The 143,261-nt window shown below is 48.4% G+C and overlaps 4 protein-coding genes across 4 annotated transcripts; 1 reads left to right on the top strand and 3 right to left on the bottom strand.

Moving 5' to 3' along the window:
* Positions 1-22,883: 22,883 nt before the first annotated feature.
* On the bottom strand, positions 22,884-44,234 carry RAB7B (RAB7B, member RAS oncogene family). Its single transcript, XM_080648804.1, has 6 exons — positions 44,058-44,234; positions 35,789-35,857; positions 35,163-35,289; positions 34,251-34,466; positions 27,160-27,285; positions 22,884-24,806 (listed from the first exon to the last, which is right to left on the bottom strand). The coding sequence occupies exons 2-6, from the start codon at positions 35,839-35,841 to the stop codon at positions 24,729-24,731; spliced, it is 600 nt and encodes a 199-aa protein (XP_080504930.1). The 5' UTR covers positions 35,842-35,857; positions 44,058-44,234; the 3' UTR covers positions 22,884-24,728.
* A 12,931-nt stretch (positions 44,235-57,165) lies between these two features.
* CTSE (cathepsin E) lies at positions 57,166-69,048 on the bottom strand (the record flags this gene model as incomplete). Its single annotated transcript, XM_080648293.1, has 9 exons — positions 57,166-57,330; positions 59,234-59,332; positions 59,426-59,567; positions 60,381-60,503; positions 61,844-62,043; positions 66,568-66,686; positions 67,744-67,861; positions 68,212-68,368; positions 68,981-69,048. The coding sequence occupies 9 exons, from the start codon at positions 69,046-69,048 to the stop codon at positions 57,166-57,168; spliced, it is 1,191 nt and encodes a 396-aa protein (XP_080504419.1).
* Positions 69,049-113,677: 44,629 nt separating this feature from the next.
* RHEX (regulator of hemoglobinization and erythroid cell expansion) lies at positions 113,678-118,021 on the top strand (the record flags this gene model as incomplete). The annotated part of the gene is made up of 4 exons (XM_080649510.1): positions 113,678-113,774; positions 115,216-115,395; positions 117,006-117,076; positions 117,824-118,021. The coding sequence occupies 4 exons, from the start codon at positions 113,678-113,680 to the stop codon at positions 118,019-118,021; spliced, it is 546 nt and encodes a 181-aa protein (XP_080505636.1).
* A 9,547-nt stretch (positions 118,022-127,568) lies between these two features.
* Positions 127,569-130,528, bottom strand: AVPR1B (arginine vasopressin receptor 1B; the record flags this gene model as incomplete). Its single annotated transcript, XM_080648480.1, has 3 exons — positions 127,569-127,652; positions 128,180-128,472; positions 129,583-130,528. 3 exons carry the CDS (start codon positions 130,526-130,528, stop codon positions 127,569-127,571), a joined length of 1,323 nt encoding a protein of 440 aa, XP_080504606.1.
* Between the last annotated feature and the right edge of the window lie 12,733 nt (positions 130,529-143,261).

Consider the following 143,261-nt stretch of genomic DNA (forward strand, 5'->3'; position numbering starts at 1 on the left):
TAGAGTTGACACACACAAAATAATCTTGATACACAAAGCTTTGACATTTTTAAAATATATTTTTTTATTGATTTCAAAGAGGAAGGGAGAGGGAGAGGAAGATAGAAACATCAGCGATGAGAGAGAATCATTGATTGGCTGCCTCCTGCACGCCCCCACCACTGGGGATCGAGCCCACAGCCCAAGCACGTGACCTTGACCGGAATTGAACCTGGGACCCTTCAGTTCGCAGGCTGTCGCTCTATCCACCGAGCCAAACCGGCCAGGGAAGCTTTAACATTTGTGAAAGATCCAAAGGCAACTGCCAGAAGGCCCACCACGATGAAAATTAGGAAAAGTGGGAGGGGAGACGGGGCAGTTTCAGGAGAAGTGTCATTGGAGAATTGTGTATTTTCATCCCCTTCCCTCGGAGGGGGTGGGGGGAAAAAGGGGGCCTAATATAAGGTGACAGGAGAAGATCTGACTCTGGGTGGTGGGCACACAGTGCAATGTACAGATCTTGTCACATGGAAACCCACACCTGAAACCTATATGATCATGTCGACCAATGTCACCCCAATCAATTTAATTAAAAATAAATAAATACATACATAAAGCAGGAAAAAAAAAAGAATTGTGTATTTTCTCAGAAGCGTGTGTGAATGAGCCACTCCACTACGCACTCTGTTCAGGTTCATTTGTGAAATGAAAGTGCCCCCCCTCCCCCCTCCCTCCCTCCCCTCCCTCCTCCCCCCTCCCTCCCTCCCATCCCCCCTCCCCCCCGCCCCCGCCAGATCGCTGAGGAAGAGGCTCCAGAACAGGTGCCAGGCTTTTCCCCGGGCCTGGGACTCTCTGACGGGCCCCCGCCCCCCAGAATGCCCTAGGTTGAGAGGCACAGCCTTTGGCAAGGCATGTTAGGCCCCGGGTGGGAAACGGGAAATGGTATGTGGGGCCTGAGGGACCCAGAAAATTACTCAAAGTCCACTCTGCTGCCCCAGGAGGAAAATCCAAGTTGGCCCTTTGATCAGGACATTGGTTGTGCTATGTGGGGGTGCTATGTGGGCTGGACTCCTCTCTGCACCCCCACTCCTCACAGCCGCTGCTGCAGAGTGGTGGGAAGTTTGCTTCTGAACCATCAAGTCCGGTTCTTTCCCAAAGGGCGCTCTCAGCATCAGGAGGCCACCACCAACGGGACCAGACGCCTCGTCAGCCCCTCCCTCAGTCCTTTCCTTTGTGGGTAAAAAAAGGGGGTTCTATGGAGAGTAACCTCACAGGGTGATCTCTTAACGGGGCAGGTCATGCTGGGTAGTCACAGCCCCAGCATATAAATTTTTGGTAGAAGGTTTACCTTTGCCTTAAGCTGGCCCAGTCCATTTTTTTTTGTTTTTTTTGTTTTGTTTTCTTAATCCTCACCCGAGGATATTTTTCCATTGATTTTTTTAGAGAGAGTGGAAGGGAGAGGGAGAGACAGAGAGAAACATCAATGTGAGAGAGACAAATTGATTGGTTGTCTCCTGCACGTACCCTGACCAGGGCCAGGGAACCTGCAACCAAGGTACGTGTCCTTGATCAGAATTGAACCCAGGACCCTTCGGTCCTAGGGCCAACGCTCTATCCACTGAGTCAAACTGGCTAGGGCCCCTGTCCGTTGTTTCTGTGCATCTAGGGCAGGGGTGGGGAACATCCCGCCATTGTCCGTATAAGGCCCGTGAAATCATTTGGTCTGGCCCTGCCAGGGCATTAGAGGCGAGTTAATGAAATGTTTGCCTAAATATAGCAGGCTAATTTTTTTTTTAAATATATTTTATTGATATTTCACAGAGAGGAAGGGAGAGGGATAGAGAGCTAGAAACATCGATGAGAGAGAAACATCGATCAGCTGCCTCCTGCACACCTTCCACTGAGGATGTGCCCACAACCAAGGTACATGCCCTTGACCGGAATCGAACCCGGGACCTTTCAGTCCGCAGGCCGACGCTCTATCCACTGAGCCAAACCGGTTTCGGCAGCAGGCTAATTTTTAAGGTGATAATTTTGTATGGCCCACGAATGATGTTATAAATATCCAAATGGCCCTTGGCAGAGAAAGGTTCCCCACCCCTGGGTTAGGGTAACGTATCTTTGAAACAAGCCATAACCATCCTCAAGAGAGCACGTCATCTTAACTAACCTGCAGGCCACGCCTTGCCCATCTCCATGTCGTCTTCCTTAGTTCCTCTCCTAATTTCAAATGCACAAATGAAGCTGCAAGATCATCATTCTCAGGAGCTTTTGAGATCTTGCTCCCCAGCATATGTCGTCAGTTTGGCTCAAAGAAACTCATAAAAATTCTCTACAGGTTTGGACATCCCTTACATTGACGCCTTCTCAGAGCTGGGCTCTCCTCTGCCGTTGTTCTAACCCGGTGACTTTCCCCAGCTCCCATCCTATGCTTGACTGCAATTAGGTGTCCCAGCTTGGCTGTGCTTTAGAACTACCTGGAGCAGTGGTCGGCAAACGGCGGCTCGTGAGCCGCGGTTTGCCGCTCTGCTGACTAATGAGTTTGCCGACCACTGACCTAGACTCTTGATTCCAATAATTACAGGCTGTTGTTGTTCCTTGTGATTAAGCCCCTATCCCAGTGGTCGGCAAACTCATTAGTCAACAGAGCGGCAAACCGACCACTGACCTGGAGGATTAAAAAACGAAATGTACATATTCTTAGGCCTTATCCCTAGATATTCAGATTCACTACATCTCGGTGGTCTTAGTCACGAGTGTTTTATGGGCCTTAGATACTTAGCTAGGGAAGGGCAGCCTGCCTTACCCCAAGTCCTGCCTCCTTTCCCCTCTGACCTCCCAAATAAGCGTTCTGCTTTCTGGCACAAATGATGTGATTTTGATACGTAAGGGATGGTTTCTCACACCTTTACTTTTTTTTTTTTTTAACAATTCAAAGTTCTTTTTTTTTAAAAAATATATTTTATTGCTTTTTTACAGAGAGGAAGGAAGAGGGATAGAGAGTTAGAAACATCGATCAGCTGCCTCCTGCACACCCCCTACTGGGGATGTGCCCGCAACCAAGGTACATGCCCTTGACCGGAATCGAACCTGGGACCTTTCAGTCCGCAGGCAGACGCTCTATCCACTGAGCCAAACCAGTTAGGGCCAAAGTTCTTTTTAAAAATATATATATACTATCCTTTATTTATTTTATAGTTGTTAGTAGTGCTTTAAAAATTATCTTTATTGTTGAAAGTATTACAGATGTCCCCTTTTTCCCCCCATTGATCCTCTCTACCCTGTACCAGCACCTCCCTTCCCCCAGGTCTTCACCAAACTGTTATCTGTGTCCATGGGTTATGCACATATGGATGTAAGTTCTTTGCTTATTCTCTTCCCACCTACTCCCCCCTCTTCCCTCTGAGATTCTTCTGTCTGTTCCATGCTTCAGTGTCTCTGGGTCTATTTTGTTCATCAGTTTATTTTGTTCATTAGATTCCACATATGAGTGAGGTCAAGTGATATTTATCGTTCTCTGACTGGCTTATTTTGCTTAGCATAATATTCTCCAGGTCCCTCCATGCTGTCTCAAAAGGTAAGAGAGTCTTCTTTTTTATAGCTGTATACTTTTCCATGGTGTAAATGTACCACATCTTTTTTATTCACTCATCTACTGATGGGTATTTGGGCTGTTTCCAGAGCTTAGCATTGTAAATAGCACTGCTCTGGACATAGGGGTGCATATATTCGTTCTGATTGGTGTTTCAGGAGTCTTAGGATATAGGCCTAGAAGTGGGATCACTGGGTCAAATGGTTCTCTGAAATGTCCCTCTGTCTCCTGTGCTATTTCCAAACTGATACCGAAGTCATCATCTTTGTCATCAGCGGTGTCATGGTATAAGCCACGCCCCTGTCTCCTGAAGGTCCTCATCACGGAGGCTCTCGAAGGCAGAGGAGACAGAGCCACTCTGTTCTAGCCAAAAGGAAAGGGGTCAGATTGGGGACTGGTCCTTATGGGACTCCAGTCTCAACCCCAAATCAAGCTCTTCCTTTGAACAACTGGCTTCCCCCTCTTTTTTTTTTTTTTTTTTTTTTTTGGAGAGACTTTCCTCAGTCCCCAAAGAGAGGCGGGGTAGTGGTAATGCACACTGTGGATGGAAAAGGGGTTCTACAGAAAGTGACTGCATTGGAGGACCTGACCATAAATTCCTAGTTGGGTAGGTTATGGGGAGCAGTCAAACCCCAGGCTTATAACTTCTTTAGTGAAAGAATTTTAACCCAGTCTTGCCCATTGTTCTTGGGCATCCAGGTTAACACACCTTTGAAATACCTAAGTAATGCCCGTCAAATTCGTAACCACCCCCAAGAGAGCACAGAATCTTAACTATCCTGTAATCCGATCCCTGCCTTGCTTTCTCCCACCTTCACGGAATCTTCCTGTGTTCCCCTCCTCAATTTCAAATGCATAAAAGAAAGTGCAAAACTGTTATTCTCTGAGGCATTTGAGATTTTGCTTCCTGGCAATTGTTGTCAGTTTTGGCTCAAATAATTCTTTTTAAAAAAAATTGATTATAGAGAGAGAGAGGAAGGGAGAGGGAGAGAGACATAGAAACATCGATCTGAGAATCATTGATTGGCTGCCTCCTGCATGCCCCCTATTGGGGACTGAGCCCGCAACCCCGGCATGTGCCCTGACCCAGAATCAAACTGGTGACCTCTTGATGCATGGTACGATGCTCAATCCACTGAGTCACACCGGCTGGTCTCAAATAACACTTATAAAAATTCTCTACAGGTTTCTTACATTGACAACACCAGCCCATACCCTCAACCTATCCCCAAGCACCTCATCCCCTTTCTGAGCTAGTGAAGCCACGGAACTGATAATACTATCTTGGTCTGTGAACTCCACAGAGGAAAATATGCATCAAAAACTTGAAATGAATTTTTGGGATGTAACTTCTCTTAACCTTTCTAAGGCATTCCTAGTAGGAGAAAGGAAGAAAGAAAAAGAATGAATGAAAGAAAGCTGTAGGAAGAAGGTGAGCGGTTCCTAACTCCAGGATAAAATTCCAACATCAGTGAAAGAGTGGTAATTCTGGACTGGGGACTTCTTTGGTGCCCCTCAATTTACAGCCACTTCCTACAGACATTACCGAAGGGGTGCACAAACTGTAAGTGTGTGTGTGTTTGAATGATTCACCTAAGTTACATCTTGCAAGGTACTTCCTCCTTCTCTAGCAAAGGACAAATAGAGGAAGATCCTGCTAATAATAAGGTCAAATATATTGTTTTTGCAAATGACCTTGTTCAAAGAGCTTCAAGCATTTTGTCCTTCACCGATCTCGCCCAGGCCCAGGCTGGGGAGTGAGGTGGCGGAACAGAGACAAGGGCCAGGAGTAACACGCTGAGTTCCCGGAGCCGGGGAGCCCCCTCAGCCTCACCTTTGCATGGCTCCCCGCCTGAAGGAAAGCGGGAGCGTTACTGGAGGGCACCTGGGCCCTAGGGGTTTGCTCCCTCCCTGGAGCTCTAGCTGGAATACATTAGCTCGAGCTGATGGGCATTCCTCCTGGGCTGCCCTGCGGCCTCCCAGGCAAGGACTGGGCCACTTAATGAGCACTCCAGACACTGCCGAGGGCTAGAGGCAGACCCACTGCTTTGCCAGACCTGGGGACTTTCCACAGCTCCCTGGATTTTCTCCTCTGCTACTACAGCACCCCCTCCAATCTTATGCTCCTCAGATACCACACTTGTTCAAATTTCATCAGACACAGAACACACTTTCTTGTGTCGTAGTTAACTTTTTTCTGCTTATGAAAGTAACTCTTGCTCATAGTAAGAATTTCAAGCAAAATAGTAATGTGCAAATAAGAAAACAAAAGCCTCCATCGTCAGATCTTCCTGAGATCACGACCACGGCTGAGCATACACCCTTCCAGATCTTTCTCTAAGCATGCGCACACAGCTCGTGTCTGCCAGGCTGTTTCCCTACGCCTTTGCTCACGCTGTCTCCTCCTGCTTCCTGGAATGCCCTCTCTTTTCTTTTGCTGGTTTTACTTCTATACATTCTAATCAACTCAGCCCACTTTCTCCTTCCGTCATCCCCCAGCCCAGTGGTCGGCAAACTCATTAGTCAACAGAGCCAAATATCAACAGTACAACGATTGAAATTTCTTTTGAGAGCCAAATTTTTTAAACTTAAACTTCTTCTAACGCCACTTCTTCAAAATAGACTCGCCCAGGCCGTGGTATTTTGTGGAAGAGCCACACTCAAGGGGCCAAAGAGCCGCATGTGGCTCGCGAGCCGCAGTTTGCCGACCACTGCCCCAGCCTGAACCAGGTGCTCCTCCCTCAGCTCCTTGAGCCCCTGCAGGATGAACGATCAATTCCTTGTTGATATGTCTGTCTCCCCCACTAGGTTAATGGCCTAGGGGCGAGGTCCAGGCGGACCCCAGCCCCACTAGGAGCCCTGTCTCCTCTGGGTCTGTGAGGCTGCACTATTCACCTTAGTTCCGTGCCGGCACACTGCCTGGTGCGCTGCTGGCGCTCAGTAGGTGTTTGTTGAATAAGAAAGTGCGTGAATGAGTAAGTTCCGGTCCCCGCAGATGTCTCCACCATGGGACTTTCCTATGCAGAGCTACCGAGAGGCAACCACCCTCAAGGAGGACATGTCTCCTTCCTGCCTGGTCCCAGGAGCTGCCACTAACTTACAGGGGTTGTGTAACCTTGGGGACAGTCCCCTCAGGCTGTTGTGATGGTAAGGATTGATGAAGTTCCCTTCCAGCTCCCACTCCCACTCCCACTCCGGAGGTAAAGGGCTCCTCTTGCTCCTGCCCCATGAAACCCGAAGAGCTCAGGCCTCTAGCCCAGCTGGTCATGGACTGGCTCCCCAGGGACCGACTCCCAGGATTTCATGCTGGGCACCTCGGCTTGTTGATCTTATCGGAGCCCCCTGGGTCTTCTGGGAGGTGGGGGTTGCTGTCCCCACTTTATAAACACAGAACCAGGTGCAGGAATGCCAGGAGCCCGCAGCACCCCCCACTGCTCGTTAGCAGGAGGCCCGGATCCTCAGAATTCCCTCCGACCCTAGGTAACCTATAAGGCTACCCAGACCTCCCTCCTGAGGTGGGGTCAGTGGGCCACAAGCCCCCTGATTGAATCCCAGTCAGGACTACAGGACTGTGCTGGGTCCCAGGGCTGGGCGGGTGAAGGGCACTGAGGGGTGTTTGCTGCTCATCTGGCCACGGGGGGATGTTCAGGGTCCTTGAGCTGAGCTCAGCGTCAGGGGCAGAAATGACTCCTCAGAGAAAGAGGCAGACACTAGCAGGGGTCCTCAAACTTTTTAAACAGGGGGCCAGTTCACTGTCCCTCAGACCATTGGAGGGCCAGACTATAGTTTAAAAAAAAAACTATGAATAAATTCCTATGCGCACTGCGGGCCCGGGATGAGTCGGCTGCTAAGCAGGACAGGCAGCGGCACCCGGCGGGCCGGATAAATGTCCTCGGTGGGCCGCATGTGGCCCGCGGGCCGTAGTTTGAGGACCCCTGAACTAGAGGGACAACCGGCCAGCCTTACAGGTTACCGAGGGCCACTCACTCAGGCCCTCACCCAACAACCAGACTCATCACAAACCAGGCAGCCAGTCCCTGCCCAGCATGTGCCCTGCGACCAAGCGAACCGTCCACCGCTGCAGAAGCCGCCGGCCAGGCAGGGCCACGTCTTCTCTTTTCTGGGCCTTCCTGCCGCATCCCCACCGGAGCAGAGTTCCTGGGCCATCAGCATCCACCAGGCTGGTTAAAAACAAGCTGCTTGGGCCCTAGCCGGTTTGGCTCAGTGGATAGAGTGTCAGCCCTCAGATCGAAGGATCCCGGGTTCAATTCCGGTCAAGGGCACATACCTCGGTTGCAGGCTCAACTCCCAGCCCTGGTGGGGCTGTGAGGGAGGCAAACAATTGATATGTCTCTCTTACATCGATGTTTCTCTATGTCTCTCCTCCTCCCTTCCACTCTCTCTAAAAATCAATGGAAAAATATCCTCAGATGCGGAACAAAACAAAACAAAAATAAACTCCTTGGGGAGAGCTTAGGAGCGGGAAAGGTGGGGAGCCACGTGAGATCAGCACACCCTCCCCGCACCTGCGGGCGGGGCGCCTCTCCCAGGATGCCAGGAAGGAGTCTGGGTTGGTGGCGGTAAGATAAGACCGGTTGAATGAGCAGCGTTTCAGAAACCCAGGCAGGAAGGCAGGGCCCTGGCTGGAGGCCCTTGAAGCGGAAAATTGCTCTCACCTCTCAGTCCCACCCCCATGCCCCCCACACCCCCCCTCAGACTTCTCCACACAAGAGCTCTCCCCTCTGCAGAGCCAGCCAGCAATGCTCAGGTTCGGGTCCAAGGAGGAAATCTGAGGACGGGCTTGGCGAGGGGCCAGGAGGAGAGCCAGGAAGTGGGGGAAGATATTTTTAGGGTTCCTTATTCCAGAGAAGGCTGAGGGTGCTTATCTCCACCCAAGAGCTTGGAGAGCCTTTTTTATTAGGCTCTTGACCCAACAGTCGGAGGTGAGACAGCAGCTGAAGGCACTGGGGCGGGAGGAGAGGAGGGGACTTGGGAGGCACCGACCTGGTGCAGGAAGAAGGCCGGGAAGCGCCCGCACTGGGGTTTTTCGAGGGCAGTTCCCCCCGCAGACCTGCCGCTTCTCCTGGCCTTGCTCAGTGCGGGGAGGGGACCATGACAGGGACAGGCTCCCAGCCCTCCGGAGCTGCAGGGCGGCTGGAAAGTCCCTTCTGCCCGAGAGCCTTGCTCCCTGCAGCGAGCCGCCCAGAGCAGCGCCTGGGCACAGTGCAGAGGCGTGGTTTTCCCCCAAATGCAGGCCTGGCCGGGATCCCCAAGGGGATTAGAGGCCCAGTGATCCTGGGAGGGCGTGGGGGCCCCTCCTCCCCGCAGTGCCCTCTGTGGAGTTCCCCTGCACCCTGGGAGGATGCCCTTTCTGGGAGCGCCCCTCCCCCGCAGCTGCCCACACTGCTTCTGCAGGGAAACCTCCAGAGCCACTGGCCGCCAGCTTCCAAGCAGTGGCCACATCTCCACAGGGGTCCTTCCCTGTGACCAGAGGCCTGTTGACAAGCTGAGTGGTCAGGTGGCCCCGACCTCTGACCTTTAAGGGTCCCCCTGGGAAAGCTGCCTCAGAATCCATGTCCCAGCCCCACGTGCCAGGCCTGCGGGGTGCCCTCCCCGACACAGCACTGGGCTCCCCAGTTTGGTTCAGCGTTCTCTGGGGAGCTGGGAGGGGCCAGGGAACTGCTTCTGCTTTGCGCCCATCTCTCAACACACGGGCCGCTCCGCTGTTTATCTTCTGAGGGTTTCCCTGGCCCAGCCCTGCCGAGGGGGTGAGAGGGACACAGGAGAGACCTCTGACCTGCCTCCTAGGGTGGCCTGATTTGTACACATGAAACAATGAGAGAACGAGTCAAGTCCAAAACCACAAGGAAACAGAGTGCAAACGGGCCCCTGAGGTCAGGGTCCAGCTCCCGGTCCTGAGTGGCCTGTGGTGCGTCCCAGAACCTCTGCGGGCTGTCCCTCCATGCGATGGTGAGGGGGAGGACAGGGACAGGCTGGAACCACGCTGTGTCTATCGGGCGCGTGACACACGCTGGGAACCTGCTAAATATTTATGTAGTTGCCCCATGGCAGCTTCTTAGCGACCCCGTGAGGCAGCGCTGTCGTTATTTGTTTTATAGACGGGGACACGGACGCAGAGCGAAACGAGGAACTTGCTCACTAGGTGGCTGGAGTCAGCCCTGGCCCCTCTGGCCAGGCTCCTTACACGGACCCCGAGAGCGAAGGGTCAGCGGCTCGCAGGCCTGGGGTTCCTCCTGAAGTTTGCACCCCAGAGACCCTACCCCTCCTCAGGCCTGGAGGCAGAGCCCGGGTCTCTCTACTCAGGGTGGCAGCTGTGACTGCAGAACCTCCCCACCCCAAGACCTTCCCTGTCTGCTCCTGAGGCGACCTGCCCCCTGAGCCAGGGTCCTTCACAGCTCCTCCCCTGTGTAGCGGCTCATGCATTAACTCCTTTGCTATTTTCATTTTTATTTTATTTTAATTTTTTATTGATTTCAGAGAGGAAGGGAGAGAGAGGGAGAAATAGAAACATCAATGATTGATGAGAATCATTGATCAGCTGCCTCCTGCATGCCCCCTACTGAGGATCGAGCCCACAACCCAGGCATGTGCCCTTGACTGGAATCGAACCCAGGACCCTTCAGTCTGCAGGCCAATGCTCTATCCACTGAGCCAAACTAGCTAGGGCTGCTATTATTATTATTATTATTTTAAAAATATATTTGTGCCGAGCCGGCACAGCCATGTGTGAACCTGAGAGGGGGCGGTGAAGGATTTAGGACTGACAAATAAGAGAATAAAGCTAGAGCTCGGTGGGACGCTGCCCTCTCTGATGGAGAGAGACAGCGCCATAGCCGGCAAGCCGAGTCTTTATTTTATAGCCAGATTCCAGGAGGCAAAGGAAGGGCGTGGTCAAGATGTTTACAACGTTCTTCAGGGTTTCGCATCTACTCAATTACATGCACCTGATCAAGCTTTGTTTACTTGCTGCACCTCCTGCAGCCAATATCACTCAGCCACATGGGACCACAGGTTCGGACCATAAGGTCAAGCTTCCAACTATAGCCTGTGGCTATAATTGTGCTGGGACTTGCACGTGGCTTTGTCACGAGAGGATCGTGCCCTCTCATCAGTCCGAGGCTTGAACCTGTCCAAACACTGTAGCCGCTCTCCACAGTATTTTTATTGATTTCAGAGAGGAAGGGAGAGGGAGAGAGAGATAGAAACATCAATGATGAGACTCATTGATTGGCTGCCTCCCTCACGTCCCCTACTGGGGTCGAGCCCACAACCTGGGCATGTATTCTGACTGGGAATCGAACCATGACCTCCTGGTTCTTACGTTGACACTCAACCACTGAGCCACATCGGCCAGGCTCCTTTGCAGTTTTCAAAGCATTCTCTTCCTCTATTTTCCCAATGTTCTTCTTCCCATTTGCCAGATAAGAGGACTGAGGCTTGGGCGGGATTGGGATCAGAGACTTGCCCAGCAGCCTGTGATTGGTCGATTTTCAGCCTAGCACTTTTCAGTAAACTGAGGGTCTCCATGGAAAACCATTCCTTCTCCACCCGGCACCTCCATGACTCAACACCACTCTAGTAAGCATTCTGAGGACTTAAGGACAGGCACAGCTCACCCGTGTTGAATTCAGTCATTTATTTATTCAGCCAATATATCTGCCATGCTCTAGGAGCTGGGCAAAGTGTGGGTGCAATGACGAACTGCCTCTGGAACTCAGAGGCTGAGATGTCAGAGGGTCACGGGAAGCTGCTGGTGAGCAGGTAGTTACAATACCGGGTAGGAGGCAGGGATCGCTTCCTGGAGGAGGTGATGAGGCAGAGTCTAAGCTGAGACCAGAAGGATGAATAAAAGTAGCCTCTGAAGATTAGTGGGAGGGAGGAATGTTCCAGGAAGTGGTCACAGCATTTGGGAAGGCCCGATGGCAAAGGAGAGCAGGGTGCACCTGCTGCTGTGTCCCCAGCCCCACCCCAGGGTCTCTGACCCCACATCCTTCCCTCTCCCACTCCTGGGGTGCCCAGCTCCCTACTTCCCCTCCATGGGCAAACCCAGGTGTGGGCATCACTGCACCCGCCTGCCCACTGCGTTGGCACAGAGATGCCTGGTGTGAATGCGGATTGTGTCCCTCTGGGGGTAACTGGAGAAGACAAGGCAGGTGAGGCGGCAGGTACGGTGGCCAGGAACATCCTGGCAGGGGCTCTGTCCTGGAGATCATGGAAAGCCTTTGTCCCCGGGGCCTGTAATGGGTTTCAGGAGAGAGCTTCAATATTTGCTGCAAACAGAGGCACAAAGGACATGGAGAGCTATTGTGGGCTCTCCAAAGAGGAGCTAATCCTCGGGCAAGCGGCCTTGGTCAGAAGGGGTTCAAGTGCTGGGCGGGCCACCGGGGGTGCTGTCATTTATGAGCAATTGTAGGAGATAATAGCCCCGAGGGAGATAATCTCTTTACAGGTGGAGGGAGGGGGTGGTGAAGGGGGACAGCACCTGTCCTGAGAGCTTGGGACACAGCACACACTGTCCCCACCCCCACCTGTCCCAAGCTCTGTGGCCAGAATCTTCAGGTCCCTCCATGGGGCCTGGACTGCCTCTTCAGCTGTCCTTTGCCCAGGGGGTCACTTGAGTCCGGGGGTGTCAGCCAGGGCTCTCAGGCCTCTCTTCCCTTTGCCTCTTTCCAGCTCTCCCTTCCCTCCCCCGCCTCTTTTTGGTCCACTGCACATAGACAAGTCATTTCTTGGCTCCAGGAGGCCAAAGAAAGGGACTCAGGGTGTATTTGCATATCATTAGCATAAAGAGACTCTATTTGCATGAGTCTCTTCAGCGCCTCATTCCTCTAAACCTGTCCCATCATCTCTGAACATGGTACTCACATGTTCGTCCAGTCACTAGGACAAGGAAAGTCTGGGGCGGGGGCGGGAGGGAGTTGGTAAAGGGGCTTTCCCTACATCCTTCCAGGGGTGCCTTGGGAATGCAGGGAAACAGCCAAGTGGGAAATCTGCAATCCGGGAGTGAGAGGGAGTGGAAAATTCACCTCTTCCAGCTTTGCATAAGCACAGGGGCTCTGTCGGGATGCCCTCACCCCAGTCACCTCCAGAGGCACAAAAGCTGGGGCTGGAAAAGAAGAGGAGGAAATGCTGATTCACATTCTAATTTGCATAATGCCACATCATAAGCATGGGTGGGATTAGTTCATTTCCCAGAAATTTTCAAATTCAATCTCTTTGCTTCCTAAAAGTTCCTCTTTCTTGGGTTTTCTTTCTTTGCTTCTTGACATCTTCTAAGATGCAGACCTGCTTCCTCTCGAGGAGGGGGAAGAGGACTGGGTGAGGAGGACGGTGAAGGGTTTGGTACGTGCAGACACCTGAGGTCTCCGCCAGACCCAGCAGTGCCATCTTCCCTTCCTGCCGTCCTGCTTCCTGCCTCCGGGGAGGAAGAATCCTGAGGCATGTGGGAGGCTCTCTTAAAGCCATTCGTGGGAGTGGAGCCGGGATGAGGCGGGGTGTGGGTGCCCATTTCCCATAGGGCACCCAGACCTATGTAATAAGCACCCAGAAGGCCTGACTCCCAGGCCACGTTCTGGCGGACGCTGAACTGCATCTTGAAATGAAGAGCCTGGGTGGAAGGCGCTGGTCTTGAGAAGCATCCTCCTAACGCACCTGCTTCTCAGACCTCTACTCCACACAGCTGCAAATGGGCCCCTCTTCCCCGGGGCTCTGGGCCACCTCTCTCCCTGGTGGGAGGAGAAGGGGGAGACATCTGATCTCTCTCACAGCAGAGCCCTGGCCATCTATTTAGTTATTTCCACTCACAGCCCATTATTATGATTATAGAGAAGATAAACAAGGCTTACTTCAGCTAAAGCGGAGGCGAAGGGAAACCCCTGCACATGTCACTTGCTGGCGGAATGACTCTCCTTCCAGCCTACCTCACCTTCCTGGCCTTCTTCTTGTTAGCTCTCTTTCATCTTCTAAACCAATTTTTTTATATATATTTTATTGATATTTTACAGAGAGGAAGGGAGAGGGATAGAGAGTTAGAAACATCGATGAGAGAGAAACATCGATCAGCTGCCTCCTGCACACCTTCTACTGGGGATGTGCCCGCAACCAAGGTATGTGCCCTTGACCGGAATCGAACCTGGGACCCTTTCAGTCTGCAGGCTGACGATCTATCCACTGAGCCAAACCGGTTTCAGCTAAACCAATTTTAAAGAACACCATTGCTATGATTCTGATTAGCAAACTCCAGTGCTCTTTAAACAGTTAATGGTAATACCTCTCCTAACACATAAACCAGCTCACATCACTTCTGCCTGGACACCTCCGATGGGTCCCTGTGCTTCGCTCACAGTCTCGAAGGCCCTGGGTCCAGCCCCCTTGCCTCCTCGCCGCGTACCACTGTCCCCCTCTTTCCTGGCCCTTCACTGGCCTCCCTCCTACTTGGAGAACATCCCTGCTCATTTACACCTCAGCTTCCTTGCCTTGTTGGCAGTCCCTAAGGTCTTCTTAAGGCCGCTTCCTTGCGTCCCTCGGGGCTCAGCTCTGCATTGCTCCTCAGACAGGCCCTCCTCCGCCTCCCACCTTCACGGGACTCGCGTGCATCAAAGCAGGGCCCATCGATTTATTTGGTACCTGACTGGTTCTGTCTCCCATCTGGACAGAAACCTCACCTGCCTTTTCCATCTCCATGTCTCCGGCACCTGGTAAAACACCTAGATCATAGTAGGTGCTCCCAAAATATTGATTGGATGCACGAATAAGCAGGAATAATAATTCCAAGACAGCTTCGGGTGGGTGACAGATCGTGGATGTCGGAGTCAGAGAGATGCAAGTTCCGATCCTGATTCTGTCACCCCACTGGCGAATGGCCATGGACAAGTTACTCACCCCCTTAAGCCTCGGTTCCTCCTCTGGGAACAGGGATAATAATAACAACTTACATGTTGAAGATTAAACTCAGCATTATGTAGAAGTGTCTGACAACCGGGAGGGGCTCGTTAAATAGAGATTATGAATATGAGTAATTACACCTTTGTTCCATACTTAACCCCGTTCCTGCCCTCACACATTCCGTTTATGGAGAGACACGAAAACCTGCACGACCAACTATGAAACAATGGTGAACGCACTGAATAAAGACATGAACCAAGCACCAGAGGAACACAGAGGCAAGAGCAAAAAACGCTACGCTCCCGCACTGGCATAGCACTTCACAGGTTACGGGCCACGTACACCCCCGTAGTTCATTTGCTTGCCTCCGAGATATTGGAAGCAGGGAGGCAGGCCTCGGTGTCTCCATTTACAACAAGGGAACGGAGGCTCAAGGAGCTGACACCATGAGTCCAAAGCACCCTGCCTGCTGTTGATGTCCTCCTAAATGCATTTCACATCCTGACCGCAGTGTGATGGGAGTGGGGGTGGGGCCTTTGGGAGGTGGTTAGGTCATGAGGATGGAGCCTCCACGAATGGGGTTAGTGCCCTTAGAAAAGAGACCCCAGAGACCTCCCTCGCCCCTTCCACAGTGAGAAGCCAGTGGTCTGCCACCCAGAAGAGGGCCCTCGCCAGAACTCCACCTGCTGGCACCCTGATCTTGGACTTCCAGCCTCCAGAACGGTGAGAAACTAGTGCCTGTGGTTCATTAGCCTCCAAGCTATGGTGTTCCGTCACAGCAGCCCCAACGGACTCAGGCTCCCGCTTTATCCTTTGTCCACAGCACTGGGCTCTCTGGACACCTCAGCTGCTTATCTGTGCAGGTCCTTCTCCCACAGAATGCATGCTCCATCCCCAGCTCCTAGAATAGCACCTGCCACATAGTAAACACTCAGGAAATTCACGTGGGATGAATGAACGGAGGACAGGAGAAGGAATTAGTGGGTGGCAGAGCTAGCCTTCACAGGGCTCAAGCAGGAGGCAGAATCGCTGGTGAAGAGCCCGCCTCCGGGGTCTGATCGCCTGGGTTTGGATCTCAGCTTTGCCACATACTAGTGTGAAACTTACTTAATTGCACCCCAGTTTCCCCATCTGTCTAATGGGAATAATATTATAGCACCTGGTTCATAGGATCATTGTGAGGGTTACATGAGTTGACATTCATAAAGCACTCAGAAGACTTATTCATAATAAGCTTCAATACATACTTGGTAACTTAAGAACCAACCAATACAAATCCGGTCTTCTTTCTCTGCCATCTTCACTGCAAATCCAGTATTTTTTTCTCTGCGAATTCCATATTCTTTCTTTACACCATGTTGTGTAGAGCTGTGTAGTTACCCAGTCAACAACAAGTTTATGATTTTATTTTTACCTTTATATCATCCTTGTGAAATAAGCAAGAACTAATTATTGTCCCCATTTTACAGAAGAGAAAACTGAGGCTAGAGATGATACTGGCTCAAGGTCACACAAAAGCTTGTTTACTAGTAAGATGATCTGACTTCAAATATATGACCTGTCCAGGATTCCACAAGTAATTCCCTCCCCCAGATCTAGCCTGAAACAGGAAAAAAAAAAAAATCAGAGACTTGGCAGAGATTCTCAGAAGGCCTATAAATATCAGTCTGTCCTATTTTCAGGGTTTGGAAAACCACTCAATTTCCTCTAATCATGGGCTGTCATTGTATATAAGACAAATGTTACTAAGACTGTAAGGTCAAGGGAAACTCCTACAGATCCAAGGCGACAGATCCAAGGCTGCAAATGTCTGGAGAGCTCCCAGCCCAGCAAAGGTCTCTCCTCCCCGAGAGCAGCTGTCTTCGTGAGCAGCTGTCATGGGCCCAGAACTGTGCCAGGTGCTGTGGGGGCAGGGAGGACACGGTGAGTTCCTCCCACAGGGACCTTTGGTCCAGTTTGGAGAATGAAGGTAGAGAAAACTGATGAATAAAAATAGATCCAGAGACGTAGAATCACCAGACTGTCAAACCTCAGAGGGAAGGCAGGGGAGGGTGGGCGGCAATGAGTGGGAGGTGGAGGGGTAAGAGATCAATCAAAGAACTTGTATGCTTATAAGCATAACCAATGTACACAGACAATAGGGGAGAGGGTGAAGGCCGGGGACATATGTAATACTTTCAACAATAAAGAATTTTTAGAAAAGGGGGAAAAAAGAAAAAGAAAATCAAGGTAGGATCTTCCTGAGAATAAGCTCTTCCCGGGAATGAGCATCTGCTTCCAGGAGCCCTGGGTAGGTGTGATCATTGTAGTTAGCATTTTATTTTAAGTGGCCACAATGCTAAGCAGACAGTTTGAATCCCAGAGGTCACTCAGGGAAAGAGGTAGGAAAAGAAATCACGAGTTCCTTCATTCGTTCATTCACTCCTTCATTCGTTCAGTTTTCGTTTATGGCGCCCCCAGAGTCTTACATCTTTACTCACAAGCAGATTGAAAACAGGCGCTCCTGCAGCAGCTCCTGGCCTAACACTAACCACCATTTGTTGAGCACCTACTATGAGCTAAACGTGATACATACATAACTAGAAGTCTTCGAGTTAGCATTATTGTCCCCATTGTACGTGAGACAGTGAAGGCTCCGAGAGGTCAGGTGGCATGCCGGAGCCACACAACCACGGCAAAGAGAGTCAGACCCAAACCCAGGGGTCCGGACCCCAAAGCTCAGCCTGTGCTTGAAATTATTGTTGTTAATACTCATCCCAGGATATTTTTTCCATTTATTTTTAGAGGGATAGAAGGGAGGAGAGGGAGAGAGCAAGTGAGAGAGGAGAGAGAGAAACATCCATGTGAGGGAGTTACATGATTGGTTGCCTCCCAAACACACCCGACTGGGGTTGGGGATGGCACCTACAACCCAGGTATGCACCCTTGACTGGGAATCGAACCCGAGACCCTTCGGTGCACAGGCCAACGCTCTGACCACTGAGCCATGCTGGCTAGGGCTGTGTTTGAAAATTTTAAATTGGAATATGTGAGTCATAAAAAGAATATGTGGAGCATTTATCCAAGATGCAAAGTGTGGTAATGAAAGGAATATCTGTGGCCCCACATCCCAACTGGAGGAATAGGGCATTCCCAGCATGGCCCAGTCACCTGCGTGTCTGCTCACCTATTGCATCCCCACCGCCCCCCCACTGTTTACATTTGGGGTGCACCATTCCCTCACTTGTATGATTTTTGTTGTTTCACTGCCTGCATTGCGATAAACACGTGTGAAGGGAAACTGCTTCGTTTTCTTGCTTTGGAAGTTTACATACATGGTATATAGTATGTCTTCCATGTGCTTCTGAGATGCACCCAGCCGAGGTATGTGGCTTTAGTTTATTCATGTCCGCTGCTGTCAAATCCCACTTGACTTTACCACATTTTATTTGTCGAATTTCCTGAAGAAGGACGTCCGGGTCACTTCCAGTTTTGTTTTTCTTCTGCTCTTACACACGATGCTACTGAGAAAAGTTTTGGTCGGGCCCCCTGGGGCACACCAGCAAGGACTGCGTATGTTTAGGGGTGAAAGGCAGGGTCATAGGGCCTGCATGTGGCGCCTTTTCCTCAACGGGCAAGAAGCAGTTGTGCCTGTTTACCTTGAAGCTCTCCGATGGAGGCGGTTCTTTTCGGGATCAGCGTTGGGCTTAGGAAAGGGGCTGAGCGTTGACTCACCGGTTAGCCCTGAGAATCACCGTGGGAAGCACCTACCCCTCGGTGTGGTGACTCACATGGCAATGCGCAGAGCAGTGCACACGCTCGATGGTTTATCTGCACAGCTGAGCTCTGGGATCGGAAACACCCAGCTGCTGACTGACATCCCAGGTCACAGCTCCTCCTCCAGCCCACAGAAAAGTCGAGGTGATCTTGCCCAGGCGGGAGACTTGGCGTCTTGGCCAGAGCATGTGGGCCTGGGGCAATCTTAGGTGCGTGTCCTCCTGCGGCCGAATCCACAGTGACCAGCCTTGGATTCAAGGCCAGAGGCAGCGAGGTCCTGGCTGGCGTTCTGCCTCTCCCCCTGCTTCCTCCTCCTCCTCCTTCTTCCACCAGTATTTATTTTCCTTCTTTTAAGTGATGGATTTTGTAATACATTCAAAGAGTTTAAAATTCAAAGTATAAGTTATATAAGGAAAGAGTCCTGCCCCCATTCCTGACATGCATTTGCCCAGTCCCCACTCTGAAAGGCAACCACGCTTTTATGTTATTTGATTTTTCCATCACCATTTATCACCTCTGTGCCCTCTTCCACCTGCACCACCTATCCCCCCCTACCCCGCAATCATCACACTGTTGTCCATGAGTTCTCTCTCTCATTTTCTTTTTTGCTCAGTCCCTCCATTTTCCCCTCCAACCCCCACCAGAGCTTTGTGTCTGCTCTCTGTCTATGAGTCTGTCTCTATTTTGCTTGGTAATTCGGTTTGTCCATTAGATTCCACATATGAGTGAAATCATATGGTACTTGTCTTCCTCTGACTGGCTTATTTCATTTAGCATCATGTTCTCCAGCTCCATCCATGCTGTCACACAGGGTAAGATTTTCTTCCTTTTTACGGCCGACTAGTGTTCCACTGTGTAAGTGTATCACAGCTGTTTTATCCGCTCACCCACTGATGGACACTGTGCTGCCTCCAAATCTTGGCTATTGTAAATAATGCTGCAGTGAACATAAGGGTGCATATATTCTTCTGAATTAGTGTTTTGAGTTTCTTCAGATAAATTCCTAGAAGTGGAATCACTGAGAGGGCAACCACTTTTATTTATTTCTAATGCAAACTTCTAGAGTTTTCTTTATGTAGCAATGAATGTGAGGGAAAGCCTTTTATTATAGAAAAGATAGTACATTATACACAGGGTTCTGCTACTGCCTTTTCACATAACAGTGCCTCTCAGACATCTACCTATTCCATGTCATTGCATAGAACATTTCATCATTCTTCTTTTATAAAACAGCTGTGGAGAATTCTGTTATATTCCACAATATTTATTTATCATCTACTATGCACCAGCCTCTGTGCTGAGTATTGGGTTAAAATGAATCGAAAGAGACCCTGCCTTCATGGAGACTAGCCTCGGGACAAACAGACAAACAATTATGATAAAGTATTGCAAGTGCTCTTCCTTCCAAAAAACATGTATTGAGTGCCAACTACTGTCAGGCGTTGCTCTGAGCACAGGGGAGACGATGGTGAAGAAAATCAATGAAAATCCCTGTTCCGTGGCACCGAGTTGACGGGGCTGAGGGGCACACGGTGGGGCCCCTCACCTGATCTGCGCGTCAGGGAAGCCTGATAACTAACAGCTAAGGTGGGATTAATCAGGTGGAGGGCCAGAGAGGGGACAGAGGTCCACTGCTGGCCACAGCAGGGGGTGAGAGGACACCAGCTTCCTGGGGAACTGAGGGAGTTCCCACATCTGTAGCAGGAGGAGGTTGTGGCCAGAGCTGAGGCCTGAAGCATGGTGATGGCCTGTGGACCACAAGAAGGATTTATGCTGGTGGACGTCGCTGGGATGGGTGCCGGGCAGAATGCTGGGGAAGGTGAGAGGGCAGGCAGGAGGCCCGCGGGGAGGCAGTGTGGTAGGTGTGCTGCTCACCTGGCCCCAGGAGCAGAGCAGAGAGGAGGCTGTGGATGGAGAGGGTGCTGAGGTGTGGACAGGACCCGGGGAGCTGTGAGGGCAGGGAGAGGAGCCTCAGTCTTCTCCTCGGAAAGATAAGGCTCATGCCCTCCTCGCGGGCTGTGCTGGGGACTCACTGGAACAAGGAAGGCTCTCGGAAGTGCTCCTGTCCCACCCCGGCCCTCAGCACCCCTTTGCCCACCTTTTGTTCTCCAAGCCTATGAGCGCATTTATAATTTTTGGTACTTTAACAAGGGAAATCTACTGTCACCTTCTATGTCCCTACTCCTCTTACCACCACACACACGTACAACACACTACATGCACCACCCCCACAAACACACCCCACACTATACACACCCCCAGACTCCCACAAACACATCACACACATACACAAACACCTGCTCACAAACACACCACACATACTACATACAACCCCCACACAAACACAGCACATACTCTACATACCCCCACATACTACACACCAACTACCTCCACACACCCCACACACTACACCCCCTGACACAAACACTGAACATGCTGTACACACACATCCATACTACACACCATACTACCTATCCTCCCACTACACACACTACACACACCTCACACACAAACACACCCCACACTATACACACACAAACTGCACACACAAACACCCTATACCTCACAGACACGCACAGAGGCCTGGTGCAGGCCAACACCGACTGCGTGAACCACGCTTCCCACTTAGCCTGGTCCTCTTCCTCCCCAGACCCCAGACCACACATCCTAGAGGCAGCGTGAGGCACACACACACACCACAGGCGTGTCCTCATGTCAGTCCTCTGTCCCAGCTTTCTGGGTGGTGCTGCCTGCATGGCTGTTCTGTGGCCCTACTGGACTGTGCACTCCTAGCAACACAATGGCTTTGAGGTGCTGGCCACGTGCCTGCCTCTGCTGGGAGCTGCCCGGGGCTGGTGGGCGGGTGGCAAGGGAGCCTCAAACAGCAGAAAAAGTCAGCATTTTCCCAACCCCCCTGGGCATGTGGCACCCAGCCTGGCCAACCCAGGTTTATTTGGTGATTGGATTTGGTTTTGTTTTTTCCTCAAGCCTCAAGGGCGTGTACCATGCAGAACCGGCCTGGATTGTCTTTATTATTTACTAGAGGTCCAGAGCACGGATTCATGCACCAGTGGGGTCCCTCGGCTTGGCCTGTGGGGATAGGGCTGAAACCGGCTTTCCAACATCCCCCGAGGGGTCCCAGATTGCGAGAGGGCAGTTCTCGGGTGACGCACCCTGGAATCGGGCTCCCTCCTCTCTAGTTCTGGGTGCATCACCCAAGAACTGCAGCTGCCAAGTCACCGCAGCTCGGCAGCTCCTGCGTTGAGCGTCAGCCCCCCGGTGGTCAGTGCACATCATAGCTACCGATCAGCTGGTTGAACGGTTGGCTGGTTGGCTGGTTGCTTAGACATATATATATATTAGTGGCCAGGTGCACAAAATTCATGCACGAGGGGAGGGGGTGTCCCTCAGCCTGGCCTGCACCCTCTCCAATCTGGGATCCCTCTCACAATCCAGAACCACTGGCTCCTAAGCACTCACTTGCCTGCCTGATGCCCCTAATTGCTCTCCTGCCTGCCTGATGGCCCTATCTGCTCTCCCCTCCTGGCCTGATCCCCCTAACTGCCTATCTGCTCTACCCTCCTGGCCTAAACCCCCTAACTGCCTATGTGCTCTCCCTTCCTCTCCGCACCTTCAGACCCTGGCACAGGAGTGCTGAGAGCTCTCCGCTGAGGCCCCGCCCCCATCCTGATGCCCCACTCTGGGCCCGGCAGTGCCACGGGCCTGCGCACGCCTCCAAGGGTGGGGGGTGGGGGACTGCCCCTTGCAGCAGCCTCATGTCCCGGTGGCACAAGTCCCCGCCCCCATCACCGCCCACCAGCTCCTGTGCTGTGACACCGTTAGGACCAATTAGCATATTCCCTCTTTATTATATGGATAGATTAGCTCCTGGAGCTGCCCCTCCGAGCAGGGCACTCTGGTGGGCACCAGAGCAGCCTGGGTCAGAGCAGTCTTGCTCACCTGGGTCCTCTTCTCCGAAGGGAAGGTGATGAAGGGGCCCAGGAAATGCTGCCCCACCCCGTTCAGGCTCAAGTGGGCTGAACTCGGCAGGAGTCCCCACATGCTGCCTCTGTCTACCCCCTTGAGGGCCAATCTCAGACCCAGAGGTGGGGATGGAGTGGGAGTGGGAGCAGTCTGCAGTCTGTCAGCTCAGCTCCCTCTGCCTTATGGATTGGTCAGCGTGCCCTCTAGTCATAAGAGGAGGGATGCTGTGGGCCCTCCGACCTCCATTCCCCCCTTCCCCCCACGTGGAACATTCTATCTGTGGTTTGGGCCTGGGGTGGAATCTCCACGTGGCTCTTGCAAAGATAGATTCTAATCTATAAGCTCCGGGGCGTCTGCAGCCCACGTGGGCTGGCCAGAGCTCTATCATCCTGGAGGCAGGAAAACATGGCCACTCACTCCCGACGGCTTTATGGGGTGTGCAGCCTGCACCCAGAAGGCCCCTGTGCTTGGCTTAATGATACACTGTTGCTGTCTTGAAATCCTTAATAACTTTTGAATAAGGAACCAGCATTGTCATTGGGCACTGGGTCCCGCCAGTTACATAGCTGGTCCTACTTACTTTCTGTTGTCTTCCCTTGAGTAGCTTTTGAATTTTGAACTATGGAGACTTATCTTTTCCATTTCATAACTAAACCTCACCAAGGCTAAAAACAGAGGACACCTTTATTATTTATTGTATACATCCAGAAATGGTCCACATGGCCGTCGTGGTGCCTGGCTGCTGCGCACACTCCCGCACTCCATACCTCCTGCCCACAGCCCCTCCGACTCCCAGGAGAGCCGAGTGGGGTGCAGAATGCCAGCCCGGGACAGACACGGACACAGCTGGGCTCCAGGCCGCTGGCCCCCATGCCGGGTCCATGCTACTGCCTGGGACAAGCCAGTTTTTACTCCACAGCTGGGGAGGGGAAAAGGGGTTCCTGAATCCCAACCTGACCGCCCCCACCCCCTACCTCTTCAGGGTCAGGGGACACTGAAAAGTCATAGACTAAGGTCGCCACCTCTGCTTGCAGCGCAGGAAGGATACTTCTGTGTAGACAGGAGACTTCTGTGGCCATGAGGTCATCTTGGCCACCCCCTTGGAGTGAGCCCTGTCTACTCTCTGGAGCCAGAAGAAAGATTATGGCCTTAGACTCTGTAGGGACAGAAAATCCATGAGCTCTCGAGGCCCCTCATTTTAACATTTGTCACTGATGTGGGTTTCTTGCTTGAATCACCGATGTTGCAGTTTTGCCCACTTCTTACTAAGCTTAGGAAACTGGGGTTCTCTTGCCCCACGAATCTTGAAGCGCTGACCTACCCAGAGCCTGCTCTTCAAGCGACCCCTTTCCGCTCAGCCTGAACGAGAGAGCACTGCTGCCCTCTGGTGGCCAGTCAGCAGAGGCGCAAGGAACCACCCAGGAGGCGGGGCTCCCTTCGCTGGCCCAGGGACAGCAGCTGTGAGTGCTCAGGTAAATGAATGTCCTTCCACTGTTCCTAGCACACAGCAAGCTCATCCTCACCTGGGGCCTTGGCCCTTGCTGCACTCTCTCCGGAATGTTCTCCTTCCAGATCTCAGGTGGCAGCCCCTTTCTCATTCTCTGGCCCACAGGCCAAATGTTACCTCCTCAGGAAAGTCCTCCTGGACCATTTCTCTGTGTAAATTCTCTATTGCCCCTCGCCCTACGGGGTCCTTGTAAGTTTCCGGTGTCACTGGATCTCCGTGCATCAAAGGTAACAGAGAGTCAAAACGACTTGTTGAAAGAATAAATAAATGCGTGTCAACAAGAGTAACTGCGATTTAGGCAGAGCTCTGGTCCTCAAAACCATACTCTGATGTGGGTGGGGCACATGCTACCCCATTTCACAGATGAATAGGCTGAGGCTCAGAGAGACTTATGGGAGTTGCCTGAGCATCCAACAAGGGGGAATGAGCCCATTCCTGGTGGCTTTTCCTGGGCTCTTCACTCCTATATTCTTGAGGGGACAGAGGGTGTCCTGGGACTGGACAGCTGTGCCGCGGAATGAGGCGGGCCCCTACGTGAAGTCCAGACCGTCACTTCCTGGCCCTGACTACTGAGGGAGGCTGAGTCGCACCCTTGTTCAGAGCTGAGCGGTGGCCCTTTGGGTGGTGGTGGCATGGGAGTCCACAGGGCTCCCAGACAGCGGCCCGTCTGTCTGCAGAGATGAGTGTCTGGAGCAGGAGCACGTTGGGGAGGCAGCGGGCAGGAAAGCTGAGCCAGCGAGGAAATGGTGCCGCCTCCAGGCCAGGATTTCACGGTGACATTCAGTCGCATCAGGACTCCCAGGACCCAGCCCTGTGCTCACTTCTCTCAGCTCAGCCCGAGGGAGGGGCTGCCCTCTGATTCTGGGCCCAGCACACACACAAGGGGCCCAGGGCTCTGCCACAGCGCCTGGGCCGAGCCGGGGAGGGCGATGCAGCGGTTGGAGGCCGGGATGACCAGGCCAGGGCTCGCTGAGTCTCTGGTGTCCAGAGAGGGAGGCTGGGAGGTCAGCAGCATCTTCTCCTGGTCTGGTCCTCTGGCGAGAGCTTGATGGAGTCTGTGAGGTAATTCTCTGTGTTCCGATACTGGGGAGGGAGGAGAGGAGTCAGGGTTCACCTCTGAGCGGCCGCAAGCACCACTTGCCCTGTCTCCTGGCGGCTGATGCTGCTGGCTTTCTGTTCCCTCCCTCGGGGCTGCTGGGAAACGGAGGCCCAGCGTGGAGGCCCTGGTCTCCTTGCCCCCTTCCTTCCTCACCTCCTCCCGGGTCTCCCAGGAGCCCAGAGCGGTTGGGTGGCTGGTCAGGGACCAGGAGTCCTGACCTCTAAGCAGGTCCCCTAACTTCCCATTCTCTGCAGGGGCAACTGAGGTGACGTCTGACCTCAGCAGAGATGATGACAGCCTACGCCTCGTTTCTGCCGAGACCTCTCCCTACGAACATCCCTACACCCCAACCTTCTCTCACCACGGCCACCTCCCACCCTCCCCACCCTCTGTCAATCCCACCCTTCCCTGTCCAGGGAGGCTCCGGACACAGACTCATGGCCTGTCTGCCCACCTCCCAACTCTCCTGTCCCAACACGGCCCAGAGAAAGCCCCTCCCCCTGCTGGCCACTGCTCACGTGGGACTCACCCACCTGGCTCAGGAGCGAGGGTGTGTGTGTGTCGGGGGGGGGGTCTTCCTAGGACATGGTTCCACATGCAAAGAGGTTCCTTCTTAAAGACACCCCATCCCCACTGCGCCGCTGCTCTCAGTCACCGCGTCCCTCCCACAGCTGGTGGGCGTGTGCTCGAGGGCGGGATGGGCGCACTCACCCTGTGTGCAGCTGTGGCCCTGAGAAGGGTGGGCAGAGCCTCTGGAGTGGCAGGTGACACTGTGCCTGGTGGTGTGTCCCCAGGGACAACTTCGAGGACCCTGATTTTCTCTCCTCCATGGCTCACGGGCTCTGGCTGGGTGCCCAGCTGGTGAACGTCAACCAAACCCTGATGCCCTTGACCTGGACCCCAGGAGGTGGTGTCAGGCCCACCTGCTGCACCCTGGTGATGGTGACCCCCAAGACACATGAGGAGATCCCCTGATGCCCTGTCACTCGCTGTCACCCCCAGACTGAGTAGTAATTTAGCCTGGTGGCACACGGCCAGGGCCCTGGCCTGGGATCGGCCCTTCTTCACACAGTGTGTTTCATGGGGAGTCCCCATGTCTCACTCCTCCTAGATAGGGCCCCAGGGCAGCCACCCATAGTCACCCATGGATGCTGGGCCTTGAGTATCCCTCAACAAATTCTTTTGAGTTATTAGAATTTTATTTGTAATATATGTAATATATATGCCTGTTAAATCGCATATATATAATGTAAAGGCAGGATTAGGGTTGGGGGTGGGAGGAAGTCTCTTTGATGGAAAGCCTGTCCCCCTGGAGATGAGAGAGGTCCCCACACCTCAGATGAATCTCAGTCTCCCCTCTCCTCGGGAAGATCTGAGCCCGCTCCGGACAGACCTGACCCGGGTGCCCAGCTGTCCCCCTGTGGGAGCTCAGTCCTCCTGTGAGGTGCCTGAGGAGTGACACGGCCCGAGTGGCCTGGGGCTGGGGCTCCAACGGGCCACTGCTGTGTGCAGGGCCCACTCACTCCACTGAGCTAATGGTAGCCAAAACCCTGACGTCTCTGGACCTCACAGTGAGGCCAGGTCTAGCCAGCTGCAGAGCCCCGCTCCTCACCCCCAGGTGGGGCTCCCCTCCCTCTCCCAGCAGCACCCCTCACACCTCCCTCTGCAAATACTCCGGGCCAGTGTGAACCAGCACACAGCTTCCCTGGAAAGGAGGGGAGAGGTCCTTGGAGAAAATGTCGTAGAAAATTCTCCTTTGACCTTAAAACATAGATTTTCAAACTCCAGTTTCACCTTAAAAATCCATGGGAGTTTTACATTCTATGCCCTAGTAGACACCAGGACCTCCTGGTTCGTAGGCCGGTGCTCAACCACTGAGCCACACCAGCCGGGCTCTATCCATCTTTTTGATTGGAAAATACCAGCAACTCCTGCAGGTTTGATATTCTACTTAGACAAATACTTGGCACCATAGGGCTTCTCTCCCACCAAGGAGGATTGAACTAATCACATCTCAAAACTCTTACTAATTAGAGTCTCCAGGGGTGGGGTACAGGACGGCATTTTTTTTCTTTTTTTAGAAACTCCACAAATGACTTTGATATCAGCCAGATGGAGGGGCCGCCGGCTATACACTCTACAGTGGCTTTGTGCCTCTGGCATCCTGTGGTCCCAGAGCTGGAGTCCTATTGAGCCCATTCAGCAACTCATTAAGTTGCTGAGCAATCCTGCCCGCCCACATCCCTACCCGTGTCCAACATGTTCTTTTCTGGAAGCTCCCAAGTTCCCCCATCCTAGGGGGCCACACGGCCAAGTGCGGCCTCCACAGCCACTCACCCTGGACAGAGCTCGGCTGGCCAGCATCTCGAAGGCTTGTACCACGTTGATGTCATTCTTGGCACTGACTTCAAAGTAGGGAATATTCTTCTCTTTACACCAGTCCTGGGCTACCTCCTGTGGCACCTGAATGGACGGAAGAAAGGATCACTGTTTCTGTAGCATCATCCCCACCATCCCTACCTCCATTCCCATTTATTGAGAAACTTCCAAGTGCCTGTAACTTTACACATGCTATTTCTTAACATAAATGTGAGATGGCTATTGTTAGCTTCATTTTCCAGATGAGGAAACTGAGGACTAGAGAATAAAAGAATTTGCCCCGAGCGTTGGGGCTGAGCAGGATTTGAACACAGGCCTGGCCGAACTAGAGCCCCGTGCGCTGTGCTGCCTTCCGAAGGCCTACACGAGGGGCGTCTTCCTGCCATTGGCTCCTTCTCCAGTCCCTTCAAAAGGAGATGGACCTGACGGACACTGGGCAGGGACGGAGGACTCTCTTCCCATGAGCTGGCTGACCCAGGAGGCCTGTTGCTGGGCAGAGACTCAGGTCCCTGCTAACCCTGTTTTCCAGGGTAGAGTCCTAGGAACAGTTGATAAGCTCCTACTATGGGCCAGGCACTGTGTTAGATATCTTGTCATATTAACTCGTTTAATTCTCAATAACCCTGTGAGACGGGTCTTTTTAGCTCTACTTTAGAGATAAGAACACTGAGCCCTAGCCAGTTTGACTCAGTAGATGGAACGTTGACCTGCGGACTGAAAGGTCCTGGGTTCGATTTCGGTCAGGGGAACATGCCCAGGTTATGGGCTTGATCCCCAGGAGGGGGTGTGCAGGAGGCAGCCAGTCAATGATTCTCTCTCATCATTGATGTTTCTATCTCTCCCTCTCCCTTCCTCTCTGAAATCAATAAAAACATATTTTAAAAATAGAGATAAGAACACTGAGGCTCAGAGAGGTTCAGCGACTTGCCTCAGATCATACAGCTGAGAAAGGCTGGGTTCGGATGGAGCCCCAGCGCAGTGCTCCCATGACATCTGAGCCGCCCTATGCAGGTTTTTTGAGTTCAGGGTCAGGGCCTTTTCAGCTCTTGGCCTGGTGCGTGAGCCACGCAGGGCAGTGAATGAGTACAGCACTGCCCACATGCCAATGGCCGGTCCCACTTAGAGGGTCTGGGTTGGAAAAGTTTCTGACAGCATTGCAGGTGACTTTCAAGGACATTGGTACCACTGCGTTTCATGCCTAATGCTTTCGGGAAGGAGGAAATGGCCATCTATTGAACATCCGCTACACCTGGGACTTTATAACCATTGTTTCACCTTATTTAAGGCAGCCAGGTTTTTCTCATGGAGAGAGGGCCTTGTGCCCGCTCCCAGAGCACAGAGCAGCAAGGGGAGATGGGAGACTGCCCCCAGCAGGTTGTCTCCCTTGCTCCTGCAGGTTCTGGGAATTTATCTTACTGAGATGAAAGGTACCATTGCTGTTCCTTTCTCTTCGGTCTTTGCTTTTCTGGTCTCAGGAGTGGCCTCAGGGCCCAGGGCTCATGGCTCTCTTTCACATGCCTCTCCTGTCCCCCCAGCATTGCCCTGGCATTGTGAGGTTTGCTACCTCTCACTGCGGGGTGGAGACTGGGGTCAGCCAAGCAGCCTGCCCTTCGGGGAGCCCAGATGACTCCTCTATCTCCCAGGCCCAGGCTCTGCCAGCCCCCCAGCTGCTGCTGAACTTGAGCAGAGCAGGGAGAAACCCCAGGCCTTGCTCTTGGGCTCTGATTGACATGATCCTCCTGCCTTTGGGAATAGAGGTCCCAGGATTGGCCACGAACAGTCATGCGCCGATCTGTGGAGCATAGATGCCCACAAACCGGTGAGTCACCAAGAAGCCTCACAGCTCGGGGAAAATCCGGAACTGTATTTGGGGGAAGAAGCAGGGATGGCCGGGCTACCGGTTACTATTGTCCTCACGAGTAACATGCAAATAAATACTCATTAGAAATTAACATGTTATACCTGGATGGCATTTTAGTAACGCAAAGGGCTTTGTATCTTTTAAAAAATGTTTTATTGATTTTCATTTTTAGAGAGAGAGGACGGGAGAGGGATAGAGAGAAACATCAGCCATCGGCTGCCTCCTGCACACCCCCTACTGGGGATCAAGCAGAAACCCAGACATGTGCCCTCACCCTGGGAATCGAATCAGTGACCTCCTGGTTCATGGGCTGCTGTTTAACCACTAAGCCACACTGGCTGGGCCAGGCTTTGTGTCTTTTAAAGTCCTTGAGGGCGCCCTAACCCAGTGGTCGGCGAACTCATTAGTTAACAGAGCCAAATATCAACAGTACAACGATTGAAATTTCTTTTGAGAGCCGAAAACCGACTTCTGCACATGGGCCACAAAGTTTCTTTTTTTTTTTTTTTAAATATATTTTATTGATTCTTTACAGAGAGGAAGGGAGAGGGATAGAGAGCTAGAAACATCGATGAGAGAGAAACATCGATCAGCCGCCTCCTGCACACCCCCTACTGGGGACGTGACTGCAACCAAGGTACATGCCCTTGACTGGAATCGAACCTGGGACCCTTCAGTCCGCAGGCCGATGCTCTATCCACTGAGCCAAACCGGTTTCGGCCGGGCCACAAAGTTTCAATCGCACTGTACGTGCGCACTTGCACATGGTATTTTGTGGAAGAGCCACACTCAAGGGGCCAAAGAGCCGCATGTGGCTCGCGAGCCGCAGTTTGCTGACCACTGCCCTAACCGGTTTGGCTCAGTGGATAGAGCATCGGCCTGCGAACTGAAAGGTCCCAGGTTTGATTCCAGTCAAGGGCATGTACCTTGATTGTGGGCACATCCCCAGTAGGGGGTGTGCAGGAGGCAGCTGATCGATGTTTCTGACTCTCTATCCCTCTCCCTTCCTCTCTATAAAAAAATCAATAAAATATATTTAAAAAAATAAAAAAAAATGAAGTCCTTGAGGGCAAGGACTGCACTTTCCCTTCTGATTGCTCCTTCCTTGTTTATCTCTCACCCCTGCCCCGCCCACCAGCCCTCCAGCCCCACCAGGTGATGGGTATTTTCCTGGGCCCATCACTGGCACTCAGGAGTTGCAGTAGAAATTGAAGGGAGGTGCAATGAAGTCACGTGCCTCTGCCTCTCCAGGAGGCAGGGGGAGTCTTTCTCTTTAGTGGCACAAGAGGCAGAAGCCAGGATTGGTGCCCAAGGTCACGCAGGGACAGTGCTAGGAAGACAAGTCCACAACTCTAGCTGGCTGATTTCAGCTGCCCCTTCTCTCTTGCTGGACAGTGATGGGACTGTGGCAGGTATTTTATTTCTTAAACATATATTTTTTTTATATTTTATTGATTTTTTTACAGAGAGGAAGGGAGAGGGATAGAGAGCTAGAAACATCAATGGGAGAGAAACATCGATCAGCTGCCTCCTGCACACCTCCCACTGGGGATGTGCCCGCAACCAAGGTACATGCCCTTGACCGGAATCGAACCCGGGACCCTTCAGTCCGCAGGCCGACACTCTACCCACTGAGCCAAACCGGTTTCGGCTTATTTCATTCTCTCCACTCTTTCTCTGTTCTGTTTACATGCAATGATTAAATACACAGCTCCAAAATAGCAGTGGGGATTATGTTGCAAATGAACATTCTTTTTCTATTCCTAGCGCCTCTCCATTGAACCTCCGAAAGCTGGCCTGGGAAGAAAGCTACCAGACACTACTTCTTACTTTCCTCTTCCAAGTCCAGCTGCAGTTTCATGATTTTTAAAACTGTCCTGTCTTTTATTTATAAAATAATGGCTATTTATAACTTAGGCTCTGACTGTGGAAATAAACTCAGGGTGTGATACTTGGGGATAGGAGAAGTATGAAAGTTTTAGAAATGTTACTGCTATTAATTTTGCTTCTGACTGACACTATACTACTAATATTTTACTTCTCCTCTTCACCCAAGGATCTGTTTTTATTGATTTTAGAGAGAGAGGAAGGAAGAGGGAGAAACAGAGGGGAAAGGGGCGGGGGAGGAGAGAGAGAGAGAGAGAGAGGGAAACATTGATCGGTTGCCTCCCATACGTGCCCCAATTGGGGACTGAACCCCAAACTGTGCCCTGACCAGGAGTGGAACCTACGGCCCTTCAGTGCCTGGGATGGCACTCCAGCCAACGAGCCACACCGACCAGGGCTCCTGTTACAATTTTGATGGGTCCTCAGAGGCCAAAAGTTTGACAAAATTAGTCCAGTTTATGTAATTTTATTTGTGACACTTTCCCATTTCATATACATTTTAAATAATCAACTATATGTGTTAAAATTAGTGTGTCAACTACATCTTAAACTGCTACCAAAAATAAATAATATTTTCAGAAAACATAATCCCAACATTATGCCTCAGTGGAAAGTCAGGAAGTGCCTACCTGGACCTAAAGAATCCACAAGCTAGTGAAGAAATTCCTTGTAGCATAGATGCTAGCAGAGCTATTCTTCTAAACAACCTAACATTTTTCCCTCTAGTACCTTCTGTAGAAAGAGTAGGGATTTGAAAAAATCTAGGCCACTAATTTCTTTAAAATCATTCTGCCAACATGTATTTTTTATTGTGGTAAAATATACATAAAATTTTCCATTTCAATGACATTTAAGTACGCAGTTCAAGGACATTGAGTTCATTCATGTTGTTGTGCAACCGTCACCTCCATCCATCTCCAGAACTTTTCCTTCATCTCAAATCTTAGCGACAGGGTTTTAAATATCTATTTTCTTTTTACTGAGTAGGAGACACTCCCATGTCTATCCAGCCTGTGCCTTGGAGCTAATAAGGAGGATAAGCCTCGCTTCCATTTATTAAGCTTGCCACATGCTTTATAGGCATCATTTCCTTTAATCCTCAAACAACCTCATGAACTCTGTGTCTGGCCCCCATTTCACAGATGAAGAAGCTGGAACGGGCTAACCACATGTCCCAGAGATGGGGTGGGGCTTGCCCGGGGCTTTACTGCTTCTTTCAAGCCTTCATCTTCCTCTCTCGGTAGATCAAAGCTCATGCCCCCATCCAAGCTTGGACTGTACTCCCTCCACCCTTTCAAGGCATCGCCTGTACTTCCCATCCTGCCAGTACCCCGTCACTCATTGAGCTCTGCAGTCTGGCGAGGCTTCCTCTCCACCTCACCCTGTAGCCTCCACCCATCACAATAGCTTCCAATTTCTTCCCTCTCAACAGACTTCACCTTCTTTCTTCTTCTTTCCAGGGCCCAACCCCGGACCTCTGTAAATAACACTAAATACAGTCTTCCACTCTGTGGCCACAACCTGCGTCCCTTTCTCGCCCCCCTCCCGTGCTCATTCCTTCTGCCCTACTCCTCCGCCTCTGCTGGCCCAGCCCACTGGCCCTTCCATCCACTTCTTGCTGCTCTTCTTTCCTTCATAGTTTCCAGTGCCCTCACAGCCCTGTGCTTCAGCTACTCTTGTCTGGAGAAACCTTAGTCCCAGGTCCCTTGTTCCTGGCTCTTCCCCCACACAGGGCCCTTGAAGAAAAACACAACACAGACTCCACCTCAATCTCCTGGTGTCCTCCTTCTGCTAAGCCCTGAGTGTCACCCATCAGTTCTCGTCTTTGTCCCCAATTAGCTTCTTCACCTGTTTCTCTCCAGGTGACTGGTGAAGATTCACCATTGTTTTTCAGACTCCTATTTGGTTTTATCTAAGATGGTGCCTCTTATTTCACCGAGGAAAAAATCAGACTCTCAGTCTTGAATTCCCTCAACCCCCAACCCTACAATCTATAGGTATATGAAGCAGGATGTTAATTAAAGTGGAAGTTTTGGGGGAGGCACTACAATTTGATAGATGACTTATATAAGGTGGGCTGGGAGACAGACTGCCCCCTGACCTTGTATATTTCCAAAGTACATGACCAAGAATCCATGATTCCAAACCCCATACCATGGATACTAAGAGATTGAAAAGGGGGAGTAGAAAGGATTTCTCTGGAGAAAGTTGTGGGTGCACCCCCAAAAGACAGAGAATAGGCAAAGCCTCACCTCCACCCCAAAAAGGGCTTCAAGGAGGCCACTTGGAAAGCTTAACATTCAACCCCTGGAGTTTGGTAGCTACCGTGGATTTGTGTCTGACATGCATCTGAGGGATCCAAAGCAAAAGGTAACAGGGCAGAGCATCTTTTACAAATCAAGTCTACCTCTAGTCTCTTCTCATTAGTAGGCAATGGTGATAAGAGCTCTACTCAATGCCACTGCAGTAAACACCTACACAGAGTGGGGTCAACTGCAGCCATGGAACAGACACGCCATCCAGTGGTTAGCCAGATGATCCAGAATATGCTTAAGCTAATTTATTTTTAAAAATATTTTTATTGATTTCAGAGAGGAACAGAGAGGGAGAGAGAGATAGAAACATCAACGATGAGAAAGAATCATTGATCAGCTGCCTCCTGCACGCCCCCTACTGGAGATAGAGCCCACAATTCGGGCATGTGCCCTGACTGGGAATCAAACCATTGACGTCCAGGTTCATAGGTCCATGCTCAACCACTAAGCCACGCTAGCCAGGCTATGCTTAAGCTAATTTAAAAATATATACTACTTTCACAGAAAATTTGTAAATTCAAGTATTTATAACTGCAGACCCCCTACCTGGCCCTGGGTAGAAATACTGTTCTACAGGTTAATTCAAATTCTATCTGCCTACTTCTGATGCCTTAATTCTTCCACTCCCTGTCTCTAGACAAAACTGTCTTTCTCAGCTCATATCATGCTATTTCTTGCCTTTGCTCATGTTGTTTTATCAACCTGGAAGCCATCTACCATAGGAAGGCCCTTCTAGATTTTGGCCTTAGTAAATGCACTTTCACTGTGGTCTCCACATTTCCAAGGTCTATCACTATCATTGTATTTACCATATTGTATCATAGTTACCTTTTAAAGTGTCTCCATCCACTACTAGACTGCGAAATTTTAAAGCAAGGACTGTGTATGATTCAGCTCCGTATGTGTGGGATCTAACACAGTGTCTGGCCTATAGTCGGTGCTCACACAATGTTGGGTGAATGAATGAGTCAACAATTGAATGGTACCTGCCGGTCTGCCAGATCGATCTTGTTCCCCAGCGCCACCATGGGGTAGGACTGCTCCATTGGAATGATTTTGGCCAAAACATCACCCCGCCAGGTATTCAGAGCTTCAAAGGACTCCAGGTCAGTGACATCAAAAGCCAGGATGCAGCCATCAGAGCCTTTGTAGAATGTGGACACCATGGAGCGGAATCGTTCCTGTCCACCCGTGTCCCAGATCTGGAGGAAAAAGCAGCCATCCCACGGGGCTGTGATGAGTGGCTGGAGGTTTGGCCTAACTGGACACATCAAAGCTTCCGTTTCTGGGTAGGGAGCAGGCAGCCCTGGCACAGGTTCATGTGGTATTTTGACCCTGTCACCCTTCTACACTACAGTATCTTGGCACTCACATTTAGCATCCATGAGTACTTTCATATCTGAGCTTTTGTTTTTCCCTGGGCCATCAGAAAAGATAATGTTATTCTCACCTGATAGATTTGGACCTTGGGAATGATTTGCCAAGGACACTCGCCAAATTTTCCAGGGACCTAAGACTAGAAGTAAGACTCCCAACTCCTGTATTCGAGCTCATCCTTCTAGATCAGAGATCAGCAAAAAGTTTTTTTCTGTAAAGGGTATCAAAGTAAAAATCTTAGGCTTTGCAGACCATACTGTCTGTTGCAACTACTCATCTCTGCTGCTCTAGTGTGAAAGCAGCCATAGACCATTAGTAATTAAGTGGACATGGCTGTGTGCCAATAAAACTTTATTTGCAAAACCAGCTGGTGGACCAGATTTGGTCCATTAGCTGAAGTTTGCTGATGTCAGCTTTAAACCATTCTAGCTCCTAGTACACATTACTGTGAGTGGCTGTCCAGAGAATGTGGGGTAATTTTCAGTTATGAATGTTGAAGAGGGAAAGGGAGGGCCGCTCACCTGTAGCTTCAAAGTTGTGTCATTCAGGATGATAATCTTGGAGAGGATACTGGCCCCTAGCGTGGTCTGATAATCCTCAAAAAAGGTCTTGTGCACATATTGGTGGAGGAGGGAGGTCTTTCCTACACTGAGGAAAAACCCCAGACACATGTGAACACACACATTCATACCATTCTCAAAATCTTACCAAGCTCCTCTCGCCACCGTCTCTTCCCAAGATTCTGAATTTCTAACATTTGTGGTCCAAGGATCAAACACTTTGAGTAGCAAGGCACTAGGGAATGGTTTCTAGAACTAGGAACCAGACAAAGTGAACAGAGAAGTTGAAGAGAGCTGGGTGCCTGAAAGAAAAGGTCAGGTCTTTCCTGTAGGTGGCAGGAGGTGGGAAGGCAGATAGGTGCTAAGTGGCTTGTTATCACAGAGCTTGGACCAGAAACCAGGTAGCCTGATTCCCAGACTCTTTCTCCTACTGAGCTCCCTTCCTTGGGTGGGATGTCCTCCTTAGTGCCACTTTGAATCAGAAAGGTACCCATGGGAGATGGAAACACAGTCAGGAGGTCTCACTACCCTTGGCTAGGGGCCTGTATCCCAACCTTAGACCCCAAGTGGGGCTTGGCTTCACTTACCCCAGGGCTCCCACGATGATGAGTTTCAAATCCACCTTCTTCCGGGGATTCATGGAGGGGCTTCAGAGCCTGCAGGGAAACAGAAGTCACCCACATGCTGGCCGAGTCCCCTGTGGCTGTTGTCACTGAGGCTGGCCTCTACTTTCTTCTTTTAGGTGTGCAGGTCAACTGCCCTGGGCCGAGGACTTGGGTGAGGTTGACAGGTGGATGACTCAGCAACCCGTACACACCCTCCTCTTCACTTCCTCTGGGGTCTTCCCCAAGGCTGGGAGGGTGGAGACCCCACAGGACAGTTGCATCTCTCACCTTTCAGCTCTATCAACTCTGATCTAGGAGGCAGCCTGGAGTGCCATGAAGGCGGAGGCGATTGAACAGAGGCCTCACAGACAGTTAAGCCTGTAGCCAGGGATGGAGGGCAGTATGGGAAGAGGAGATGGGGACAGGACAAGGGGTCCATTGTCAGGACTACCCAAGAGGCTTTGGATGAAAGAGTGCCCCTCCCCCAGCCCGAGGTGTTGCCGCAATTGCAGAATCAAAGGCTCTTCTTTGAGGCAGCTGGTGGGGTTGTAATTGGTACATGTTTCTGGAAAGCTACTTGGCAGCAAGTAGTGAGAGTCTTAAACATGTTCCTGCCCTCCACTTACTAGGAATTTGTCTAAGGAAATAATCCGAATGCAGACAAAGACTTTTGTTCAAGAATGTTCTTCAGAGGATTATTCATAAACATCCAACAATAAAAAAGTGGTTAAATAAATCATGGCACACAATGAGATAGGGACAGAAATAGAATATTGGAAACCAGCTATAATTGTAAGAAATATTAATCATGCTCGGTTAACCGTGATTGTTTTGTCTGTTTAAAGAAGGCACGTTCTAACCTGGCTGGGAGTTGTACAGGGGACCTGGGAGCTCGCCTGGAAATGCGACCCATCCTCCCTCTCCGTCTGGGAGCTGCCTATTGACATGGAAAGATGAACAACCTTGTTGCAGAAACCAGAGCTGCCAGCCCTTTGAAGACCCCCAGCCTTTGCATACCCGCAGGCCTTTGCATACCCCCAGCCTGCAGTACCTGTAAACTGCCCATTTGGCATACCCTTTTGCCTACTTTCCCATGTAATCTTCATCCTTCTACCCAATATAAGCAGCTGGCTTATGGTAGGGGGCAGAGCAGATGTTTGTGGATGACCTGCTGCTCTCCCATACTGCTGGCAGTACTGGAATAAATGCTCACATATGATTCAACCCTGTCTCTGCTGAATTGGCTCAAATAGTGACAGGTAGCCTAGACCCATTGATTGTCCAGTTATTAAAATGACATTTTGAGCTTATTATAATAATGTGGGAAAGTGGTGCCCTAAGATCCAAGTGCAAAACAGAAGACACTAAACTGTACATGCAATACCACTCCAAATATTAAAATGAGTTCCTACTTGCATAGCAAAAGTTCTGGAAAAAGATATATAAAAACTTAAGTATTTAATTCTGAGTGGTGGGAAATTATATGATTTTAATTTTGTTCTGTGTGCTTTTCAGTATGTTCCAATTTCTTTACAATAAACATGTCAAACATGTATTGTTCCTATTAGAGAAAAGTACTTGTGTGTGTGTTATATATATAAAATTATATATATATATATATATATGTTTAATCACTTTATTTAACAAGATAAAGCAAAACTGTTGCAGGGGATTGTGCTTAACTGGCTCGCTGGTTCTACCCTTAAATGCACATGTACATACACACTATTCCCAAATCCTGGGTCTTTGGTCCTTGATGAGCTGGGCATATGAGTAAACCTTAATATGACTCTGCCTGGCTGAAGTGTCAAAAGTTGGCTAGCCTGAGTTTCCCGTGGTACCTGGAAAAGCTCTAGATTGGATGTCCCAAGGCATTGGATGTTCTAGTTCTCACTTTGCCACTGTGTGACCTTGGACCAGTTATTTCCCCTCTCCGACTCTTGGCTTTCCAACTAGAGAATGAGCCACTTGGGCCCCAAAGACTTGAGGTCCCTTCTGTTAGGTCTGATGAAATAATTGAATCGATACCCCCACCCCTGGGAACTGAGCTTTAGACCACTTCACAACCGACATTCCCTTTTGCTTAGACCACATTCCACTTGCTAAGACCATTATCTTCCCCCTCCAGACTCACCCAGAAAATTCTCTGCCCTGAAAAAGCCTGCCTAGAATCCTTTAAAACCTCTGATTTCCCATCCCTGGATGCTGATGCCATTTTGGGGCTCGGCCCATCTGGTTTTCCAAATGACCTAATAAATTCATAATTCTTTACCCTCTTCGGCCTTGTGTGTACCTTCTTCCACGACCCTAACACCTCTGGTTGAAAAATGCGTTATCTACTGGAGTCGTAATTCACTAGACCCCAAGAGCCTTGCCTGGGCATTCCTAGTTAGTGCAGTTAAAATAGAAAACTCTTAGAGGCCTAGGATTATTAGTGTCTCTCCATGCGCCATGCCATTGCCCAAAGGTAAATTGAGGCTTTGCTCAGAGCTGTTTGTCCCAGGAGCCAGAGTTGATGGCACTGGACCTTCTACCCAAAAGAGCTGGGTTGGCGTGGTGGCCAATAGGTCTTCTTGGTGGTTCATGCATTCACTCAATAAGTGCATACACACCTACTGTGTGCAGAGCCCTGCACTGGACTCTGAAGGAGCACAAAGATGAAGCAAACAGGCTCCCCAACCTCCCACCAGTGAGTCATCAGAGGAGAAAGGACCGAGCAGTTACACCAGAAAGTGTCTAGTGCCCCAACAGAGGCACAGAGAAAGTGCTGTGGGAATTCAGTGAGGAGAGAAGCCGCAATTGAACTGGCCCTGAGGAAATGAAACGTGTGGTTGGAGGCTGATATTTCAGGGGGAGGGAATGACCCTCTGGAAGGGAATGATCTGGGAGCAGCTGAGTGGAGAAGGTGGATGATCTGCTTCAGGGAAGGATGAGGGGAAAGGTATGGAGAGAGGAAAGCCTGGAGGGATTCAGACGGGTCATGAAAGACCAAGGATCCTGTCTGCATCCATCCATCCATCCATCCATCCATCCATCCATCCAACATTTCCCATGCTCCAGAAATTGGGAGGAAGAGAATTCAAGGCATTCACTGGGGCTGGCGTTTTGTAATGGGTGTCACTGCCCACAAAGAAACCAGCCAAGGGAGAAGTGGCTCAGAAGTTCCTGATAGACAGGCCTCTGAGCATCAGTTGCCACTCTGGAAGGGAAGTGGGAGTGATTGTGACCTCTTTCCTAAAGGCTTTGGTGCAACGTGCTAACAGCTTCAAAGCCAATACTGTGCTTTAGAAAGGGAGTCAGAGTGAAAGGAAGGCAGAGGGAAGTGGAAAAGAAATCTGCGAGATGCTCTGCATCCTCTGTGTGGCTTAAGGAATCCTCCCCAAAGCCCTATGAGATGCTTACAGCTGAGGCTCAAAGAAGCCACACACCCTGCCACTTGGTGCCCCTGTCAGAGGCCGGAGGGCTGGGTGGTGTGGGCTTGACCCTGGGCAGCACAGCTGTGTGCATATGAGCTGGTGTGCATACGAAGGGAAAACTATGTGGTATGTACAACAGAGGTTCAAAATCCAGTATGTGGGAAGCAGTCTACAGATAATCAAAGACAACATACAACATAAAAGTGGGCAAAGAACATAGACTAACCCAGTAGAAACCTTATGAATGATTAGCAGTAAGCTTTGAAAAGATAACTCAGCCTTACTAATTTTTAAGGACATGCAAATTTTAAAATATCACTTTATCCCCCCCACTGGAGTGGCAAAAAGTAAAAAGATTAATGATACTATTTAGTGTTGGCAAGTGTGTAGTGTTAACACTCTTGTATATTGTTGATAGAGTATGAATTGTCACAGTCTTTCTTGGAGGGCAATTTGACAAGATCAGAACTTAATATGTGCATATTTAGGTTCTAATTCTAGGAATCTATCCTATAGAAATACACATACTGTATACTCAAACACACATTTGTACAAAGATGATTGCAGAAAAGCATTGTTGTAACCTAACTGTCCATCAATAAGACACTCTCTATATAAATTAGAATCCATTCATACTCTGCATGAGAGTGAGGTAATGAAAGATGTGATGACAATTTAAGTAAAAAAAAAACATTTTGGCTTGGCCAGTGTGACTCAGTGGTTGAGCATCGACTTGTGAACCAGGAGGTCACAGTTCGATTCTGTGGTCAGGGCACAGACCTGGGTTGCAGGCTCGATCCCCAGTTGAGTGTGTGCAGGAGGCAGCCAACCAATGATTCTCTCTCATCATTGATGTTTCTATCTCTCTCTCCCTTCTTCTCTGAAATTAAAAAAATATATATTTTTTTAAATAAAAGAACATTTTGTATAGTATGATCCCAATTGTATAAAAACAAAAAACTACTTTATATATATGATTATATGTTTAATATTATATTTATGCTTGTCTTGTACATACACAGATAGACACACTAAATGACTACTAGGAGGTGGGGAAAGATAGATTAGAAGCTAGAGCTATTGTTTTATTTTCTACTAGTGACCCAGTGCATGGATTCGTGTACATTGAAAGGAAATTAATTAGAAGGTGGCCAGCGGGGCAGGACTGGGCGAGATGGGCCAGACACACCCTGGAGCCAACCTCCCAGGGTCCCTTTCCAGCCAGAGGCACCTGGGGTGGTGCCGGGGCTTGAAGGATATCTGCGGAGTGAGTGGAGTCTCTCTGGCAGGTGGGGTCCCTTGGCCTGGCCTGAGGGGATTGGGCCAAAACCGGCTCTCCAACATCCCCCGAGGGGTCCTGGAGTGCGAGAGGGCACTCTGCAAAGTTGCTGTCGTATAGGGTGTGGAACACAAATGCAAGTGTGCAGTAAACCAGATTCGGGCCGACAGTGCCCCAGCAACAACATAACCCATGGCCGAAGGTGGAATCAAGTGGCCCTCTGAGGAATCAGGCTCCCTCCTCTCTGGTTTCAGGGTGCATCACCCAAGAACCACCACTGCCAAGTCACTGCAGCTCAGCAGCTCCTGCATTGAGCGTCTGCCCCCTGGTGGTCAATGCGCATCGTACCTACTGGCCGGTCAGCCGGTTGCTTAGCCTTTTATATATATAGCTGTCTTATATTAAAATTTGTTACACAATCCTAAGTTGTTGTAATTAAAAAATGTCAAATAAAGACATTTCTTTAAATGGAGCACAGGGGTGGATGGCAGTCCAAAGTCAGACCAGTATAAGTGTGACTTCCTGGCAGTACAAATCATTCCGTGCCTGCGCAGGAGAGAGAGGCTGCCTAGGCCCACCGAGTGATCATGAGTTCTGCAATCAAGAGTGCTCAACCCACTGCTATATATACCTTGGGTTACTTAACCGTGGTGAGTCTGTTCCCTCGTGAGTAAAACGGACATCACTCATGCCTGTGCTTATTCTGCAGGGTGGCATGTGTCATGTTCTCATAGCAGATCTGGTTCCCCAAATTGGGGATGACTCAGATAAATGGTTAACAACTGGGGTGCGAGGAGGAGGCAGATTTGCTGTGCCTGCCACTTTCTATGGTGTAAATATTCCCACCATGGCTTGTTTCAAACTCTCAGTGGAGCCTGCTCCAGCACTCTATCGGAAGGGCATCTAGTCCGATCTCCCACCCAGTGTTTGGGCCATCTCTCCGCACTCATGGAAGGATGGGCCAGACTGCCTCCTCAGAGCGTCTTCCCCAGTGAAGGTGCATTCTTCCTGGGCACACAAGATGCTTCCTCCCAGGCCAGCCCTTCTGAGGTGTAAAGTCTTCTCTTTGAGTTTTACTTGAATATTTTCTCCTCCAGATCCTTGTAACTCACCTCAGCCTTGACTCTGAGCTCCCCTCACCCCACCTCCACCCATATCCCCTGCCCCTGATGTGCCTTTAAAGTGTGCTGCCACTGCAGACCCCACCGCCACTCCCACCCCCTCAGCAGTTTGCTGAGACTGCTATTTAAATAGCCTGGTCCTTGGGCCCAGGATAACTGGCAGCAGCAAGAGGGTGACCAGGACTGTGTCAGTGGCAAGGAAGGGCAGCTTGAGGGTACACACTGGCTGGGCTCACCAAGGAGGCATGCACAGATTCCAAATGGTGACTTCCCATGCCCTCTGTTCTCTCCCGTGTCTGGAGTTTGGCAAAAAGGTGTCCTTGTAAGCCTCCTCCTCCCCATTCAGATGACTCAGTTGTTTCAAACCCGGGCATCCTCCTACGGGCCAGACTGAGTCAGCACCCTCATTGTTAAATGACACTGAGAAGCAGGGTTGGAATGCAGGCGCTGCCTCAGTCAGCCCAGGTCCACACACAGCAGAACCTCAGGCCGCTGCTCTCCACTGCAAGTGACTAACTCGTTTCCCCCGGGCCTGGCAGCACTTCTCAGCCCGAAGCCCTGCTCCTGCCCATCTGCCAAAAGTGAGTGTAGCTCAGTCCCTGGGGAGTGAGGAAGACTGATTTGAACACACACACACACACACACACACACACACACACACACACACACCACACCACTTAAATATAAAAACCCTAGGTCAGGGGTCCTCAAACTTTTTAAACAGGGGGCCAGTTCACTGTCCCTCAGACCGTTGGAGGGCCGGACTATAGTTTAAAAAAAAACAACTATGAACAAATTCCTATGTGCACTGCGGGCCCGGGACGAGTTGGCTGCTAAGCAGGACAGGCAGCGGCACCTGGCGGGCCGGATAAATGTCCTCGGCGGGCCGCATGTGGCCCGCGGGCCATAGTTTGATGACGCCTGCCCTAGGTCTTGGGGCCAGTTGTCCAAGAACTCTTGGGCCTGCTGTGCTCTTACATTCCCACTGCCCTTCTCTTCTTATCCCCCTGGCGCCAACCAGGACTCACTCTTCTGCCCTCTTTGTGTTGAGTGGGGTGCCATTTCTGCTGACAGGGAGCAGGGATGAGGGAGACCAGTGAGCCAGGGGAGATGAGAATTCTGAAACAAGCAAGTCTCCCCACTCCCCTGGACTTCCTTTCACCAATTTCAGTGCCTGCCCTCCCGCTCCCGTGCCTTGGAAAAGGCCAAATGTATCCACTTAAAATGTAATGGGATTTACAATCTTGGGAGTAAAGTTTGTCTTTGAGAAGAGGCTATCTAGGGAGCAAAAGGCTTCCTTGATTCTCAGGAAGGCTTACGACTGCCTTATCCACCTAAATCCTAGCAGGTCTAGACCTGCTCCCTCCGGGAAGGGCACCAACAGTTCTGGTTTCAGGAGGCTCGGCACTCCTGTTATTTAAGTTCTTTGGGAGTATGAGTGCCATCTCCCGAAGTAGACTGGCCATGCCCAGAGGGCAAGACAGTGCCTCACACCTCTCTGAATTCCTCCAAAGAGGCTGGCCTATGCTGGGAATATTGAGTCTTCAATAAATAATCATCCATCCATTTCTCCATTTCTCCATCCAATTCATTTATCCATCCATCTCCATCTACCCATTCATCTATCCATCCTTCTGTTCATTCATCCATGTATCTCCATTCATCCACCCACTCATCATCCTTTATCTGTTCATCTGTCCAGAACACATGTACGATATGCCTTCTATGCATCAGCACTATGTAAGGTTGGGGATAGAGGCAAATACTGTCTCCATGGGACTTGTGTGGTGGGGGATTGATAGGTAATACCAAATAGATTATTTTTATTAACACATAATGCCTAGCAATTATAGGGCACTCTGCAATTTACAAAATGCCATCATAGCCTAGTGGATTCCTGAGGCAAGCTGAGACTAGAACCCAGGTCTGTCTGACTCTTCATTGGCTTGCCCAGCATTGCAGAGCTGCGCTAAGAGAAATACTTATGATTTAGAACAAGAAGAGCACTTTCTTACTCCAGGGTTTCTCCCTTCCTGATGAGACCCTTTGGATGAAATGGCTGCATCCCAGAAGATACCCCGATGATGTGTCAAGGGGACGCCTGGTGCTGGCGGAACTCAGGCCTCTCTAAAGACTCCGGTTTCTCACTGTTCTTCCTCTGCTTGTGCCAGCAGCTCCATCGGCCTGTGCGGAGGCCCTAGCTGGGCCCCAGTTCCCTGGGCTGGGCAAAGAGTCTTTTCTGCCTGGCTCATTGCCACACCCCAGGAGTTTCTCCTGCGTGAGGGTCGTTGGGCTGCATCTAAGCCCTCAGCTGCCAGATTCTAAGACTCATCCTTCTACCCCCTGTCTCCACTCCTTCCCACCAAAACACAAATACCTCCGGGGGTTGCTGGGACAGATAAAAGAAGCGAAAATAAACCTTCCAAGGCACTTACAGCTGTGGCTGCATGGCATCCGGCCTCTGAGGACAGACAGGAGTTCTCGCTGAATCTGAGGGGTCTCCTCTTAGATCAACAGTCTCAGCCGGGTCAGAGGAAACAGGCTTTAGGAGCAAAAAAGCGTTTGTTGAGACCAAGCCACTTCCTTCTGAGTTTTCCTCCTCTCCCTCTCATGCACAGACTTGGGAAAGTTGCAAAAGAGGCTGGGCCCAGTGACCTCAGCCGTGTGGGTGGAGTGGGTGGAGTGGAATGGCAAAGCTAGGCTTCAGAGCTGCCTGGATTTGGGCCCTGTGAGAATTCATTTTTTAGGGACTCTGTCCCCAAGAGGGGGGGGGCGGGGGGGGATGAGAAATGGAAGGCTTGAGGGTGAAAGTTTGTGGGTGGGGGGACCTGGAAGGTAACATGCCTTTGTGGGCATCCTAAAAAGGCTCTGGCTGGCTTTAGGAACATCTGCTTCTGCTACTGGAAGCCACCCAGCAAAGGGGCCCTTTTGTCTGTTGAAGTGTTAGGCTCACATGTGTCATAGGTTTGGTCCCTCCACTTGCCTGGTCAGGAGAGGTCCTGATGCTTTGCCCAGTATACACACCACCTCATGCCATATCACCACAACACACACACACACACACACACACACACACACACACACACACACCAGACATATGGGAGGCAAGTCCTGACATCTTCCTGGGCTTCTCAGATGAGGATATGTGACCCAACCTGAAGTAGTGAGGAGACGACAGCAATTTAAAATGCTGTTAGTGTGAGATGAATTTTGGTATCTCTGTGAGCTGCCTGGAAACATACTTTGGTAACTATGGTTGGCAGACATGTCAAACAAACTCAAAAAGGGTCTGGAGGCTTTGGTTAGAGATAAATGACAAAGATTTATTCAAGGGTCTTAGGGTTTGCAAACTGGAAACACAATGAGGCAATACGCAGAGCGTTCCAAAGAAGAAAGGAAAGCTAACAGTTTTTACAGGACAGAGCACATTCTGGAGAAGAACCAGTTCTACAGTCTCAGCCTCTGATTGGTCTGAGAGAACAATCTTCTAGATGACCAGTGGTCTGGAGAATGGATGTCAGGTGGTCCGGGTGTGTGAACATTCTTTCCTTAGTCCTCCAGGGGAATCAGAGGGTTCTCTAGAGGTTTTATGTATATCCAGACATTGACAAAGGACTAGCAAGTTTAAGTTCCCAGGTTGTTAAAACAAAATGGAATGGTTGCCTCCTGCCTCAGCCTACTTGGTTTTAGTAATTGAGCAGCTTGACTATAGTGACTCCATTTTATTTTTCCACTCAATTCCTTAGATAAAAGGGGGATAAAGTGAGTTTAGACATGCCCAAATTAAGTGGGTCACTAGGTCTCAAGGGGTCCCCCTACAGCTCAATACAATTGATGTACCCTTCCATTCCCCATTCCTTCTGAGATGGGATTTTTTCTCCTTGGTGTCTCATTCCTTTGTTTAATAATCTTAACTGTCAAAATGTTTTTCCTTGTGTCCAATACAAGTCTCTGATATTGCTGCATTGCTACAGTCTATGTTGGTCTTGTCAACTAGACTACACATTCCTCAAAGGCAGAGCTAGTAACCTCAAACCCCACACTCAGCCACAGTGCCAGGTACAGGCCTTGGCATGGAGTTTTTGATGGAGCAAAAGCTCCAGTTGAAGGTCATTTTCTTGTTCCAGTTAGCAAATATGCCTTTCCATGAACTGTAATATTGGACTTTAATACTCAATAATATTCCTCTGAAGTTGGAAAAACTCCAGAGCATGTTTCCCCAAAATATTCTTTGTTGCTTACTTGGAAAAGGATGCATTGGTCCACCCTCAAGACAACCCCTGATTTATGCCTACCAAATTGTTCTTAAATTGTTGCCCTTTAGAATCCCTGACCATCATTCTTCAACTTTTCTGAGACCAGGTTTTAAACGTGTGTGTGTGTGTGTGTGTGTGTGTGTGTGCATCTGTGAGAGAGAGAGCTAGCTAGAGAGAGAGAGACCTCAGTTCTTGTTTTCTTGAAGAAAAAAAATTTCAGTCAAGAGACAAAGTGCAGCAAAGCAAGCAAGAATTTACTGGCTGCAGCAAAAACACACTTAGGACAGGGAAACAAAGAAGGGCATGGAAGAAGCAATAGGAGAGCCCAGGCTGGGCTGCTCTGGCTCAGGAAAGTCAGAGAAATAGGGGCCTTGGAGAGAGGTTCAGGGGGTTAGCCCAGGACGAACTGCCACTGCCCACTGCTCCCCTGGTTGCAAGTCTTGTGGGGTCCCTTACAGTAAAGAAGGGGGGAAGGAAATGTGCAGGCATACTCCCCTGGGGGAGACCACAAGTGAGGTCCTTTGTGTTGGGGGTATTTATCTCTCTCTCGCAGGCTGGAATTTTAGGGGAGGTTTCAGGGAAGGGTCTCCATAGAATATGCATCAGCTTTCCAGGTGTGCTCTTTCAGTGTTGTGGTCTCTGCTGATTGGTTGGCACCAGGACAGGGTGTCATTAGTCATTGCAGCTGGTCCAGAGGCAGCCACCATGTCACTTGCCTGATTTTGCTGCTTTTCTGGGCCTGGAGCTGAAATACAAGTGAGACCTGGATGTCATCTTTAGGGAGGAAAAGTCAGGGGGTCTACACCGCATGACCAGCGATATGCTATGGAAGGAAAGGTAACCTTGGGGTGAGGTCCTTGTTTACCTAGTTTTGCCTGTTGCTACACACCCCGGGCTTTCTGCCTGGTGACCTTTTGTACCTGGCCCCTTGGCCTTGCTCTGCTCATGTCTGTCTAACTTACACTTTTGGGTAGGGGAAGTGAGCTGTGGTCAGCTAGTCCTTGCAGCCTCTGAACACAGGACGAAATTTATACCTTCGGGGGATGTTTGAAGAACTATCATGAACACCTTTGGCAGCCAAGTCACCAACCATCCTTAGACTCTAGTCCCCACTTCCTCTGTCCACATGGATCAAGAGTTGGCAGCTTCCCTTTTCTTGCTCTGACATGTGCTCCAGTGGAGAATGACAAGCAGCCTCTACCCTGCGGGGGAGGCCCTGACGCTGCACTCACTGAATGTCCTTCCTTCCTTCCCCTTCCTCCCCCCCGCATGCAGTCATGTAATTATCTGAGTCTGTCCCTTAGGGAACACATAGTGGATATTTGCATTTTATCAGTGCAAGCAAGGCACGGTGCAAGTAATGGTATAAGGAATGTGGGTATAATGGCATAAGAAAGGGTTGTGGGGATTTACAAGACTCCGAGAGGAGGAAATGGCTTTATGGAAAGGAGGGATTGGAATCCGAGCTTGAGGGGTGCAAGGATCTGAACCTGTGCAGGTGCGTGGGAAGGGGAGGTGGGAGCCAGGTGCAACATAAGAAGTGATCTGGGGTGTGGAGAGGAGATGCTGCATCTCTGCTCTGCAGAAAAGACTGTGCACAAGACAGGCTCCCAGGCAGGGCAGACCACCTCCCAGCATGCATCCCGCGGGGCTGACGTTTCAATCTGCTTTTTCTTGGCACTGTGTCTAACATCCCTTCAATATAATCTTAACAATCATTGAAGAGGGGTCATTTGGGGCCCGGCCGGCATGGCTCAGTGGTTGAGCATCGACCTATGAATCAGGAGGTCAGGGTTCAATTCCCAGTCAGGGCACATGCCCAGGTTGCAGGCTTGATCCCCAGTGTGCAGGAGGCAGCCAATCAATGGTCCTCTCTCATCATTGATGTTTCTATCTCTCTCCCTTTCCCTTCCTCTTTGAAATCAATAAAAAATTATAAAAAGGAAAAAAAAGAGAAGGGGTCATTTGGGGAAGCGTGCTCCCCTGGTGAACAGGGTAGAAGAAATCCTGGGAGCAAAAGTGTGCGAGTGAGAAAATGGGGGTGGTTCTGTTGGGCTCCGGATGGAAGACATGTGAGTGAAGGACAGAAGGTCTGACTGAGGCAAGGCCCTGGAGAGCCTGAAAGCCTGTCAGCTTGGATTTCTTTCTTTTTTTTTTTTTTCCATTGTATATATGTACCACATTTTCTTTTTTTTCTTTTTTCTTTTTATTTTTATATATGTATATTTTAATATATTTTTATTAAGGTATTATATGTGTACATATCTTACCATTGCCCCCCCACCCCACTCCCATACATGCCCTCACCCCCCAATGTTTTGCATCCGTTGGTTATTCTTATATGCATGCATATAAGTCCTTCGGTTGATCTCTTATTTCCCCCACCTCTCCCTAACCTTCCCGCTGTAATTTGACAGTCTGTTTGATGCTTTACTGCCTCTGTATCTATCTTTTTGTTCATCAGTTTATAATGTTTTTTATTATCCACAAATGAGTGAGATCATGTGGTATTTTTCTTTCATTGACTGGCTTATTTCACTCAGCATAATGTTCTCTAATTCCATCCAGGTTCCTACAAATGGTAATAATTCCTTCTTTTTTATGGCAGCATAGTATTCCATTGTGTAGATGTACCAGTTTTCTGATCCAGTCATCTGCTGACGGGCACCTAGGCTGTCTCCATATCTTAGCTATTGTAAATGGTGCTGCTGTGAACATAGGGGTGCATATAGCCTTTCTGATTGGTGTTTCTAGTTTCTTAGGATATATTCCTAGGAGTGGGATTACTGGGTCAAATGGGAGTTCCATTTTCAGTTTTTTGAGGAAACTCCATACTGTTCTCCACAGTGGCTGCACCAGTCTGCATTCCCACCAGCAGTGCACGAGGGTTCCTTTTTCTCCGCATCCTCGCCAACACTTGTCATTTGTTGATTTGTTGATTCAGCTTGGATTTCATTGGGTGTTCAGTGGGGAGCTGTTGGGAAGTTTGGAGCACTGATTGGAGCCAAGTTTCAGAAATGTGTCTGGAAAGAGGAGAGACCAGAATCAGTGCACCCAGATGTTCTTGAAATACTCTTGGTGAGAGGTAATGACAAGGGCATGGGGACAAGGAAACAAGTCACAGCAGCAAGTTTGTGACATTACTGACAGGGCCATTGTGATGATTAAATCACAGACATGTACAATCATTCAGCAGATATTACAGCGAACCTACTGTGTGCCAGGACCTGAGCTAGGTGCTAAGTATTCGGTGGGGAGTAAGACATCCTTCATTCTCCCACTTCTGGCATTGAGGGGGTTCTCAATAAATATTAATTGAACCTGAGGGTGTGCTGGGGAGTGGGAAGGACTGTGAGGCAGATGGAAGAATGAGCCTGCATAACCAAGGGGCGGTGATGCCACCAGCTGAGATGGGAAACACAGTGAGATCAGAAGGGGATTATGGGGCTTCTGCTTGGTCAAGATTGAGGTTGATGTACCAGCAGGACATTTCCCTGACACCAATTAAGCTCACTGAGAGAAAACCCTGTTTTGTTCACGATTCTGTCCCCACTGCTCGATGCTTTGGCCCTGGCTCCTCTACCCCACCCAGCCCCAGTCCCAGCCTCTTGTCTTGCTTCCCCCCAATTCTGGTGATGGCCTGTGCTGTTTTCCTGGTCAAGGAGCCTGCAAGAAGGGAGCCAACGGAGAGGAAACCGGTCCAGGGCCTGCACTGGGCTGGTGGTCTCCCAAAGGCCCTAAGCTACCCAGCAGCTTTCTGGACAGACCAGGAATATGAATCAGAATTGCAGGGACTAAATGCCCACAGTCAAGGCTCTGACCAACTAAGACAGGAGAAAAAGAAACCAGCAGGTAGAAGTTTAAACTTGCCCCATACCCCACGCCCTTAGACGGTTCTGAGCTGCACACACCCTCCTGGCCTTGCTGGAGATGTCCTGTGCACTGAGCAACAGCTGTGTTTATTGCCAATCTGTAGTCAGCTTGGAAACTCATCTTCTTGTACTTCTTCCCCTCTCTCTCTTCCTCACTTCCCTTTTCCATCTCTTGCTTCCTTTGAATTGAACTTCCCAATAAAATGTTAGCTTCTGACTCAGGCATTTAACAAATTTCCCCTTAAAGAACTGGGACCCAGAGAGGGCTCAGTCAATATTTGTTAGGTAAATGAATGAGTGGCAGGCCTGACCTCCACTTAGATGGTGTAGGGCAAGAAACAAAGGTAGAGGAGTTATTTTTAAAATTTCATAGCTTTGCAATGACTACTTAGAAATGTCAACAGGAGGGTTGCCTCCATAGACTACAGAGGCACCTCATCTCCTAGGTGAGAGGGGCAGGGGATAGAGAGAGGAGAGAAGTGAGGCAGAACTTGAGACACTCGCATTTAAGAAGCAGGAGAGCCTGGCCAGTGTGGCTCAGTGGCTGAGGGTGACCTATGAACCAGGAGGTCTCGGTTTGATTCCTGATCAGGGCACATGCCCGGGTTGCAGGCTTGATCTCCAGTAGTGGGCATGTGGGAGGCAGCTGATCAATAATTCTCTCTCATCATTGATGTTTCTATCTCTCTCTCCCTCTCCCTTCCTTTCTGAAATCAATAAAAAATGTATTTAAAAAAAAAAGAAGCAGGAGAAAGGAAAAGATCCCAGGTGGAGGGCTGTGAGATAGAAACTGCTGGTGTTCATCAAAGCCCCCTTACCCCTCCAGATCACAGCTGGATGGCATTTCCAGCCCCTGTAGATGGGCGTGACCATGGACCATGATTCCTGAACCGATAGAATGGTGAACGAGACAGAGCTCCTGCCCACATGGAGCTCAAGTCGAATATGTGTAGAGGAAGTGTCCTGCCTGGTACCTGGCACGTTAAAGCCTCTTGCAGGATCTGCCACACTCCCAGTCTGCAGGACATAACAAATAACTCTGAGGTCCCAGGGCATGTGGGAACCATAAGACAGAAGGGCCCAGGTCTTTGAATCATGTGATTCTTCAACTGAACGCTTCATGAATGAGAAATAAACGCTTATTGTTCAAACCACGGTGATTTGGGGGTTTATCTGGTACAGTAGTTAGTACCAGATACATCATAACCTGGCACATGTTGAGAAGACTAGAGGCAGATGTTGAAACTGAAGAGTAGTGTGGAGAGTGGCTACAGCGTTTGGACAGGTTCAAGCCTCAGACTGATGAGAGGGCACGGTTCTCTCTTGGCAAAGCCAAAGCAGGTCTCCAACTTGGAGGGCAAAGCTTGACCTTATGGCCCGAACCTGTGGTCCCAGGTGGCTGAGTATGTGGGCTGCGGGAGATGCAGCAAGTGCTGCCAAAACAAAGCTCGATAGAGTTCTCAGGTGCATGTAATCAAGTAGATTCAAAACTCCTGAGAACATTGTAAACCTCTTGACCACGCCCTTGCTTGCCTCATAGGATCTGACTATAAAATAAAGACTCAGCTTACAGGCTGTGTCACTGTGTCTCCATCTGAGAGCAGTGATCCACCCGGCCCCCAACTGTATTCTCTTGTCTGTCTTCTTTAATCCTTTACCGCCCCTCCTCAGGTTCACCCCTGGCCATGCTGGCCATGGTTCAAGTAGGAGCTTGTTATGGTCCTGAGGTCTGGACTTGTAGTTCCAAGTCCTGGTGTCCTTGACACAGCCCAGGTGGGTGGGATATTAAGTAAGTTCTCACACCTTTTCTCTACCCTTACCATCCTTCCAAGCACACATTTTTTGATGAGCCGAAGTCACCGAGCCATGTTCTCGAACTTGACTTAGAGAAGTGATCAGAACTCATAGTCCTGAGACCGCCGACTCCCACAGCAGGACAGTCCTCTGGTCTCCCGCCCTAGCAGGAGGTGTGTATGCCAGAGCTTTTCAGTTAGTAACTGTAGGAAGAGATGAGCAGCAAGGCCTAGGGAGGACAGAGCTGAGTGGCCCTGGTGGTCTGGGCACTGGGGACTTGGGAGCTGTCTCTCCGTGTGCTCGCCACGCATGCCTCAGCTGTGGGGTCCCACTCAGCATTCGATTTTCAGAAGAGAGAATCTGAGAGGTGTAACCTAAGGCCTGTGTTTGCCCCTGTAATGTTGATGATGACAGGAACCTAGGACAGTTAGCCAGGCTCACAGAGAACAGGAGAGGGACAGTTCCTCCAAGGAATAGCAGGCTCCGTGGATCCTCTCAGCAGGGCCTTATTTCCACACTGGAGCAGCAGGAGGACGCTGTCGGGGTCCTCTTGGGATCAGCAACCAGTGACCTTTCAGCAGCAAATGCATTTTTATTTTAAAAAGCAAATGTCACTGGGGGCCAGCAGGGGGGACTGACTAGAATCTACCTGCCATCCTTGCATTCGAGATCCCCTGGGTTTGGGGGAAGCGATTAAATGAGAAGCTGTGGATTAGGAGTCAGGAGCCATGGGTTCACTTCTACTTTTAACAAACTGTCTCATTGTTTTATACTCCAATTTCCCCATTTAGAAAACAGGGTAATAAAAGCTGTTCTGTCTTATTCACAGATTTGTTGTGAGGGGGGATGGGGGAAGAAAAGAAAGATAAATATCTGAAAGCTTCTGAAAGGATTTTAAGAAGCCAAAAATCAAATATAAGAGCAGTTAGTTAGCAAAGCATCTGTTACGAGTTGAATTGTGTCCCCCGAAGACATGTTGAAGTCCTAGCTCCCAGTTCCTCAGAATGACCTTATTTAAAAACAGGGTCCTGGAAGGTTCGGTCTGTTGACAGGAGCTCAGACTAGAGTAGGACAGACCTTAATCCAATATAACTGGCGACTTTACAAGAGAGGAGAAAAGACAGAGACATGGACACATAGAAGGACACCATGTGACATCAGAGGCACAGATGGAAGGGTTGTAGCTATGAGACCAGGAGCACCAGGGATTGCCAGAAGCTAGGAAAAGGCAAGGAGGAATTCTCCCCTACTGGTTTCAGAGCCAGAATGGCCCTGTTGGCCTTGGACTTCGAGCCTCCAGAACGGTGAGACAATGCATTTCTGTTGTTTTAAGCCACCCAGTCCGTGGCACTTGGTTGCGGCAGCCCTAGGAAATGGATTTAGCATCTTTTGACAATTCCCGTGGCACAGGGAAGCTTGGCCAAAGCACTTGGCCCATCCCTGAGGGGTTTGTGACCTAGAATCAGACATGGGTCATGGGACAAGGACATGGAGGAGGACTAACACCACAGATGTGAAGGTCACTCAGAACAAAGGTCAGTGTTGTGAACTCACAGCAGCTAATAGGGCTAAGTAGCTTTACACAGTGGGGGTGGGGGGTGGAGGGTGGGGAGTATTTAGCTGATGCTGACTGAGGTGTCACTTCTGCCCTGAGGGACCAGTGTGCTCAGAGTGGAACTGGGTTAGGGCCGCCTGAGGACTGAGTCGCTCTCACTTCCTGCACCTGTGGTGTAAGTGTCACTTTCATACTCCAGGGCCCCATCCCATAGACTCCTGGTGCCAGGCGGCCATCAACACACCAGGGAGGCCCAGGCTTTGCAGGGAGGAAGCCTGCAGGTGCTCTTGGCTCTTGGAGTGCTTGTTTTAGAGGAAAAGTCATTCAGCCTTTTTACTCTGGGGCTTCTGCTTTGTGTGCAATGTGCCTGTGCTGGGTGCAGGCCAGTCAGGCCCTGGGCGAGCACAGACGCACAAGCTAGTTGAGTGTTCCCACACATACATCATGCTGTTGAATCCTCTCAGTATTCCCATGGGGCAGTTATTATTACCATGTCCATTCTACAGATGAAGAAATTGAGGTGCAGAGGTCCCACCCTGGTGCCAGGAGCTGCCTGACTCCGGAGCCTGTGTTACTAACCACTCTATTATGCTACTTTGAGAGCTTATTTGGATCAGGCTGTTCTTAATGGAATCTAAAAGCAATAATTCAGTGAAGAAAATAAGTGAAAACAAAACCAAAAAAAGTGTGTATGTGTGTGGGAGCCATGATCTACTTTGACCAAGATACGTAAAGAGGAAGGGCCGCAGACAGCATGAGCCACGCGCTCCCGCCAGGTGAAGCTCTGACTCTTCCCAGCAGCCCTGGGAGTGGATCTGACGGACATGAAGGAATTAGCCAACGTCACCAATTTGGTGAGAGGTGGAGGTCAGATGTGATCTAGGTTATCTGTGAGCCTGGTGTGTTTTCCATCACCCCTACTGCCCAAAGGGACAGCCAGGGCCGGTTGTCTCCCGGGCCTTAGAGTGCCTCACTTAGCACTGGGCACAAAATAAGTAATAAGTGTTTATTAGATTGGGTTGAATTAAACCCGAAATTAACTAATGTTCATTAAGAGAGGATTTGACAAATAAATGGACACCGTACAGACGTGAGAAGGAATGAGTTGTCTGTCTGACACGAGATCTGCTGTTCAATGAAGAACGGTTTAGAAACGAGTATGGTTTCTTTTCCTGAAGAAAGAGCAAGACTTTCTTACCAATACTCACCTTCATCTGTTTCTCTGGGCAAAAAACGGTCTGTATCAAACAGCTTCACATGATAATAATGCTTATCTCCAAGGGGGAGGAGCATGAAGGACTGTCACATATTTTATAATAAGAAAAGGCATGAAGATATTTCCATTTAAAAAAAAAAAAGTGAAAGGAAGGAAAAGAAAGACAAGTTGTTTCTGGTGGCAAAAGATCCCATGAGAGTGGGGGGTGCGCCTCAGACCCGGATTCTCCATGTCTGCTTCCTCAGCATGGACGGATGGACCGATGGACCGACCCTGGGCTCCACAAATGGGAAGGGTTCATTCAGAGCCTCTCTCTGTATCTTGTAATCTCTCTGTCTCTCTCCATCTCCCACCCCCCATACTATGAAGTATTTCCATTTACAACAAACATATAAACACACTTTGTGGTACCAGGACTCTTTGGGAAATGGAACAAGTCTTTTTTTTTTTTTAAATTAAATCTTTATTGTTGAAAGAATTACATATGTCCCCTTTCCTCCCTTATTGACCGCTTCTAGCCACCCCCCACCCCCCACCCCAGGCCTTCACCATCCTATTATCTGTGTCCATGGGCTATGCAGCTATGCATAAACGCTCTTTAGTTGATCTCTTCCCACCCACCCACCCTCCCCCGTCTTGCCTCTGAGATTCCACAGTCTGTTCTATGCTTCTATGGAACAACTCTTTGTATTGTGTGAAGTCAAAAGTTCAGGGCCCACTGGCTAAGTAAAGGTGGGGTGATTGAGCACTAAAAAACTGCAGTAAGTTGAAACACTCATTATTCTGAAACTGGTAAAGAAAGTGGGGGGGGGGGGAGTAATTTTGCCTTTCCTGTATGAGCTGTACTCATGGTGAGCAAACAGTTGATAAAAGAGGGGTTTTGGGGGGGCCTTATTTTATTTTATTATTTTTAAAATTTTAGTTTTCAATTACAGTTTATATTCAATATTATTTTCTACTATAGGCCCAGTGCACGAATTCGCGCACCAGTGGGGTCCCTCAGCCTAGCCTGCAGGATCGGGCCGAAACTGGCTCTCCGACATCACCCGAGGGGTCCTGGATTGTGAGAGGGCACAGGCCAGTCTGAGGGACCCCACCGGTACACAATCGGGGCCAGGGAGGGATGCAGGAGGTTGGTCAACTGGGGAGGAACCATGGGAGGAATCTGGGGCATGTCTGGCCTGTCTTAGTCCTGATCGGGCGGGACCCCAGCAGCAAGCTAACCTACCAGTGGGAGCATCTGCCCCCTGGTGGTCAGTACATGTCATAGCAAGCAGTTGAGCGGCCTTAGCATATCATTAGCATTATTACGCTTTGATTGGTTGAACAGACAACCAGATGACCAGACACTTAGCACATTAGGCTTTTATTATATAGGATTAGTTCAGTTGTATAGCATAGTATTTAGACAATTATATACTTTATAAAGCATTCTCCCTATATTTTCAGTACTCACCTGGCACCATACATAGTTACGACAACATTATTGAGTATATTCCCTAAGCTGTACTTTACATCCCTGTGACTGTTTAGTAACTATCAATTTGTACTTCACCATTTTCACCCAGTCCCCTAATTCCCCTCCCCTCTGGCAACCAGCAGTCTATTCTCTGTGTCTACGAGTAAAAGAGTTATTTTTATTTATTTTAAAGTTATTTTTAGAAAAGAATCCCAGCTAACAAATACAGGAGGGAAAACAGAATTAGAAAAATCCCTGTTTTGTATTTCCCCCTAACGACACTGTGGATCTAAACACTGATCATCAATGGCTGCAAAAACCTTGAGGTAAAATACCAAAAATAAAAGAAAATAAAGGGAAAATTTTTCAAAAAATACCAAAGGAAAATTTGTCATAAATGGATGGATGAGGCTGAGAACTCTGGGACCCATTCACCATCCCTACCACTCCGACTAGAGAGACACCAAGCATTACCTGTCTCCTGATGGGTTACAGTGGGATGTGCCCAGCACCTTCTATGAAGTATTCTTGCCACAAAATCAGGCCCCTAAATCCAACTACCATTTTATAGGAAAGATGAGTCCAGAGAACCATGTTACATGGCACCTCTGTATTTCAACCCGCAAAGTTCAGAATGTGGTAAACTCTACAGATGAAAAGAGACATAAGAGACATCTCAAGTAAGTGTAATTTGTGGACTTGCGAATCCTGATACAAACAAGTCAACTGCAAACATTACCAAACATTTATGAGGCAATAGGAACCACTTGAACACTGAACACGCATTTAGGAAGTTAGAAGGATTTATGGATAAATCCTTGATGTGGTGACTTACGGTGTGATGCTAAGAATTTGTTTCAAAATAATCCAGATATGTGGGGCTGGAGAGAGGAGTGGGTAGTGGTGCAAATAAAACAGTCCTGGCCATGTGCAGGTGGAGTATGCATAGGGTCCCTAGCGGCTGCTGGCTGCCAGCCAGGTACCCGCAGCCAGCCCCGCCCCCTAGTCAAACTCCCAGACAAACTCCCGGTTGAGGGGACAATTTGCATACTACGTTTTTATTATATAGGATAATCTCTGCTTCTATACATAATGTCCATAATTAGAGCGTTCCATAATAAAATGTTAGCCAAAAGCAATAAAAAGTTTGGGCATACAACTCAATCCTATCATGATAGTGGTAGAGGTGGTGATATATGGAAATGTGTGAATGTGTGTGTGCGCGCGCATGCGGTCTCAGCTGTGTTTATTCCTAATTGAAGTTGCCCCTCTGAACAAATGCAATCTATTGGAAACGACTTTTTGACAGGTGTGAATAATGCCCCAACCTGACAGGCCCAGCTGGATTTCCAAGGGGCGTTAGGCAGCAGGCACAGACACAAGGCCCCTCTTTAGGGGACGGCTGGGGCCAGCCCCACACGGTTATCCCCTCGGTCAAAGACAGAGTAAAACTGTCTAATGAAGACGTCGCCCAGGATCCAGAGGGGCCCGGATGGAGGCTGGATGTCAAGGCCTTGAAAGCCACTGGAGCAGAACTTCATTCCATCTACGAAGTCCTGGGGTTGGGAAGAAGAAGGTAAGTGACAGGGGAAGAAGGAAGGAGTTCTGCCTTCAGCTACACTGTGTGGTGGTGGTGACCACACCGGATGGCCTCAGACAGCTGCCTCGCAGTTTTGGTTGGTGCGTTCTTCCTCCTGCTTCATACACCTATACCTATGTATTCGATAAAGCGTTTCATAGATGTGGGCCTGGGCTTCTAAGTTCTACAATTTTGAGAATTGTTCATCTATTATACACTCCCACCCCCCAACACCATTTCACCATTGGGAAAACCAAAACCTTAATTCACGGCTGGGAGAGCAAAAGGTTTGGCATTAGAAGACCTTGACTTAAACTCTGGTTTCTTTAGTTTCTGGTGGAGCTCAAGTCAAATTTTTCAAAGGAGAGAAACTGCTTATAAATGGCTAGCCACTGCTATTTTCTTGTTCTGGAAAGAATCGCTTGAGTGGCTCCTACTAGGTGTAAGGCAAGTGGGCATCCCTTACTCCACGAGAAGAGTGTAACCTCCCCCAATCTTATTTTTCAGTTTGGCAAAGAGTTGGGATCTAACAGACAAGTGTGGTCTTTCCAACAACCACTGGAAGTTTGAGGTTGCTGATGAGGGAGTGGGAAGATTTGCGGAGGGCTAAAGAGCCTTCTTGAGAGGACGGGGATAAGAATGCAAAGGTATTACAGCATCCGTGATGGGTTGAGGTGGCTCTGATGGAAATTTGCTGGCAGAAAAGGACAATGGCACCATATTGGGTACAGGAAAGGGTGTGGGGGTGGGCAGGGACTCACATAGGGTGAAGGTGGGAGGGGGGTGCTGGAGTGGTGAAGGGTGTAGAGACTGATGACTTTGGCAGTTGAAATGTCTAGCTTGTCCTCAGTGTGGTGTTCACAATGGCAGCTGCAGAATTCCTTTGTTGGAGGAGATTAGGGGACTTGACATGAAGCTGTGTTTTAAAGTAAGACATTTGTTTTCACTTTTACTATAACAATAAACGTGGCTTAGGGAAGGGGTTAATGGAGATCAATGTGTGGGGGTAGGTAAATCCCTAAAGCCCTCAGTCTATCCTTTAGTTTCTCGATTCTGGTGCAGTCACATTGATGCTGTGGTGACTCTTAGGCAAGGTTAGTGCATTAAAGTGTGTCACCAAAGAACTACGATACTGAAAATCTGAGCCAACTGTGTATGAGGTGGTCATGGATTTCTCAGACACCTGGGAGTAAGTTCCCTTTCTACCTCTCCCTTCACACTTACACGACTACTGCACCAAGGCATTCTCTGGTTTGAGGAGCATGTTAATCTGTGTATATATATTAGAAGAGATATAACCTTATTCTGTACCTCCCACCCCAAGCATCTCATATCTAGAACCATTAACTCTCTGGGTCTCAATGTCCTGGTCTATAAAATGGGATAATAGCATCCCCGGTCTGAGTTGGTTGGTTGAGGTTAGTGACAATGTCAGAGAACCTCATTGAATGGCCTGCTCAGGTTTGCTGCTGCTTCGTGGCCGAGCAGGAAGTTAGAGAACCAGCCCAGTGGTCTCTCCACCACACACAGGCAACTGTGTCCTTCCCCGAGGAAGTGCCACTTTAGTGCAGGGTAAGATGCGAGGGGACTTGGGATAGATGTGGCCTCTGAGTGCAGGCAACTGTTTGAAAAGGGGAAGTGGCAGGTATCTGGGGAAGGCCCTGTGACTTGCAGAATGAGGAAACAGCCCTTTAATTCTTTTCTGCTATATTGTGAATATATGTGTGTATGTCATGTGTGTGTGCTTTTTTTTTCAATTGAATTTATTGGGGTGACGCTGGTTAATAAAATGATACAGGTTTCAGGTGTACAATTATGTAACACATCATCTGTACACTGTATTGTGTGTTCACTACCCGAAGTGAGGAAACAGTTCTTACCGGCAGGGTGTAGGCAGTTGGTTGAAGAGTGTAGGGAACTCCATTGATGGTGAAGGTGACATCCGGCATGACATTGAGATTGTCACACTCCACGGCATACTAAAACACACCACAGAGGATCAGTTTAAAATCTCCCATCTCACAAGAGAGGCCCACTCCCTTCTCCCCACTCCCACCCAGACAGGCACTCACTTCTCCATCCACGGGCTCTGCCCCTATAGCCTTCTGCAGCTGCTTGATCTCATCCGAGGGGCCTGTGAGGAGGGAGGTCCCTGTGTCCACAATGGCCTGGCAGCCTTCTGAGCAGAACATCACGGCACCCCCGACCTGGATTCTGAGGGCACAGGAAGCATCGTCAGTCCCTCACCTCTTCTCCTCTTGTCCCCTTTCTCCAGCCTCCAGCTCTCACTCCCTGCTGAGCTCTCTGATACCTGAAGCACATGCCTGGCACATGGCTGGAACCTTGCAGGAACTTGTTCCTGGCTGAGTTGACACTTGAATTATGTTTCTTTGAATCCCTGCATTGTCTAATACAGTGCCAGGAAGGTGTCAGACATCCAGTCCCACGTCCCCAATTGCTCCATGCCCAGATGCGTGTGTGAGGGTTCGAGGGGGAGCTCAGTCAATGCTGCCACCTCCATGAAACCCTTGAGGGTTTCTTCAGATAGAAGCTGCCTTGCCCTGTCTGCTGGGCCACCTTGGTGGCACATCTCATGGAGCACTGATCACTGTCCTCTTTACATGCAGTTGCTTGTATGTGCGTCTCACCTTCTGTGCATCCTTTATGCAGGCACAATCTGAATCCAATTCACTTCTGCACCCCATTTCAATCAGCCCTTGTCTCTGTGTTAATTTATGTTGAGTGAACAAGAAGCAGCTGGTGGAGTGTTTGTATTTACCATGGGTTGACTTGAAGGTGCACGACTCCTACAAGGAAGGAAGCTGGTAGTTGGTACTGCGTGCCTGTCACCCTGGTTACTGATGCTCCTTCCTGCACCTCTGCTCAGCACCTCCACGCCTCTAGCCTCATGCAGGCTCCTGGCATCCTCTCCCAGTGACCAGCACTTCCATTCAGGTCAATTTGAGTTGTGCCTGCTATGAGTTATGAGTTCTTCCCTCAACACCATACTCTGTGGAGGATACTCACGTGTCCAGTGCTATCTGCCAGTAGCCTTGCTTGGTGACCGGGACCCAGTTCAGACTCCCAGAGAAATGGGAGTGGTCATAGCCTCCGAAAATCAGCTCGCTCCCTGCACCACCTTCTGGGTCACTACAGGGAGAGAAAGGCAGGCTGCCAAGAAGGGCCACTGGAAAATCCTGGGAATGAGTTCCCGCCTCGTGGTCTGATCACTCCCACCAAGTACCTAGACAGGCAGAAATGCAAGCTCGGGCTTTGAGACCAGGGCTTCCAATGACTGTGAGTCGGTTAGTCTGGACTTTCTGGGCAAAAGAAGAGAGACAGCTCTGCCCAATGATTTGTGAATGAACCACAACCCTGGTTAGGCGCCCTGACCGGGAATCAAACCCATAACCCTTCAGTGCATGGGACGACACTCCAAACAACTGAGCCAGCCCAGCCTGGGCCCATCTTAATCATTTTAAGTGCACAGCTTAGTCATGTTAAGTATATCCACACCATTGTGCAACCAGTCTATAGAACCTTTCATCCTATAAAACCAAAATTCTACAGCCATTCAATAATTTCCCATTTCCCCTTCCTCAGTCTCTGGCAACCACCATTCTACTACCTATTTCTATGAATTGGGCCACTCTAGATGCTTCCTATAAGTGAAATCATACAAGGGGTCCTTTTGTGACGACAGGCTTAGTTCACTTAGCATAGCGTCCTCAAGCTGTATCCCTGTGGTGGCATGTGTTATACCAGGCGTCCTCAAACTATGGCCCGTGGGCCACATGCGGCCCGCCGAGGACATTTATCCGGCCCACTGGGTGCCGCTGCCTGTCCTGCTTAGCAGCCGACTCGTCCCAGGCCCGCAGTGCGCATAGGAATTTGTTCATAGTTTTTTTTTTAAACTATAGTCTGGCCCTCCAACGGTCTGAGGGACAGTGAACTGGCCCCCTGTTTAAAAAGTTTGAGGACACCTATTAGACCGTCTTTCCTTTTTAAGGCTGAATGTATTCTATTGTATGTATATATCACATTTGCTTATCCATCCATGAACATGTGATTATTTTATTATCAGCTTATTGTACATTTTTTCCTGTCTCCCCCACTGGGATTAAGCTTCTTGAGGACAGGGACTGTCTTTCTAGCTTCACTGTGTTCCCAGTGCCTCGCATTGTGCTCAGCACATAAGAGGGGTTGGGAAGTATTTATTGACTGCATAAAGGAATATCTAATTCCAGGTATTCCTTAAATTAGTCCAGCGTGCTACAGTTTACAAAGTGCTCTTCACAACGACTTTCTGAGGCAAATCCCATTTTCTCAATAGTCAGAGAGGTTAAGTGTTTTGCCCAAAATCACACAGCTGGACTAACAAGAGATCCAGCCCCAGTGTGTGACTGCCACACCTAGTGCTCTTTCAGTGGCACCGTGATGCCCAGGGGGAGCTATAACTGACCTCAGCCTGGCAGGCGTTCAGGCCTTACCTACTCATGTAGACAGAAAACATGGGTACGTCCACCAGGTTCTGGGCCATCATGTTGTCGAACACTGGAGTCACCCCTCCAACGGCCAAGGAGGGGTATCCCAGGCCCAGAATGCCATCAAACTCTGCATTCACAAAGGTCTGGCCAGGCTCCGTGACACTCTCCCCAAATTGCTGGCTGACCACAGTCAGCCCTTCCACCTGATGGGAGAAAGCCCAGAGGAAATTTGCCCAGGAGATCCTTGGCAAAGGGCCTCAGGTCCCCAGATTCTCCTCTCTCCTGAAGCTAATTCTTCTTCGACTCAACTCTTTTTGATTAAATAGGCACAATGATTTTTGCCATAGTCCCACTCAATGTTTAAATGTAAACCCTTTTTGTCAAAGTATAATACAGAAATCGGAAGTGTGCAGTTCAGTGAGTGTTCACAAACTGTACTCACCCATGTGAGCAAGCTCCCAAACTGAGAAACAGGACATTGCAATCCCCAGAAGGCGCCCCCCGCCCTGGCCTTCTACCCTGCCAACTATCACACCTTTCCTCACAAGTGACCAGTCTCCTGGTTTCTAACAGCATGTATTGGCATTGCTTATGTTTGAATTTTATATAAATGGAATCATACAGTATGAATTCTTTGGTAGCTGGCTTCTGTCACCCAACATTACGCTTGTTGCATGCTGTTTTGATTTGTTCATTGTCTTTGTATTACACAGTATGAATATGCCATCAGTATGTATGCATTCTACCATGGGGCATGTTTGGGTTGTTTCCTGTACTTGACTATTGCTAATAATGCAGCTTGTACTTGTCTTTGGGTGAACATGTGTACATATTTCTGTTGGGTATATGTTTGGGAATAAAATTGTTAGATCATAGAGTGTGCGTAAATGCCGACAGAATTGAATAAATAGTGACAGAATTTTCCAAAGTGATTTGTATCAATCAATGTTTTCAGTACCAATATTTTGAGAGTTCCAGTTGCCAGTAGCTCCATATCTTCACCAACACTGGATGTTGCCTTCTTTTCCTTCTCAGTCTTCTAGTGGATATGCAGCGGGTACATTTGGTTGTAATTTGTATTTCCTGACGACTAATGACATTGGACATTGGATATCTCCTTTTGTGAAGTAGGTTGTCTGCATTTTTCTTATTGATTGGAATCAAGTCCTTTGTTGGATGTATATATTAGAAACATCTCCGGACTGTGGCTGGTGTTTTTACTCTCTAATGGTCTTTTTTGATTAACAGAAGATGTGTATTTCAATATAGTCAAATTTATCAATCTTTTTCTTTCTAATTAGTGGGTTTTGTAACTTCAGAAAGTTGTGCCTACCTAAGGTCATAAAGATATTTTTCTATGTTTTTCTTCTAAAAGCTTTATTGTTTTACTTTTCCCATTTATATCTATAGTCTATGAGAAGTGCTTTGATGTGTGAGGTAGGAATCACTATAGATTCTTTTTTTTTTTTTTTTTTACTATATGAATATCCAGATGACCTAGTACCATTTAATTACTACACCATCATCTCCTCTACTTCAGGTTCATGTTCAATGTAGGTCAGGTGACTGTGTGAGTAGTCTCTGAATTTTCTATTCTGTTCTATTTTTCTATTTGCCTATCCTGTGTCAATATTACATATCTAAATTACTATATATTCATAATGTCTTATACTTGGTAGTATTTTTCTTCATCTAGACTGTATTACATATTCATATAAATTTTAGAATTAGCTTGTGAATTTCTAATAAAAATTGCTCTTATTTTGATTGTTAAAAAATTGACTTATTTATAATACTGAGTCATAAGCATGGTTTATCTTCAATTTATATAGATCTTTCTTAATTTTACTATGCAATATTTTGCAGATCTTGCACATTGTTTTGTTAAATTTACTTGTAGGTATTCGGTGTTTTTGATGTTATTATAAAACATCGTGATATTATGAAGTGTTCCTTCTGTGTGTGTGTGTGTGTGTGTGTGTATTATTGATTTCAAAGAGGAAGGGAGAGGAGAGAGAGATAGAAACATCAATGATGAGAGAGAATCATTGGTCGGCTGCTTCCTGCACACCCTACACTGGGGATCGAGCCTACAACCCAAGCATGTGACATTGGCTGGAATCTAACCCGGAACCCTTTAGTCTGCAGGCCGATGCTCTATCCACTGAGTCAAACCAACTAGGACAAGTGTTCTTTCTTTATCAATTATCTGGGAGAATTTGTGTAAGGTTGGCGCTATTTCTTCCTTAAATGTTTGGAAGAATTTACCACTGAGGTTACCTGGGCCTGGAGTTTTCTTTGTGGAGAGATTTTTAATAGCAGTCAATATTTAAATAGACATTGGAGTATTCACATTTTCTATGTTTTTCTTGTGTCAGTTTTAGCATGCTGTATTTCTCAAGGCATTTGCCATTTTTTAAGAAAATTGTCAAGTTTATCAATATAAAATTATTCTTGATATCCTGTTATCATTTTAATGTTTTCAGGGTCCTTATTAATACATTATTTTTCATTTCTAATATTAAGTTGTATTTTCTTTCAGTTTTTTATTAATTTTGTTAGAGGTTTACGAATTTTATTAATCTTTGTCAAGAGTTAATTCTTGGCTTTGTGGATTTTCTCTGTTGTATGACTTTTCTGTTTGATTGACATCCATCCCATTCTTCTATTTATTTCCTTCCTTCATTCTTTGGGTTTGATTTGTTGTTGTTTGTGGTTTGCTTGTTTTCTTATTCTTTATTGCTTAAAGTAGATGCTTAGATGGTTGATTTTCAGCTTTTCTAGTATATACATTTCAGGCTATAATCGTCTCATAAGGATTGCATTAGCTGCATCCACGATTGTTAGCATGTCCTTGCTTATCTGTATCAGAGAAGCAGAGCCATTAGGAGCTACATACAAAAAGGATTGTGTTCTGGACAGTTGACCGTATGCCATTGCAGGTGCTGGTTAAATGGTGTACAGTAGGAATTCGCTCTGTCCTGTTGTTGCAGACTGAAGTCTACAGTTTGGCAGTCCGTAAGGGAAGACAGATGTCAGGTGGGAGAAGAGTGAATTGGAACTTAGAGGTTGAGGGTGGACTAGAACACACATTGTTCTCTCCCTGCCTCTAAGCCTCAATGACTGGGTGTCCTGTAGCTCTAGCTGACACCGTCTCTTACGGAGTTAAACATGCAGCTGGGCTGGGAGCCAGGAGACTTGAAGGAGGAACCAAGGGAAGCTGGAGTTGCTGTGGGCTTGGCTGTTGCCCCACACCACCCAGCGAGCCAGCAGATAAGCAGCAAGCCAAAGGATACAATTCCCTTTCCATGCCCTCTTCTGCTTCCCAGAGGTAATTATGATGATCAGTTAGGAATGTGATATAGCCTTCTGAGCAGTCATTTGTACTTTTACGTATGTTCTAACAGGAAATACAGTGTGTTGTTTTATCTGTATGTGGTATTTTTTACATAGATGCTGTGTTTCTTGCTCTTGGCATTTTTTTTTTCCACTTCATATGTCCTACTCCCACCCACTTTAAAGGGATGTTGATGGAGTCTGAGCCCTGGGGCAGGACCCCCCAGAACTGTAACAGTGCTCATCAGGAGTGGGTCAGCCTCTATTTCCCCAAAGGCCTGGGCGTATACAACAGTCCCCCCTTATCCACAGGGTGAACATTCCAAAACTCCCAGGGGATGCCTGAAACTAAGGATAATACTGAACCCTATATATACTGTTTTTCCCCTATCTGTACCTATAATAAAGTTTAATTTCTAAATTAGGCACTGTAAGAGATGAACAATAGCTAATAATAAAATAGAACAAAATAATACACTAATAAAAGGTACTTAAAGTGATCTCTCTTTCTCTCTTTGATAACTAACTGGTCTGATAACTGAGTTGTCTACTAAGTGGTTAATGAGCAGAGAGCGCATACAGTGTGGATACACTGGACAAAGGAACAATCCACATCCTGGGTGGGACGGAGTGAAGTGGCGCAAGACTTCATCCTGCCCTTCAGATCAGTGTGCAGTTTGAAACTTAGGAATTGTTTATTTCTGGAATGTTGTATTTAATACTTTCAGGCTGTGGTTGGCTGAGGATAACTACAACCACAGAAAGTGAAACCGTGGAAAAGCGGGGACTACTGCGCTTGTGCCCATGACCCTGGGTAGGGCAGGACCAGGGCTCCCCTGGCTCTCTGTCCCCACCTTGGTCAGGTTCCCACAGTTCTGGGACCCACAGGACCTTTGGTCAACAGGAGTTTAAGGAGCAGCTCACGAGCTCAGCATCGAGTTCAGGGCTGACCTTGGACTCGGATTCTGCCTTGTCTCTGTGATTGGACTCCCAGCCCCTACCTTGTTGCCTTATTTCAGTAACTGAGTTCCCACCGTCTGCCCCGGCTTGGACATCTTCTTCCTTCAAGATGGAGGCCTGGTGCCCTGGGGCCATTGGTCCAGTTGTGAACCCTGCTTTCTGCCCTGTGCTGTGTCCCGCAGGAATCCCCGCCCACCCCCCACCTCACCCCCCTGCTGCCTCTCTGGGACCTAGCACATTGCTCAGACTGGCCCATGGCCGGCCACATCTCAGGCCTGGCCAGGCCTCCCCTTTCGCTGGAAACCAGCTCCAGCTCCTTGCTTCCACCTCTTCCTGAGGCAGATCTGAAACTACTCCCCTAAGAGCTCTGAACGGTGTTCTGTCTCCCAAGTTCCTGACCAAGAGAGGGAACATGAAGGAATTATACTCACGGAGACCTGGTCAGCTCCAATGACTCCGGACAAGCTCCCCGTCCCATACTGAATGAAGAAGTGGCTCCCTGGGGCACTGTATGTGCTGGACTGGGAAGGGCTGAACCTGGGGTGTGTCTCTGGAAAGCAAAGGTGCTGCTCTTGCCTGGGCCATCAGCCCACTGCCTTCATCCCTGCCCCACACCCCAGAGTGCAGAGCTGCTTCCCTAACTTCCACCCAACCAGCAGCTCCTTTCTCGCTCTGCCTCAGCCTTCCTTCCCACCGCTCCTTTCTTCTGTCCCACGAGGCAGTGGGAACCAAATCTCCCTCACTGACCAGTCTGAGGACACAGTGATGAGCAGGTGCATCTGGAAAGGTTGGCCATGGCCCTCCTTAGTGACCCCTACATTCCCCTCTAGACATACGTGGTGGGCTAACAGGAGGCCAAATAGTTGTCGCTGGGCAAACATAATTGCCTGTGAGCTCCTGAGGCACACAGAATAAATGCCAGCCATCAGCCTCTGCCAACCACTGGGGGTCAGAGACGGGCATTCTAAAGAAATTCAGGATAAACACTGGCCATTCCAGGAAGTCGCTCCCAACATCTTACACAGCCCATGGACACCTTGAGTGTTGCCTGAGGCATCGTCACTAAACGTTGTCCTACATGGACTGAGACGCCTTTCCTTAGCTCTTCCTTTTCCAGTTTCCACAAAGACCTCGGAGTGACCTCTGGCAAAATGGGTCCACCACCCCATTGTCCCACCAGCCCCTCTCTGTTATGCTGGGAGTGAGGTCACCAGGCCTCCTAGATGCAGGTGAACAGTCTACACTGGAACCTGACCCACCAACCTGCCCAGAAAGAGCCACTGCAATGGAATTGTCCCCCACATTCCTTGAGGTGTTCCAAGGAAAGTATTCAAAAATGTGCATTTGTTTGGTGGTAGAGTTTCCCCCTGCTGATTCTGGTCAGTATGGAAGTTGCTAGCTTGGATAGCAATCAATTTTAACTTTCTTCCTGACCCAGCCCTGTTTCTGCTGAAGGCAGTCCCAGGGCAGAGGCAGAGGAGGAGAGGAGAGGCTGGTGTGCAGGGATGGCCAGTTACGGGAACCCAACCCCTTCCCCCAGGGTGCCAGGCTCCAGATCCCAGGCCTGGCCTTCAGCCATTCCCTGTGGGGGCTCCTGGACCACTTACTGCAGGCCGGGCTGGTGCAGTACACAGAGGGGACCCAGAGGTTGGAGGAGCCGGTATCAAAGATGACGGTGAAGTTCTGCGGTGGGGAGCCAATAGAGATGGTGCCAAAGTACTCCATCTGCAGGCCAGGGAGGGAAGGGAGCTGGCTGTGTGTGCTGGGGAGGGGGCGGGACCCAGGGGGAGCTCCGTGGGCAGGGCCTGGGCCAGCACAGACCGGGGCTCAGAGACCTGGGAAATGGCCATCAGAAGAAGGGCAGAGAGGGAGGAAATCTAACCACTATCCTGCTCCTCCCTTTCCTCCCACAGAGGTCCACACATTCAGGTGCCCTGGGGCTTATTCAGCCAAGTCCACAGGGACCCGGGCATATGGGTCATCCCAGAGGAGAAATCCGCACTGCCTCAGTGCTGCTGCCCACTCGCCATGCCAGGCCGTGTCCCCCTCCCAGCCTTTGCCCCAGGAGGCCTCACATCCAAGTAGTTGACGAGGGGCTCGTTGACACTCTGGTCCATCGTACAGGACTCGGTGAACTGGATCATGTCCAGGTTCTGGGATTTCCAGAACTCGGAGAGCTGGCCCCGTGCTCGCAGCTTCTTTCGGAGGGACTGACCCCTCCTGAGGGGCACCCTGAGGACAAAGCCCCCTGTGAGGAAGAGATGCATTCCTGCTTCTCTCTGACTCCCCTCCCTGCCCCATTTCCCCAGAGGTTAATTGGGGAGTTACACCAGAGGGGGTCTGTAAAGGAGTGTGCCAGGATTTGGGCAGGATCAGGGCCCCTCTGCCCCAGCCTCCTGTAGACCCTCAGGCCCTTCGACTTGAGATGGCCCTCCCTCCCAGAGACAGGCTCTTGGAGATCAGGGGCGATGGGGCTGTGGGATGGTCTGCACGTCTACATGAACACCATGAGGGGCTGACTCAAAGGGACAGAAAAACTCTGGGGGCAGTGGTCAGCCCCTTGGGGAAGTGCTCAGGTCCTCTGAGCTGCACAGTCCTGCTGTTTCCAACGTGAGAAGGTCCCTGGGGCTCAGGCAGGCAGCTCCGTCAGAGGTGGAGGCCCAGGAGTGGCTTGTGCTGGGCTGGAGACTATGGCTAACACAAGGTGGCCGCTTGGAAAACCTTTCCTGAGCCCTCAGTTTCTTCTCCTTCCTGTTTCCCCATCAGCTTTCCCCTCCCAGAGGAGCCCTCAGCTTGAGTCAGGGCACTGCCCCCGCTGGACACAGTGCTGGGATGTGGCCTCACCTGTGCAGGGGGCCCAGGGCCTGCGCCAAGTCCGGGAGCACCAGCAGCAAAAGAAGAAGCGTTTTCATGGTACAGCCGGCAGCTTCCTTCTCGCTCTGCCGCGGCCTTCCCTCCACTTCTCCTTTCTTTGGTGCCACAGGGCAGTGGGACCAGATCTCCCGCATGCAGACCCGCCCAGCCCGGTCTGAGGACACAATGATAAGGCCCCTGGAGTCGCCAGCCAGGCCCAGAGCAAACACAGCGTGTGCCACGGGCATTCGCCCTCCACCCCTCGGCTCCTTTCACTCCCGGGGGTGGGGAGGGAATCTGGGGTGGGACCTGGGAATCTGTGCACCCAGATTCTAAGGCTAAGAGCATTGTCCACGGCTCAGCATCTCCTGGAATCTGGCACCCACCCTGACCCAGGAAGCCCTGCCTTAATTAATTGAGGGAGCACCTTGCCCCCGGAAACGTGGGAACCACCTACTGTTAGTTACCATGAGTCTGTCTGAAGGCTCCTGAGCGGTGGAAGCTCAGTTGCCACATGCGGAGCACGACTCCAACTCCTATTTTTTTTAATCCTCACCCTAGGATATTTTTTTTATTGATTTTTTTTTTTTTTTTTTAGAGAGCATGGAAAGGCAGGGGGGAGGGGGAGGGGGAGAGGGAGGTGGAGGGAGAGAGAAACATCGATGTGAGAGAGACACATTGATTGGTTGCCTCCCGCATACACCCCGACCAGGGCCAGGGATGCAACCTGCAACCCAGGTATGTGCCTTTGACCAGGAATAAAGCCCACAACCCTTTGGTGGGCCAGCCAACACTCTAACCACTTGGCAACACCAGCCAGGGCTCTAATGTAGCATTAATCAGTTTGTTTTGTCTGTATTTCCTGTTCTCTCCTCAGCCCCTTAGGAGCCCCAATGGCAGTTTACTCCCCCGAGTCCACTTTGAAACAGAAATCAGCACCCCCAAAGCCCCTGTAATGGGAAGATTTGGCAGTGGATTGTGGAGCCAGTCTTTTTGATCCCAAGGACTTGATGAATCCAGGACTGTAGGGTAGGGGGAGGTTCAGAGGAGAAAACAGAGGTGGCCCTCAAAAGCCAGAGAGGTGCTGGGGGTGAGGGGTCCTGGAGCAGGTGCCTGGATTGGTTTACTCAGACTGCCATGCAAAGGGTCACAGACTGTGTGGCTTAAACAGCACAAATTTATTTTCTCATCATTCTGGAAGCTGGAACTCCAAGATCAAGGTGTCAGCAGGGCTGGTTTCGCTTGAGGCCTCTCTCCTTGGCCTGTAGATGGCCACCATCTCCTCCCTGTGTCCTCACGTGGTCTTCCCTCTGTGTGTGTCTGTGTCCAAATGTCCTCTTCTTATGAGGACACCAGTTATATTGGTTAGGATCCACACATAGGACCTCGTTTAACCTTAATCACCTCTTTAAAGGTCCCATCTCCAAACACAGTCGCATTCTGAAGTACTGGGGGTTAGGACTTCGATACGTGAAATTTGGGGGACACAATTCAGCAGCAGCAGCATCCTGTCTGTCCGTGGACTTAGGGGGAGGGGGAGGCAGGGCTCAGCATTTCGCTATCCCAGCATGTGAGGCCCCTCAGCATGTGCTTATCTCTGTGGACATCCCACCTACCACACAGAGGGTGGGCTTTATTTCCCTGAGTGAAGATAGAGGGCATCTTCCTCCAACCCTAACCTGCCTGAGCGAGGGCTGCAGAGGCCATCACTGCTGTCACACGTGACAATACCTTCGAGCTCTGGGTTGGAGGGCAGGGACCTGGGTTGAGATCAGCTCTGCTTTCCATCTCCAAAACCCAAGAAACAGACAGGGTTTGGAGCTAAGTTGAATCCTGCCTTGGGCTCTAAATGTTAAAAAGACATCAAAAGAGCTTGGGGAATAGCCCCAATCCTTGACCCCTGACCCTAGGGAACAAAGCCTCTTTGGCATTTGCCCACTTACAAGGAGTCCTTCTCTTTGACCTTTTGTTGGGGAGACTGTCTGCACCCAAGAGGACAGTGTGAGCCACAGGTGGCTGGAAGTCGAACTAACTCATTTTAGCACTAAGCTCTGCCATGGTTTGCCCAACCAATAGGTACCTTAATTTCTTCATTTGTCAGATACCCTACCTACATTGTTGTGTTTTAAGGAGGATTAGATACACAAAATATGGCGTGTGGAAGTACCTGAAAAGCTATAGTGTGTCATCAGGACTGAAGATCGTCACTCTAGAGACCTGGCACTAGGAGCGTCCTCCAGGCCATGAAGGCGAACCCAGGCACAGAGCAGGGAACACTGAGGCGCAGAGGCAAGTGACCAGCCTAAGTGCATGGGGTTCATTTAGTGATCGAGCCAGGATTTAGGACCCAGGCCTCCTAACTTTCGGTTCAGTGAGCTTTCTGCAGAATTATCATCATTATTACCGAAGGGTTGAAATGAGCATAACCGTGGCCCCTCCCTCTCCCATCTTCCAGACCCCTCCCTGTCTCCCCCTCACCTCTGTTTACTAAGTGGAGAGGGTTTGGCTGGCTCAGGCTTGAAAAACAGATGGTTGGTCTGGGCAGCTGTGGAACATCTGGCCACGGACTGGAGCAGAGACAGGCTGGATGGTCTGCGAGGAGCCCTGGGGTCTGGTTGGATTTCGGAAAGGTTAGAGGCAGGAGCGTGGGGACATTTGTCAGAATTAATGGATTCTTTTCTCTCTGGAGACACCAGGAACTATACTGCCCTGACTGTAGGTTATTGGATCCTCCTATCCTGGAATTGAATGTTGCTGTGGACAATTTAAATACTTTCTGTAGGGAACAAAGCCCATGGGCACATGTGTGACAGTATGTTTGTGTGTGTGTGTGTGTGTGTGTGCGTGTGTGTGTCCTTTAAGAAAATGGAAAGGGATGAGCATTTGAGGTAAAATTGTACCATGTGGGCAAAAACAGGGCTGCTGTGAAAAATTTCCGAGGTGTACTGGACCGACTCCAAAGGAACACGGGGCTGTGAGACCAGAGAAAGCGGCTGACAACTCCAGAATTAAACCAGGAGTTTATTAAGGGAACTTACGGACCGAAGCAGTCTTGGGCAGCAGCAAGATGTTGGCTCTCCCCACCCAAAAGGGGAAGGGGGCTTGATATGTACCATCTCCAGCCACATGGAGACTATACCTCAGAGAACCAGCCATCACTGGGAGCAACTTGCTTCTCTAGATGTCATCGGTGCAGAAACCAATTTGCCCAGCAGGGGCACAGGATAGGCCATCACACAGGCTCTCAGCATTGGGAGGGGGGCGTTGGAGACAGAGAGAGACCCTCAGGGATGCAGATTGGGGCTGGTTGGACACCAGGTTCCGAAGTGTTTGAAAATGTTTGATGGTGACACCATCCTATCAACTTCTCTTTTCTGGAGCTTCAGCTTCCAAAAGATAGATTAGCAATGAGAGGACGGTTGCTTAGCGCTCTGTGGAAATCAGCTTTATCAGGGCCGATCACCCCAGAGACAGTGTGTCAATGTGGCACACACAGCTGCTTCCCCTTCCTGCTCAGCTGGCCCCTGATCGCGGGGAGCCAGCAATCCAGGATGCCCTCGGCCCTGGCCCTGGCACCACCATCAGCTCGGCACGAATGTGACCAACTGGAAAATGTCCCAGCGTCATTCTGCTTGAAGTTGATGAATGAACGATGCTGTGTATGGTACTGTAGGAAGAGGACTGGGACTGGCTGCCTGGATCTAGTCTTGGCTCTGCCACTAACTGGCCATATGACCGTAGAGAAATCACTTTTCTCTGATGATAGTTCCCTTGTCTATAAAATGAAGGTGTTGGATTGGATGCTAACAACAAGGAACATTCTAGGAACATGGGCTATGTGCCAGGCTCTGAGCTGAGGACCTTACGAACATTAGTTCATTCAACCCTCAAACCAATGAATGCTAGGCATTATTATTATTATTATTTAAAAATCTGTTAATTCTTCTTTTTATTTTTTTTAATCATCACCTAAGGATATTTCCCCATTGTTTTTTAGAGAGAGTGGAAGAGAGAGGGAAAGACAGAGAGAAATATCAATGTGAGAGAGACACATCAATTGGTTGCCCCCAACCAGGGCCCAGATGCGGGAGGAGCCTGCAACCAAGGTCTGTGCCCTTGACTGGAATCTAACCCGGGACCCTTTGGTCTGCAGGCCGACGCTCTATCCACTGAGCCAAACCAGCTAGGGCTAGGTATTACTTTTAAGCCCATTTTATATATGAAATAACTGAGACATGGAGAGTTTAAGTAACTTGCCTAAGGTGCCAGAGCTAGGATTCAAACCCAGATTTGCCTGACTTTAAAACTGATGACCTGTATTAGATGATCTCTAGTGTCTGACATTGAAGAATTTCTTCCTGGAAGAGAAAGACAGAAGGAGAGAGTGAGAGAGAGGAGGCGAGGGAAAGGAAGAGCGAGAACTATTTTCTGCCTGATGGAAAATTTGAGATGTTTTTATTGTAAGAAGAGAGATGGGTGTGTGCAGGGTGGTGCAGAGCTGTGTGATGAGAAATCCTATCATTGCTCATTTTTTGCAGATATTTTCTATTTCACCTTCAAGAATCATTATTGTATTTCTGACCAGTGTAAAAATCCCCCCATGCACCCCTCTGCTAGTTATCCCCGCCCAGACCTGATTTATGAAGAAGTTTAAGGCGATCAAACCATGTGTTTATTGCTCAAGAGCTTACTGGCACAAATGCAAACTTTCCCCCAGGGCTTGGTCTGCTTTCGTTTGGCAAAGCCTATTGTTTTCCTGAACTGGAAATAAAAAGGATCCAATGTCCCCAGCATCTCACCATGTCAAGAATTCATTTATTTTGAGTCATTTCCTAAACCACTGTCAACCGTATTATGGGAAAGTGCCTTTCAGACTAGAAATTGTGGCAGCACAGTCAGCAGAGGGCACAGGTATTGGGAAAGTCTCTCACCTGAGTGCTGTGTGTGTGTGTGTGCTGTGTATGTGTTCACGTATGAGTGCTGTGTGTCTGTGTGTTGTGTATGTGTGTGTGCTGTGTGTGTTCACATATGAGTGCTGTGTGTGTGTGCTGTGTATGCGTATGAGTGCTGTGTGTGTGTGCTGTGTGTGTGTGCTGTGTATGTACGTGTGCTGTGTATGTGTTCACGTATGAGTGCTGTGTATGTGCGTGTGCTGTGTGTGTTCACGTATGAGTACTGTGTATGTGCGTGTGCGTGTGCTGTGTATGTGTTCACGTATGAGTGCTGTGTGTGCACGCTGTGTATGTGTTCACGTATGAGTGCTGTGTGTGTGTGTGTGTGTGTGTGTGTCCTGTGTATGTGTTCGTGTACCTGTGGGCAGGAAGAGCAGCCCATGCCTTGGGCTTGCCAGAGAGCAGACCGCACCCTAACAACCAGCTCCCGTGCTGGGTACTGAGCCCAGGCATTGGAAACAGACAAAGCAGGGTGTGGATTTTCATCCTGCGCCTGAACAGCTGGATGTGCGACATCTGGGTTGTTTTGGAGCTTCCGGTCCCCCACTGGACAAAGGAGAGAACGATTTCCTTGCAGGATGGTGTGAGGAGCCCAGGAGACCAGCCTCAGGAGGAGTGCTTTTTATGTCCCCCAGCTCAGCACTTGACACCAAGTCAGCACTCCATACTGGTATCCTGGTTAAAGCATGGGCAGCAGGCAGACTACCACTAACTAAGTGCCCACTTTATGCCACACACTGCCCTAAGTACTTTAAGTGTCTTCACTCATGTAATTCTTTCAACAACCCTTAAGCCTTAAGGTAAATGATCCCAGAGAGGTAAAGGAAAGTCTTATTTGTATTTGAAAGGTGATGGCCCTTCCCCTTTAAAAAAAAATTTTTTTTAATTGATTGCAGAGAGGAAGGGAGAGAGAGAGAGAGATAGAAACATCAATGATGAGAGAGAATCATTGTCCAAGGTCACATGACTGGTAATGATGAAACCAGGCTCGAACCCAGGAAGTCTCTCTCTAGAGTCTGATCTTGCACAACAGTAGGCTGCTGTCCGTAGCTTATATGTATATGTATGCTAGTGTATGTATTAACTGACTGAAGAACAGTGTGCAGATCATCCACCTCGATACGTATTTTAATTGTTCAGGAAAGTTATCAAGGCGTCCACCTGCCCTCAGGCTGTACTGTGTGATCAGGGACTCAACCCCTGAAAGGCTAAAAATGAAAATGCTCTCTGCCCCTTCGTTTCCTTATCTGTCAAATGAGGTTGTTAGGAAGATTAAAGAAAAGCTTATGTGAAAATGCATGACACACAGTAAATGCTCAGTGAATGCATGATTGCATTTTTATTATAAGGGGGAGAGAGATAAAGCAGGCCAAGGTGACAAGACGCTGATGCCTTTCCTTTGTTACCACCACTGGTTTTCATTTTCCAATTTCTGGTGACAGGGGCCTCATCTGACCGTGCTCCTTTCTCCAGTGGTTATTTATTTATTTATTTATTTATTTATTTATTTATTTACTTTAAAGTCTTGTTTGTATTTGAAGGGTGATGGCCCTTCCCCTTTTTTAAAAAAAAAATATTTTTATTGATTTCAGAGAGGAAGGGAGAGAGAGATAGAAACATCAATGATGAGAGAGAATCATTGATCAGCTGCCTCCTGCACGCCCCCTACTGGGGATCGAGCTGGCAACCTGGGCATGTACCCTGACCGGAATCAAGCCAGGGACCCTTCAGCCTGCAGACTGATGCTCTATCCACTGAGCCAAACCAGCTGGGGCTCCAGTGTTTTAGCTCCTTTACCAGCACTCCGGGCTCTGAATCCATTCTCATCCTGAATGATAGCTTTGCTGGGTAGAGTAATCTTGGTTGTAGGTTCTTGCTGTTCATCACTTTGAATATTTCTTGCCACTCCCTTCTGGCCTGCATAGTTTCCTGGAACTTCCTGCAGTGCCCTCAGGGTAGGACTACATTCTAAAGCTGTGGCAGACTTTCAATCTCAAGGTCTCCTTAAAGTGAATTTGTCTCCAGTGCTAAAAACTCCTGTCTTGTTCCTGCTCCATTAAATGCCTTGGAAACCCACAGGTGGAAAACACACACTGAAGGAACAATTAAGTTTATGTCCATTCCAGGACACCAAGACACTTGTCTGATCTTCCCTCAAGATATAACAAGCGTCCTTTATCTGAGAGCTTCCAAATGAAGCCCCATCACAGAAAAATCAGGATGTCTAGTCGCATTGATCCTATTTCAGAGATGAGAAATCCAAGGCCCCAAGAAAAGGGGAGATGCAAGGACAGGAAGCCAAGGGCCTCTCATGTGGATGTGTCCACTGGAATGGGTGGAGATGGAGCACCAGGAAAGAAGTGGTGGCTGAGGTTTGTTTTGGAGACAGAACCCACAGGACAGGATACCAAAGTGGATGGGGATGAAGGGAAGGAAGGATCTCGGATGATGCCTGAATTTGTCCCACAGAAAGACTTAGTCCTGTGCACAATGCTGCTAGTTCAAGGTTACTTATTCTCCCAGCATTGTTTGTGATAGGAAAGCTTGTGTAACCGCAGAACCAGCAGTTTAACAAGATACCAAGTTGCTTTTCAGAGACAACAGAACAAAACTGCAAGTCATGCAGCAGAAGCATGCGCAGAAAAGAGAACTTTGACCTCTAGCGCCTGCGGAACTAAAGTCTTGCACCCTCCCTAAACCCTGACCCCCCCACAGAATCAAAGACGGGAGATAACCAGAACTTGAACCCTGGACACTTTTAGAGAAGAAGGATCTAATGTTAAGGAATTTCTGGTGTTGTCGCCCCTTACCATAAATGGCCAAGCTCCAAGGTTCCCCAATTAAAACTTGCCCCACAAGCACTTTTGCAAACCTGTTGCCCCTAACCCCTTAAAAACCCTTAACCTAGTCCACTGAGCAAGATGAGTTTGAGCTACTATGAGGTCTCCCATCTTCTTGGTTGGCATCTTCTTGACCAATAAACATTTCCTTACTCCAAACTCTGACATTTTGAGTTTTGGCCTTTTGAAGCGTTGGATACACAAACTTGGGTCCAGTGACACTTGCGAATAGACCTCAGGAAGAGACTGGCTAAGTAATTGTGGTCAGGAATGCTGTGGAACCATTGTCAATGTAAAAGTTTCCAAACCTGTGGAAAATTTTAAATTTAAAAAAATAAGTTATGAAATTTATTTATATGTCACCTTTTAAAAGCCAGAACTATCACATTTCACTTTCAGGAAAGTCATCTTATTAGAAATACATGAAGTGCATTTCTTAATACAAGGAAGTCAGTTTTCAGGTACCACCAGTGAGACAGATAACCGAGGCTGTGCCTGGAAGCAAGATCTCAGCAGACTAAGAAGATGCTTCTCGGAATGACAGTCTGTAGCTTCTTTGATGCATTTGGAATTAAGGAGAAAACATAGGAAGATGATCTCCAGGTGGGAGAAAGCAAGGTGGGGACTGGGTTCAGGACAGTTAAAGATTATGTGTTCTCTTGGGGCTGGTTTTTCTTGAAGGATCTGAAAAGAGACATTTCAAAGATGTGTTAACCTAGGTGTACAGAAACTATGGACAGGGCTTGCTTAAGGCAAAGATAAACCTTTTACTAAAGAAGTTATAGGCCTGAGGCATGACTACCCACCTTGACCTGTCTATTTAGGAATTTATGATCAGACCTCCCTGAAAGGTTACTTTCCATAGAATCCCTTCTTGTTGTTCACTCCATAAATAAAACAGTGAAAAAGCTCCAAAGAAAATCCTCTAGTCCATGGTCACCAACCGGTGGTCTGTGAGATCTGAAAGTTTGGCAACCGCTGGTTTAAGGAAACCTTTGGAGCAGCGGTCGCCAGCCGATGGTCTGCGGACCACTGGTGATCTGTGAGGTCCAAAAGGTTGGTGACCGCTGCTCTAGTACATATTGTTGGGTTAAAAATGTGTACCAGTATGTGCGGTATGCTACCATTTGTATAAAATAAAGGGGGGAATATGGTCCTATTCACTTATATATCCATAAAATATCTCTGGAAGGACATAGCAAGAAATTGGTAGCAGAGGGTACAATTCAGGAGGGGAACCAGGTGGGTGGGGGCAGGGTGAGAGGAGGCTTGTCATTGTATATCATCTTGCACTTTTTGAATTTGGAATCATGTGACTATATTACTTTATTAGTTTTCTATTGCTGCTATATCAAATTATCACAAACACAGTGGCTAAACCAGTGCAAACTTACTATCTTATAGTTCTGCAGGTTAGAAATCTCACCTGGGTCTCCCTGCATTAAAATTAATGTGTCAGTAGGGCTGTGCTTTTTTCTGGAGGTTCTACAGGAAAGTCTGTTGCTTTGCTTTTTCTAACTTCTGGGGGCTGCCTACATTCCTTGGCTCATGGCCGCTTCCTCCGTCTTTAAGTCCAGAAATGTTGCATGTCTCTGACCATCCTCCCAAAGTCCCATGTCCCTCTGACCACACTCTGGAAAGGTTATCTGCTTTTAAGGACGCATGTGATTAGATTTGACCCACCCAGTTAACATAGGGCACTCTGCAGATCTTCAGGTCCTTAATTTAACACCGTGTGCAAAATCCTTTTAGCCATGTAAGGTAACATAGCCACAGATTCCAGAGATTAGGATATGGGCCTCTATGGGGGCTATCCTGCCTGCCACAATGACCTATTCAAAAAATTAAAAAATGTAAAATAATGATAATAACTCAAATGTTTGGTTTCAGCGATTGGGTACAGAGCAGTGTGGCTTATTGAGTGCAGGATCAGGGGAGCAGAAACAGGTTGAGGGAGGTGGAGAACTGAGGTCTGTCTTAGGTGTGTTCATTTTGAGATCTGGCAGACTTTCCAGGGGTGATATCAGATTGACACTTGAATCTGTGGGTCTGGTGCTCTCAAAAGACTTATCGGGGCTGGAGAGATACAGTAGGGAGATCTCAGCATATAGATAAAATGAGGATACTGGCCAAGAACACCGAGGGAATGTGCAGGGGTGTAGAGGAGGAGAAGCCCAGGACTGGGCTCAGAAGCCCACAGGTGGGTGAAGGAGGAAGAATGAGCAAGAGGGGGCCACAGAAGAGCCTGGTGGGATGCAGGCAACCATGTTACCTCCTCCAGGAGGCCTTCCCCAGCAGCCTAGATCTAAGGAGCCTCTGCCCCACTTCCCAGTTTTTCTGGATCACACTCCCATGTCCATTTCGTTTGCAGGATGAGCACATCTGGAATTCTCTCTTACTGTTTTACTGTTTGTCTCCCCTGGCTACACTGTGGCCTCTGAGAGCAGAGCTCTAGCATTCCGGATCATGGCCGGATCCCCAGCACCGCCCGTGCCTGACTCAGAGTAGCACTCAACAAACCCTTGTTGAATGAATGAGTGAATGTATGAAACAAACAATCCTGTACCACCACCCCCAATAAAGATGATGGCTCTATAATTTACCCCCCCAAAAATATTGAAAATAGTGTAGGCCTCCTATATCCTCCACTGACAACATTCCCCATACATAGGATTGCATTCAAGTTCTATACTAAGTATAATTTTAAAAGCGCCTCTGTTTCACCTGGTGTCATATGCTTGAAACTCCGTCATTGTTCAGTCATACCCTGGAGTGAGGCCTTACCCTCTTAGCACAGTGCCTAGCACCTAGTAAGCACTCAATAAATATTAGGCATTCTTTTTAAAAAAATATGTTTTTATTAATTTTTTAGAGAGAGAGGAAGGGGAGGGATAGAGAGATATAAACATCAATGGGAAACAGTCAATCGGCTGCCTCCTGCACACCCTCCACAGGGGATGGAGCCCGCAACCCAGGCACAGCCCTGACCGGGAATTGAACCTGCAGCCTCTTGGTTCCTGGGTGGATGCTCAACTGCTGAGCTACACTGGCCACCAGCCAGGCATTCTTTTGATTATTATTTTACCTTTAAAAATGCAAATATCCCCATGAAAGATGGCCCACTGAGTCAATAACTCCTTAATATGAATTCGTTTGTCAGCGGAAATAGTAAAGGAAGGACCTTAGGGTGGGCACAGGGGTGAGCTGCAGAAAGGGAGAAAGAATTTCCAAAAACTGCTAAGGAATCTATAGCAAATCTCAACTTGTGGTTTTGCTGGGGCCCACGCCTGCACGGCAAAGATTGCTCTGCAAGCAGCATCAGCCATTGCCTTTTCGTGTCGGGCTGAGTCTCCCTCTGAGCCCAGCCAGGCAGTGGAGGAAATGAGGAGGCTCTCAAGGGAGGGGCGAGGGAAAGCGGACTGGGTAGGGTGGGGTGCAGCCCTCAGGGAGAGCAGCTGCTTCTTCACCATGGATGGCTCCTTCTGCTGCTGCCGCTCGTCCAGGAGACAGGTAACCGGTTCCGTTAGGGCTGACACTTCTCTTTCAGTTTCTTGGCAACTGGTCTGGAATCAGGGGGCACCCAGTATAACGTGGGCACCCTGTGCCCTGAAGGAATGAGAGGACAAGGTACCTCCTTCCCTTAAACTGCTTCCTAGGGTGCTGTACATCCCAACTTCCAAGTCAGAGGCACAATATGACCATGGTTCGTGCAGACAATGCGAAGGAAGATTGCCCTGTGGTTGGGGTGTATCGAAGGCTTAGAGCAGTGGTCGGCAAACTCATTAGTCAACAGAGCCAAATATCAACAGTACAACTACTGAAATTTCTTTTGAGAGCCAATTTTTTTAAACTTAAACTTCTTCTAATGCCACTTCTTCAAAATAGACTCGCCCAGGCCGTGGTATTTTGTGGAAGAGCCACACTCAAGGGGCCAAAGAGCCGCATGTGGCTCGAGAGCCGCAGTTTGCCAACCACTGGCTTAGAGGAAAAGGATTGAGCTACAGGTTTAGTGTTTTATGGTAAGCAGTTTGGGAAACTACAGGCAAATGTATATTGTTGGGTAAAATTTCCCCCACTGTCCTAGATCCCAAACTAGACAGTGAGCATCTTGGGGGCAGGAACCATGCTCTAGTCTAGACTTTTTGGTCCCCCAAAACCTGGCACAGTGGTTGGCACCTGGGGATTTGTCTAAACCTGTGTGGCCCAGCACTGTGAACGCTTGAAATGTGGCTGGTCTGAGTTGAGATGTGCTGTATGTGTAAAATATATACTGATTTCAAAGACTTAATAGGAAAAAAGAATGTAAAGTAGCTCACTAGTAATTTTTATATTAGTACAAATGGAAATAATCATAGTTTGGATATATTGGGTTAAATAAAATCCATTATTAAGATTAATGTTACCTGTTTCTTTACTTTCAAATGTGGCTACTGGGACATTTTGAATGAGAATTGTGGCTTGCATTATATTTCTAGTGAATATCTCTGGTCTGTAGCGCCCTGGCCTCCCTTCTCCCACCCTCTCTCACTTCCCTCACATCTAATCAGATTAGCCATGCCCGTCTCCCTAAGCATTTAAAACCATCAGAACCTCATTGGCCAGAGTAGGGTCTCCTGTGTGTTTTATGTTTGTTGAGTCACTGATTACACCTCAGCAAAGGTGTTGCTCATGCCATTAATCTATAATGAAACTTTGTTCTCAGATAAAGGAATTCAGGTGGCAGCAAGTAGGAGGGGACCCACTCTTATTAAGTATCAGGGTTACCAGCTTTGTAAATGTCATCTCCTTCAAATTTAGTTTCATGACAGCTCTGTGAGGCAGGCATTGTTTACTTTTTTTTAGATAAAGAAACTGAGGCTCCAAGAGCTTTAATAACTTACCCAAGATCACCTGTCTAGGAAGAGGAGCAGAACTTGAACCCTGGTGTACCTGGCTAACGGGCAAGTTCCCCCCATCAGCTGCATGTGACTTCATTTTTGCATCATTTGAAATGAGTCCACAGGGGTCCCCCACTTACGTGTAGGTCCTACTATGTCTGCACATAGAAGGGACTCATGAAGGAGCCCCCGGGCAATTTATTCTTCATCACAGATTTCTAGGTTGTGGAAAGATCGAGCCCAGGCCGGGTCTCAGAACAACTGTTTGCATGCTAGTCCTGGCATGGCCCCTAATTTAGCCAGGACAAGTAGCTTTCGCCTCCATAAAACAAAGAGGACCTTTACAACTTCCATCCCAAACCTGCTGGCTGGCGAAACAGAAGGAAGCTGCCCTTGTTGCTGAATCCCTAACGGGCTTCACCTGGAATTAGAGGAATTTTTTCTATTTTTTTTTAACACCTGGAGACACTGTTATTTCCTCATGTTATGTCCAAATTTCTGTTGAATGTGCTGAAAACAGAAATTCCAGAGAAGGGCGTTCACATCATGTAGTGGGCAGGAAACCTCAAGTTCACTTTGCAGGATTTAGGAGGCGTTTGGTGCCCGCTCTCGGTTTCAGATGGTGCCTGTCCTGGGAATTTCCATCTGGTGTCATTGCTCTAATGACTAGAAATCCTCATTATCTGTTTAGCAGATCCAAGAGGAATGCCTGGTCTCTTCATAAGCCTGCTTATTAATGCCCCTGAAAAGCCCTTTTATAAGAACAACATCAAAGTGCCCCCCCCCCCCCCCCCCCCGCGAGGGAGCCTCTTTAAGGACCTGACAGCCTCTCCCCTTTTCAAAGCTGAATGTAAAGAAACCTGAAGTCCAGCCTGGGGCTCCTGCAGCTGCCGCTCTGATTAGCCGACAGGCAGTTTAGCGCCCAAAGTCCCACACCCCTTCCCAAACTCGGGCCTCACTCAAGCCTCTCCATTCAGTGCACCCTAATTGCTGCTAAGAAGGCCTATGGAGATTAATTTTCCAAACGAGTTGCCATTTCTTGTTCTCAGTTTCTGGAGTGTGAATTTAAGTGTCCTCCAGTACTTAGTTCTTCTAAATGAACTTCAGAGTGAATGGTGGTTTTTATCTGTCCAACTTGGCAAAGCCATAAATTAATTCACTGCTAGCCTTTGCCGCCTTGATGTTTAGAAAAATGAGTCAGGGACTACATCTTTTATCTAAATCCCTTTGAACCTTGGCTCTTGGGTTCAAGGTGGGGTGGGAAAAGGGACAGAAAGAACTGTTAGCAAGGATTTGAAACCCTGCTTTTTAAAGTGTGCTTATTAGCAGTGAGTGCCTATGGTTTAAGGAAGACTAACTATTCAGGAGACTTGCCTAAACTAGCACTGTGTAGCTGTAAAAAAAAAAATAGGGAAACATTTTATATGAACAAAAGTCCTATTAGGATACTTCTAGAAAACAAACTATTTTAAAGGTCTTTCAACATGTTCACAATGGAGTTATCAAGGTACATGTGTTACCTTCCAAATAATTTTTTTTTTCTGTGAAAATCCATAAGAGAAAAACCATTGGAGGGTAACCTAACCTTGCAGGCAGCATCTCTGAGGGGAAGAATGAGATAAAGATGTTTTTGTGTTTTGCTAAAAGAGCTCTCTACCCGCGGAAAAGACCATGGCCTCCAGAAACGGGCTACATCGGAAAAAACAAAGGCAAACGTGACCTTCATCTGAACACGGCTGTAAGGACATGCCATCACCCCAGGGAGCAGCATGGCACTTTCAGAAACCGCTGAGGCAAATTCATGTGCATGTTTAACTGGGTCAAGAGCCCTTCAAGGCCGGGAGCACACAGTAGGCACTCAATAAATGCTGAATAAACAGGCCGTGCTGAGGAGCCAGCTCTTTGCTCACCTGCCACTCTGATTGGTCCTATAGCATCTGGAAGGGCCCTGCGACCCCTGAAGCTTCCAGGAAAGGAGGGGGCACACACATGCCCATCCAGTGGTCAACAGAACGATGGGAGACAATGGCAAACAGCCCTTCCTAAGGGCAAGGCGCCATCCCTGCTTGGACCCCAGGCTCCCGATGGAGCAGGGCTGGCAGTTCTGCCCCGGGATGTGCCCAGCAGGGAAATGAAGATGAGGGAGGGAATGGAGAGAGGAGGGCCCTGGAGGGGGAGTGCTAATGGAACTGAAGGGCCTGGGCAGAAGGTGTCAGAGGACCATGGTTGGATGTTGGATGCCAACATCTGGATGATCCAGCAAGTCCTTCCTACAAATGGCACAAAAAGTCCAAGGAAAACTGGCTGGAATGTCCAGCAGGTGATGAGGGAGCAGGGCAGACAGGAGAATGGAGGGCAGGAGCAGCTGGGACTAGAACCCTGAGTCTTTGCTCCAGGCAGCGGGCTCTGGCGAGCTCTTTCTTTGCCGCAGTCCCTGTCACTTGGCACATACTAGTCTATCCATTTAACATCTACTCTGCACAGGGCATTGCGTTTCTAAACGAGCTAAATACAAAGTGACTGTAACGAGGCTCAGGCGCTGGGTGCACTAGATCAAGGTGACATGGGCTGAAGTGTGTTTTAAAATAGAATCCCAGGAAAGTGGAGACAGTCTCACCCTTGCCCATCACATATCACAACAGAGTCATGGCAAAGGAGAGGTTCCTGCAAAGCTGCTTCCCTGACCTACATTCAAAGTAGCAGACGTTACTAGAAAGAGGTCAGAGCAGCAAGACGAATTATGAGATTAGTTAGACGCAAGAACGAATGTTCTGCAATAGAAGGGGACATTTAGGATGGGAAAAAGAAGTCTTACTCTCATGTGATTTTTTCTTCTGGGTTCACAGGCAGCTTCAGTTGTGCCCAGGCTGCCTTTGGGCAACTTCATTGCCTCTGATCACTGACATTCTGCTGTTACCTGCCTTTTGTTGATTGACAACATGGTGTAAAGATTTTCCCTGTCTGGAAATTTGTTACTGACATTTTAAACAACCATCCTTGGCTAGTCCAAACATTTATGTGGCCCTTATTGCTAAAAAGTGCTCCCGAGTGCATGGAAACAGTCTGCATAGGAAACGGAGGAAAGTCTAAGTCAGTGGTCGGCAAACTGCGGCTCGCGAGCCACATGCAGCTCGCAAGCCGCGGTTTGCCGCTCTCTTGACTAATGAGTTTGCTGACCACTGATTTAGACTCTCGATTCCAATAATTGCAGGCTGTTGTTGTTCCTTGTGATTAAGCCCCTATCCCAGTGGTCGGCAAACTCATTAGTCAACAGAGCGGCAAACTGCGGCTCGCGAGCAGCAGTTTGCCGACCACTGGTCTTAGTGATCATGAGACCTGTGTCTGTGTCCTCACGCTCTTTGCTGTGACCTTGGGCAATTCACTCACCACTCCCTCGGAATTCTCAGTCACCTCATCTACAAATGGGGCTAAGTACACCTAATCCTTCCAACTGCTCCCTGGAGGCCACAGGAGACGACCCCAGTTCTGAGTAGTGAATGAAATTAGGAGATGTGTATGAGAGTGGAAGGGAAGGTGCGGGGGGCGGAGAGACATTGATGTGAGAGTGACACATCAATTGGTTGCCTCCTGTATGTGCCCTGACCAGGGCCCGGGATCAAACCTGCAACCCAAGTATGTATCCTTGACCGGGAATTGAACCCTCGACCCTCGGTCACAGGCCAATGCTATAACTAACCACTGAGCCAAATCTGTCAGGGAAAAATGAGCTTTCTTTAAAAATTGTATTATGTTTTCCATATCAAATGAGGTATATGTGCAGTAATTCTGCTGAAATTGGGGTCCGTTCTTGTGAAGTCATCTTTCCCACTCTCTTTCTCAGGCCATCCATACCCCCAGGCAGGGCACCTCCTCCAGGCTCCTCCAGTTGTCAGCGTCAGCTGGCCACTGGTGCTCTCTTCTGAAGGAGCCCAAGAGGCTGACGTTCCGCTTTCCTTAGGACGCGAATATGAAGGCAGTTGTTCGAGGCTTGCAAAGAAGCCGCTGTGAAAACTGAAAACATAAGATGCTCTTTAAAGCAACCTCCAGCCAGTCAGTGGCAAGAGGTTTATAAACACAGTGTTTCTATTTTGAGAAATGACATTTTGCAAAAACAACCAGAAAAACATTTAAAGTCCCAGAAATGGTGAGAAAACTTACTTCAGAGGAAGCGAGGAGGAAGCGTGCTGAAACATCTCCCTCCCCTCCACTCCTGATGGCCCTGCTTGATTATAGCAGTGCGTCTGTGTGGCCAGCCTGGGAAAAAGAGGGCCTAATCTTTCATTCACTCATGAAGCAGTTACTGTGGGCCTGCTATGTTCCAGGCACTGGCCTGCGTGCTGGGAAGAGAAGTCACATCAGACATGATCTTGGTCCACACAGGGCTCTTGAAGTCCAGTTTGTGAACTGCCCTCCTTGCACCCTGTGTTCCCAAGGTCCTACCCCTCCTTCCCACCATCCGAGGTGACAGCTTCCCTTCATTTTCAGGTGCAAAGTGCTTCTTCTTTTATCCATGGTTTCAATGTTCATTCAGGGGGAGATAACTGCATGTTCCAAGTGCTGTGTGTGTGTGTCCATATGTCTGTGTGTGTCTGTGTTTGCTCATGTAGGCACAAGGCATAAACAAATTGGAAATGCTATTGCTTTCAGGGAGGGAAACTAGCTGGATGGAGTAAAGGGTGGGAAAACCTCTATCATTTCGTACCGTTTGCATTCTGAACTATAGGACTGATACCTAATAAAACAAAATTTTTTAGAAGCCCCAAGCTGAAAAAAATTATGATATCCCCTTCTCCTTCCAAAATTAAAAATACAAACAATTCCTAACCCTAATCGTCCCCAAAAGTGTTCTTAGTATTCCTTGAGGAATAGTAGGATTATTCGGAGAAATGTACGATGCATAAGGTGACCAGTGCAAAGGGGACACTAGAAGGATGCAATGAGATGCATCTGTGAAAAGAACTAGTCATTTTTGTAATTGTGCCTTCTTCTTCTTCTCACTCTCTCCTCGCTTCACAAATGGGGAAACTGGGTCCAGGCAGGCTGAGTGAGTCATCCATGCCAGCAGGGTTCTTGTCAAGGGGGATTTCCCACTGCTCCCACAGATCTCTTTGAGGGGTGACGTTGGGGGTTGGGGGACAGAGGGTGCCAGATCCTCTTTCATTTGGTCTCAAACACACATCTCTCCTCGCCTCCCACCTGAAGTGGAGGCTGCAGGCCATGGCAGGATGTAAGGCTTGGGTCTGCATCTTTCCCACTCTCTTTCTCAGGCCATCCACACCCCAGGCAGGGCACCTCCTCCAGGCTCCTCCATTGCTCTAGGTGTTTGTTGGAACACAGCTCCTCTTTCTCCAAAATTGGTGTTGTCTGGGTCAATTTTCCTACATTATTATAAAATTTGGGTGGTTCAGAGTGACTTTGGGCTGTTTCTAATCAACTTCTCCTTTCGGGGTAAAGATTTGTCCACAACTAAGGGACTCAGAAGTCTGTGGGGGAGGCTCGCCATGGTGTGGTAGAGGTTGAGTGGCCCCTGTCAGGGTGCTGTAAAGGAGTCTTTGACATTCATTCATTCATTCATTCATTCATTCATTTATCCAACACACATATATTGAACCTATTCATAGCATGAGGCACTGTTCTAGGCCCTGGGGATAGAGTGATGACTTAAACAGATAGGCACTTACATTCTTGTGAAGAGAGTCTGACAATAATAAAGTAAACGAATAAATGATCACAGTGAATTCGTATACTAATAGATCGGAGGGTGATGTGGCAGAGAGGCGGGGGGCTGACTTTGGACCATGTGCTTGGGGAAGGCCTGCCTGGAGATGCTTTTCTTAAGCGAGGATGCTATCTCAATGCCTTTGGAGGCCCTCCCCTCCAGTGGTGAGATGCTAACATTGTCTCCATCCAACAGGTTCGTGCGAAGAAACAGAGATGAAGGAAAAGAGGGGTGCCAGCTTCCTGGGGTCCTGTGTCTGCCAACTGCTGCAAAACACCTCTGAGAAATTCTGCTTCCAGTGAAAGGGGACCACCTGTGCCAGGAACCTTAGTACCTGGGACGAGAACCTCCTCAGTGGAATCTTGTCAAAATGAATTGCACCAACTATAGGTTCCAGGGCTCCATAGACAGCAATGCCTCCCTGGACAACCCCACATTGCTCTGCCTGGGTAAGACCAGCTGAAAATGGGCAACGTGGCTATTACTTACTGTTAAATAATAGTTTGAACATTTAGGTCTTAAACAACCCTGCGATGTAGGTATTCGTGCTATGTCCATCTCACAGATGAAGAAAACAAGGCTCAGAATGATTAAGTGACTGTCCTACGATCACACAGTTAGGAAGTCACTGGACTCCAAATCTCAGGTTCTTTCATGACATCATCCTCCACGCTTATTCCCCTCACCCCCTCTGACTCTTCCCAGGATGTGTCCTTGTCTTTCTGTCCGAAGATAGACACCCTCATGCTTCTTGCTGTAAACAGGTGTGCCCTACCCCAGTCAATCCCAGCTGGTGCCCCAGGCTTCCCTCTCATTGCTCCAGACTTACATGTGACATCTCACCCCACCCCACTCGCCCACACATCAAGCCCCATGACTTGGTACCTCATCTTGGGTGTCAGTGCTGTGGGCACTGGGATGATCTGGTTTCCAAGGTCCCTCCCTACTTCTCACCCAGAAGGTGGGCAGGAGCTGTCAAAGAGAAATGTCATGAAGTCAGCCAATTTACTCAGAAGGAGGACAGGAAAGAGGCAGAGAGGAAGTGAGCCATTGGGTGCCTGACACAATGCCGTTTGGCCTTGGTGCCGCAGGAGGCTCTGCTTCTTACTTCTCCCACCTCTGAAGGCTATTTCTCAGCAGACTGCCCTAGAGATCCCGTGTGGCAAAAGTAGGTTTATGGTTGTTAGTACTCGAAACAGTATATTCTTGTATTATTATTTATTAACTATTACATTATTTTCTACATGAACAACTGTCAACCTGCTTTGGTTCCCTTCACCCCACCTTGGCAGCAATCTTTGCTTTTGGGTGTCTGAGTAGCAGGTCCCCAAACATGTGTTCGGAGAGGTGCTGCCTGCTCTGAGGGGTTGAATCATGCAGCTCCATGCTCTGGGGGAAGAAATAGGGAGAGGCCTGAGTGCAAGGGAAGAAAGCTTTGGGGTTGGAGTTGAAAACATGGACTCAGGTCCTGGATTCAGCACTTACCTGGGCAAGTGGCTTACCCTAAGTTTCCTCACCTGTATACATAGCAGAAGAGTTTGGCTAGATATGTTTTAAGATTCCTTCTAACTCTAAAAATTCAGGGATAGATGTGGCTGGAGAGGGGATGAGTTTGGGGTCTCCATCCCTTGAAGAAGGAGAAGTTTTTTTCGAAGTATGAATAATAGGAACCCCTCCCCCACACCAGAGCATGGACAGGCTCTCACACCTGTCACCTCTACCTAGTTCCAGTCCATCTGGCTGATGTCCTGACCCTTCCCACCCCTCACATGCCCTTCCCAGGGCACCAAAGAACTACACCATCCTGGTTTTCTTTTCTCTGGACATCCTGTCACATACGGAAACCTTGAACCCTTTGTGTGTTTTTTTTGTTTTTTGTTTTTTTTTAAAATATATTTTATTGATTTTTTACAGAGCGGAAGGGAGAGGAGGGATAGAGAGTTAGAAACATCGATGAGAGAGAAACATCGATCAGCTGCCTCCTGCACGCCCCCTACTGGGGATGTGCCCGCAACCAAGGTACATGCCCTTGACCGGAATCGAACCTGGGACCCTTGAGTCCGCAGGCCGACGCTCCATCCACTGAGCCAAACCGGTTTTGGCACCTTGAACCCTTTGTAAGAATAATAGAACTCAGGAGTAAAATGATCACACAAAGGCAGCACAGTGTCATATGCCTAAAGACCCAATTTTAGTCAGAGAGAAGGGGGTTCAAGTCCAAACTCCGCCACTTTCTACCTCTATGACCCTGAGCTTGTTTCTTTACTGTAAGATGGCAATACTAATTGTTCCTATCTCATTGAAGTTTAAATGAAATAATGTTCCCTGCATATATTAAGTCCCCAATAAAGATCAATGTAGATCCTGTAGAGCTCATTTGCATGCGTGTTGTCTTAGTTCCAGCTGCTATAACAAATTACTGTATAGACTGGGCAACTTATAAACAACAGAAATTTATTTCTCATAGTTCTGGATGCTGGTAAGTTCAAGATTAAGGCACTGGCACATTCAGAGTCTGGTGAGAGCCAGCTTCCCGGTTCATAGACAGCTGTCTTGCACTGTGTCCTCATGGGTAGGAGGGTTGAGGCGGCTCTCCAGAGACACTTTTATAAGGGCACTAATCCATTCATGAGAGCCACACCCTCATGATCTAATCATCTTCAAAAGACCCCCACCTCCTAAAACCATCACATTAGGGAGTGGGTTTTAAAATATGGATTTTGGCAGGACACAAACATTCAGTATAGAGCCTGTGTGTAAAAATTACCCTCAAATCTCCTTCTCTTTTCCTCCCTGTCCCTTTCTGCAGAGAACATCACCACCCTGAAGCCAGAGACTACACCTGAAGAACATAGCAGGTGGGTGAGGGGAGGGCTGGCCCTACGGAGGAGTATTGAGGATTTTGGAGAAAGGGTCTTCTTGTCCTGGTGTGAATGGTCCCATGGCCAGGGAGACCGGGGCAGAGCAAAGAGGCTCAAAATGGAGGCAGCAGATGGAAGCCCAGAGGTGGGAGAGCTCCTACAGGAGAGGGGAGGCCCCAGGGCAATTTTGTGGATGGTCACCACCAAAGCTAGACAGAGCAGCTGGAGTGTCCTCCTTTCTCTTATTTGCTTTCCTCAGCTTCGGCACAGCGGCCACAGCTGTTTCTGGCTCCATTGGTATCATGGCCCTCATCTTGCTCCTAGTGGGCCTCTTGGCCCTGGCCCTGAAGAAATGGAGGCACGAGAGTGAGTCCAACGAGTTGGCCCAGGAATTGGAAATGTAGAAAGGGGGAAACTGGGGCTGGAGATGGGGGTGTCTTTCCTGTGGGGCAGCTTTGGGAAAGAGAAAGAGTGGGTCTGTTCTCTGGAGTTGCCATGGATTCTGCACGTAGCAATAAGATTTGTTCACGATACAAATTCCTTATGCTAAAAGCCATATGTAAGCAATCTGCATATATACTTATTTTTATATGCATCAACTAAAAGAAATATTGATGCCAAATAATCTAAATAATAACCAACATTATTAAGTGTACCAATATTCCTTCTTTCTCTTCCTGGGCATTTAGCTCAGTCTTAGAGGCACAATGGGTTGAACATAGCGGATTTTTAATTTCAAAGTTCAACCCTAAGTCCAGCCATCGATCAAGTAAAGGTAATTACTGCTCCAGCTCAGGTTGACTCTGAGTTTATTAATTTTTCTAGGACTTTTTAAGAAACAACTGAGGCATCAGACCAACTTTCTCCACAAATCCTCGGTAAGGAAAGAGTTGAGTCATATCTAGACGAGCTCCAAGTCATCTCCACCATGATTTCATGCTCTTTCCTAAATGGATCTCATATGGATGTGGGGGTGAGGCAAAGAACAGCTCTAAAAGGAATGTTTTTGAAAACTGAGCAGGATCTAAGGCTTGTTCAGCAAGAACCAAGTGTTCCATTTTCTGTCCCATAGGGACCCCAGTAGTTAAGTCTTGGCTCTGGAAGTCTTTTGTGCCCAGCCATCTGACTCTAATGGGGTCCTATCTCTAAAGGAGCTTTCCTGCCATGCTGATGCCATATATTCCAACGTGATCAACCTGGCCCCCTGGAAAGAGGATGACTTCGCTGTCTATGCCAACATGCCTCCTTTTGATCGATCCAGGAGGACATCGCCAGACCAAGTGGAATATGCCTCCATTGTATTCAACTGATGGGAAGCCAATGAGATGCTTCAGCGTGGAGAGTCAGATCTGTGCCCCGGCTGGATCCTGATATAGCTTTTGCATTAGATGTGTGTGTGTGTGTGTGCACGCGCAAATGCATAAAACATATTCTGATGGAGGGAAATGTGTGTTCTTCTTATTTATTGGAAACAAAGTACAATTCTAAGGGAAAGGAGTGACATAAAAGACAAGGGACATGTACTTCCCAACTACCCATAGTCCCAGGTTCCTGAGACAGATGGGCCAACACGGGTGTCCTTTCTAGTTCTTGTCTCTCCTGAGGTTAGGGCTGTGGAGGGAGTTCATACTATTCAGGGCCCAGCTTCTGGATTTTGCCTCTCCTGTTCTGCCCTGTAGGGAATTAGCACCCTGTAGGAGTTCACTATGAGCATGCTCATGACTGTGGAGACGTGAATGGCTGACACTCCTGGGTGTCTAGACAATATACCAAGGGTGGGGGGCTGCTTTTTAATGAGGGAGTGAGACTTGGTGAGCTCCCACAAAAAATGAGCTCCCACCTGGGAAAGGAGCTGGGGAAGGAGTACCTGGTGGAAGTGGGCTACATGTCACCACTGACCAGGCACAGCTCCCAGGGGAACTTTGGAAGATGTCTAAACTTTGCAATTGATCCACTCCTTCTTCCCTTCATCTAAATCCTTTATTAAATACCACCATGATCTAGACTCTGGGACTATAATAGTGAACCCAACAGACAAATCTTTGTCCTCCTGGAGCTTCTTGTCTAGGAGGGGAAGACAGGCAATGGACAAATAAACAAGCAAATACATAGACTGTCAGATGGTGGCATGTGCTATGGCAAAAAATAAAGCCAGTCCTAGCAGGTATGGCCTACCAGGTGGGAGTGAGTTGCTATTAGATGGTCAGGGAAGGAAGTGAGAGAGTGAGACCTGGGGATCAATGGGGAAGAGCATTCAGGTAGAAGGAACAGCAGGTGCAAAGGCCCTGAGGTGGAGTGAGCCTTACATGGTTCAAGAAAAGCAAGGAGGTAAGTGTGCCTGGAGGTGGGGGGGCATAGGAGACAAGATCTGTGCAGCAAATCAGCTCCAGAGTTTGGGAATCAGTGATCCAAGGCAGTGTTTCCCACAGCATTGTCTGTGGAACATTAGTACAGAGCCCCCAGGTCCTTTGGGGATTATGCTCTTGCTTGTACCACTCTCTGATTTCTCCCTCATTCATTGAAGCTAGATTCCTGGTCTCCACTCCACCCTAATCCTGTCATCATCCAAGGCGATTTCAGTGGCATTGGAGATAGACAATTCTCCTTCCCTCTGGACTCAAAGTTCCCCAAAATGTGTTCTTCTAGTTATGGGAGATGTTAATGGGTATTGGGATGGAGAGAGTAAAGGAGATCTATGACCAAATTAGTTTGGGAAATAATGAACAAACAAAGAGTAATGGAGAAAAGAAAAAACCACCTTTCACTTACAACCAGAGCTGATGGAAGCCACTACCAATTAGAAAACACACCCCTAGCTCCATCCTCTTATAGGGATGGCGAGGGGAGAAGGTGGGAAGGAAACAGGACAATTTACAAGCCTCTGCCACATTTTCTGGGTTGAAAAAGGGCGCATCCCGGCGTAGAGAGTCTTTGTTGTAGCAGAGACGTATAGATCATGTGCCCTGGTTTTCTGGGGACTTTCCTGGTGTATGCCTGTTGTTCCCCCAAAATATTATTAGGTCCCCTTTCACTCTCAAAAGTGTCATAGTTTGAATGATAAATTATGTAGTCACCTGTTAACAAGGCTTTGAAAGTGCAAAAGTAGGTCTAAGACAGTGGTTGGCAAACTGTGGCTCGCGAGCCACATGTGGCTCTTTGGCCCCTTGAGTCTGGCTCTTCCATAAAATACCATGGCCTGGGCAAGTCTGTTTTGAAGAAGTGGCGTTAGAAGAAGTTTAAGTCTAAAAAATTTAGCTCTCAAAAGAAATTTCAATCGTCGTACTGTTGATATCTGGCTCTGTTAACTAATGAGTTTGCCGACCACTGGTCTAAGAGATCAAGTAAGGAAGGGAAAGCGAAGTTATTTTGTACAATAAAGTGAGGAGAAGGGAGTTGGGTGTGAGAGGAAGAGGCTGGACGAATCACGAGGCAGGGAGATAATGAGGGAAGTTTCTAAGGAAAAGGGGGCTAAAATCACAGAAAGACTCGCTCTGCTATGAACCTCCGCAATGCTGGAGCAGGTGTTGAGGGGAAGAAGAAATCATGCAAAGGCAACTGAAACCCACATCTTGGTCCGCACAGAGCAGAAAAGATGGGGAAGTGGGAAGAGGGGCAATATGAATGAGTTGGACAATTCAGCTGGAGGCTGAACTCAGAGCCAGAAGTGACTACAAGATCATAAGCCCTCTGGACATGCTCAGAAACTCCAGGGAGGGCGCCAGAGTTTCCAGATAACCCATAGTCCAGGTTGACCTGGGCATAAGTCTGGGTTGTAACATTTAAACAGGTGTCTTTCTTGCAAGGTTTCTCAGAGCCTTCAAGATCCAATGCACTAAGTGAATTGACATGTATTTATTGTTCTTTCTGCTTCCTTTTATTTCCCCACAGAGCATCTCATAGGACAGGAGGTGATGCTTGAAATGCCCAGTGGGAAGAGCTTGTTTAGGGGCAACTGCCCAGGTGGCACTGTTACCAGGGGACCCCAGCGACCAGGCTAACTCTGCTTCTTCTCGAGGGGGAGGGGGAGAGTAGCCATTAGGCTACCACGTGGGTAAATGGGGTGGCTGGGCCCAGCTTGAAGCCAGGACACCCCTCTACTCGCCTTGATTTGTGCCCAACAGTCCTGAATTCTTAGGGAAGGTAGCAAACGACATTTCTCTATGGCAGCGGCTCTCAGAAGGGGCAAATTTTGCTTTCCCTCCCAGGGGGCATTTGAAAATATCTGGAGACATCTTCGATTGTCACAACAGGGTGGGGCTATTGGCAGCTAGTAGGTGGAGGCCAGAGAGGTTATTAAACTCGCTACAACAGTGCACGGGACTGCCCAACGTGTTCCTCCTCTGCAGTTACCCTGCATACAACTCAAAGTGCTGCTATTGAGAAACCCCACCCAAGGGTCCTCCTGGAGCTCCTGTGAGCCTGCCCTGGGGCTGGCTGCAGACTGAAGGGTCCCAGGTTCCAGTCCGCTCAAGGGCACATGCCCGGTTTGTGGGCTTGATCCCCAGTAAGGGGGTGTTCAGGAAGCAGCCAAATCAACGATTCTCTTTCATCATTGATGTTTCTGTCTTTCTTTCCATCTCCCTTCCTCTCTGAAATCAATAAAAATATGTTTAAGATAAAGAAATCTCAGCCCTAGAAGAAGGGATGACCAGCCCTCCTGATTTGCCTGAGATGTTCCAGTTTCCATCGGGAGCTCTCGGTTCCAGGGAACTCGGGGCTGGGGCTGGTAGCCTCTAAGACTCTCCAAGACTGTTAGCCTTTGTGGTTTCGGAGCTGCCTTCTCAGTCAGGATGGGAGGATTCTGGACATTCAGTTCCAGTTAAAGCCCAGAGGGAAGTGAGCTGTGTGCTCCAAGGAGGCCCAGGTCTCGGGCACAAATTCTTCCAGCTCATCATCAAAAGAAGTTGCCCACAATCCTAGCCGGATGGGGTAGGTGCCTTCCTCTCCTTGCCAGCCACCTGCACCCCTGGCTCCTGCTTCCATCATGCTCAGTGCAACTTGCTGAAGGAGTGAATGGGTGCTGTTCTTCCAGAAGATTCTTGGGAAACTCTAATAAGTAGGCTGAGGTGCTTCTCGACATTTGGCCAGATGGCAGTTATTTCTTCTGGGAAAGCATAATTCTGCAAGGCTCTGAGCATCCCCAAAGGAAAGGTATGTTTTTTAACAAGGGCAGGGACTTGGAACACGAAACACTTTACAAAGTCCTGAAAGAACACTCTGAGTGACTGGGAATGAGGCTCACTTGCTCTCTGAATGTCCCCATCAGAGGCGAGCAAAGGCTAGATTCTCAGTGCCCAGCAGGGAAGAGTGCTTTATTACGGACATTATTTAGAAGTACTGGCTCATGGTGATAATAAAAAGCAGACTGCCTTTATTTGGTTTTCTTGTTTTAAATCCTCTACAGACAATGCACCCCTTCCAAGGAGCACTGGGAGCTCCCACTGCCACCTGCCCACCCCCCTTCTTCTCCACCCTCCCATCAGCTGATAGTCTTGGCTCTTGACATACTGGGTAAAAGCTTTGTCAAATTAACCTATTTCCCTAAGTCCAGGTTTTCTCATCTGTAAAATGAGCATAATGATGACAACCTCACAGATAGACACTCCCTAATGATGTTATAGAAAATATTCTGCAAACTATGCTATAAAAAAGGTAAAGAATCACTGTCAACTGATTATATCACAGCCAATTATGCTATAAGGAGTTATTTGTCACTGATGATTTGGAAGGACTAGATGAGCAGAACTATTTCGCCATCATTAGAAGACAATGGCCATTATTAGTGAACACTTTTTTTTTTTTTCAGAACCTACTTCAAGTATCATTTGGCAACAGTTCCTCATAAACAGGTCTCAACAAATAAATCAATTACTGGCCCCTCCTTTTTCACTTCCTTAGGAACCGATGATCCAGGTGGGGAGTGGAAGAAGATGTGTGTGCAAGCAGGCTGGCCCAGGGGAGGAAAAGGACCTCTCAGTGTGCCAAGGTCAAACTTAGAGAAGTGATGAGTGTGGAGGGATGCTCCTTGTTCCCAAAGGAGTCTTGTTTTTATAGGAGGTTGTATTTCAGGCTTTGTAAAAATAGTTCACTCCCTTAATATACTCAGAAAACATGTTCCTGGCCATAGATGTTCAGAACTTGGTTTACTGAAATCACCGATGTCTCCTGGATACACTCCAGCCAGGGTGTGGCAATAGCTAGAAGCCCCAAGATAAATAACACCTGTGTACTCCCGTGTCTTTGCCATGCCCTTGGGGTCCCCTTGGCAGGCTCCACCTGTCCCTCTGATATTGGAGCGCCTCGGGCTCTTTCCTGGCCCTTTGCCCTCTGACATCACTCTCAAAGACTTCAGTGACATTTACGTCTGCTGCTGCCGTTGAAATCTACAGCCCCTGACTGCTGACAGACACACACACCTAACTGCTCGCTGGGCTTCACCTTCTGGGTGTATAATAACCACAATAACGACACACACTTCTCATCTCTACAATGTGTTAACACTTACATAGTCTTCACAGACACGCTGTGAGTGCTTCACATATATATTAGCTCATCGAATCCTCACCACAGCACTTGAGAAAGCTGTAATTATCTTCATCTCCAAGAAGATGAGGCACAAAGAGTTAAGTAACAGCAACAGGATAGCTGAGCCAGCGCAGCGTCATTGCCCGGGCCCCTGTGTCCTCGCCCTGATCGCCTCAGGAACAGAAGGGAACAGAAGGCATCCTGCTGCTCCTTCGCCACTCCCCAGCGCACCTTGGTCCCCCACTTGCCCAGCTAAAAATCTCAGAGCCGCCTTGGAGTTCTCTTCCTCCCTCCTCCCATCCAAGTAGTTCAGTCACCAAATCCTATCACTTCTCCCTCCTACATATTTAAAAAATCTATTGTTGCCCCTTTCCCTCCTCCAACCTATTCTCCACATTGCAACCAGGGGGTTCTCCTAGATACAAACTGATCTTGCTGCCTTTCAGTTGATCGATGCGCCATCCATGGGTTCTTGTTGCCTACTGGATGAATCCAAACTTCTTCACAAGCCTGCAAGGCCCTCTGTGATCCTGCCCATACCTGCCTCTCCAACCTGTCACTACCTGCCTCCCTCTCCTCTCTCCTTTATCTGGGCTGCCTCTCAGTGTTTCAGATGCACAGGGCTCTTTCTCCCCACACGGAGTCTCCACGCATGCTCTTTCCTCTGCCTGTAGCCTCCCAAGGTCAGAGCTGAGGGCTTATCTGACCAAAGACTGTGGTGAGCTCCCCTGCTGTATGTTCCCTGGCTCCCTCTCACTTTCCATAACATAGCACTCTTCACACCTTTGTGTAATTTATTCTCTGAAGTCCATGATCCCTATGAGAATGGGGACCATGTCTACCTCTTCACCTCTGTGTCCCAAGTGCTTAGGCAGGTGCATCGTAGACTATCAACAAATAACTGTAGAATGAATGAGTGAATGACAGAACCATTTGGAGGGAATAGCATAGTAACCATAGTGGCAAAACCTTCAAAATATCAGCTTTATTGAGGTAGAATTCACATACCACACAGTACACTCATTCAAAGTATACAATTCCACGGATTTTAGCAACTATCACCACAATGAATTTTAGAACATTTTTTATCACCCCAGAAGAGACCCTGCACTCATTAGCAATCATTCTTCAGTTCCCTCTATGTTATTTTTAAAAGATAATAAACCTAACATTGGTAGAGTGTTCCAAAGTAAACAGAGCAGTTCATGTGTGCTCACTGATTCTTAAACAATTCTGTGAGGTGGGCATTTTAATGCATCTATTACTGAGTTTAAACTTCAGTTTCAACTTTATGGAGTGAAACCTTTAATCAATAAAGAATTTATCCTGAGCCCTGAGCCCAGTGTGGCTCAGGTGGTTGAAACATCATCTTATGCACCGGAAGGCTGAGGGTTCAATTCCCAGTCAGGGCACATACCCAGGTTTCAAGATCGATCCTTGTGGGAGCTCAAACAGGAGGTAACCAATCAATCAAAGGGTCTCTGTTCTCTCTCTTTCTCTCTCTCTCTCTCTCTCTCTCTCTCTCTCTCTCTCTCTCTCTCTCTCTCTCTCTCTCCTTCCCTTCCTCCCTCCCACTCTAAAATCAAATTTTTTAAAAAAGAATTTAATCTTAAGGGTAAGGGAGGGTTGGTGGGAGTAGCCAGGGAACAAGAATCTCCTGTGTATGGACTGGAAAGGCATGAGACTGGGTGCTTCATACGTATTTTCACATGGACTTGGGGTGCTTTAAGGCATGGTGAGTGTTTACATAACTTATAACTGGTGCAGAAAGTCAGTTAGGGGATCAGAAGGTAGAAATATATTGTATAAAGTATATAGCCTTTGAAATGATAATAAAAGATCTGAATTTGAACCTTGATTCTGCTACTTACCACAACTCTATAAATTTGGGCAAGTTAACCTTCTCAATTTTCAGTTTCTTTGTAAAACAGTATCTTGTAAGTTGTTGTGAGAATTAAATGAATTAGTGTATATGAAACAACTGGTACCCTTGCTGGTGCTCAGTAAATAATAAAACATTTTATTACTAACTAGAGGCCCGACGCATGAAAATTCGTGCAAGAGTAAGCCTTCCTTCCCCTGGTTGCTGGCACCGGCTTCCCTCCGGCACCCGGGACCCGGGCTTTCCTCCTCCAACCACTGGCAGGCACCAAGGACCCGGGCTGGCTTCCCTCCGGCCCTGGCTTCGTCAGGAAGGACTTCCGGAAGACGTCTGGTCCAATTAGCATATTGCCCTTTTATTATTATAGATAATAAACAGACTTGAAACATAAATTAAAATACCCATAACAATATACAATTACTGAAAAATGATAATTTATTGCTATCCAGATGGAAGTGAAATGGACAGGCTCCAATACTGCTAATGGAATGCATGTTCTGAGAGCAGAAGATCAATATGATGCAAAAGCCATAAAGACACTTTTCTTTGACTGAGATATCTACTCCTAGAACTTGATCCTGAGGAAATAGTCTAAAATAAGCCCCGCTCAAAAAAAAAAAATCACTGTGTACAAAGTTATCTATCATGATGGTGTCTCCAATAGTAAAAACACTGGAAACAACCAAATGATGACCCAAGGGATGGTTTGGTATTTAGGGTGATATCAGCAAAATGGGAAATTAGGCAGCCCTTAAAAGTTCCATGAAACCTTGTTTGGGCACAGAGGGACCCTGTACCCTAAGGTGGGAGCAGGCCTGGAAGAGTGTGAAGAGAGAAAAGCTAGCAGAGTTCCTGAGATACAGCTAAAAGGGTAGGTGGCTGCCAGGGAGTGAGAGCCTTATAGATTTGTTCAGAATCTTAGATTTCATGGGAAGTGCAATGGGAAGCCACTGGAGGGTTTTAAGCAGAAAGTGACATAACAAGAATTGTGGGTTTTATTTTTTAAAATATATATATTTATTGATTTCAGAGGGCAAGGGAGAGGGAGAGAGAGAGAGAAACATCAATGATGAGAGAGAATCATTGATCGGCTGCCTCCTGCACGCCTCCCACTGGGGATCAAGCCTGTAACCCAGGCATGTGCCCTTGACTGGAATCGAACCTGGGATCCTTCAGTCCGAAGTCTGATGCTCTATCCACAGAGCCAAACCAGCTAGGGCAAGAATTATGGGTTTAAAAGCTCATTCGTTATAATATGGAAAACAATTTGGAAGTCTATTTTTTTAAACTCTAAGTATGCAGGGAAAGCATTATGCAAAAATGTATTAGGATGATTGGATAGTGAGTAGGGCTTTTTATGCCCTTTTCAAAAATTCCTAATCCTGTTGACACTCCATGTTCAGAAATGATTCTCCTGCAGAGAGTGGCTGCATTCCCTGGGAGACACTGCGCAAAGGGAGAAGGACTTGGGAGGGATGTGGTCTTAGAAACGTGCGTGTGTGGGGGTGGGGGTGGGGGTGGGGGGAGATGAAAGTGTGTTATCCACCTCCATCAGCTGCTCTTTCTCCATCAGGTGATAAACTATCAAAAATAGCTTCCTGTTTAACATCAGCAGGTGTTATAACTTCATTTATCACTGTTTTGATCTCCTCTTGAATCCTGTCGTTGAGGCTGGAGTCTGTCAGCAGAGGGAAGAGGGTCATGTCACCAGGGCTTGGCAGATGAGCCTTGGGAGAGGGAGTTCTTCAAGCAGCATGAGTGCGAATCCATTCCCAGTGGCCTCTGGGCAGGAGAGGCTAAGTGCATCTGAGAGAATCATCTCATCTTCAGCGAGTGCATGCTGTGAGGCAGTGTGTGAGATGCCAGCACACACCATCCGCTCTCACAGAGCACTTTAACCCATTCACTCATTTATTCATGCCACAAACATTTGTTGAGTACCTACCAGGTACAGGCTGAGTTTGGAGGCCAGGGATACAGAGAAGAAGACAGTCAATAATTCTTCCTTTACTACTTAGAGCAGAGCCATGGATGATCTAATCAAAACTCCTTACAATTCCATGTGACGAAAATGTAGTCCAGAGAGGCCCCATGTCCCTGATCTCCAGGGCACTGCGGTCCAGGTCAAGTTGACTTCCTATTGATGCAGCACCATCCTACTGAGAGTACACTTGGACAACCCAAAACATGTCATGTTCAAAGATCCTTCACAACTCCCCGGAGCTGTGAGCACTGGAGTAGAGTGGACCACACAGACCGGCAGAGCAGTGTGAACGTCACACGACTCTAGCTGTTGCCACATCTGCACCGGACTTGTGTGAAAGGATGACTGAAGTATCGAGTCATGAATCTCGGTTTGATTCCCGTAGGTTAACTGTAGCTGGAGTTTATGACTTAGAGGCCATGGCAGAGTTAGCAGCACAGGGCTGTGTTTGTTGAAACTGGCAGGGCAAACCCTGAGGTGGTAGAAAGCCCAGGTAGGAAGTCACTCTGAACAGCTGCAACAGCTGTCTCAGGTTGGCCTAATTCAATGTTTAATGGCAAAGAAGTTGTCCTTGAAAAATGACCCTCATCAGTTGCCGTATGCCCCGTACACACTGTCCCAATCCACGGCCTCACCTCGCACAAATTCAGAGGTGGGCCAAGTTGGAAGAGACTTTTGCTAATATCTAGAAACCGACTTCTTCATTTTATAGAGGAAGGACATGAGTGCCCTGATGGGAAAGAGATTGGTCTGAGCTCATACAGCGAGTTTGTGCCAGAGCTGGGGCTTGAACCCAGGCCTCTTGACGCCTCCTCCAGCTCGCTTCCATTCTACCAGGTGCTGTGCATATTCCTGGTATTTAAACATGAGCTCACATGGAGAGAAAGAGACCACTAATCTCCTCCATCTGGTAAGCTGCCTGCACGAAGGAGCAGGGTAGGGCCCTGCTAAAAGAGGAGGTGTCATCTGTGGCTTCCCCCTGCTCTACTCAACTGAGCTAGATCATTATCTTCCCACCGTATTGGAAATGATGAAACATTTACCACTGACCTCCAGTGACTGAGAAGCTTCGGGGTGGTGCAGGGGGTGAGAAGGTGGGGAGACGTTTCCGTCTGGACATCGCTGAAACACAGGCTGGGATCAGACCTTGCTCATGGTCCCGGAGGTAAGTATTGTCAGGGTAGGTAGGATTTTAAATGATTTTGAGAAATATGTGTCTGTGTGAGCATATCTATGTAGAGGTTTCAGAGGGGATTCTCCAATTATGTGTTAACATTGCAGGAGGTGGAATTCAATTGCAGTTTGTTCTTTATGACATTAGTCTCTTGGTCCCTGAACTAAAGATCTATCTGCAGCAGCAGCAGCAGCAAGCAGGGCTCTGGCTAAGGGGTGCATGGACTTTGAGTCCAGACAGAACTGGATCCAGAGACCTCTGCTAAACTGTTGTAAGCCTCAGTTTCCTCATCTGGGAAATGGGCGTAAAACCACACAAAGTGCCCAGTGTTATTATGAGGATTACAGACAAGTAGTGCCCAGTTCAGTGCTCCAGTAGTAGCTATTAATTAATTACTCTTCTTCACTGGGAACCAGGTCCCTGAGAACAACGCCCTGCAGGTATTTTTCCTTAAGATTCACTCTGAGCTGCAAAGGACTGGTATATGTGGAGGGAAGTGGACCAGCCTGGCAATTTAAAAATGTTATGAGTGAGTCGCCTTAACCGGTTTGGCTCAGTGGATAGAGCGTCGGCCTGCGGACTGAGGGGTCCCGGGTTCGATTCTGGTCAAGGGTTTGTACCTTGGTTGTGGGCACATCCCCAGTAGGAGGTGTGCAAGAGGCAGCTGATCGATGTTTCCCTCTCATCGATGTTTCTAACTCTCTATCCCTCTCCCGTCCTCTCTAAAAAATCAATAAAATATGTTTAAAAAAATAAAAATAAAAAATAAAAATGTTATGAGTGGGCTCGGCTGGTGTGGCTCAGTGGTTGAATATCAACCTATGAACCGGGAGGTCACGGTTCCATTCCCAGTCAGGGCACATGCCTGGATTGCAGGCTCAATCCCCAATAGGGAGTGTGCAAGGAGGCAGCTGATCAATGATTCTCTCTCATCATTGATGTTTCTTTCTCTCTCCCCTCTCTGTTCCGCCCTGAAATCAATAAAAACATACTAAAAAAAATTAAAATGTTATGAATGGGATTCAGAAAATGCATGCTGTCGAAGAGAAAAGCCATGAAGCTGGGCCTTGACACCCAATGAGGGAGGACCGGTGCTGGAAGGGTCCAGGGTCTTGTGTACCCCTCTTGACAAATTCTGTGAGGGAGACATTTGACTTCCCTGTTAACGGAGGAGAAAACAGAGACTCGGGGCCATTAAGTGGCTCCCCCAAGGTTAAACAGTATTTATTATATGCAAATTGATTTAATTGCAATGTGTACAGAATGCCTGAAGTGTTTTTCACCATACATTATCTCTAAGTATTGTGGAGTGTAAAATATGGTCCGGGCCACCAAAGTGCTCACAACAGCATAATCTATGGTGCTTTGCTTCTCTGGAACTTGGATGAGCAATCAATGAAACAGAACCTTTTTGCCCTTCCAGTTCACCTGGGGCTTGGTGGGAACTAGCAGAGGAATCCATGAGCACTGCTTAAGCTGCTGGCAATTCTTTATACACTTGCTGATTCCGTCTTGGAACTGAGTTACATTCAAGGTTTCATTCATCTCAAGTAATTGCTTGTAAAAATGCTTTCCCCGAAATTTCCAAGGTGCATTCACCTCTGGTACTTTCTTGCAAAACCGCTTTCCCCAAAATTATTCATTAGAAATTTGGGATGACTTGTTTTCCTCCTAAAAACGGTCAGCGCCTGCACTTGGAAATATGTGTTCCTAGAGATGAGGCCTGTCTGATTGAAACTCGAAGTTGCTATTTCTGGTTAACTTGAGTATCACCCTTTATGTCCATTTTACAAGGGTGGAATTCTAGAAGAACAAAATGTCAGAAATTAGATCTAGTTAGCCCACCCCCCCCCCCCCCCCAGCTTATAAACAGGGGAACAGGTTCGGAAAGAGGAAGTGACATGCCCAAAGGGGCTGAATGTTAAAAGTTGCCATTTCCTATTCTTTTAGACGTGTCCCACCCTGGGGGGAGGCCCCCCCCACGGTGACCAGCACTGAAGGGGACCCAGAGAGGACTTCTCTGATACCCAGAACAAAGGTGGCACCCTAAGCCTCCGTCGTCTCCTTCCCCATGGTATTTCGCTCCTCCCTTCTCACGGCTGGATATTTGCATCTTTTCTGTCCCCTGGTGGGTGGGCATGGGGACAGTCATAGGGCCAGGGACTGTTTGGTTACCAGGGAGTTCCTGGGACCGTATGGTTTTGTACATTGGAAATGAAAATCAGGAGTGAGCCCACTTTTTTACAGAGCCCTATGGAAATGGGTGCGTTTATACAGCTAAGCCAATTTTGGGTTGGATTCTCTGTTCTGGTCTGAGGGTCACCCCCTGTTGAGCACCTCTGAGGTTGATCCTTGAACAACATAGGGTTTAGGAATGCCGACCCCCACCCCCATAGGTCGAAATCCAAGTATAACATTTCACTCCCCCAAGTTTAATAACGAATAGCCTACTGTTGACCAGAAGCTTTTCCAAAAACATAAACAGGTAGTTAACACAGCGATTTTCAACCTTTTTCATCTCGTGGCACACATAAACTAATTACTAAAATTCTGCAACACACCAAAAATATACTGTATTTTTTGCTGCTCTGACCAAAAAAAAAAAAAGTAAAAAAGTATACTTTTGATTCATTCATGCCAGACGGCTATTGTTGTGTTGGCAGTTGTCATTTGCAGGCGTCCTCAAACTACGGCCCGAGGGCCACATGCGGCCCACCGAGGACATTTATCCGGCCCGCCGGGTGCCGCTGCCTGTCCTGCTTAGCAGCAGACTCGACCCGGGCCCGCAGTGCGCATAGGAATTTGTTCCTAGTTTTTTTTTTTTAAACTATAGTCCGGCCCTCCAACGGTCTGAGGGACAGTGAACTGGCCCCCTGTCTAAAAAGTTTGAGGACCCCTGAAGGGAAAGGAGCTCAGTGCCCCTGACTAAATAGTCAGGTAGCCCATGTCTTAAAAATTCTTGTAGCACACCAATTGAAAATCGCTGGGTTAACACCTATTTTGTATGTTATATGAATTATATAATGTAGTCTTACAATAAAGTGAGAGAAAAATGGTATTGAGAAAATCATAGGAAGAGAAAATACATTTATAGTATTTTTTTAATCCGCCTATAATTCGATCCATGCAGTCCGAACCTGTGTTGTCCAGGGAACAACTGCATATGCCAGCTCTGGACTAAGGCTGAATACGGTACTGTGTGCAGTGTGCGAAGGCTCTGACCCACACAGCCTGGGTCCGAGTTCTGTCTCCTCCTTGGGAGATTAGAGCCTGGGTTTCTCATTCGTCAAATGGGGACAACAATAGTATCTACCTCAGAAGGTTGTTATTCCAGGGATTAAACGAGATAGTTTATGCAAAATGTTTTGTACGAGCTGGCACACAGTACGCACACAACGTGTGTGAGTGAAAGAAATGAAACCAGTGCCCTCCTCATTTTTTTCCGCTAAAACACCGAGGCCTGGAAAGAGAAAGCACATCACAGCTAGCAAGGCCAGAGCTGAAATTCCCAAACCAGTCTGCCTGGTCCCAGGTGCCTGCCCCTCCCCATTCTCCTGCACATACATGTGAGATTGCCTTGTGTGTACAGTACTCAGCTTTCTCCCCATTGTCTTATTCACATGTGTATCAATTCTGTGTTGAACGTTGTAGAAGACTAGCAATTCCATTACACCGTCCTCTACAGCCAGGGAGAGGAGACACCTTTAGCTGATTGCTATTCCCCCACTCACCATCCATCCATTACCTACCTGTTCCTCAAGTAGTTCCCTATCAGTGACCCCTCTGTGAATATTCTATTGCGTGGATCTCCTTTTCCTCTGAAATAGTACATATTCTAACAAGTCATCACGCTTTGTTGTGGCATCTCTTCTGCGTTTTGACTTTGTCACACACCAATGTCTTGATTTTTGAAGTAAAACATGAGCTCTTGAAAACCATAAGGGAGAGAAAATACATTTATAGTATATTTTTAAATCCACCTGAAGCGTTTGGATGGCATTCTCTCCTCCTTCGAGTCTACCAGAGCATTTCACACAGGACCGTGTACACAGACCACTCAATACATTTCTGATTGATTGCAATGCAGACATTTAGCTGATTATCTCAATGTTCTATTAACATGGTGAGATGCAATTTAGATGTAAATAAATTTTTATATAGGTACATTTGGTATTATGATCATTTAATCCACACAGAATTTCTGAGCTTGTTACAACACTCTAAAAATATTATTTTTTTCCTGATTGGAAAAAAGATACATATTAATTGCACAAAACTTTGATAATAAGAGATAGTATCGAGAATTAAATAAAACATCATCCACAATCCCAATACCTAGTTTTGTTAACATTTAGTCATATTTTTTCCCATTTCTCCCTTTTGAACAAAGTATATTTAAATAAAATCCCCAATTTTCATAAATTTATATTCATGAAAATTTTATATTTTATATTCAGAATTATTGTCCATGAACTATTCTGGATTTGGTGAACTGAATGATTTAGGGAGAGTTATTACTAAACTAATATGATAGACAAAATGCTTAATGACCTAGAGTGTTCTTTCTTTACAAATTTTCATTCTGTTGTGGTTGTTGTTAATCCTCACCTGAGGATATTTTTTCAATTGATTTTTAGAGAGAGTGGAAGGGAAGGAGAGGCAGAGAGAGAGAAACATTGATATGAGAGAGACACATCAATTAGTTGCCTCCCCCACACACACCAACCGGGGCCAGGGATCCAGCTTGCAACTGAGGTACGTGCCCTTGATGGGAATCGAATCTGAGACCTTTCAGTCTGAGGGCCCATGCTCTAACCACTGAGCAAACCAGCCAGTGCGAATTTTCATTCTTTTTATGTTTACTTGTGATCACATTGTATGTAGCAAAATATAGCTGTATTGTACTTTTTCACAGAACAGACTTCTTCCCCACATTTATTCTTTCTAAACATAATTTAAATGTCTGTAACATTTCATTCTATACCTGTTTTAGCCCATCTTGATTGTTATTATTTTTTCCAGATAAATTTTAGAATAATTTTAAATTATCAAAAATTCTCACTGTGATTTTGATTGGAATTAAATTAAACCAAGAAATCAACTTCAATTTTATTTTATTTTTAGCCTTCTAGTTTTCCAATCTGAAACATGTCTTTCTATTAGTTTAAGTCTTTAGATTTCTCAATAAATTCCTATTATTTTCTTCAAAATAACTTTCTTATAACTAAAATTATTCTTAGATATATCTATTGTGATGGTTGCTAAGGCTCATGGATGCCCATCCCCCCAATTCTATTTTCTAACTGGCTGTTACTGGAAAAATAGAAAGAATAGCTGGGAATTTTGGAATATTTATCATGCCCTTAGGACTTCCCTGAGCAGTCTTATTAATTTTACTAGTTTTTCAATAGATTCTTTTGGGATTTTTAGGTATAAAATCACATATTTTGCAAATAAGAATGAATTTGACTTCTCCTTGCCTCAAACTATACTTTCATTTCCTTCATGCATCGGCTCCATTGCCAGCCCACCAGGGCACAAAGCCCCACTGATGCTTCTCGTTATCTTGAGCAAATACTTAACTTCTCTGTGTTTTACTTTAGTCTTCTGTAAAATAGAAATAATAATATATCTACCTTTAGGGTAGTTGTGAGAATTGGATGAGTTAATATATGTGTCTGCTACATAGGACATGCTCAATAAATATTCAATATCCTTATTATCATAGATTGAAGTTTGGAGGAACTTCAAACTTCCAGGAATTAGAATATCCAGAACTAACTTTTTAAAAAATGGTTATAGCAGATAACTGCTAAAATATTTTACCATTTGGTAAGAAGTTGATGATTGGTATAGAAGAGATATTCTTTGTTAGACTAAAAAACAATCCTCATATTTTTATTGTATAACTTAAAAATAAGAAATAAGCATTCAATTTTAGAAAATGTTTTTTGGCATTTACTGAGATCACTATTTTAAATTTTGATTTACTGGTGCTGTATTTATATTATATAAAAGGCAGTTCCTTGTAATGATTGAGAGTTAGGCTGTGAAGTCAGATGGGCTTGAGTTTAAAACTTGACTCTTCCAGAGGGGAGACCAGACAAGTTGCTCAACCTCGTCCAGCCTAGTGTCCTTATCTAGGAAATGATGATAATGTCTGTTTTTGTAGAGCAGGAGGATAAAAGTACACAGAAAATACTCACCGTTCTTTTTCATCATTGTAATAACTGAATCCTGGACATCCCTGGACTAACTTCTTCATATCTATATATATAAAAGCCTAAGTGACCATTATGACCAGTTGACTGAACGACTGGTCAACCAGTCGCTATGACACACACTGACCACCAGGGCAGACACTCAATGCAGGAGCTGCCCCCTGATGGTCAGTGCACTCCCACAGCCAACCTCCCACGGCTGGCCAACCTCCTGCAGTCCCTTCCCCTGGCTTGTCAACCTCCCGTGGTCCCTCCCCACCCGCCTTTCCCCCTCCCCCCCACCGGCCAGCCAACCTTCCATGGTCTCTCTCCCAAGCCGGCCCCGATCAGGACTGGGTGAGGCAGCCCCAATCAGCCCCAATCACCAGCCAGGCCGAGGGACCCCACCGTGCATAAATTCGTGCACTAGGCCTCTAGTTATTATACATTTACCTCTGCATTCATAAGTGAGATGATCCTGGACAGTTTCCCATCTTTTTGCCCTGGATTTGCTTATGTAGCATAAGAATCCCATGTTCCTTAAAAGTTTAAAATAACTCACTTGTAAAACTAGTATATAGACACCAAGTTTTAGTAGATAATTCTAGTAATGCTTTAATTTCTAAATAATAATAGGTGTCATTTATTGGATGCTTATTACTATGTGACAAAAGCTATAATGACTGCTTCACACATCTCATCTTATTTCATCCTCAGAAGTAGGTGTCATTTATATTCATCTCAGAATCCGTTATTATTGTTCCCATCATACAGATCTGAAAGTTGAGGCTTTGAGAGGGTAAACAGCTAGACCAAGCTCTTGCAGAGAATGAGCTGGGATGTGAACCCAGGCTGTCTGACTCCAAGTTACCTGCCCTTAGCGGCAAGATACCATGCTGCTTCCCAAACTTCTTTCTTGTCTTTTTGTTTCGGTTTTGATCTGTTTAAGTTTTCTGTGCCTATGGCATCAGTTTTGCTAGTTTATAGTTTTTTAGGAAATCATTAATTTTACTGAGTTTTTTTAATCCCTTAGTAGTCTCACAATTTTTATCTGTTTCTGTGGTTATATTCATTCATTATTAGTTCAGTTATTTATGTTTTCTCCCTTTCTTGATTATTCAAAACTGTATAATTAAATTAGGAGAAAATGGCTAGGAATGTGGAGGAGGCTATGTAAAATTCTAACATGGAAACAAAGGTTTTTTTCTTTGAAAATATTCTCTTTCCATCTACCTTTGTTTCCCTTTTCCCATCCTCTACCCTAGCCTTTAAAGAACAGAACGCTTAGGGACAGAAAGACTCTTAGGGGTACTTTGTGGAGCCCTTAACTCAGCAGGGCCTGGACAAGAACTTCTACCTGTCCCAGGTCACGCAGTTAGCAAGTGACAGCCAGGAGAAGCCAGGCTCCCATCTTCCTGTCTCGTTCTCTTTCCACTATACCACACAACGTGTTATAGCTCGAATTATTAATCTTTTATCCTCACCCAAGGATATGTTTATTGACTTTTTTTTTATTTTTTTTTTTTGTTAGAGGAAAGAGGGGCAGGGAGAGAGAGAGAGAGAAAGAAACATCAATGTGAGAGAGAAACATCGATCGGTTGCCTCCCATACATGACCAGGGATGCCATGCTGCTTCCCAAACTTCTTTCTTGTCTTTTTGTTTTGGTTTTGATCTGTTTAAGTTTTCTGTGTCTATGGCATCAGTTTTGCTAATTTATAGACCAAGGATTGAACCCGAAACCTAGGTATGTGCCCTGACCAGGAATCGAACCCATGACCTTTTGGTGCACAGGATGACGCTCCAACTAACTAAGCCACCCGGCCAAGGCAAATTATTATTTCTTATTTATTTATTTATTTATTCTCCTTTTTTTTTCTTTTTTTAAATTTGTTTCTCTTGTTTGGGGCGAATTATTAATTTTTAAAACAATAAATTAATAAAGATTGCAAAGTAATCTTAATAAACATGTTAAAGCTGCTTAATTTTAAAAGATTGCTATCAATCATCTTCCACGGTGCTCCTGCTTTGAACCACTTTCTGGAATGAGTATCCAAGGAAAGCAGGCGTCAGGCAGGAAGAGGCGGGTCTTCATCGCTTCGCCCCTGACGGTTCGCTGCATTACTATGAAGGCCCTGAGAGCTCCTTTTCCAGCAGAAGGGGAAACAATGCCATGGACCCAGCCTAACCCGGGCTCTCAGGATTTCTGCCAGGTCTGCAGGGAACAGAAGGAAAGGTCTCTGCCGAAGGGTGGACTTGAGGCGCCTGCGGGGTTACTGCGTTAGGGTGGGTCTGGGCGTCAAACTCAGCGACTGTGGAAGCGGGTGGGACAGCTCCTCTACTGATGATGGAACAAGGTGTACCAGCTCTCACGTGGTCCAGACAGATTTCACAACATAATCACCTTAAATTGCTCATTCCCCAGATGCTGGGTATGTGTGTGTGCAAATGAGCAGATGTTTCTGCCGACTGCCTGATCAGCAGTCTGCAATTACACCCCAGGGAACAAGCTGCTCATTGTGGTTAGGGGCCATTAGCCACTGAAATAATGACATCTGTCATAATTTTCATACCTCATCCTGTCCTGGATCTTATCTCCAAACTACTCAAAACGAATACCTAAGGTTCCTAAAATAGATCAACCCAATTTAAACAGCTCTGTGCTAGCCGCCATTATGGTGAATGTTTTAGGTTGAAAAATACCTAATAATTATTGAGTGTTTTCCTCATGCCTGGCATTGTAGAAAGTTCCACCCTGGCCGGTTTGGCTTGGTGGATAGAGTGTCGGCCTGCGGACTGAAGGGTCCCAGGTTTGATTCCGGTCAGGGGCATAGCCCAGGTTGCGGGCTCGGCAGCCAATCAATGGTTCTCTCTCATCAATGATGTTTCTCTCCCTACCTCTTCCTTCCTCTCTGAAATCAATAAAAATATTTTTTTTTTTTTAAAAAAAAAAGAAAGTTCTTTACGAACAGCATCACTCGCCAAGCCCACCCAGATACTATCCTTCTCCCCATATTACAGGTACAGAAACTGAGTCAATGAAAAGTTCAGTAATTCACATCTAGAGGGAAACAAACCTTGATCCCTATTTCACCCTGTTTGACTCTCACGCTGTATCCTGACACAGAGACTGCGCCATTGGCTAGCAAGATGCTCATATATATTGAAACGATGCAGTGAAGTTGAGGCAATCTAGTTTTGTATAAGGAGCTAGATAAGGTATTGGGTCTAAAATAATGGAACATTTATTTAATGCAGTGATTCTCATCTGGGGGCAATAGCGCCTGCCTCAAGGAGGCATTTGGAAACATGTGGGGCCATATTTGGTCATTGTGGTTGCTGCACTGACCTGTCACATTGGTGGGCTCTCAGGGTGCTAAATGCCCAGCAGTGTACAAAGCAGTTCCAGGCAACGAGGAACTGTCTGGCTCCAAACATCAGAGACAGCTAAGAAACACTGACAATGTGGACTAGTAGGACTTTAAAATGATTCTGTAAAAGTCAAGGATGGCAAATTCAAATGCCTCAGGGATCAGCCAGGGACTAAAGAGTATGTGTCCCTAAATCTTTAAAGCATATCATCAAACAAAATAGCCTAGGCACCAGCTTTGGTCTGTGGGCCTCAATTGAGCTTTTTAATGGCATTTTTCCTGATCTCAAAACATTTTTATAATACATTAAGTGAAGAGAAAAAGCTGCTAATTAGTATGATCCCATGTTTTAAAAAGATTGTGTGTGTGTGTGTGTGTGTGTATATATATATACACACATATATATATATATATATTCACACATTCACAAAGTATATCTTATGAAAATATGTAGACAATTTCATGGAATAAAATTTAAGGGGATTTTATAAAATGCTTTGCTGATTTTATAAAATGCTTCTACTATAAATATCTATTCACTAGAGGCCCAGTGCATGAAATTCATGCATGGTGGGGGGGTCCCCTCAGCCCAGCCTGCACCCTCTCACAATCCGGGACCGCTGGCTCCTAACTGCTCACCTGCCTGCCTGAACGCCCCTAACTGCCCCCCCCACCAGCCTGATCACCCCTAACCGCCTCTGCCTGCCGGCCTGATTGCCCCTAACTGCCCCCCCTGCCAGCCTGGTCACCCCCAACTGCCCCCCTGTGCCAGCCTGGTTGCCCCCAACTGCCCCCCTGCCGGCCTGGTCACCCCCAACTGCCTGCCCTGCCAGCCTGGTCACCCCTCACAGCCCCCCTGCCAACCTGGTTTCCACCAACTGCCCCCTCTACCAGCCTGGTTGCCTCTCACTACCCCCCTCTGCTGGCCTGTTTGCCTCAAGCAGCTGGCTGTTCAGTCGTTTGGTCGTCTCTCACTAACCCCCCTGCCGACCTAGTCACCCCACACAGCCTGTTGTTCAGTCATTTGGTTGTCCCTCACTAACCCCCCTGCTGGCCTGGTCATCCCACGCAGCCTGCTGTTCGGTCGTTACTGTGAGGGTGTCCTGACCAATTTGCATATTACCCTTTTATTAGTATAGATTGTTTAATTTTTAATAAATAAAGGATAAGAGGAACCTTAAAAAATTTAAACTTTGAGTGTAGTGTCAGAACCCAGCCCTGGTATCTTTCTGGCCACCCACTTTGATGGGAAAAGGAGAACGATTTCTGTGATTAAGGAAAAATGAGACATTCAACATGAAATAATCAATACCAAAGCATTAGAGCCTGGCCTGTGTGGCTCAGTGTTTGAGCATCAACCTATGTACCAGGAGATTATGGTTCGATTCCCAGTCAGAGCACATGCCCGGGTTGCGGGATCAATCCCCAGTGTGGGGTGTGCAGGAGGCAGCCAATCGATGATTCTCTCTCATAACTGATGTTTCTATCTCTCTCTCCCTCTCCCTTCCTCTCTCTGAAATCAATAAAAAGATATATTTTTAAAAATACCAAAGAGTGCCTTACAAGTGGGATGCTGTTGATTTTGCAGACATACTGGCCTAGCTCCGGCTGTTTGCCGCAATCAAGCTCTCCTGGTCAAGTCCAGTCTTCCTTTCGCAGCTGCCCCAGAAATCAGTCCAGCACTGAAATTTGCTTAAGAAGTAAGTATCTGCACTAAAACATATCTGTGCCCTTTTTCAATCAAGTCACCAAATCCTTCACGATCATTGTTTTTCCTGAAAAATCCCCTCTTGCTTTATCTCGATCATTCCTGCATTTTCTTTGCAGCATCTTAGTTCTGCAGTTTTCATTCTGTGCACAGTCACTTGGAGCTCTGGGAGAGCAGTGCAAATGGCCCCAAGCAGCTGACTTGCCCGAGGAGAACTGGGTTCACGTGAGGCCAGGGGTCCTGACCAGAGCTGCCTTGCCTCCTGCAGGTCTCCTGGCGGGTCTGCTGGCACCACTACTTAGAAACGAGGTACCCAAGGTGGCTCCTCTCAAGTCTCTTCCTGCTGCACTGGGAAGCTCCTGAGCCCCACTCACAACTCTAGGCCGCCCTGCAGGAATCTGGCCATGCTGACAGAGTGAGTGAGGTCCCACCAGGCTAACTGCTATAGCTGGTTTCCCAGGCCTTACTGTCCAGAGAGTAGACACACAGCAACACCAGCCAGAGGGCTGCCTCTGGCTCCGGGCAGAGATGGGTTTGCAGCTGTATTGGCATCTCTGTAACTTCTCACTCTGACCCCTCTCCTTTCCCAACAGAGATATGAAGCTCTGGCATGGCTTAGTGATCGCAGTCGTGTCCCTGGTCCTACAGGCCTGCCTCCTCGCAGCCATCTACTACTTGCTCAGCAGACACATGGGTAACCGGCTCAGCATCCTCTCCCCTCCTAGTTACCCCCGGGGACCATTCCCAAGCCTGCAGCAAGGCCAGCTCCCTTTGGAGTCCCTGAGTATCACTTGAAAACCTTGAGGATTCACTGGCCAAATGGCCCCTCATCCTGACCGGGTAGTCCCCACTCTGACCCAACCTGTTTCTGGTTGGGAATCATGGCCCAGAGTCCTTCCACTACCTGGACCTTCTGCCTAGAGACAGGCGTCTGTAATGCTTGTGAGGATGGACTCATTGAACCTGGGCCTAATTAATTTTCTTCATCACCACAAAGGACTGAACGTGAAGAAATGGCTTTGAATTGCTACAGAAGGCAGTATGGTTAGCTTAGACTAAGAGATCACCTTCAATTCTTGAACTACTTCACAATGGAGAGTAGAGAAGCTGTGTCCTGGGAAGACATTACAATTAGGGAAAATAAAACATTTCTTTGGCTAAGGCAGGAGATTGGGCAGGATAATGTCATGAAGGTTTTTCCAGTAAAGGAAGTTGAGACTTCTCTTCATCTATCCATCCATCCCTCCATCCCTCCACTCATTCATTCATTCAGTCATTCAATACAACAGGAAACAAACAAAAAAAATCCCTGCCCTTAGGTAACTTACATTCCTTAGGGGTACAGACAACAAATAAGATAAGTAAATGGAAAATGCTAGGGAGAAAAAAAAGCAAGGCAAGGGATATGGATTGAGTGGTGGCCAGCATCCCTGAGATGCTGACATCCTATATAATAAAAGGCTAATATGCAAATCGACCAAACTGTGGAATGACGGGTTGCTATGATGTGTACTGACCACCAGGGGGCTGACACTCAATGCAGGAGCTGCCCCCTGATGGTCAGTGCACTCCCACAGAGGGAGCTCCGCTCAGCTAGAAGCCAGGCTCATGGCTGGGGATCACAGCAGCGGTGGTGGGAGCCTCTCTTAGGCTAGGAGTGGGCCTAAGCCAGCAGTCAGACATCCCCCAAGGGCTCCTGGACTGCGAGAGGGCACAGGCCAGGCTGAGGGCATCCTCCCTCCCCCCCCCCCCAGTGCATGAATTTCTTGCACCGGGCCTCTAGTTTAATTATATAAACTTGAGGGAAGCGAGGAAGTGACCTGCACCTGTAAAGGCCCTGAGACAGGAGAGTGTTTGGCACATCACAGCAGAAGCAAAGGCTGGGTGGCCGGAGCTGAGGAGGTGGCATGAGAGAAGGAAGTGAGGCCAGAGAGGAAGAAGGCGTGAGGCCATGGAGGGCCTTCAAGGTTGGAACTTCGGCTTTTTCTCCAAGTGAGATGAGGGGTGTCACAGTGGAGGGGGCTGAGATTTGAAAAGATCCTTCTGCTCGTTTGCCCTAAGGAGAGTGCTGCTCAGAAATAAGAGTGCCTGCCCCAGGGAGCTTTCACTTTGGACTCTTGCTCTGTTCCCTCTAGCCAAAGAGAATGAACAGTTACTCAGAAGATCCAGGCTCTGGGCCCCCAAGCCCAGCCCTGCCCACCACCGCTCACCGGCTGCACAGGAGATGAAGGAGACGAAGGAGACGAAGGAGACGAAGGAGACGAAGGAGACTGGGGCAGAGAGGAGCACCCCTGCGTGGGAGCCCTGTTACAGGAGTGAGTGACGGGTTTGGGGAAACACGGTCATAAAGTGTACTGTGCTCTGTCTAGACAGCCGGAGAGCCTTCCCGCAGCAGCCCAAGTCTGTCCCTGCCGCCCAAACCCAGCCCAGATTCCTCCCCGCCTCCCCCCGCCCCCACCGCCCCCAGTAGAGGCCTCGTTACCCTATCTTTTCCAGAAAGTCATTCATCCCGTCAGTGGGGCAGACCTTGTTGGGTGTGTGTGGGTCTAAGCCAGTGGTCGGCAAACGGCGGCTCGTGAGCCACATGTGGCTCTTTGGCCCCTTGAGTGTGGCTCTTCCACAAAATACCACGTGCGGGCGCGCACATACAGTGCGATTGAAACTTCATGGCCCATGTGCAGACGTCGGTTTTCGGCTCTCAAAAGAAATTTCAGTCGTTGTACTGTTGATATTTGGCTCTGTTGACTCATGAGTTTGCCGACCACTGGTCTAAGCTCTTTGCTAGGTTTGGTCACATGTGAACAACTGCAGAGGGGGCTTGGGGACTGTTTCTGCTCCTGTCTTTGCAATACTACGGCATCTTTTCTTTCACCTGGCCAGTTAGTGGTGGAGCCAAGATTCTGATGGACTCTGCTTGAGTCCAGCCGTGGCTGGTTCTATGCATCCGGCCATCTGGCCAGTGTCATTGGCTGGTCCCAGAAGCTGACTATGCTGTATTCCCAGGGGCTCTGTCTTAGATCCTCATGGGTGTCCGGGTACTTCAGTAAATATGAGTCTTGCTGATGGTTCAAATATATGTCTGCCTCTGGCAAGTGGACCAACAGGCTCATCACCCTCTTGCTTTCTATCTCGGGCTCAGGAGACCCACCAGGTCCCTGTTGACACAGTGGAAATCGTTGCTTCTGCACCATGACAATGACCCCTGGAGGAGCACCCTGCAGAGGCCATACTTCTTTCCATTGGTTTATCTCTTGACTGATTTGGGTTTGCTCCCTCCTTCCACTGTGATCTGCTGAGTTGGAGAGATCTGGTTGTCAGGCTTCCTAGCACTAAGCTAAGGCCTCGGGGCACATGGGGGCCAGAAGATGCCACTCAGAGTTTCAGCAGAATGGGAGAGGCACTGTCCTCGTCATGACCCCTGACCCTAAAGCTGCACCAGAACCTGGCCAGACTCAGAGGCCCTTTAGTTGCCAGGGAGCTCAGAGATCATCGTCCAATCCTCTTGGTTTATGGGGGGACAAAACCCGGGCACAAAAAAGGATGTGACCTGCCTGGAGTTAGGGACAGGTTAGACTAGAACCTGTGCCCATGACTTCTGAGGCCAGAGCTGTTTGCTTGGGGCACACTGTCTCAGCATGTCCCTGTTTACAGCACCCAAGCACAAGCAAGCCAGTTAGCTTCAGGACAAACAGCAGCACCTGGACTCTAGGCCATGTTCCTGCCTATCTTTGGAGGCTCTGTCTCCCTTCGCTTCTCTTTTTCTATCCCTCTTTCCCTTTTGGGAGCTCTTTATCTCTCTTCCCCACTCCTCTTTGCATTGCTGGCTCTGCCTCTGTCTTTGTCCCATCCTCCCTTCCACGGTCTCTGTCCTCTCCTAACACCCTCCAGCCTTCTTTAGAAGAAGAAGTTTTCTATTTCTCTCTAGATGACTGCAACATATCCTCAGAGAGCTCCGACACCTCGGACAGCGCCGGCCGCTCGCCTTCCCCCTGCCAGGTAATGGACACTCGGAGCGATCCCAGCCCTCCATGTGCAGCCTGGGGTCCAAGAACTCGGGCCACCTGGCTACAGAGATGGGAGCAAGAAGGGAGGGGCTTTGTGAGTCACCGCAGCATCCTCAGGAGAGGGTGATCAGGCATTCACGCACAGCCCCTTGCCCACAGGGATCATCCAAGCAAAGTGGGTCCGAGTGGGCTGTAAAAATGGAAGTGCTGCCCAGCCAGTGTGGCTCAGTGGTTGAGCATTGACCCATGTACCAGAAGGGTGAGGTTAGATGCCTGGTCTGGGCACATGCCTAGGTTACAGGCTCGATCCCTAGTAGGCAGCCAATGAACCATGTGAACCATTCTCTCACATCATTGATGTTTCTATTTCTTTCTCCCTCTCCCTTCCTCTCTCTCTCACCACCCTTTTTTTTTAAAAAATGCGAGTACTCCTGGGAAGCCCCCTTCTCCTCATATCCCAATCACTGGGCCCCTGCTCTGAGCCCTGACCTCATCTGAATTGATTCTCTACATCTTTCTCCCTTAAGCCCATTCATCCCCTGCAGACAGGAGGAACAAAGGCATTGGCAATCTTCCTCACTGCCCTGTCCCTGCTTTCAGCCGTGACTGCCTGGGACCCAGGCTCCTTCTCATCCAGCCTAGGGCAAGCCTCTATGAGAGAGAGTTTAGTCCTGTGGTCCTACCTCCTCCAGACATGGGAGGGATCTTGACCTACACTTCTCCGCTCTTTTTCCCCAAGGCCACCAAGGTGAATTACACACAAGTGGTCTTTCCAGCCACAGGAGAACTAGAGAACGAATCCGCCCTGGATTATGAGGACATCGAGGATGTGACAGATTATGTCAATATCAACCCAAAAAGCCACAAGCACAATCTCTGGACTTTTGTGAACCCTGCTGCCTCTGAGCCCGTGGAGTACTCCCAAGTGGCCATGTGACTTCTAGGGTCTGCCTGTTTAAAGGGGGTCAAGTTCTCTACAAATTCTCCTACTTATTTTGTAGGGAATTACTTCCTGTTTTTGGTGTGTGTTTTCTTAACAAAGCTTGGGAGAAAAAATAGGCTGTATCTCAGCAAGAAAGGCTCAGATGGGAAGTCAGGAAGAGCTTCCAGGTTGACTCTGCGCTCACTGAAGCAGATCAATAGGGAAAGTGGGGAAGTCTCCAAAGAAAATTCTTTTTAAAGATTTTAATCAGCTATAGTAGAGTCCTGTTTGGCAGTCTTACAATTAAATTAACCTTTGAGCTATTTAATTATTGGCAGTGAACAACTTCCTTAAAAGTTTTAAATAAAACGGCAACCACCAGTTCCTCTTTTTTCTTGCCCAGCCCAGCGTGTGTCCCTTTTTCAGAGCTGTGCCTGTGAGTAATCCCGCTTTGCCCTCAGCACTTTAAATAGTCCCCTTAGAAAGCCCACTATCACTCAGCCTTTGAACTCACTGTTTCTTATGAACGAGAGATGACAAATACCGCCTGATAAACGTCAACCAGCATCACAATCTGTTACTTCAAGAACAACTTCCCAAATTTAACCTAATAAAACCCAATATCCATTCCTAGTTTGTTGTTTCCTTTTTAACCAATCCTATATAATAAAAGGGTAATATGCAAATTGACTGAACGGCGGAATGACCAGTCGCTGTAATGCACACTGACCAGCAGGGGGCAGATGCTCAATGCAGGAGCTGCCCCCAGCCTGCAGGCCCTGATCGCCGGATCCAGGCCTGCCGGCCAACCTCTTGGTCCCTTCCCCTGGCCAATAGGCTCCGATCGCCTGATGGGGAATGGGGAACCAGGGGTGGGTGGTGGCAGATGTGGGCGGCACCAGGCCAAGGCCTCTGGCCCGCTGGTCGCCCCATACACAGAGGGTGACCAGCGGCAGAGGGCAGAGCTGGCAAGCGGGTGGGAATGGCCAACCTTTGGGTCTCTCCCTCTGACCAGCAGGCTCCAATCGCCTGATGGCAAACAGGGAACTGGGGATGGGTGGCAGTGGGTGGCGGGGCTGGCTGCTGGCAGCAGGGGAAGATGGCCCTGATCATAAGCCAGGCTTAGGGAGCAGACCTGAGCATAATTTCATGCACCGGGCCTCTAGTTAGGAATAAAAGGACACTTCCTTAACTGGATTAAGACTAGCTTATCTGAAATCAGTAGATGTGTGATATTTAACTGTAAGGTCCTAGACGTAGTTCTATTAGATCCTGAACAAAGTAAGAATGCCCACAAACCTGCTATTTCCTTCATTATCTAAAATCATTGTAGAAGTTCTAAGCAGTTCAATTAAACACTTGACAAAAATAAGGGCTATAACTATTGGAAAGGAAGATGAAATTTGTCATTGTTTGCGGATATCCTAGTCCTAGGAAACCTCAGAGAATTAACTTAAAAAAACTTAAAATTGATTGCATGCAGTAAGCAGTGACTAGAGGAATATACAATATACTTTCTCCAACAGTTAATTAAGACAGATTTTTTTTTTACATGTTCACCATAGCTAAACATCTCCCAAAGTGGAAACCCTAGGAATACTCTTAGCCAAATTCAAGCTCCAGATGAGTGGCATTCAGATCTTAGAGATGATTTATGAACTTGCTCCCTCTGCTGGCTGAAAATGACTTTCTAGCCCTGGTACTGGGAGCAGTGGGTGGTTTTCCTATTCCCAGGTTCCTTTTTTCCCCTAAGAAACTGAAGAAATGGTTCTGGCTTGGTTTCTATGGCTTGAAATATTTGCTGATCTATATGTCCCTTCACCGCCTGCCATTGTTGCTCTTTCCTGCTAGATTTGAATGTTTGTGCCCCCACCCCATTCATATGTAGAAATCCTAACCTCCAAGATGATGGCATTAGGAGATGGGGCCTTTGGGAGGTGATTAGGTCATGAGGGTGATGCACTTATGAATGAAATTAGTATATATATATATACTAGTGGCCTGGTGCATGAAATTCATGCATGGGGCGGGGGGAAGGGGTTGTCCCTCAGCCTGGCCTGCACCCTCTCCAATCTGGGACCCCTTGAAGGATGTCCTACTGCTGGTTTACAGGGATCGGGCCTAAACCGGCAGTCGGACATCCCTCTCGCAATCCGGGGCTGCTGGCTCCTAACCGCTCACCTGCCTGCCTGCCTGCCTGCCTGATTGCCCCTAACCACTCTGCCTGTCGGCCTGCTTGCCCCCAAATGCCCCCTTGCTGGCCTGCTCACTCCAAACTGCACCCCCGCTGTCCTGATCTCCTCCAACTGACCCCCACTGACGGCCTGCTTGCCCCCAACTGCTCCCCTGCTGGCCTGCTCACTCCAAACTGCACCCCCCACTGTCCTGATCACCTCCAACTGACCCCCACTGATGGTCTGCTTGTCCCCAACTGGCTCCCCTGCTGGTCTGCTTACTCCCAACAGCCCTGCCCCCCACCAGCCTGATCACCCACAACTGCCATCCCATCCTGGCCTTATCACCCACAACTGCCCTCCCCTCTTGGCCTCTAACTGCCTCTACCTCTGCCCCACCACCATGGCTTTGTCCAGAATAACGTCCGGAAGGTCTCCTGGAAGGTCTCCCAGTCTAATTAGCTTATTACCCTTTTATTAGTATAGATAGAGGCCTGGTTCACAGGTGGGGGCCAGCTGGTTTGCCCTGAAGGGTGTCCTGGATCAGGGTGAGGGTCCCCGCTGGGGGTGTGTGGCCAGCCTGGGTGAGGGGCTGAGGGCCGTTTTCAGGCTGGCCAAGCCCCCCAGCAGGGACCCTCACCCCATGGGAGTGTGGCCAGCCTGGGTGAGGAGCTGAGGGCTGTTTTCAGGCTTGCCATGGCCCCTGGTGATCCAGGCTCCCAGCCCCTCCTTTTTTTCTTCTTTTTTTTGAGTGGAGGCCAGGGCTGGCTGGAAGCAAGTATCTGGGATTTACTTATCTTCTATAATTGAAACTTTGTAACCTTGAGTGGAGGCCAGGGTCAGCCAGGGTGGGTGGGAAACTTGGCTTCCTCCATCGCTGGGGGCAACCCAAGCCTCCTGCTCACTCCAGCTCCATGGCTGCCACCATTTTTGTTGGGATTTATTTATCTTCTATAATTGAAACTTTGTAGCCCCTCCACTCAGGGCTACAAAGTTTCAATTATAGAAGATAAATAAATCCCAGATACCTGCTTCCAGCCGGCCCTTGCCTCCGCTCAAGGAGGCACTGAAAAAAAAAAAAGAAAAAGAAAAAAAGGAGGGGCTGGGAGCTTGAGCTGCTGGGGGCTGTGGCCAGCCTGAAAACAGCCCTCAGCCCCTCACCCAGGCTGGCCAGGCACCCCAGTGAGGACCCCCACCCTGAAGGGGTGTGGCCAGCCTAAAAACAGCCTTCACCCAGGCTGGCCACACCCCCATGGCCCAATCCCTGTAAACAGGCAGTTGAGCATCCCTCGAACGGTCCCAGATTGGAGAGGGTGCAGGCTGGGCTGAGGGACACACCACCGCCCCCCTCTGTACGAATTTTGTGCACCGGGCCTCTAGTATATATATATAATTGTTTTCAGAGAGGAAGGGAGAGGGAGAGAGAGAGAGAAACATCAATGATGGGAGAATCACTGATTGGCTGCCTCCTGCACACCCCCTACTGGGGATTGATCCCACAACCCGAGCATATGCCCTTGACCAGCATCAAACCCAGGACCCTTTAGTCCACAAGCCAACTCTATCCACTGAGCCAAACTAGCTAGGGTAGCACTTCTGTCTTGTAAGGATACCATGAGCAGTCCACAGCCTACAGAGGGCCGTCACCAACCATGCTGATACCCTAATTTTGGATTTCCAGCCTCCAAAACTGTGAGAAACAAATTTCTGTTGTTTATAAGCCACCCAGTCTGTGGCATTTTGTTACGGCAGCCAGAATGGATGAAGAAATCTCCCTAGAAAGCTTTTCTTAATGGAGGAAAGGAGATTCTATTGATTAGAGGGGCAGAATGAGGAATAAACACTGACAACAACACTGTCTTTGCATCCAGAAGCGAAACTGTACTTCTTATTGATCTCTTTTGAAAAGAAAAAACACACACAAAACAAACAAACAAACAAAAGGACAGAGAACTGAAGAGGTTCAGACATGTACAATGCAGCCGAAAGAGACTGCACGGGGACACGGCCGAGAGCGTTTCCACGCCAGGAGAGGGGACGGCAGCAGCCGCACAGTCGCACAGTCGCGCAGATCGAGCGCCTGCTTTCTGCAGAATGTGGACAGGCCCTGGGGGTGGGGAGGAGCATACGTAAAATGAAGGCTGAGCAGCTGTGCGGGTGGGGTCCCAGCATGCATGACCTAGTTGTGATGACAGGCAGGAACATGTGCAAAATAACATGTGGAAGAGGGGAATTAACAGAACAGTGAAACCAGAGCCTATCGATGTTAGGCAAAGTTGGTGCAAGAGTGTTAGGATTAGGTGGACCTAATCAGAGAAAACAGCCCAGAGAGAGGTGCTTCTGAACTCAGCTTAGAAAGAAGGGTGGGCCCTAGCTGGTTTGGCTCAGTGGATAGAGCATTGGCTTGTGGACTGAAGAGTCCCAGGTTTGATTCCAGTCGAGGGCACATGCCTGGGTTGCGGGCTCAGTCCCCAGTGGGGGATGTGCAGGAGGCAGCCAATCAATGATTCTCTACCATCATTAATGTTTCTATCTCTCTCTTCCTCTCTGAAATCAATAAAAATATATTTTTTAAAAAAGAAGGGTGGCCCTAACTGGTTTGGCTCAGTGGATAGAGCGTCGGCCTATGGACTCAAGGGTCCCAGGTTCGATTCTGGTCAAGGGCATGTACCTTGGTTGCGGGCACATCCCCAGCAGGGGGTGTGCAGGAGGCAGCTGATCGATGTTCCTCTCTCATCGATGTTTCTAACTCTCTATCCCTCTCCCTTCCTCTCTGTAAAAATCAATAAAATATATTTAAAAAAAAGAAAGAAAGGTGTCAGAGAAGACTTAAAAAAAAAAAAAAAAGAAGGGTGGAAATCTACTGATGGGAGAAGAGGCAGAAGAAAAGGGGGGAGGTCTGACTGGATGCAGGCTCTCTGAACTACATGGGGTAATGTCTGTGCCTGGGCTCAGAGACAGTGGGGAGACTTGGATCAGGGAATTGTTGTCAAAGAGAACAGAGACCTGAATGTCACCGACCATATGATTAAGGTCTCTAATGAACTCCGCTATGATTGGCTTCAAAAGTATGACATTTTAGAGCCAATAAATATATCACGGAGTTTAACATTAGCACCCACCCCAATTGCTTATAAAGGGCAGGCATTCTTGGGAGTGTTGTTTAAGAAGCAAGTTGAAAGTGTGGCTCCAAGTGACTTAACAGAGGTTTGGTTGATTGTCGATGGTGCAGATGACTCCTCAGATGCCCCGGTAAGTAGAGAGAAGGGCTCGTTTCATGTCCTAAGGAGTTTGGGCCAAGAAGCTGATGACTGGAGACAGCTAACAACTTGAACTGCTCCTCAAAGTCATTGCTAGCCATGTTGCCAGAAATAAAGTGGCCTTTTCCTTAGGATACTCCTGGGAGCTTTGAAGGTTGGCTGCCTAAATGTGAATGGTCACCTGTGCAGCTTCTAGTACCGTGAAGTCACTTTCTCCCATGTGGTATGTCATCAGCACCTGCAGGGAACAGTCATGCTGCTCCACTCACTCTGGGTTCCTCTGTGGGCGAGAACTGGATGAAAACCTCTCCAAAACTATCTTACAAGAAGATACAGAGAAACTGACTTGCTACTGGCAACCTGGTGATGGTTGATTACATGATAATAATGAATTGGGAATAAACAGTATACCAGAATAAAGTCTACCTGTCTTCAATAAATTCTTATTCTAAAGGAGCAAGCACCCAAATGCCCACCATAGAACTTCAGCAGAATTCCTTGAGGGACACTGTCTTATTGGCCAACAAGACCCAATAGGGCGAGGAGGTATTTTATGCCCAACATCAGTGGGTTTTTTGCTCTTGGGATCAGAACAGGTTTCTGGGTCCAGGGTAGGCGGGGGGGGGGGGGGGGGGGGGTGGGGGTGGGGGGGGGCGGCTCTCAAGAAGCCTTCAACATCAAGCCCCCAGCCTCTAAACCAAACACATTATAGTAACTCCATCTTATCTGGGTTTATTGTTTTGTTTTTTTGTTTTGAGGTCCCACTGGCTCCTTTAAACACTCCCTCTCTCAGGCAGGAATTTCTACATTCAGTCTTTCACCTCTTGCTCTTTTCCCTTCCTTGCCAAATACATCCTCCCTGAGCTTCGCAAGAAAGAAGCATGTGTCCAGGAGAACTGGGTCAAATGAGAGACCAAGACTCTAAAACTTTAGGGAAAGTTCCTATGGCCTTAGAGCTGGGAGGCTGGTGACTTTCCCAGCCTACCCCAAGGTCATGACTGTTTCAAACCCACTTTCAGCTCCACACTGCCACCGTGTGGCTCCAATGAAAATCGCACTCTTGTTTCTTTTTTCTCACTAGTAAACTGGGTGAAGGGGCTCCAGGAAGGTGGCTCCCCACACCTCAACCTTCCCCTTGCCCATGCCCTGCTCAAGGAGATCAAAATCTTACTTTAATTTGCCTATACTACTATCATTGTCGCTAGAAAACAAAGATGCCTAGAAATTACCTGGTTGCTAAGGGATTTTATTGGTGAATTTCAACCACATTTCTGGGTTCCTGACCCAGGAGTGAGCTGCTGCAGCCTAGGCTGAGTTTATAGCTCCTTAAAAGACCTATTTATATACAAAGTACATCTGGAAAATTATTGGCCTATACCAAGCAACACAAAAAGTCACCCTGAGAAACCCAGACAATCAACCCATTACCCCCCTCCTGCCATCTTCTGCCCTGCTCCGTAACGAGTTCTAAGGGACTAACATACTGTATTTCACAGAGTTAGCCTTCTGGGGTTAGCTACCAAAACTGAGATTCACCCAGCCCTGTTCAGGTGGCTCAGTTGGTTGGCGCATCATCCATACACCAAAATGCTGTGGGTTTCATTCCCAGTCAGGGCACATCCCTAGGTTGTGGGTTTGATCCCTTGTTGGGATGTGTACAGGAGGCAACCAATTGATGTCTCCCTCACATCGGTTTCTCTCTCTTTCTCTCTCTCTCTCTATCTCTCTCTCTCTCTCTCTCTCAAAATCAATTTTTAAAAAAATGAGATTGACCCAGACAGCACAGAATCTCCTTGCTTCCCACAGAGGCCCACCTCCCTGGATCCTATCCAAGGCCTAGAATGTCTGTCCCTACACGTTCTGCCAAAGCTGTCATTCCTAGATCCAGACAAGATCCAGCCATTTCCTTCAGGAGCCTCCTGGGATAGGCTCCCGAGGCTCCAGCCCAGTGTCCAGTTGCTCCCCACTGCCCTATCACTGCACAGCACCAGCTTTCTGAGAAAGATCAAATGCTGCCTTTCCATGGGAGGAACAGTGAGGGCCCCCTAGCCACCACCACAAGTAAATCCCCGGTGTACAATGCAAAACTGAAACCATAATAGTGGTATGTATTTTTTGCTATAGAAAGCAAGAGTAGACACAGAAGTTGCTCTGGCCACCTTGATTCCTCTCTTCCCCTCTGAAATGTAGTCTCATGGGCCCGTGCCCTAGAAATTATCCTCCAGAAGCAACCTAAAGCCAGGTGATCATTATCTTCTCCCACATGAGTCTCCCGACCCCTCTAACAAGGTGGCGTTTTTATTTCTTTGTAACAGATAAGGAAACTGTTGCTCTAAGAGATTGGATAGCTTGCCCAAGTTTGTACAGTAAAAAAGGGGTGAGAGCCGAAACCGGTTTGGCTCAGTGGATAGAGCGTCAGCCTGCGGACTGAAGGGTCCCAGGTTCGATTCCGGTCAAGGGCATGTACCTTGGTTGCGGGCACATCCCCAGTAGGAGGTGTGCAGGAGGCAGCTGATCGATGTTTCTAGCTCTCTATCCCTCTCCCTTCCTCTCTGTAAAATATCAATAAAATATATATCTTTAAAAAAAAAAAGGGGGGGGGTGAGATCAGGACTCAAACCCATACCTTTGGGGTATAAGACTGGTGTTCCTTCTACTTCCCATTCCTTATGATGAGCAACAATATTCTTATTATGGGCACTAGGGTCAGGTACTTTGGTCTGAAGTGGGTGAGGGGAGGAACAACTTCAACAGCTCAGGCTGGCACGGGAGGCTCCTAAGATCCACCGGGGTGGATGGACCGGGAAGAAGGGGTTGGGTGTCAGGGACCCACCTGGGCAGCAGAGTGCAATGAACACACTGTGGGTCCTGTTCCTTGAGCCTTTGTCCCACCCTCCTAGGCCCTGTGTCCCACCCTCCAGTCCTCTAGCACTGAAGGGCGGGAACGCTTTGCTCACTCACAACACTCCGCTTAGTTCTTTTCTTTTCAAGAAACCTAGGGAGTCTTCTTACAGCTGAGTGGCCTCTTAAAAGTGTATCCCCAAAGCCACAGGCATTCCTCAACACCTCCCTAGGAGAGGAGGGCAGATTGAACCTGTTTCCTAGAGCTGCTCTCGGGAGCTCCTAATTAGATGAGCAATCCCTTAGAATCTAAGATTAGATAGGATAGAGCTCCTGGGTTTACACACCTCCTATCCATCCACAGTCCTATTTGACCCCCACAGCTGAGAGAGCAAGCATTTCACCTACGATGGCCATCAGTGGCCAGCATGGTGATGGGACAGAGACCCAGTTCTCCTGACTTTTTAGCTGATGCTCTTTCTACTGTCAAGGCCACCTCTGAGATTAGAATCAGAATGAGGGCAGGAAAGCTATTCCATGACGTAAATCCCACTGGAGGTAACTCAGGGCAAAGCCCCAGATTCCACCCGCTCTGCTGTCTCGTCCGGCATCAGCATCACAGAATTGAGGGCAACCATGGACAGAATGGCCATGGAAGGACCGCAGTCACCAGAATTGAGTCAGACTATAAATGTCGTTGTCATGAAAATCCAGCAATTCTTCTAGAGCCCGTTGGTTAGAGCCCTTTGTGTTTCTCCCTTGTGATGTCATTTCCAGTCTTGCAAAGTCATGAAAGGTCAGAGCTGAGAAAGACCATAGAGTAATACAGGCGAGGAGATTGAGGCCCAGAGAGGTGGCTTGCCCAAGGTCGTACGGTTACCTGAAGGCAGAGACGAGTGTTAAATCCCGGGCTCCTGCTTGAGCACAGCACGTATACATTCGCGTGGGACCTCTGATGAGCCTCAAGTAAATCCAGAGCCATGACCCATCACACTTTCTCAAAGGACGTCTCCTCCGTGCAGCCCAGAGGAAGGAGCCGTCTGGACGAGTTGGGAGCAGGTGGGAGAGCAACCCTCCCTGCTGCCTCTGAGGCTTCCTCCATTCTTAATTTTATCATGACCATTTTCATGCCCTCCTCGCCACCCCGCCTTTTTCTCACACTCACCCTCAGTGGGTAATACCACTGAAAATACACAACACTTCCCCCCATCCTATAAAGGGGGGGGGGGGGGCGGGTGGGGAGGAAAGGAACTTGAACTTGCAGAGTACCTGATGCTGTACTAAATATTATATCTCTCTCCAGTGGACATGTGGGCATAGCAGGTGAAGCGCCCAGACCCATTCATTTTTCTTCATTAAACAATCCTCCCTCTACAAAAATAACATGTTTTAAATTTAAAAATCCAGGCTCCAAATAGGGTCTTCCTGGTCGTTTTTTCACTTCTCTCCTCTCCTGGTTGGCCTGGGCGTGCTGGTCAGGTGAGGTTGGGGACAAGCAGCCAAGGAGGAGACCAGCCTCTGAGTTCCAGCTACCTGTGGAGCCCCAGGCGGGGCCGTCCTAGGCCTGCCCCAGATCTGGGCCCCACATCTACCACGTAGGTGTGTTCCCCAGACAGCCTGTGAATATGGCAGGATCAGGGAGCAGACAGTTTGATTCTCCCTCACTCCCAGCATGTGAGACTGGGAGCAAGTGAGGGTAGGCCAGACGCCCAGGGTAGCCCTTCTGGCCTTTTCACACTGCCTCACACTGGGCTCCCCTAACTCCAACCCTGACCCTCCCAGCATTTACACCCAGTGCCGAGATGAGCAGACACCCTCCTATAGACCCACGGGCAGGGCCAGGCTCCAGGGAGTGTTCCCTAAAAGATGTCCATCTCAGTGATGCCTTCCCCGTCCACCTGCTCTGAGCCCTTCCGTGGCCCTTCGGGCCCAGGCCTCCCACCGAGGGTGGGGCTGAAGCTGAGGGTGGGCGGGCAGCTGGAGCGGGTCAGCAGCAGCGTGGTGCGGCGGCTCGAGAAGCTGCCGTGGGAGAGCTGCCTGCGCATCTGGGGCCGAGGACCCCCACAGCAGGCCAGATGGCGTAGGGGGTGCGGCCACAGGTGGCTGTTGAAGCCCATGTAGATCCAGGGGTTGCAGCAGCTGCTGAGGTTGCCCAGAAGCATGGAGATGGTGAAAGCCACATTGGTTGAATCTGCCGAGAGAGAAGCCGAGAAGCCTTAGACGGACAGCTGGGCGGGACCTGGGAGAGAATCCAGGCCTCACTGAACAGAGAGGGAAACTGAGCGCTAGAACGGAGAAGGGACTCACAGGGGTCCTTTCATTAGCGAAGAGCACAGCTGAGACTTGAACCTGGGATTCCCAACTGCAGAGTCTTACCTCTCTGACTTTTTTGTAACTACAAGGTTTGCTCCAAGTTGACCTCAGAGGTAAAAGGACCAGCCCAAACAGGAGACACTGTCTTGGTTCCAAACCTAGACCTTGCGTTTTCTAATAGACGCAGACCTAGGATAAGGCAACTTTTGTAGAACATGCAGGGAAAATAACCATGATTTAAGGCAGGGGTGGGCAAACTTTTTGACTCGAGAGCCACAATGAGTTCTTAAACTGGACCGGAGGGCCGGAACAAAAGCATGGATGGAGTGTTTGTGTGAACTAATATAAATTCAAAGTAAAGGAGCGGAGGGGAGAGCAAGAGAACCGGATAGAACAGCCGGATCCGGCCCGCGGGCAGTAGTTTGCCCAAGGCTGATTTAAGGCCAAGTCCGAGTACCTCCCATCCTCATTTATGTCAGAGATATGGGTGCACACTGACTTCTGGATTCTGCCCTTGACCCCTCAGGGGCAGTCCCCCTCATTCTGTCATAGGCACCTGCTGTGTCCTGGCAAAAACTCAGCTGGCAGTCGGGGCAGGGGCGAGGAGACAGGCCGCCTCTCACAAAGACCCAGGGACAGGAAGCCAGGAGCCCAAGGTGCTGTGGAGGCCAGCCGGGGTACTAGAGAGTGAGTTTAAAGAAATGGATCTCAGCCCAGCTAAAAGGGCCCCAAAGGGCATCCATTTTCCCGAGGGAGCACATTGCTGATAAGATAACACTCGACTGCACTCCTTGCTCAGAGAGGCACGTGCTAAGTAGAAAATCACTCTACATGGGTGAGTCCATGGGATGGAGGGACAGGTCATGCTGGTGGGCACCGCAGGCCAGCAGGAAAGGGCGCGCTGGGAGGCATGTAGCCCTGTCCTAATCCTCCTGCTCGCCCTTCCCTGCTCTTCCCCACTTGCCCCAACCCCCCATCCCGACTACACACTTGCCTTCATTAGGGGCGTTCTTGTCCCACACAGTCCACATCTGGACGCTGAAAAAGGGTGCCCAGCAGGCGATGTAGGCCAGCACAATGATGAAGGTCATCTTCACGGTTCTGATCTTGGCCCGAGAGATAGTGCTGATGCTGCTGACCCGAGAGGGCAGTCCCCTGGTGGCTGCAGCTGGACCAGGAGGTGAGGCTCTGTCCCGAGTCCCGCAGCTCCCGCCTTCCACCCGCCAGGTCTGTGTCTTGACTTTCAGGTTCTTACAAATCTCGTAGCAGATGAGGCTGTAGCAGGCTGTGAGCATGGCCACAGGCAGGATGAAGATGGCCAAGGCAGTCCAGGTGATGTAGGCCCGTGGCCCCCACGGGAAGCGAAAGTCTGCCCAGCAGTCCAACACCCCTGAACCCTGGATTACTTCCCGCAAAGAAAAAATGAAGACTTGAGGGAGGCTGAGGATGGCGGCCAACAGCCAGGGAGCGGCGATGAGCGGGTAGGCAGACTGGCTGGGCTGCTGGAGGCTGCGCAGGGGGTGACACACGGCCAGGTAGCGGTCCAGGGTCATGGCCAGCAGCATGTAGGTGGAAGCGAACATGCTGAGCGCCTGCAGGTACTTGACGGCCCGGCAGATGAGGTCGGGGCCCTGGAAGCGGTAGGTGATGTCCCACAGCAGCTGGGGCAGCACCTGGAAGAGCGCCACGCCCAGGTCGGTCAGGGCCAGGTGCCGCACAAACAGGTGCATGCGGGCGCGCTTGCGGCCCTGCTGGCCCAGCGTCAGCAGCACAGTCAGGTTGCCCCCTGTTGTCAGCACCAGGACCATGGCCAGGACTCCGATCTCCACCTTGGCCAGCTCCTCATCCCGGCCCAGCCAGGGTGTGGTGGCATTGGGGGCAGAGAGGGTGCCCCCCGGAATGGGGTTGGCAGCCCAACGCGGCCCAGAATCCATGGTGGAAGTTTGCTGGGAGGGGAGGGGACAGGAGAGGGACGGGTGGAGAGTGGGGTGCAAGGAGAAGTTTAGGGATGAACTGGAGTTTAATGGAGAGAAAGAAGGGCAGGATGGCAGGGGAGAGGCTCCAGTAGGGGGAACAGTTAAGAGGGCAGGGATAGAGAGAAGGAAGGAGCACAAGATAAGGAAGGGATGCGGATCCCAGGCAGGAGGGGGAATCTAGACGCGAAGAGAAGGAGGTGTCAGAAAGGGAAGAATGGATGAGGCTGTGCAGGGTAAGGCTTTGGGAAGGACAAGAAGGCTTGGAGAGCTGCCCCAGTCCCAAATCCACCCCAAGTTTACTTTCTCCAAACTTTTCTGGAAGCAGAAAGCAGATGTCCCGAAGTCGGCTTGGAGGCACGGTCAGGGCCGTCTGAGTCGCCCTGCCAGCAAGGGGCGACAAGCCGCAGCAGCTCAGCGCTTCGCAGGCAGGTTTTATGGGCTGCCGGCCCAGCGCCAGCGGGTTGGCTCCTGCAGAGGAGGGCGGAGTGAGACCCAGGCTCCGGGCTGGGGGGAGAGCGGTCAGCCACGGAGGGTAAGGGGAGAGGGACAGAGGGGCGGGGACCAGGGACAAGGAAGGAGAGAAGCAGACAACGAAAGCAGTGCTCACTAGCTGACCCAACCCACAGACCCACAGACAGACAAGCTCATCTACGCTGTATCCTGGGGCCATCGGACTGTCTCTCAAGACAGGTACGCTCCTGGGGTGGGGAAGCCATCACCCACTCCCGTGGGACCCTGCAGATGACAGTGCTGTTGGGCGTGCTGCCTGCCCTGGGCTCTCCTACACCCCGAAGGGTCCAAAGTCTACAGGGGTGGCAGAACCGGCAGCGCCCCACACAAAGCCTTGACCCTGCGGAGGACGTCTGACCACAGACCCCGCGGGAGGCTTAGAGCCATGCAGGGAGGAAGAAAAAGCAGGACGTGTGTGGAGAGAGGGCTGGTGGTGAGGGCAGAGGTGGAGTGGAAGCAGCTAGACTTGGGGCCCCAGTGCACTTGATGGGAGGGGCCAAAGGGGAAATTGGGATGCTCTGCAGCCCAGCTTCATCTTCTAAAGAATTTTGCTCTTTAGGTATTTTTTTTAATATATATATTTTATTGATTTCAGAGAAGACAGGAGAGAGAGAGAGAGAGAGAAACATCAATGATGAGAGAGAATCATTGATCTGCTGCTTCCTGCACACCGTGACCTCCTGGTTCATAGGTCGATGCTCAACCACTGAGTCATGGCAGCTGGGCAGGTATTCTTTTACATATATATATATGTTTTTATTGATTTTTTTTTAGAGAGAGGAAGAGATAGATAAACATGGATGATGAGAGAGAAACGTCGATTGGCTGCCTCCTGCACGCCCCCCACCCCCACCCCCACTGGGGATCAACCTGGGCATGTGCCCTGCACTCAGGAATTGAACTGGGGATCTCTTGGTTCATAGGGAGAGGCTCAACCATTGAGCCACACGGTCGGGCTCTTTATGCATTTTTTTTTGTTTTTTTCTTTGCTACAAAAAGCTTTATTGTTTCCTTTGGTCCAATGCATGGGAGAGGGCTTCCAGGTGGTTAAAAGAATGGCTAGTAGCCTTAGCTGGTTTGGCTCAGTGGAGAGAGCATCAGCCTGCAAACTGAAGGGTCCCAGGTTCAATTCCGGTCAAGGGCATATGCCTGGGTTGTGGGCTCGACCCCCCAGTAGGGGACGTGCAGGGGGCAGCCGATCAATAATTCTCTCTCATCATTAATATTTCTCTCTCTCTTTCCCTCTCCCATCCTTTGAAATCAATATATATATATATATATATATATATATATATATATATATATTTTTTTTTTTTTTTTTTTTAAATAGTTTCAGGGAGAAGCTCAGGTAAAAGCCAGACACCAGGGGATGCAGAGGGGCCCCTCAAAGGCCTCTGTGCTCCAAAGGCTCTTAGTAGTGCTTGAGGGTGGGCCTTTCCAAGAGACACTCGCCCAGCCCAGCCTGGGGGCCGGTCAGCCCGTGGATGTTAGTCAGGTGGTCGCTCAACTTCTTGATGAGTTTCACCTCCTCACCCCGGAAGTGGTTCTGCAGGAAGTCACAGAGCTGAGGGTCTGCGCGGGCAGAACCAGGGCACGCAGGTCCACAGGGCCTGGGTCAGGTTCCTCTCCAAGGCCAGGGCGGCCTCCCTGGCGCTCTGAGTTCTGCCCACTCATCTTGGGGGGCCTCAGCACGTCCTGGGAGAGAGTGCGGCCACCGCGCTGGTTTTCGTGCTTCTTCTCCACCAACTTGTGAAAGAAACGGCGCCCGCCCTCCAGAGCCACATCGTCCAGGCCCAAGTAGAAGCCCAGAGAGAGGTAGGTGTGGGGGGCCCGCAGAGGCGGGGGGCCAGGCGGTTGACAGCAGCCTCCACCCTGGTGGGATAATGCTGACGGATTTGGGAGCTCGTGGTGGTTCGGCAATGAAGATTAAGGTAGAAATAAACCGGAGTGTTGGCTGGTCTCAGAGGTGGTTCTGAAGGTGGTGACTGCATAAGACGCAGGAGAGTGGCCAGAGGCTGGAAGAAGGGGCGTCCCTGGGTCTGTTCCGTCCAAACACTGTTGAAGCAAGAGGCAGAGCCGGGACCGCCGAGGGGGGTGCCTCTTTATGTATTCTTATTTTAAGTCTCTCTACTAGTTCATTCCCATCTGCAGGCAATGAAAATCTAGTGCTGTCCATTTACAAAAAAATTATAGGCCTCCTTGGACACTGTACCTCCCATGCCAGCTGTTCCAGTCTCTTCCCCTTCATAGCACAACTTCTCAAAAGGGCTGGCCACGCTTGTCTCCATCCTATAGCTCTCAATCATTTCTTTCTTGATATATTCATTTTAAATTATATACACTTAAACATACGTTTTAAAAATATTATGTATTTTGCAAATGACATCATACTATGTATACCATTCTGTAACTTCATTTTTAAAAAAACAGTTTATTAGGGTAACATTGGTTAAAAACACTATATATTTCAGGTGTACATCTTTATAATGTGAGGTCCGTATACTCCGTTGTATACGGACCACCCAATGTCTAGTCTCCTGTCGTCACCATGTATTTGACCCTCTTTGCCCTCTTTTTGTTCTCCCGCTAACCCCCCGCCCTTCTGGTAACCACCATTTTGTTGACCGAATCTGTGTGTTTGGTTTTTGTTTGTTTGTTTTATTAGTTCATTTGTTTTGTGTGTTGTTTTTTTAATTGATATTTTACAGAGAGGAGGGGAGAGGGATAGAGAGTTAGAAACATCGATGAGAGAGAAACATCGATCAGGTGCCTCCTGCACACTCCCCACCGGGTATGTGCCCGCAACCAAGGTACATGCCCTTGACCGGAATCGAACCCTGGACCTTGAGTCCTCAGACGGACGCTCTATCCACTGAGCCAAACTGGTCAGGGCAATTTGTTGCTTTTTGTTTTATATCCCACATCTGCGTGAAATCATTTGGGTTTTGTCCTTTTCTGTCTGATTTGTTTCACTTAGTGTAATCCTCTCAAGATTCATCCATGTTGTCTCAAATGGTAATAGTTCATCCTTTTTTATGTCTGAGTATAATTCCACTGTATATATGTACGCATCTTCTTTATCCCAACGTCCGTCAGGACACTTAGGTTATTTACATATCTTGGCTATTGTAAATAATGCTGCAATAAATATAAGGATACAAATATCTTTATGAATGTGTTTTCAATTTTTTTGGGGGGGCGGGGGTTATATACCCACAAGAGGGATTGTTGGATCCTATAGTAACTCTATTCTTAATTTTTTGAGAAGTCTCTATATTGTTTTTCATAGTGGCTATCCCACCAAGCGTGTACAAGGGTTCCCTTTTCTTCACATCCTCACCAACACCTGTTATTTCTTATCTTAATTTTGATGATAGCCATTCTAACAAGTGTGAGGTGACATCTCATTGTGGTTCTGATTTGCATTTACCTAATGATCAATGACGTTGAGCATCTTTTTATGTATTGTTGGCCATCTGTTTGTCTTCTTTGGAATGTCTGCTCAGATCTTCTGCCTCTTCTTAATCAGATTGTTTGTTTGTTTTGCTGTTGAATTATATGAGTTCTTTGTATATCTTGGATATTAGCCCCTTATTTTGATTTGCAATTACTTTTTTCCTCTTCTGTAGGTTGCCTTTTCATGTTGTTGATGGTTTCCTTTGCTCTTCAGAAGTTAGCTCAGTGTAGTTCCACTTGTTTATTTTTGCTTTTGTTGCTTTTGCTTTTATGTCAGGTTTAAAAAAACAACACATTGTTAAGACCTATGTCAAGAAACTTACCACCTATGTTTCCTGCTAGGAGTTTTATGGTTTCAGGTCTTACATTCAAGTCTTTAATCAATTTTTAGTTTATTTTGTATTTGGTGTAAAATAGTGGTCCAGTGCATCCTTTTACACATGGCTATCCAATTTTCCCAACACCACTTATTGAAGAGACTGTCCTTTCCCCATTGTATATTCTTGGCTCCTTTTTTGTAAATTAATTGACCATATATATATGCATGAGTTTATTTCTGGGTATACTGCTACTTCTTAGTTTTTTATTTTTGATTTTATGCATCATCTATTGGCTTTCCCTGTGGTAGATGAGTATATAGTGTCCTTTCAACACAGACCCACCACTCATATGCATACCTTCTGTACCCTCACCCCCATCTTCTCAATATAGTTATGGGAAAGTAACTGTGGGTCCCCATCTGAGACTGACTTTATATGAATTAAAAGTTAAATATTAGGATAATAATAAAGGTTTTGTAAAGTCTTCTGCCAAAAATATTTTTAAAAATTTAAAAGGCATGATTCATAATCAAATAATTTAATCTAATCCTTTACAAAAGAATTTGCTTTCATGGATTTGAATGTGGGTTTACTAACTAGTAGATTCAGAGGCAGGGAAATTGAAATTGTTAGGTGCCACTTCAGTTAAAAAGGAAAGAAGGATTCTATTTTCATATATTCAACTTGAACATAATGTTTTCAGGAACAGACCTATCATGAAACATAAAATTTGTTTCTCAGAATATATACTTATCAGTATCTCGTCCCTTAATCTTCCACTTTGGCCAAAAGGGTAAACTCAAAATCATTCCTGCATTATTATTGGTCAGTGGAGAGTGGGGATGTGTGTCCCTCTGTGCCACATCACCACCTGGGCAGAAGAAAGTGGATAAGGGCACCTTTCTCCTGCAGCCTCTGGGTGCCTGGTCTGCAGAGGCCTCTTCTTGGTTGGGACGCAGAACCCTCTCAGCATGTTGAATTACGTACCAGAGCTATCATTTCACGGAGATGCCTGGTCCCTCTCAACACACCTGTCACCTGCCTGGGCAACCCTTGATTCACAGTCCCATAAATGTCCAGATAGAGGAAACGGTCTGTGGAAGATGGGCCATTATGGGGACTAATGCATCTTTTACAGCCGGGAGCAGGCCTTGGTGTCGCCATCATCTTCTGTTAAGTTGGTTTAATGCTGAGATTGATGGAGAGCCAACAGGTAAAAGGAGTATGTGTGGAGAATGGAAGGGTCAGCCTAATCTGTGTTGACTTCAGGGCCTCCTAGATAGATTCCACTTTGTGCTTCTTGCCATAGAATACCTTGTACAGCCGTAGAATGTAGGAGTTGAAAGGGACTTTGCTTTTGGTTTGGACCAAGAGGCTGAGGAGTAATGGGAAGGACCTCAGAGACTATCAAGTCCCATTTTTTTCATTGTCCAGAAGAAAGTCCAATCTCAGCATCACATGGATATCAGAAGTGAGAACGTGACCAGGACCCAGGTCTTACTGGGTGTGCTCTTCCCCCTTTCGTCCATGGGTCCCTCTTGGCAGTGAGATTCTGATCCACTGCCAGAGAGCAAAGCTTTCAGCACTGCAGCTAATAAAGCCAACTCAGTGCTTGGCACATAATAGAAGCTCAGTAAACTTCTGTTGAATGTTTATTCAGAATGTAATGGACACAAATGAAGAAATTAATTATCTCCACCATGTAGCATTGCCTTACTTTTGAAAATTTTATTGTAGAAATGTTTAAACATTCACAAAAGTCAGGAGAAGCGTGTAATATATGGAATATAATTTGCCTTTGACAGAGGTTTTCTGGAGAGTAGATCAGAGAAGTGACTCTAATGCCCCACTAGGTCAGGTCAAGTTCCCTGAGTGCAGTGTCTTTGGGAACCTCTCAGACCACAGCCCACTGACCATGTGGCTGTGAGGGATGCAGGCGAGGGGATCGAGTGGCCAGGCATCCTGGCAGCCAGAAGCATGGCAGAAACTAAAGAGGGGAGGCCCTTTTTACAATATGGGTGGTCCCCATGTCCAGCCCCAGGGCAGACCTCAGCTCCAAGAAAGAGCGGCAGAGTTAGGACTAGATAGTGTCACTGGTGCTGGGGCTGAGTCTCCTGGGGGTTCTTAGCTCTCTGCTCGGGCATGGCTTCTTAGAACTGGAGGCGATCCTATCATTCTCAAATGTCACTAGCCCTGATGCCCTTTGCAGGGCTGTTCAAACTTTCTCCACTAATTATCATCTGTTCATGAGAAAGTTTTAATTTCTCTCTTAAGCTCATTGGGTTATCAACACTCCAATAAGTTCCCTTGGAGTCTAATGCATGATAGCAGTGAGTCACAGGATAAATGCACAGCATAGCTTTCTAGTTTCCTGGAAGCGGGCGGCCAGCTGACTTACTGGGCTTGACTCTTTGAGACTAGCAGCCCTGGAGAGAGGGGCCCTTTGGTGCAGGCAGGACTGGAAAGGGCACAGCTGCTGAGCCCATCAGGCTGGGGTGGGGGGTGGGGGGCAGTGTCCACCTCCAGGCTCCTCCCTCCCCCAGAGAAGCAGAATTTCTACACTCACCATTAAGAATCCCAGGTCCAGCCCTAGCCAGTTTGGCTCAGTGGATACAGTGTCAACCTGAGGACTGAGGGGTCCCAGGTTCAATTCCGGCCAAGAGCACATGCCCGGGTTGCGGACTTGATCCCCAGTGTGGGGCATGCAGGAGGCAGCCAATCAATGATTCTCTCTCATCATTGATATTTCTATCTTTTTCTCCCTCTCCCTTCCTCTCTGAAATCAATAAAAATATATTTGTAAAAAACCACAAAGAATCCCAGGTGCATACCCCACTCCCCCTCCTTCAGCTGCAGGGGAGGAGCAGGTTTGCTGCCAGTGCTCTCCAGAGCCTGCTTTCAGAGCGAGGTCTGCACTTCCTTTTCCTTGCACTTCTTGCCCCACCCCCCTCCAAGTTACCTGTGTCCAGCATCCCGGGGACACTCATGGCAAGTTTACTACCCAGGTTGGGTGGGGGCATGGATAGGTGGCAGTCCATGTTAGGGGCACTTCTCTTCATTTGTCTTCTTATCAACACTTAGCTATTCTGTGCCCCACTGGTGGGAGGCAGGGTGGGGAGCTCATTAATTGATATTGATAATGTGTACAGGGAGGCAGCATGACATGACCAAGGCATCTACTCTTCACCCCTGATGATAATATCTCCAGCTCTTACCATGGTTCTTGGCACATAGTGGGTGTTCAGTAAATGTTTGGAGGAAGGATGGATGGAAAACCTGGAAATATCATTGCACCTAAAGTTGGGAAACTTAGCTGTCCTCCTGATACTGTTAGTAACTCAGTGTGTCCCTGATGAAGTCACATCATCACCCTGGCCTCAGTTTCCTCTTATGTAAACCAAGGTGGTTGGACTGGTTGATGTGTAAGGTGCCTACAATGCCTCTTTTCCGGTTCTGTGATGGTATAATTCCCCAGTGTCCCTACCCACGCTGAGCTGTTTGTGCTAAATATTACCCTCTCAGGAGATACTTATGTTTACAACAAGCATTCAGAAAAATAGCACCCAACCTAACCTAACGAGGAGCTCCAATTCTGGAAATTCAGAGCCAAACAGGTCGGGAAATTCAAATTCTCAGGCCAGATTAGTTTCGTGGGGACAGATTCTGAGCCAGAATCCCATTCAGCAGCTGCCCTGAGGAGGGTTTCTTGAATGTCATACAGAAGGACCCCCTGCAGGGGATTATGGAAATGTGAGGGGACAGAACTCATCCTGAGAGCTAGTGCCACTCTCTGAGGTGCCTCCCACATGGGCCCACGCCTATGTACCCTTCCCAGGGTCAGATCTAAGTCCTGTTTTGAACATATTTCTCCCTCCAGAATTGGGTGTCCTGACTGCCTCAGTTCAAGGAATGTAATTGTAGAGCCAAGGCCATATATTTAAAGGACCAGTTTAAAATGAAATTGTCAGTGAGTTTCTACAGTGAAGTTTTAATCAAAAGAAGGAAGATACTCTGGACAAAGGATGACTTAGGAGGATGGATTTGAGTGAACCAGTATGCAGGAGAGATATTCAGACTTGATTTTGAGTATTGTTTTCTAGTATCTACCTGGCGCCAGCACTGTACAAATTCTCAGTGCAAGCCTGGAAAGTAAACTCTGTATTATTATCCTTTTTCCCTCTCAATGGTGAGTGAGGACATTACGATGATTCAGAGAGGTTAAGTGACTTGTCCAAGGCTCCATAGAACCAGTATGTGGGAGACCAGGATTCTAAGTCTTTTGGAGAGAAGACTCCAGAACTCAGTCTTTCTGTAATAGTATGCTGCTCTTGAATACTTGGAAGAGGGGACATAGACAGTCAACAGCATCCCTATTTCATTCTTAATAAAAACTACAATACTAATAACAACTAATATTTACATACCCTTACTTGAAAACATACCCTTTTATCATCAAAATACTTGATCTTACATGATCTCATTAAATTCTTACCATAATCCAGGTAGGTATTTTGGTTCTAATCTAAGAATATTGAGGTTCTGGGAAGCTTATTACTAGGCCAAGATCACACAGGACATAAAGACTGAGATAAGGGACAAAGCCAGATCTATCTGGGGTCTTCATAAGGAGTATAAGGGATTTTGATAGCAAAACTTTTAAGAACCACTGCTCTAAGCCAGCCCTTTTCAACTTGGCATTTCTGTCTCTTCCCCCCCTCCCCCCCAGTCACATGGAATTGAAATGTAGGAATCATAGACTCATACAGCTTTAAACATGGATGGGCCTGGACGGTGTGGCTCAGTGGTTGAGCATCAACCCTTAAACCAGGAAGTCATGGTTCAATTCTGGGTCAGGGCACATGCCCGGGTTGTGGGCTCGATCCCAGTGTGGGGTGTGCAGGAGGGAGTGCATCAATGATTCTCCCTCATCATTGATGTTTCTATCTCTCTTCCTCTCCCTTTCTCTCTCTGAAATCAATAAACACATATTTTTTAGAAAAACATGGATGGGATCTCAAAAATTATCTAGCCTGTTGGTTTCAAAGTGGAGTCTCAGAGTTTCCCAAAGGTGGTCCAGGGGCTGCCTTGGGGGCCAAGGGAAGGCCAGGTGCTTGGGCTCCAAGCAAAACTGTTATTCGTAAAACTGGCACCAGAGCCTCTCTCAGGGGGAAGTGTCTTGATTTAGGAAAAGAGCTAACAAGCTGCAGGGAGATAGAGGAGAGACCCTGATGATAGGGTTTGGAAGGCAGCAAAGAAGAGGTGGTGAAACCAATAGCGTAAAAAACCAGTAGGATTTGGAAAGTGAAGAAGCGTGAGAGAGAGGAGGAGGGAGAGAGGGCGAGTATCGAGGCTGCAGGCTGGTGCAGAGGCAGCAGAAACGCACGTGGGCTTTTTAACGCCAGGGGAGTCTCATTTCAGTTCTCTGCTCTGCTAGCCCCCTGAGGTCCTCCCCATACCCCTTCCATTCCCCTACACAGAGCTGCCAGGTGTGAGAGGATGGGGAGGGGATTGAGAAAGGTTGCACCCTACATTTCAGTCAATGTTGAGCCAGAGATGAAGGCAAATCCACAAGATGCAGAATGAGCAGTTAGCAGAGCCCAATGTCGGAGCCCCAGGTGACTAGGACCAAGCAAGAGCTTAGAGACCTGGCAGAGTGGGCGGGGTGGGGGCTGGGCGATCTCCAGATCCTGAGTAGCAGGGGACTCAGCTGCTACGGAACAAGTGCCACAGCCCCCAGCTGGTCTCCTCGCCTCTAAACTCCCTGGGCATGATCCCACTTCCGCTGCTGCCTGATTATTTACCCAGAAACGCTGTTCCTATCATGGCTCTTACCTGTGCACATAGCCATATAGTTTCCTGCTTATTAAGTCAAGCCACGTTCTTTCAGCCTGGCCTCTCACACCATTGTCCATGAGACTTCTGACCTTTCTTCAGCAGCCCAAGCACGTGGGTTATATCCGACATCACTGACAGCACCATTTGCCTCCAGAGTATCCCCTTGCTAGTCCCCCAGGTGTGCAGTGACAGCCATTTAGAAGCGCCTTCCTTCTCTTTTCGCCTCTGAATCTTTTTAAAAATCACTTCAGGATGAAACTAGTCAATCAACATACTACCAGCTGCTGGGGTGAAGGAAATGGGGGAATAGAATCTTTTCGGGACAGATGAAATACAGCTGAATTAATTTAAGAACAACTAAACTCAACTTTTATCCATTTACTAGGTCTCACCAGACTAAAAAAAATAATGCTTCTCAGTTGGTAGTCTATAGACCTCCAGTACCACAGTCTTCTGAGAGTACTTGTCTGGAAATAAAAGGCAGATTCCTGACCCCCACCCTTCCACCCCTCCTACCCCCACCACCTCCTACTCCTACCGGGTCAGAGACTTGGGAGGTGAGAACCAGGGAGTTACATTTTAAATACGTCCCTCACCCAAGTTTAAGAATCAGTGCGGCATAGGGAATATGAAGGAGTAGGGTTTGTGTTCTGTGTTTAGGCAGCTTGCAGCCTCCGTGGGGAGGATAAAAAGCAGGAAGGTGATCAATCACTGTGTGTTTTAGAAGATTGCTCTGGCAGCGGGCACAGGATGGACTTGAAAGGGAAGCTGAACGCAGGAGATCTACTCAGAGGTGTTGGCAGAGAGCCTGGAGCGAGATAAGGGCTGGAGCTGCTGGAGCTGCTGAAAAGGGAGCAACAGATGCCACATGTCAACCCCCGACACAGACGTGTGTTTTTATTGCAGGCAGCCACCGATTCCTTTTGGAAGCTGGAAGGCTATAGATCGCAAACAAATAAAATATATTAAGTCGTTTGAGAAAACTGCTAGCAGAGGCCTTCAGCCCTGGAAAGATGGCGGCCTGCCTTCTCTGAGTGTAATTCAGAATAAAACAACACCGAAGGCTCATATGAATGCTGACATTTCTAAGTTTTTTCTAGATTCTCCCATTGCAATGCTCTGGATAAATTCACTCAACCTGTCCTTTTCTTATCTTTCCAGTTCTGGTTCCTCTGCTTTGCTGGGCCCTAGGTACAGCCTTGGTCTTCTTAGGAGGTGATCAGAACCAGCTAGGGGGCTGCGTGTAGGGGGGAATAAGTCAGGGGTACTGTGGGAGGGGTTGGTGTTGGTTTCACATGGGATGATGAACATGGAGTAAAAAGAAAGAAGGAGGGAGGTCACTGTTGGAGGTGAGACTGGCAGGGGCAGAGGAACTGCAGCTTCTGGATAAAGTTGAACTCAGCCCAAGTTGTTCTAGAACCTAGGGAAGTGAGCTGGACAAGAAACGTGGCTATTTGTCCAGAGTGGGGGCAGGCTGTCTTTGTCCTTGTGCTCTACTGCATTCAGCATCAGGTGCATGGGGCTCTGAGACCCTTACAAGAACACACCCCTTGAATTAGGGCAGTGGTCGGCAAACTCATTAGTCAACAGAGCCAAATATCAACAGTACAATGATTGAGATTTCTTTTGAGAGCCAAAGTTTTTAAACTTAAACTTCTTCTAATGCCACTTCTTCAAAATAGACTCGCCCAGACCATGGTATTTTGTGGAAGAGCCACACTCAAGGGGCCAAAGAGCCGCATGTGGCTCGCGCACCGCAGTTTGCCGACCACTGACTTAGGGGAAAGGGCCAAATTCTATTCCAGGAAATGTGTGTCTTGGAAAATGGATGCGAATATTCTGGTCACTGGACAGCCACTGGCTAAAGTGAAGCCAAATGCCACTGGCTAAAATGAAGCCAGATGATCGACTGAAAATGGGTGAACTTGGCCATCTTCAGCTCCTGCTTTTAGGGGATCTGTGTCTGTGTGAAGCCAGTGAGCCTGAATGGAAATCCAAGTACACATCAGTATCTAAAAGTTAGTCCTATAGTTAAAAAACGACAACAAATACCTGCCAATATTTTCTGCTTATTTTATTTTTTTTAAACCAGCATTTTCTAAAGCATTGACTCATGGGGTCCTTTAAGAACACAAGGCAGAAGCTGCAAGCTAACTGACTGGCTGAATCTGGCCCTGACATATTTTGTTTCTTTAGTGGAGCATTGCAAAAAAAAAAAAAAATTTTTTAAGTACTTGCCAACATTAAAAAATCAGGTAATTTCACCTAAAAAATCTAGATTACCAACTTCTCTAGAAAAATATCAGATCTGGTAACTGCAGAACCTCATTCCCAATTGGCCACAGTCTGGTGGAGCCTTGGGCCAGGGTGATTCCCAGGGGGCCATGAAGTCACCTGCCAGGATTATGTCAGTAAAGCACAATTGGAATCGCGCTGATATGAAGACTGTGGTCTTTTGAGATGGTGCTATGTGGCTAACAAAAGAATAGTGTCTAGGAAGAGGCGTGTGCAGGAGAAGAGTCCACTCACGGGTATTCTAGGTGCAAAGGGCCCGAGGGGTTCTTCCTGGG

This window comes from Plecotus auritus (assembly GCF_963455305.1).
Source record: "Plecotus auritus genome assembly, chromosome: 12".
NCBI classification, from domain to species: Eukaryota; Metazoa; Chordata; class Mammalia; order Chiroptera; family Vespertilionidae; genus Plecotus; species Plecotus auritus.

Bases quoted from the DNA above. Each gene is read 5' to 3' on its own strand.
- RAB7B (XM_080648804.1), bottom strand. From the start codon at position 35,841: ATGAATCCCCGGAAGAAGGTGGATTTGAAACTCATCATCGTGGGAGCC. The intron at 35,290-35,788 runs GTAAGTGAAGCC...GTTTTTCCTCAG, and splicing joins ATCATCGTGGGAGCCCTGGG to TGTAGGAAAGACCTCCCTCC. The intron at 24,807-27,159 runs GTGAGTGGCTGT...CTCCCTCCCCAG, and splicing joins CCAGCCGAGCTCTGTCCAGG to TATCGGAACACAGAGAATTA.